Here is a 144,179-nt window from a genome sequence, read left to right on the forward strand (position 1 = left end):
ATAAGTGCACAGTCTCCCAAAACTGCCAGACAGCCTTTATGTAATTTCCCCTGATGATCTTCAGGCCAGTCTTTTATTGGCTGGTTTATTAAAATTCCATTGAAAACATGAAAGATGATGTTTTTATTTGTATAGTGCTTTTTACCGAAAACTGTAACAAAGATACTTGACAGAGTTGCAAAAAAATAAAAATAAAAGAACTGCAAAAACCAGGCCGAAACCCTCAAATAGCATGCACATGTGGTAAAAGAAACTACCAGTTGGGAAAAATAACCTCAAACGGTGGCGAGAAAAAAATTCCCCAATGGAAATATGCAGGACACTTGGCTATAGAGGGGGAGCCCATCCTCCACTGGCCAGCTCGGTGTAAAGTAGCGGTAGAATGGATGTAACAGAAAAGTAATAAAGGGATCTAGCACAGCAAATGTAATGGATTGAGTGGGTTACATGTGAGACAATAAACTAACAGGAATAGTAGAAGTCCAGATTGTATAGTTCAGAATAGTGCAGTTTAGAGGGGCAGGGTGATAGAACTGGAGCTCCAGGCTGCCTCAAGGTATGGGAATGAAGCAGGGGAGGAATAGGGCTGCAAGAATACAACCAAGGTAGTTCACAGCAAACATATCACCAACTGAAACTACTGTAGAAAACTGGTGGATTTTAGTCTCATTTTAGAGCCAAACAAGATTCACTCTGTCATTGACTCTGTCTTCCCAAGATGAAGCGGAAGTTTATTGTCAGTTGCCATCTACTGACTAAACATTTCAGGGCTGAAGGTGTGTTCTATGACACTTTTGACTTTGTGTGACATAAGCGATACAAAATCATCACTAATTGAACATCTGCTCAGGTCCAACCAAATGACTGGATTTGGTTTTGATGCGTCAAAACTCATTGGATGTCGCTTCATCTTACAGTAGGACAATAACTCCAAATATACTGCTTAAGCAACCAAGGAGTTTTTTCTGGCCAAAAAGTGGAATGTTCTTGACTGGCCAAGTCAGTCACATGTCCTGAATCCAACTGAACATGCATTTCACTTGCTGAAAACAAGACTGTAGGCAAACTGCCTTGGAAACAAACAGGAACTGAAAATGGCAGCAGTACAGGCCTGGCAGAGCATCACCACGGATGATACCCAGTGTCTGGTGATGTCTGTGGTTTGCAGACCTAAGGCAGTCATCAAATGCAAAGGATTTGCAACCTACATTTGACAACTTTATTTCAGAGTGTGTAAATTTGTGCAATTATTTTTGATCCCCTAAAATGGAGGGACTATATATAAAAAGAGTTGTCATCCCTACATGGATCCCCTGATATGGATATAAATATCCTCAAATTTAAACTGACAGTCTGCATTTTAACCTCATAGCCATTGTTTAATTTCAAATTCAATCCAAAATTGTATCCGAATACTGTCTGAATACCTACGCACAGCAGTGTATGTAAGCACACAATTGCACACAGGGTTCTAACTACCCATGGGGTTATTTGTACATGTCTTTTGTTTGCTTTTTGTCTGCAAATGATACAAATGACAAGGAGTGAATTATGTATTCATTAAAGCACTTTTTTCATCACCTCTATTTAACTGTGCTCGCCAAATAAAAAGGTGTTCACCTGACTATCACAACGTTACACACAGAGATGGACAATTGTTCCAGTTAGAGATTGAAATTATTTCTAAAGAATTCTGAGGTGCCTTGGATTTTTTTAAAGACCTTCAGCTGCAGCACAAAGCATCCACCTTTTCTGTGGAGGACATTCCGAGCCCGAGAGACGTCACATCATGCTACAGTTGCCGTGGTTACTCTGCAAAGTCCATGTAAGGCGCTGGCTGCTGGCTTGTAGCTGGCCGTGACACGTAGTATGACATCACAATAATGCCAGCACTGCTTAAGTTCCATTCGGTCAAGAAAGATTGTGCAGTTAACAGACAAATTTATTCGATGTGGTGTGTTCACACTGGGTCAGTTACTATTTTTACAGCATCACAGACAATGCATGCATTCTCATTTCCATGTTTTTCCAGAGAGGTTTTGTTTACGCATAAATGTAAATAATATTTTGCGAAAATATCTATGAAACCCTGTCTGTCTTAAGAGATGTTTCAATACTTACATGAGAATCATAGGATGATAAATATTTTGAATGCGATAGCCTGTACAGCAACACTTGGACATAAAAGTAAATTGAAACGGCAAAGAGAAATGGCAAAACGATGCCCTCTTGTGAACACAGTCCTTTCTAATCCACTCAAAGTGAGTAGAGCTGTCAGGGATGTGTTTTGCCTGACCTAATCCATGGGTTAATCCATTTCCAGTTCCTTGGCCCTCTACTGCTGCCATGTGCTGTTCTGACATATCCGTGCTACGCCACTTAGCTATGCCAGAATGCAAAGGGACTTCTTCGCACACAGTGGTGAATGGCTCAGGAATTGCCAACCATACAATAGCCTGGGTGACTGTAACAAAGAAGGTGTGTTTGTCCAACAAAAGGTTGATAACCAGCATGGAGGCATTAGGATATAATGCACAAACAATACCAGTACGCTGGTTTATTGATGCAGCACACAAGCAACACGCAGTGCTTCAGAAAAGTAGATGTGTACTTGCATAAAAGGGCCACATGTTGTAGATTTCCTTGTCTGTTCCCTGTGCTGACCACCTCACCCCATTCCAACTCACACTGTAGTATCCATAAAAACCTGTTTATTCTGGCTTATTTCCCCATCTAAATCCCCCATGCTACTTATAATTCTTGTCATAATCATTAAGACCATGCCCATAAAGACTACAAGTCATGATTTGCCCTTTGACCTGTCTACCACTGCTGTCCACAGGTACATTATAAGGTAACAGTACCCCTCCCCAATTAGCAGTTCCCCACCCAGGCCAGAAGAGAGAAATTCCTGAACCGCACAGACATTTTTGTGGTGTGCGTCAATACCGATCAACCACACACCTTGAAACCACACACCGTGAAAACACACCCTCAAATATAATAACAACTCCAGACTGTGCTCATGTTGTTGTGTTGTGTATGTCATTAAAATATAAACTGGATGTTCGGTCTCTGTGCATTCTTACCGATACCCTACTGCGACAGCAAGTGCATTTCAACCTAAATGGGCACAGCAGGTAACCCTACAGTCTTTTATAGAACTGATGGAGAGGAGTGCAAGAGTGTGGATTCTCCTTTGGATGATCAGCTGGCGAAACAATACACAATGAATGAGAGCGTGTATCATCTATGACAAAGACACATTGGGTCAACTGCAGCCTGCTTACGTGGAGTTTTGAAACCTCTGCTTTAAACCTCTAGACCACAAGAACTGCATTACAGCTGGAATGCCCATCAAAATCAGTGAAATAAGGATTAGCTGCGTTATCGTACCATTTACCCATGTTAACTATGCTAAAGGTCTTATACAGTGATGTGAATTATGTGTGAATAGGTATTGCCATAGCACTGCATTTCCATGGGGTTATATGATATTTTCATTCCCTTTTAAATTGTTCTCAGTGCAGATAGCACACATGGTTTTGCAATCAGCTGATTCCCTATATCAATCCTATCATGTACAAAATGAATTCTGGAAGTGAAAGGGGTTCTTTATTATCAGATATGCACAAGCTCTTTGAATTACTTGACAAAAATGTTCCTTTCTGAAATGGGTGCGTGCTACACCATTGCGTTCCTGTTTCTGCACTTGTTTTCTTGTTTGCTGGATATCTCTGTTTGCCCGCAGGTGAAGCTGCAGAGGGAGCATAATATGCTAATAAAGAACACCTGGGTAGCTGCATTCCAAGATACACAAACCGCCTGTGGCCACCCACAGGGGATCACTCATGTTGCTTTTACAGCACAGGTTGGGCAGATTGCCAGCATACGTAGTTAAAATAGCCAGTGATTCTGTTGAAGATCTCATGTTATTTTTTGTTTTCTTTATTTAGCTTCTGTGTGTTGATGCAGAGGTCAGGCAGTGCTAATTTTATTTTCAGTTTTTGCACTTTGTCAGCATAGGAATCCCACAGAAGACTCCCCTTTTTTGGGGGGGTGGTTTCTGGTTTGAGATCAGTGTAGTAGGCCCTTCTCTGGTCTGCCACTGTCCTGTCTAGATCTACACAAGATCTTGGGATGTCATTTTGGAATTATATTAGATGACAGCTTAAGCATGTATACCCAAATGTGTTCCCTTGAGCCCAACTTGCAGCATTCCTCCATGCATTGGGCTTGTTGTTTTTGAAGTGTCATCACAATTGAATCAGCAACAAAATCTTGTGCCATTGTTTGAATGTGCCATCTGCATCAAAGCAGAACTGCCTATAGGATTTAGGATAAATGTTGACTCTTGTAAAACTATTGGCAACCCCAAGGCTCTGGTATAATGAGGCTGCTCTCCCTGAGATGGGGAGGCCATATTCCAGGGTGCATCATGGGGGGTCCATATTCCAGGGTGCATCATGGGGGGTCCATATTCCAGGGTGCATCATGGGGGGTCCATATTCCAGGGTGCATCATGGGGGGTCCATATTTCAGGGTGCTGAATGAATATTCGTTTTACATTGATACCTACTAAAATATTACATTTCAGTGCACTTGTTAAAAAGAAAATGCTTATACAACAGAATTCAAAACTAATGTTTAAAACTAATTGACAAGAAATTAACGCAATTATCAATAAAATGAATGTACGATCATAATTTTGTACTATGTAATACCTAGATCAAATTATAATCTTAAAGTGAAGTACAGTTGAAGTACAATTTGTAGAAGACTAATGTAAAATTGTGAAGAGAAATGATTCAGCTAGATGAGTCAAATTCGGGCTGAACACTGAAAACATGCTCACCAGCTGAACAACAGCCAATCTATCTAAAAATGAAGATTCTATGAACCATCAGTATAATCAGTATTTTATAATATATATTGTATACTGTCATTTTAAAATGCATTGTTACAGTGCTAATTGATTAACTGGTCATATGACATGTTGCATTAACTCACGATTATTTTTGAGTTGTTATTTTGATAGTTTTTCAAGCAGAAAATGTGTGGTGCATTCTGAATATTCTTTAATGTTCAGTTCAGTTTCAAGTTGAGAGGCATCTGCATTGCTTCGCAAAGCCAGCATAGCACTAATATTCAGCAGGGAAAATACAACATTTACACAACATAGGCTATTGTCTTTATAAAAGACAAGCTGATATAATTTTACATAAAAAACAAAACAAGCACATGGATCAGATGAAAGCTGGAGAGCCAGGTGGAACGATTATTATTATTACTGTAATTATAATAATTTTGTCGACTAGACATATCCATATTGTCATAAAATAAACAAAGACAATTTAAATATTCATAGACACACCACAAGTGGCCTTAAACCAATAAAACCACACAGACAGTGCATTACCACACAAATAGTGGCTTATTTCATTTAAAAATACTTCATACTAATGAATCACCTTGCAAGTTTTTTTTATTCATTTTATTTTTTTCAGTAAAGTGAAGTAGGCACCTATTACACTATCAATCAAATGTCTATGGCCTAATTGATATCTGTGCCTACATGTACTTTCTGAATATACTGTTTCTCTTGAGTATTGAAGTTCATATATGGTATCTCCACAGTTCCCAAATGCAGTTTGTTTTTTGGCTGTTACCCCAAAGTCTTAATTCCCTGACTCCTGTTGAATCAAGTTACCAAATGGTCTTGAACCATCTTTAATGATGCCAATTAATTTGTGTATTTAAGGTCTCTTTTCACACTGTCATATTATGATCAGTGATAACCTTAGACTACATCCACACCTGTAGCTTCACAATGTATTGACCATAGCCACAAGATAGTATTTTTTCTGCATTTAGTGAGGTCCAGCAAGAAGCCAGACCATACATACTCTCTGAACCCTTCACCATCATCTGTTCCACTAGTTCCATCAGTGGTTCAGTAGTTGGCATGTGTCTGAACCCTGATGTTGAATAATGAGTATTCCGTGCATCACATAGACATTTGTCATGTTTTTGGCTAGTAATTATGGAGATGTAACTATTTTAAAAACTGAAAGCAAAAATTAATTAACAAAAAAAAAAAAAAATTCATAATTCTCCCTTGATGCTCTTTGATCCATTTTATTATCTAGATGCTGGCTTATAGTGTTCAGTGGTAGCTGAGAAACACCAAGTGCACCGGTGTTTCACCGTAACAACCCTCTTAGTTATTTTACTCCAAAAATAAATTAATAAATAATATTGGAATACATTTCCACCCCCTTCAATCTGTATAGCAATGGTGCACCCAGATTCCTTGTTAAAATGGACAACAGATGCGTACATTCATGTTCACTCAGAAAAAATCAATAATTAAACATTTTTAAAAGACATAACATTCTATGCTGGGGTTATTAATGATAATTTCAACAGCAAATGTGCCCTCAAATGTACTGTCGAGTCAAATGTATTTAGTTGATGAACAAAGTGACTATGTGCGATGAGTAAGCTGTGTCACGAGCTGTTTTGCGTCACCGTGGAAACCTGCTGGTCTATGGATCTCTAGGTCTGTGTGTTCGTCTGGGCCAGGAGTAGGCTTTTGATTATGAACAGCAGGAGAGCATTTCCTGTTCACAGCCAGGTGTTTGGCTGCCTGTCTTCTGCATGGGCTGGGGCAGCTGCCGCCCCACCCGATGTTCACGCTTAGCGGCTGCCGGCTTGCGAAGGGGGGAGGACGTGACGTCCATTTTACCTCTGTGGACGCACCTCTGCATTTTCGTTCGCTCTGACGCTTGTCAATCTCACGGGGGTGGAGTTAGTCCTCGTATTTCATCTGTGAGTCGTACCCACTGGAAGGATGTGCAGGCAGTGTTGCCAGGTGTCTACGCCCCCACCCCAAAGGCAGGGGAAACGGGGTCACCACAGCGCTGGGGATGCGGGGGGCGGAGCTGTAAGACAGAGAGCCTGCTTCTGCCAGTGCTTCCTCCATGGCAATGGCAGGCATCTGGCCTCCCTAGGGTGTCTTAATTCAACCTTAGCTTCCTGCAGTCTCTGAGCACCATGCAGGCTCATATCACAATGCATTCAGGCTTCAAATTGAGTGACTTCACCAGTTAACTGCTTTCTGATCTTTCTTTTTTTTTCCCCCTTAAAGAAATGTGGGTATTTGGTACTAACCCACCAAATTCTTTGTGCTCTATTTGTGCTTTGAAAGATGAATATGTACACACACACACACACACATTATATATATGTGTGTGTGTGTGTGTGTGTGTACAGTGCAGTGCTTCCATGTTATCTGTATTGACAATAGATTTATGAATGAGACAGATTATCGATATTCAGTATCATTAGTACCAGAAACCATATTTCTTCAGATTGCACCAGTCATTTTTACTAAAAAACGCATCATATTTTTTTTTCTGCAACAGATGTGTGATGGTTAACTTTGACTATGATGATCTGATTTCATTACTGCAGGGTTAAATGAGACTCATAAGAATATATTTATACCCTGATGATGTATCAGTTCTATAAACATATTTAGAAGTGCAATCTTCAGCTTTGGTAAGGTTTGGTTATGGTAGGGTCATCCAGGAAAAGTTATCAAATTTCATGGTGAAAAAAGTTTTTTTCTCCAGGGTTTTCACTGCTGTTAAACTGAGGATAGGGTCATTTTTGACCCTGTGGGTGACAGGAGGGTTCAATTTTTTCAACTTAACCAATTACTGGTGTAGTGTCTGGTGAAACATAATATATATAGACTCATTAGTCACTTTATTAGGTATACCTTGTTAGTACCGGGTTGGTCTTCTGCTGCTGTAGCCCATCTGCTTCAAGGTTCAACATGTTGTGCATTCAGAGATGCTTTTCTGCATACCTCGGTTGTAACGAGTTATTTGAGTTACTGTTGCCTTTCTATCAGCTCAAACCATTCTGGCCATTCTCCTCTGACCTCTGCCATCAACAAGGCATTTTCGCCCAGAGAACTGCCGCACACTGGATATTTTCTCTTTTTCGGACCATTCTCTGTAAACCCTGGAGGTGGTTTTGCGTGAAAATCCCAGTAGATCAGCAGTTTCTGAAATACTCAGATCAGCCCGTCTGGCATCAACAACCAAGCCACGCTCAAAGTCACTTAAATCACCTTTCTTCCCCATTCTGATGCTTGGTTTGAACTTCAGCAGATCGTCTTGACCATGCCTACATGCCTAAATGCATTGAGTTGCTGCCACGTGATTGGCTGATTAGATATTAGATCTACCATGACTTATAGTATACAGTAGATAGATACTCAGTTCTGATTGGTTGACAGCCATGCACATGATAGTGTTAGATCTCCCTCATCACACATCTTCTGAGGTCACTCCACTGGAATCACCCCACAAGTCCTGACCCTCGCCTACACTGCAGCCAACAGGACGACCCCCGCCTACTTACTGGACATGATTCAATCCTGCATGCCGGCTCGACCACTCCGCTCTGTGGGAGCAGTGCGACTTGCAACCACCGCCATCCAGGGAAATGGTTCATCCCTACCACAGAGCTTCTCCACTCTAGCTCCCCAGTGGTAGAACGAAGGGTGCCATACATTCTTGTATATGCCCAGCGTGTCATGGTTTATATCGTATATATGAGTCTCAGTGCTTGGGAAACCAAACCAACAAATCTTTGAGAGAGAAGATTCGTTTGAAAAGATTCATTTGTTTGTGAACTACCCTTCACTAATCGCTTGACAAACACAGCCCAGTCACGTCTTTTCATTGTCTTATTTTTTTTCTCACATTAACTGCTAATAGCATAGTTTTTGTTTTTTATAAATGGCCATACCCATATCTTTACAAATTGAGGCAATGACAGGAACACTGCAGAGTATTATTTATCATTGGATGTCATATTACATAACAGAGTGCACATGTATGCGCACATGCTAATACATAACTAATGTGAGTGTGGTCTCCCCGCCATTATGACTTACAAGTCTGTTAAATGGATCCCGTATTACAAATAAAGAATAAATAAAAAAACGTGCCAAGCACTACAAAATAATGTACGATTTCAGCAGCATCCCATCTTAGCTGCACACAAATACGGCACAAAAACAAAACTGATTCAATTTGTGTGTTAATGTACATTAAGTGGCTGTTAATAGGCAAATAAAAATGTCGTTAATATGCTGTTTAAAAGCCTGTTAAAGTAGCATTAAGTAAGGCAAATAACGGACAATATCCTTGTGTTGTTTATCTACAAATAATTAAAGTAAGCATGTATTAAGTGTGGGAACTATAAGCGGATTGAAATATAAGTAGCTTGCATATTCTGTGCGACCAGGGCATTTGAAAAATCCTGCCCAGCAAGAAGATGCATCTCTTAATAGCACAGCCCCACTCCCCTGAATCCATAACAGGAAAACAAATCTGGCATTTTATGAAATCGCACACCTCCTTCCAAAAAAGGCGAAATATCTCTTTAAAAATGTGACTCGGCCAAAAATCTACTTGACAAGTGCCTTGCAGACAAAAAAAAAAAAAAGATGCAATCTGAATGCTGAGACCTCTTCCTCTCCTGAGCAGGCATTGCCTGCTGTGACAGTTAATCAGCCCAGTGAAAGCAAGGCTGGGAGAAGGCCCCATGTGTACATATTTGTCACAGGCTGAATTTGCATATCCATGTTGTATCCTTGATAATTAAAGGTATGTACGTGGGACTACGTGTGCAGGTTTTTAATTGCCAATGAGACACATTTAACCGAATTAAGAAAAGAGGCGTCGCCGCCAAGTTGGTGAGAGGCCATTTTGTCACGCTCAGTATGCGACTGCTGAAATTACTGACAGACCGTGGTGCACGATCGTTCCCAATCCGCCATCCTACTCTGCTGCATTTGACTCTCACAGCTCAACTGTACATTTCTCATTAGCATCGCTAGATCGGTTGTTTTGTAGCTACACTCTCAGACAAAAAGGTACCATTCAGTACCTAGAAAGGTACAATCGCTTGTCACTAGTACCTTTAGAGGTATAGTTTTGTACTTGTACAGAATTTCTACCCTTGTGTACCTTTATTTCTGAGAGTGTAACTGCTATGTCTATCGCATAAAAACAAGCCTGCGCGTTTTGCTTGCTATTGTGACTCAATGATTGACACCCGTTGAGTCCGGCGTCCATTTCGTAAACGCTGATGTGAGGAAGATCATTTTTTCACCCTTTTTCTCAGGAAAGGACTTAAGAGTATACAGATAAGAAGACAGTGTGCAGACAATCACTTATGGAAGAAGGAAGGAAGAAGTGAACCCCTTAAAAGTCCAGAGGACGCACAGACAGCTCACATCTTCTGTTTAGCCGAACACCATCGATTTTCTCCTACTTCTAAAGAAATGTGAGTTTTTTTTCACAGGGGTCACTGACCCTTCCAACATATTTGTTTCCAGCCTGCAGCCTATTTTCCCTTGTCATCATTATCCCAGAATGCACAGCACTTATTTTCAGGTGCTTTGTGAGCTGGGAGAGGGGTGTCTATTTCGTTTTTATATTATAATGTGTGTAATTACATTTAAATTAATAGAATATGTTACCGTGCATCTAGTGCTGACAACCAGGTAATTGAATGCGGTTTGAAATGTGGGACTTCAGAAGTAATTCTGAAGGCCTGGGCTTATTGGTCACAATGCATTTCAAGCCATGACAAGAAAAACATTAATGGGTTTAAAAGAACATCTAATGCTATTATTTACTTTGTACAGATTTTTAGATGTGTGGAGAAGGAGCTAGACGGACTGCATTGCAGTACACTTTGATAAACGTATTTGCTACCAAATCACATGCCACTTCCTTCAATGCTAATGCTGTTAGGCTTTCTTTATTGTTGTGGAAAACACGGGACTTTTCCCCTCTGTTCAAATTAATAAGCAAAAGCAATCTCGGCTGCGATTTGTTAAGGTGGGAAGCAGTGCGATTACTCGGGATATCCTTGCTTTGTTTTACAGATCTCCACCTTAAAGCACAAGCAGAGATGGACAAACAAAGCGGTTTGCAGGGTGAATAATTGATGGCTAACATCCCCGCTCTTCCCACAGGATGAGGATGGAAACTTTGGCTTGTGATCAGGCGTTTTTGATGTGGGGTGGGTGAGCGGGGGGGGGGATTAAATTCCCTGATAAGGAACCACCAAGTGGCCTCTCCCCCCCCCCACCCCTATTTCTTTCTTGTTCAGGCATTCAGCAGCCAACAGGCCCAGACACTGGCTGAATAATGCAGTGGCTTCAACAGGACCGTTTGCCTTCATCAAGTCTCCCTTTTCTCCTCTTAGAAGACCTTGGGTAAACGCCTGCATCTCCTTCAGAGAGGCTGGCCAGCGTGTGAACAGTTTAAGGAGTCATGACTCTGGCCACAGCCAAGACCGAGTACGCTGCCCTTAGAGCTGGCTTAACAAGATCAAGTCTCTCGCACTGAGTCTTGGGCCACCCAGACAAATAATGTGCACCGCAGTGACCTTCCTCTGAGGACTTGCATCTGTTCGTCATGAAGCCCAAGTCCGGTCACCGGTGTATTTTTAAGCACCACGTTTGTTCATCTGCAAATGGTGATGCTTCAGCTAATGATGATGTGTCACTGATGTCAGACCCTTTCCTGTTTCATGCGACGTGAACACAGGATGGATTGCGCCGTGCTAAATGGCTCTTCTCCCCTAAAATGAAAACAGCATGTGTGTAGGTAGGGAGTATGGTGCAGTTCACTTTTACAGGTGTCTTCTGCCTTTGATTTATGCAGTGCTACTGTCGTATATGGCCTAGATGGGCTCTTTAGTTCTTTTTAAAAATTTTTTATATATTTATTTATCTGCAGTGTATGTATAATAGAGTGTAATTTACAGTCAAAGAACAATCTGTTTTCTCTAGAAAAAAAAAAATATATATTCAAAATTCACTTTCCAACAATGCTTCACACTAGAGCTACCTCCTCTAGATGCTGACACCAAAAATCCCTCTCCTAGGCCTGAGGCTCCCTTTTAAAACAGAAACCCCACCCTCTTGGTCCCTACCATGACCAGGGGTGGCTTATCAACAATTAATTTCCCAATTCCCTTTTATGATTACACAAAGTCATTGGGCAAACTTAGAGCCACTGTGGTTTCATAATTATTTTGTCTACTTTTTAATTAAGCTGGTAAAATAATCATTCAGAACTTCTATGCTAAATGTGTGGTGGTCTATTCCTATGCCCACAAAATTCCTAATGCGTGGCATAACAAACGATATAAAATAACCCAGAGCTCGATGCTCTGTTTGGTCCTGCTCGCCACTCGTAATATGGAAGTTATTCCCAGACCTACAGTACACAGAAGACGAACAACAAACTCAGCGCACTACCGGACATTACACAGATACAACAGATAAGTAAATAAAAACTTTTTTTACGGAAAAAAAACTTGATTGTATGTGTGACATACTCTGGGGTGTACAGCAGGGTAAAGTTGTAGTATGACGTGACTGTGTTTGCGTGTATGATGGGGTGAAGAGTTGGGTGCTAATTCTGTGCGTGCACTCAGAGAACACGACATGCTGAAACTTCTTACCAGAGGGGGAAAAAGTGTGTGCGGACTGAGAGTGTGTTAAATAAGAGTGCACCCGCGGCCGGTGACAGAGCTCTCTGGCACAGCTACGCATTTGTATTTAGGTCACTCGCAGACAGAGCTATTATATGTGCAGAAGGCATAATAAGCCATGGTCCCAGAACGCCCAGACATGTATCTGTTTACCCCAAAGTGCATAATGGGATTCATTATTTGGCTTAATTAGCAAAGGTGACCATGTGCTGGAGCCGCTCAGCATTTCGCCATTGTGGCTGCATTATTAAAAGTTGAAATATTCAAACCGTGTAATCAAGTTCAGATGGAGCAAATGCCACAGCCTCCTCAGGCACTCAACAACCAGACTTTGGCTGTCCTAGGTGTGGAGTATGTACTGTAACTGGGAACACCAGTCATTAGAAATGCCCTTGTGTACATTGTACCAGCAGCCATACCACACTGTGCACTTTCCATGGCGAATTTTTAAAGCTAAGTCAAGCAACCTGCAAATTATCCCATTCAATTTTTTTATGCACCAAAGTGAGCGACCATTTCGACCACACAAGCCCTTAATCTTGTCGAAAGTGAAAAATCTCTTGAACGAGCATGCACTCGCACATTTTCATTGACACCCATGAGAAGACAAACGGCTCAGAAATACATAGAAAGTTAGTAATATTTAGAGGACTTGATGAACAAATTCTTCATTAATACCCATAGGTGCCACTTTCCCCTAGGTATATATATCCAATAGGGCTCATGTTTTAGGAGTGGATTGATATCATCCCCTCCGTGAGGCACTTTCACAAGTTCAATGCCACAGTATTTGAGAAGAGAGGCCACATTGTATTTCATTTGGTTGAAATGGTTGCCATTTTACCAATGGTGAAGGAAGACCACAACATCTAAAGCTAACATGGGTGGGTGTGGCCAGAATTGGATGGGAGACCTCCTGAGGAAGCTCCAAGTTCCAGCTGAAATAGGCTGCTAGTAGAAAACCCAGTGTTCCCGTAGGAAGGCCTGTCTTTTGGATGAGGTTTTATACCGAAAGTCCAGGCTGTACTCATTAATGAGGCCCTTTTCAATGGCTGGCTCTCTGCATCTAGCTGCCTCAGTATCCCCTACAGCTGATTGGCCGCACAATCTCTTGAATCCCCCACCTACTGGGACTCCTCAGGCCTTCGCTGTCCTAATCGACCTGCCTTTCTGATATTCTAGGTGATCCAGACACACGAGAGATTGCTGCTGTACAGTATTGACAGGAAGAGAAGTTTCTCTGGCATAACTAGAATTCCGGTAGCACACTAAGTGCCACTCTAAATTCCTAAGCCTTGCAGCAGGGCCCCCTCCGTCTCCAGGCCCCAAACCTCCCAAGGACAACAACAAGTTTGAAATATAGCCTATAAATGTGTCTATGTGTGTGTGATTTCTTTCTCTGTCTTTTATGCCATCCTGACAGGGAGGAACCGGTTATGACACTGCTCAGGACCCTGAAAGCAACTGATAGATCAAAGACTGAACAATTAATTCTCATTTAAAGCCTGTTCAGAATAAGTGGTCACCAGATGCTTATTTAGTATTCATGCTTTATGACTAGACACAGCCAATCATTTACTTTGTTAAATCTTACTATATGCCTATGTATTAACCATGTACCAGTCAGATATAGAATTATGCATGTTATTGTCAAAACACTTTTTGCTTATAAAAGCAGGGACCGCCCCTGCTTTCTTCAGTTCGGCCTTATCCACCTTGTTGTGTGTAGGTACCGAACTCTTTCTGCAGAAATAAATCCTATTTCTTATATGATACACCTCATTGTGCCCAGTTATTCAAAGGACAGTATCACTGTGCAAAACTCAATTGCCAAAGACAAGATTAGCCCCAGCAACATTACATTCCATAGCAGTTTGAGCCTTTGTAATGAACTACCTGGAGTTTTGGGCAGGGGCCCTGGCAGTGTGTGTACCAAGATGGGAAAGAGTCCCCATAGAAATGGGTGGAGCTGTAGAGATGTCAGACCGTTCGATTCAGACCCCATTGGTTATGCTCTGTTGAAAGGGACAAGAGGGTTCTTTTAGGGTCTCTTTTTCCCTTTGTACCATGTACTCCTCTGGATAATTCATGTACATCCCCCTGCCTGTTTGAAATGGGACTGATAGTCTGTCAACTTGTCAATATTTTTTTACATCCCATTTAATCTATTCAAATTCTTCTGCACTAGTGTACTGTTGTAAACAAGGATAGGGTCTAAAAAAGGGCCCGTGATTTAAATGTTTCTTTGAAGGCCCAGTTTGATTTAAAGTAATAGCAGCACGTGATTTAATTTTTAAAAATGCTTTTCCACCCATTTCCCCTCCAGTTTAGAATACCCAGCGGCATACAGCCACGTTCATGCAGCTCATCTCCAGGGCCAGCGCGGGAGAGTGTAGACGAGCACGCGCTCTTCTCTTACGTTACAGGCATTTAGCAGACGTCTTATCCAGAGCGACTTGCACTTTTACTTTACATATCATTTACATGCCATCCATTTATACATCCATTTATATTTATACGTCATTCATATCTACTGAAGCAAAGTACCTTGCTCAAGGACACAACGGCAGTGTCCTACACCAGGAATCGAACCTGTGACCTTCAGGTTACAAGAGCAGTTCCTTACCCATTATACTACTCTGCCGCCCACATCATGTGCTTCTCTGAAACTGCTTCCGTTCACACTGTAGCCCACAAGCCAACAGATATGAGATACGGTTGGGATTTCACACCGGACCATGGGGCCCATCAATTTGATTTTATTTATACTTCATTAATTCAGGGAGCCACACAGAGATCATATATCTCCTTTGCAGGTGAGTCCATTGCTCAGAACATAATGCAATAAAGAAAAACAAAAGAAGAAGATACTTTAGCAGAATGAAACAGCTTAGAAACCTATTTTTCAGCATTCAGTTGGGACTGTGTCTGTGGATATGTGTGTAGATCTGTTTGGCTAACATTCAGCAGTTGGTCTCACATTGGTTCTCTGAGATACAGTGAGCTCCATAATGTTTGGGACATTTTGATTTGCCACTGTACTCCACAATTTTAGATTTGCATTCAAACAATCCACATGTATTTATATATGTAATGTTTGGGAGATACATATATAATTATTATAAATATTAGTTCAGGTCAATTCTTTTTAAGGTTACAAAAGGTTATATACAGCTTGGCTAAAGATATTCAAGCGTTTTTAGGGAAATTGATCCTCTCCCAGTGAGTATTATGGGGACATTGCATATTAAGGATTTTCAGATCTTTATGGGAGGGTCAGCTTTGGTTATTACATGAATGTTTGTGAGCTACTTTGAGGAGACACTAGATGAAGCAACAATTAAACCAAGTTACAATGTCAGCAGTGATACTCTGACTTCAGTTCTATTTTGGTATGGCCTTTGGTATAGATCATTTTAACCAATTTAAGATACAAAATCATATGAATATGAAGAATGCCAGGCCACCCCTGTTCACACACACACACACAAACACACGCAGACCCACACTCAAGCACAGACACAGACATTCACATCTCAAATGGCACCCCCAGTCCCTGTGTCTTATCTCCTGTCTTTGAGGTTTCCAAGTTCACAATGACAAATGGTGAATTTGAGGTCCCCGACTATATATATATATATATATATATATATATATATAATTTTTTGTATTTTTTGGTGTGTGATTGTCTGAGTGTCCAACCTCAAAAATGTATTTCTACAAGACAGTGGTATGAAAGCCTAATTGAATTCTGTGGACTGTGGCAATCCAATCTTCTTGCCTGTCTTAGAATTTAGAAAATGAGTGAGCTCTCACTTTTTAGAAAACTGTACTGTTTGAAAGCAAGCTTACATTTTCATTCCATATGTCCAATGTAAACCTCATTTTGTGTTTCATACTACAACTAAACAAATCCCAGAATGTGTTCAAATCGCAAAGATAGCTGCATACTAGCAACATTCTGTTTGCACATGTCCACTCTCATTATTGCATAGTCTGGCTGTCCATTTTTGGCCACTATGGACAGCAAATAACTTTTTACTTGAAGCCAGTTGTGCCCTGTCCATGTATAATACAAACCAGGGATTCGAACACAGAATATAAGGGTATTAACACAGTATATTGTGCTGGATTTTTCTCACACAGTACTCTCTATGACTGCTAGAAGCTTGACCGCTCCTATATATCTTTCTAAAAAAGTTACCAACTGCAGCTTTAAGTTCTGACTGCGGTGGAGATTGCTGATTTGCGGGAGATTTGAGATTTCTGACCTCTTGCGTGTATCAGGGACCTGATGACAAAATCTGGGAGACTCCTGGAACTGCCGGAAGAGGCAGTTCATTATTTTAGTTTTTGGCTGGACTGCAACAGCGGGGCCAGCCCTACAAACGCGAATGTCTGTGACTGAGTGATGAAGTTACACCATTGGTCGGCCAAGTTATGAAGTTACATCATTGGTCGGCCAAGTTATGAAGTTACACTATTGGTCGGCCGGATGAAATGTGTTAGGTCCAGCCATATACTATGTTTTGACCTGGTCTTGTTCGTGAACTCATGAGTTATTCATTAAATATCTTTGACAGCATACATAGTTTTTTTGTTGTACTTGCTTTGTTCATTCATTTCCAAGATAGACTAATTTATTCTAAATCATACAGACTCATACAACAAAAAAAAAACAAAAACAATTTGCCTGAGGGACAAGCACACATTAAAAGCGAGAACTCCAAAAATTCCCAGTTTTCAGAGAGCAATTTCAGATCATCATACTCACTCGTGATGTTTTCTAGTATCGGGCCACACATCAGTGAAACACACTTATCAGCTAGCTGAAGCCTTGAGAACAAAATAGGATTTTTCAAGTGATCGTCACGGCACAAATGTAGAGGGAGAGATAATAGAAAATTGATTTTTTTTTTTTTTTTTTTTTTGCTCCAATCAGTTTTTTTAATTCTTTTTTTCCAGCATATATAGACAATTCTGTGGCAGTATCTTCTTTTGTTTGGATTCCGTAGAAGACCAGAACACAACCTACTCCAGATATTGCTCCCTTACTGGGAAAGGGACATGAAAATGGATTCTCCTCAGGATAGCAGACTGTATCTAGTTCATTTTATTTTTGGCTCTTAAGAGAATGGCTATATTAAACAAATGTATGTTCTTCCCATTATAGGAATGCAAGTTAATTCTGGAAACCAAGGTAACTACATGGTGGATACGTGGTGGTCTCTATCATTTGGGACATTTCTATTAAAAGTAGAACAAGATATATTACCTGTTGTCTCAACAAATATCCAGCAATATGCCAATAAAAGGATTCATTGAAAAATGTTAAGAATGTGCATCCCCTTCTGAAAGTAACCCCTGAAAACCCACTTAAAGCCCAGGCCTTTTTTATAAGAATCCCCCTGTCCTAAATAAACCCCGTTATCTCCAAAATTATATACAATACAGACATAGTTCAAAGCTTGGCATAAAGAGTGCATTTGTACCAAAATGTTCAAATCCCCTGTTCTTATGGGAGTCTCACTCAGTAAACATACGGGACTTAACTATTCTGAAAAACCAAAAATACAAAACTTGTTTTGTATTTTCTTTATTCTGTACTGATTACATGTACTCCTGATGCTGGACAAAACTAGATTTCTTTTTACCCCTTGGATGTATACAATAACAGAATAAGTTTGGATACATTTTGAGTGGACTGAACAAAGCAATCAAATTTCAAATGTGTTTTCCCAAAAGAAAATATTTTTTAATGGTAAAATGACAGAGACAAAGTCTTAAGTGCTACCCCTGTGGTGTCCTGTCACACAGGAACTAAGGGGGTACTGTATGTGAGCCTGAGGTTAAGCAGAGACTCAGGCCTGACATGCTGCAGTAGAGCTGCACAGGTCACAGAGGCATGCGGAGAAAAAGCTCTGGAGAATGATACCACGATCTAAACAATGTTCAGATAATAAAAGTTTAATGACACTTTCTCTCACAGCTGCATAATTGCTCAAAACAGAAGGCCCGGGCTCTGACAAGCCATCGGAATGCGGTTATTCGAGCACGCTGAGGCACCTTGTCCTGTTCGCGTGCTTCTACAGTACCCCCCGCTCTGCGGCCAGGGGCACATCCCTACATAGACTTCGGCTCCAGAACTTTTCGTGTGAGCTCATAGAGAACACACCGCACAAACACTACTCCTCTCCTCTCCTGCTCCCCCTCTCCTGTTTTGTGCATCTGCTAATAGTTCACTCGGCCCCTCCTTTACCTGTGTCTTCCCTCTCCGCGCTGCTCTCTCTCCACAGTGGACTTCACTTTCATGGTACCCCACAAAGCAGGTGCGTGGGAAGACCAGGTATGGCCGTCCACCTCGTAGGCAGGGCCGAAAGCACCCGTTTGGTGGTTTTGTGCTGCCTGTACAGAAGGGGTTACCAGAGTGCTTATTTTCTGCCGTTTTCTCTTAATGGGATTATTTGAGTTTCTTCCTCAGAGCAAACACTCTCTGTCATCCAGCACATAATTAGAACCCAAATCCACTCATTCTACCGGTGAAAGCCGGTTCCGCTGATTTACGTGATTAAGACCCTGTTCTTAATCACAGCCGTAATTGCAGGCTGACTGTGGAACTGAAATCACAATGTGGAAATGCAAGGCTTTATAAATAGAAAACAATCAGTTCATCAGTTCAGCCACAAATCTTCATACATCTTTATACTCCGTGATCCTCCCACTAAAAATCTTTGAAAATTAATCCCCCCTCCCCCACCCCACCCCACACACATGCACACACACTTCCTCCACTGAAGACAGATGCTCTCTATTTAAGGTTTGCATACTTTTATGCTTGTCTAGTTTACAGTTTAAATGTACGTATATAGCTTGTATAGAGACAGTAATGTGAGAAAGTACACCCTATTTCAGTTCCATGGTTTTATATATTAGGACATAATAACCCTCACTGAGTCTTCACCACATCTCAACAGTATATCAATCTAAAGTGTCACAAATAACACAACAGATTATACTTTATTTATCCAACCAAAAATAAGCCAACATGCAGAAGCCTTCTATGAAAACTAAGTGTGTCCTATGATTCAGTAACTTGTAGAACACTAATATGAAGCATTAAACCAAAGCAGTTTCTTTCAGTATGAGATCATCCGCCTCTCACATTGCAGCAGAGGATGTCTGGGCCCACAACTCCTTAAACTGCTTCAGCTCATTGATGATTTAAGGCATTGGTTTATGCACAGCTCTCTCCACATCCAGTCAAAATATCTCAATGGGGTTGGAGTCTGACTTAGCCATTCCATAACCATGATTTTTTAAGCCTTTCAGTTATACATGTACTGGTGTGCTTAGTATCATTTTCCTGTTTCAGCCAACCTTTAGCAGTTGGGCACAATGAGTGTGAAGTCTCCAGGTCCTGTGGGTACAAAATTGCCCCAAATCAGCGACTGTCCGCCACCATGCTTGATCGTTGGCTTGAGGTTTGTGTTATGCTGTGTCTCGTTATCAGAAAACATGGGATTGCACATTATGGCTAAACAGCCCCACTTTTGTCTCCTCTCCCCAGAGAACAGTATTCCAGAAGTTCATTCATGGTTCATTCAGGGGCTATTTTTCAAACCTAAGCTGTGCTGCACTGTTCTTTCTAGAGAGAGAAGGGGTTTTCCTCCGGCTACTCTTCCATGAAACCTTACTTGTTTATTCTTCTCCTAACAGTTGAGTCATGAATTGTAACATTTACCCTGTTATCAGAGGCCCAGTAGATCCCCGGATGTAGGTTTAAGGTTCTTCTGACCTTTTGAGCATCATATGGTCTGATCCTGGGGTGAGTTTACCAGAATACGCTCTCCTGGGTAGACGTATTCACAGATAACAGACGGGAACTACCTTGAATGTTCTCATTTTGCAAATGATCTTTCTCATAGTGGAATTATGGGCTTCATTTAAAAAAAAATGTTATTACATCCTTTCTCAACTGCCTAATTGCTTCTGTGACATCCCCACAGACATCTTTGGTCCTTGGCATGCAGTGCTAACATAAGTCTCAGTGCACCCAACCAAACTGTCAAAGTTTCTGCTTTGCTATACAGGTGGCAGCACTTCCTGATGATCAACTAATCGTGCATGTGATTAGCAGCACCTGCTTGTAATTACCTTCCCAACTGATGTGGAAGCAGTTATGGTGCACTTTTCACACAAGGTTTCTGCATGTTGGCTTATTTTTGATTGAATAAATAATGAAAAAGTTAAACTTGTGTGTGTAATGAGTCACTGACTCAGTATCTACTGTTCTTGTTGTATTGTACTTGGTGAGGACTAGATGAAGGTTAGTTATGTCCTAATATGTAAAATCACATAATTGAAAGAGGGTGTACAGTACTGATGTTCTTGACATCACTGTAACTGAACTATTGCCTATGTTGAAGCCGTATATTAGAGGTATACTATGTAGGTATATTAGAGGTATACTATGATTTTACGGGCCCTGTAGACTCTCTGTTTGTAAACAAATAAGTTTGATCTCCCGTCCTCAACGCCCCCAACACCTCCATTGAGGACACACCCTCGAGGTATTGACTCTAGTTTTTGAACAAACCCTGTCGGGTTGTCTTTTTGCTTCGCTATATCTAGGCTTCAAATCATCTGCCATTGCAACAGTTAACTAGCAACAAACACTTTGCCGGAATCTGATCCGAAACCACAGGCTCTGTAGCCACGCCCACCCCTCCCCACACAGAACAGAGTGCCACGCCCAGAAACGTGGTTGGAGGTTTTAGAATAACAAAGGCTCATATTTCATCTACTGCTTAGCTTTTAGGGATACTTCTCTATTACAGAATTAACAAAATATTTTGTGAATTATCAACCGGTTACTGTCTTACTAATGTCTATAGGCTTTAATTTCAGCTAGACCTGTAACCCTCTTGTTTCAGACCCTGTGCACATTACAATGTAGGCCACTTGACTGTTGGTATGATGCTCTTATTATGAAATTATGTATTTGCTTTGCACCAGACAAAATGGGACCTGCATCATCCAAAAAGTTCCACATTCGACTCATTGGTGTTTCTCTTGGTTAAAAGTGGTTTCCACCTTGCTACTTTCTCATGAATCCCATTTTTATTATTGTGGAGTCATGAACACCGACCTTAGCTGAGGCTAGAGAGACCTGCCAATTCTATGGATGGTCTTCCGGGATCTTGTTTGACTTCCTGTGTTGCTGCTGCACCCTTAGAGAGATTTTGCCAAGCTGACCACTACTGAGAAGATTCACCACTATTACAAGTGTTCTCCATTTGGAGATAATGGTTGTCACTGTGGTTCAGAACTGGCTTTGTAATACTTTCCAGACTGATATATTTCAGAACCTTTTTTCTCATCTCTTGTGAAATTTCCTTGGATTGTGGCACTGTGTGCTTGTAGAAATTTTGTGGTGTCACTCCTGATGGCAAGGTACAATATGAGTGAGGTTTAGATTCAACAGGGCTGGCTGCAATCAAGCCTGGCTGTGTTCAATCAGATGTATCTAATTATCAGTTACATTTTGGTTAATTGCTTGATTGAATAATTAAGAAAATTATCTCTCTGAATTAGTTATGACTTATTTTTCACATGGTTGGTATGGGTATTTTATAACTTTTTTTCATTAAATAATTTCATGATAATTTAGAAAATGTATTTGCGTTTACTCTAGTTCCCTTTTGTTCTGTCTAATATTACATTCTGTTTAAAGATCTGAAACTGTTCAGTCTGAAATATGTGAAACAATTGAGGAAATCAAGATGGGAGCAAATTCTTTTTCATAGCTCTGTACTGCTTCTCTCCACTATCTGGACATCATTGTGTTTGTATACATATTCTGCCATTTACTTCCACCTGGAAAACAGTGACAGAGGGCATCAGGGTTTCCTGATTGGCCTTAATCAATGTGCTAGCCTGTGACAGCTCACATCAGAGTGAAGCCAATTAAATACTGTAGCCGCACTCAACATCAGTACATTTTTGATCACCCCAGTTAATATTGGTTTAAGGGTATACTTCTTTTGACTCTCACTACATTAGACTGTATGCATAAAATAGCATGCAAAATTTACTGGGGGAGGTAAGAAAAGGCAAGCAAGCAAAAAAACCATTCTCTCAATGTACAAGTATTAGTATATTGAGAGAATGATTGTTTAAATTAGTTTTCATGAACCCCCGATCATATCGTCGTTGTATTATCATTTCCAACAATTAATTTTCCATAAGCAATTTTGAACGGAGTACCAGAGGCAAAGGGATGGTCACAAAAATTCAGTCTTCATAAAATTTGTAAATCTGTAAGATGAGCAATGATGACTCAAACCTCACTTCAATTGCTTGCCTTTGAAATTAGAACAATGGTCCCATGAATACATTAATTAAATTCTAGATAATCTCTTAAATTCAGTTGTAAATCCTCACTTGCTCATCGCCATTATGGACTGACATAAAGTAACTCAAGTCTGTTGATACTTCTACCTGACACACCTCAACAGTTTCTCTCTCCTGCTGGTGTGTGCAGCAGTAGGGGAGCTATTAACAGTGTGATTCCTTCATATGGATCACAGCCTTGCAGGCACCGCGAGCATCTACACCAAAACCGATTTCATTCATGGACGGCTTTTGGCACCTGCTGCTGTGTCTGAAATAAAAGTTTGCCGGTGTGTGTCGTGAGCGTTTTATGGAGAACGGCTCAAACCACTGCTCCAGAGGTTCTTTCAATGATATGCCATGGCAACCAAAAATAAATAAATAATACATTTTGTGTTCCTCAGACCTGTACTGTATGTACAGAGCTCCCTTAATTGTTTGTGTACAAAACATTCCTGGGGGGTATTTCGGGAAGCAGGATTACTGAGTTAGCTGGATAATTGCGAGTAAAACCTGGAACAGTCCCCTGTCCATCTCTTGAAGCAGCCAGGAGCTCCAGATCTGTCACCTGGCTCCTCTAAACTGCACTATACTGAACTTTACCATTTGGTCTTCTATTGTTCCTATTAGCTTTCACCTCAGTTGTAACCTGTTATGGATACATGAGGCTTGATGTGTGTTAAATTCACTGGTGAATTACAGCCTGAAGAGCACTGGGTGATGCCCTTTGGAGGACAGCATTGGCTTGTTTGTGCCCTCCAATGTTGACTGAGAAGGGACAAACACAGTTTGGGCATTCTGAACTGGGAGAAAATGAGTAAATTTTAAGTTCAAAAAAGATAAATATTTGCAGCCAACAAATCAAGTAAAGGATCACATCTATCTCACTTTTCGCAGAGTCGCAGATGTCTTTGTGATCACAGATGTCTCTTCATGCGGACATTGTATCTGTTAAAGGTAGGCTCAAGACAAAATACGGACGGTGAGACTTTCAGAAATAGACTGAAAGTGATTGTGCATCTTTTTGAGATCACTTCAAGCTGAATTGTTGTTCCTAAAACCCCCTTAAGAGAAAAGATGAGATAATGAGAGAATGAATTTGAGACTTCAGTAAGACGAATGGATATTGACTTGAGATGCGGTTGTTTCTCATGAGGTCACTATGAGAAAACTGAGACATATTTGAGAAGAATCATGAGATCCTAGGAGTCATAGCTGAGTTTTCATTGAGCTCTTTCTCTGATCTCATGGTCCCATGTTCAGGAGACCTAAATTAGACTTATTTAAGATCATTTAGAGATCTCTTGTTTTGATCATAAATGAGATTATATGTGGTTGTTTCTCCTGAGTTGAATTTGAGAAGTAGGAGAAAAAGCCTTTGGTCTCACCTTAATATTAAAAATGGCTCATTTGTGTCCAGGAGAAATGAAAGAAACAACTATGAGATCTCTTGGATTTTGCTTTTCTATGGGAACCAGCCATATAAACAAATAAAGCTATTTAGCTTTGGTTTGGCACCACTGATGCATAAGAGCCTGTCTTAACCATATTTTAATGATCCTGATTATGGAGCAGTATGTAACTAGATAAACGTGTGGTTGGGCTCATTGTTATGCATAATTAGTCACATACTGGAAAGCTAACCACCTATTTATATCAATGATGGCCTACATAGATGCTTTGTTAAAAATGAGCACAATGATAGAAGAACTACAGACCTGGAAATGATTGATAATTTGTACATTTCTAATACAGAGATCATGTTAGCCTCAAAGTTTTAACAGATAATACGTCAATTATCATCTTTATGAGGTTTGATAAATTGCAAAGTTAGTAAATGTTCTTAGATGGTTGCAATATAAGAATTCACATGAACAAAGCCAGATTAATCAGTAAGCTTTTCTATGTGCTCGTCTCAGTCATATCCTCACAACAATTTCATACACACATGCAACAACAGGCTAAATAAATACATAAAAATGACTAAAGTGAGAATTTTCTTTTCAAACCAATCTAAGGAAAATGCTCATCAATGTAGACAAGGCAAAAAGGACAAGATGGTGAGGTAAATGCATCCTTTTTAAAATCATTTTTCAAAAAATAAAAACACCACAGGGATATTTTCCAATGCCATTCAGATAAACAACCATCCTTTTTGCCGAGACATTGCCCTGCTAAAGGGGGACAAGTACATTAGAGTCTCTAGTTTTAGAAACAGACGCCTCACAGGTCTTCAGCTGGCAGTTTCATTGAACAGTACTCGCCAAACATCAGTTTCATCTGCAACAGTGAAAAGACAATTCCGGGCTGCTGGCGATATAGGCAAAGTTTTCAAGAAAAAGCCACTTCTGAAACTGACAAAGAATAAGAAAAGGGTAAAACGAGCAAATCAACGCAAAGACTAGATGGTAGATGATTGGAAAAGAGTATTATGGATGGCATCCCGGAGTCATCTCTTCCCTGTCTTCACAAGCTGCTAGCTGCTATGTGAGGCGTCTGTTTCTCAAACATTTTCTAGACAAAGCTGTTTCTTTTTGCCAATTTTTTTAAACCACAATTGAACTTTAGAAATGCCAGTGTACCTGATACTGTAGCAACTGAAATAAATATATTTTTAGCTTAATTGCACTTAATGTAATGGGAGTGCTTTCTCTAGTGCTTAATTAGCACATTAGTATGAATACTTAAGGATGAGGTACCACGGTGCTCTGTGGAATATTGGCTGCTGAAAATGAAGCTTTGCAATCATATGTAAAGACTGAATTAAAAACAGTTATTTCAAACTAATAGTAATTTGTAACATTATCAATGACTTGGCTGTATTTTTAAAAATCAATTTAATGCTAACTTGGCGAATGAAAGTATTAATTTCATTCAAAAACAGAAACATTTCTCAGCGATACTAAACTTTTTAATGGTACAGACGGGTGACAAATTAAAGGAAAAACCTGAATTAATGAGGGGAGAAACATGACAAATGCAGATACTGTACATCCTTACAGGTGTACTGCATGATACAATTAAGCAATTAACATTCCATCATGCTCTGTGGCATGTATAAAAATGCTGAGCAGGCCCAGCTGGCATCGATTTTGGATCAAGATGGCAAGAGTAAAAGATCTAAGCTACTTTGAAAGAGGATTCATTGTTTGGGTATGGGTGGCAGGAGCTTCAGTCACAAGGACTTCTCAACTGGCTAGTGTTACAATAAGAACATTGACTAAAGCGACGACTGCATTTAGATCTATGAGAGACATCAGTAAATCGGGTCAAATTGTGGTTGAAAGCTTACCTTTGATGACCATGATGCTTGTGCATTAGTGCAATATGTTATGAAAAACAGAATAGCAACTCTTCCTCAGGTGACTGAGAATACAGGACGTGATCAAACTGTCAGCAAGAAAAGTCTGTTGACATCTACATAGAACAGGATAATGTATTAGGGTTGCAGTGCATAAACCCCTCATTACGGAGATGAATGCACATTTGAGAGTTCAATGGTGCAAAACCACAGGCAAGGGTCTACAGAGATGTGGAAAAAAAGTGATATGGTCAGATGAGTCATCCTTCACCATATTCTTGACAAGTAGGCGAATGCATGTGTAGCATACACCAAGATAAAGGTACAGGCCAGAATGCTAGACCTTTACAGTGAGGGGGTCTGGTGGCTCTGTTTCCTGGCATGGTTTGTGTCCACTTCGCCCCTTAGAGGGATTGGTCACTGCGATTAAATATAAAGTTATTATGAGTGATCACCTGTATGCTATGACAAAAAAATTTTTATCATGATGGGAGTGGTCTCTTCTTGGATGACAATGCCCGCATACACAGGGCACGAGGGGTCACTGGATGGTTTGATGTATGAAACATGAATGACTAAATATGCTGTTGACCAATGCCAATAACAGATTCCAAAGGCAATCAAAAGCCTAGAATAAAGACTACATACTGAAAGCTCTGTTATACCCTAAGGAAGCAATTGAACACACCTGATTCATCAGAAACACCTGCGAAGCCATTTGTCCCAAACATTATGTTGTCATGGAAAATGTGCACGCCAGCCAAATTAGTTTGATTACAAATCTAAAATTGTGGAGTACAGAGTCAAATCAATAAAAAAATCTGCTTTGTCCCAAACATTGTGGAGCTCACTGTATAAGAATGTATCTTGTTGATACATGTATTCTTGAGGATATGCGTGCGCAGTCTATCTTCCTGTGCTTAAAATGTTCAATTTCAAAGAGGGTACCTTATGTCATCCTCCCATTTCTCATCTAATAAGTTGGCGCCGCAGATGGCTGCCTCGGTGTGTTGACCAAAACAAATTCCTCGTATGTGTAAATGTACTTGGCAATAAAATACGATTCTGATTCTGATTCTGATTCTGATTCTGATCCTGTTTGGAAAGTTGGTCCAAATCTCCTTCATGCTTTGACAACGGGTCACAAATCGATTTAAGATAACCTCTTGCAAGAACAATTCCAACATCTGAAATGTACCCACTAACTGGATCAAATTTTATATGCTGTAATGGATTGTATTGCAGGAAGTTGGAACCATTGAAGGACGATTCAAAATCTCCCCTAAAACGAACTCACTTTTTTTTTTTAAATGCACGAGGGAATATTTTATTTATTTATTATCCTTTATTTAACCAGGAAGGTCCCATTGAGATACAATATCTCTTCTGCCAGGGAGTCCTGGTCAAGATGGCAGCAGAAAAATAAAAGTTTCATATTAAAAACATACCAAAAGTGTAGTTAAATATGTAGGTTCAATATTTTAGGTAGAATTACATAACTCATTTAGTAATCTACTCAATGAAAGACTTAAGGGAGCACTTAAATTTAAGTGTGCTACACAAAAGCACCTTCAGGCCATGTTAATACTGAAGGTGTTTAATGCAGCTGGGCACAGTGCCATTACCATTAACCAGGGCTGTGGTTCAAAGCCTGCGGCAGCCATTTATGTGAGGCTTTTGTTACTGTGGTGCTACTTTTTTTGCCCCAAATAGGCAATACCTATATGTGGGTAGTCCATACATGTTTTGGCCTTGGGTAAACAGTTTTTTTTTTCCCACCAATTAACCCTCACTCGGTTAGCTAAATAGCTGTGCGCATCAATGCTGGGTCACTGATAGATCGCAGTAAAATATTTTATGAGGACGCATGAACACTCGTGAGGTGTCATGAACTCATAGATGTTGGAAAAATGTCAGATCACGAGAAAAACTGGCGAGCGTAAAAAAGGTTTAATCCACACGTGGTTACGACCCGCCTTCGCCAGTCCCACGCTGACGTTTCTCGCTAATAATGTGTGAGAGAACGCAGTAGGGCTGAGAAACACATTTCAAACAAACTAAAATGCACTTCATTTCACGGAAACTCGCTAAAACAAATCAATAGCATTCATTAACACCAGAACGGTTCACTGTGTACAGCACGTGTATATGCAATAGTTGCTTGTCATTTACAAAAATAAGGTCTGATAGTAAATTTAACTGACAGATAGTGGGGTGTGTGGGGTGGGTGGGGGTAATGAGTTGTGCACTTTTTGAAGATATGGAATTCTGACAGCAAAAAAAGGAGAAAGAAATCTATTTTCATTTGAGAGGTGGTGAGAGGACATGATCTCTTAAAGTAAAACCGACCCCTTGGGGGGGGCGGCTTGGTCTATCATCCGAGAGACAGCCGTGTCTGAGAAAGGGCTTAATTCGGGCTCTACATGGCAGGGAGGATTTCTGACTGAGGTCTGAGAGCCCGTGGGCAGAGCGGTCTCAGAATGCGTGTCCCTTATCAGTCAGAATACACACATGCCTACAAGAGACATTTTGCCCTTTCCTCCTGTTTTACAAAAAAATGCAAGAAAACAAAACATGAATCAAAGAATGTTCTGCATAAACTAGTGTTATCATTATAAACCATTACTGAAGTTATTTCATCCTATAAATTAGAAAACTGAAATAGAATTTATTTCAGGTGCTTGTGTTTGTGAGTGGTCATACTATCAACGCCAGATTTTTTTTTTTCATTACGCGTATTCAGTGATGCTTTAAAATTTTAAATTGTTTTATAAACTCAAGGTATTGCATTAGCACATGTTCCCAGAGTAATGACCCAGTCAGCAAAAGCCAGAACCTAGACGTCTAGAGAGATGGAAATATAGGTTGAAAGACATTTTGACATAAATGGACTTGGTTACCCACAGTATAATTCAGGTTTTACCCAGATGTAGCCTGCCTACATCCTAGTCGGCTAAAAAACCTTCAACTGAGAATAAGCTGATTTGTAAAATAGAACTCAATGGAACACAAAAATAGCATAATATACTCTGATTAGAACCAGATAAATGACCTGCAATCTGTGATGAAATACCACACACAACCCCTCACTCCCAACATTTTTATTTGTTTTTTTCTTTCCATTTAATTTTTGTGACAACTGGAAAGTGGTACTGATGAGGTAAGCAGGAAATACCTTTTTTGCAATATGTATTGTGTTTAAAAACAATTAACAAGGGGTAGATGCAACGGAAGGTTGGAGGGGGATAACTAATGCTGGTGACTGAACACAGGAGGGTAGGGCTGGTGTTGCTGGCTGAACACAGGAGGGTAGGGCTGGTGTTGGTGCAGGGACAGGGGCAGGGGCAGGGTGTCCACCTCTGAGTCCATCTCTGAATGAAAGTCAGTTTTGTAATAAGGTGGAGCGAGCTCCCCATGGGTCGGGCGAAGGCCTTTTTATGCGTTGATTGACGTGCTCGTGACTGCCTGCAGCTGGTGTTGATTATAGAGGACAGCCCAGCACCCAGTGATTAAATTATCCTAGCAATCACTCTGACAGGAGAGAGAAAGAGAGACACAATCATGGCGATGCGGAGGCATCATCACGCATGGTTTTTTAGCTAAGAGCGCCATTTCCAGCAGGCATGTTTTACGCGTTGTTAAAACCAACCGAGTGTCTGCTCTGCCAGTTAGAGAATACAGCGATGCGCATCCGAGTTCCTCTGTAAATACGGTGACAGCGAGCTCAAAATAACAGAACCTTCCTGAATACAATTAAATGCACATTTAAGTGTGTTTCTGGACACAAGATTCATTAATTCATTCATTAACAGTGCTCAAAGCAGTTGAGCTGGGGTAGTCAAAAACTGCCAGTATATCTGCAGGAGGTTGCTCTTTCATCTCCTTTCAGTGTTATTTTGTGGCACAACAAACATCATCCTTTGCCTGCTTTGAAATCCTGCTTCTTCTTCTTCTCTGTATTCGATGCACAGAGACTAAATTATTTATGAAAATAACTAAGTTTATATTGTTTCTGTATTTGAGAAAGCAAGATGGGTAGCATGGTCCACGGGCATCCCCCTGTCACGGATAAGACATTGTTTTAGACAGTGCATTTCTTTTTCTATAATATTCTTGGCCCATCAAATTCACAGACCCCACCACCCCATCCTGAGCAATTACAGCGCAGTGTTTTTAGGGCTCCTGTCAGTCAGGGCCCTTGGATCCATCCTAACAGAAACTGTGTTCTTTCTTCTACTGGAGTTCATCTTTCTTTCTTTGGTGGTTGATGCCTCTGTTCATTGACCAGTGTGATATGACATAGTACTGTACTAGATAAACACACTGGCCCTCATTTATCAATCTAACGCAGAAACCAGCGCAAATCCGAGTGCAGAAATCATCTTACGACAGGGTTCACGTGTGATTCATGAAACGTTCGTATCTCGCCAATCACAGCGTAAGAATGATTGGGCGTTGATAAATGTGGCGGCTTGAAACAATCGTCATTTAAATATCACGCCCCTATATATTCTCGGTTTAGAGGCCTCGCCCCTAGAGTTTACGACATGGAGAAGCGTAATACGGCCAAGAAGAGAATTTTCTCTGACCTAGAAATAGAATCTGAACAAATTAGTTCTATTTGGCAGCCTGAAAAGTGGCATAGAAGGAAGTCATAAAAATGCAGTGTGGAAGGAAATCACTGCTGCGGTCAACTGCGTTGCCATGGACAATCAAACTCCAGCTGAGGTTGGAATATTTAATTTATACATCCGTGATATGTATATCCTCTATATGTATAATAGTGATTAGCTTATATCGTAATTCTTCACATTTAGGTGAAGAAAAAATGGTCAGACCTCAAACCCGCCACCAAAAAGCGTGTTGCAGCCTGTAGGCGCAGCACCCAGCTGACTGGAGGAGGCCAGCTGGATTCCAGGCTTGCATTGACGCAGACTGAGGAGCGAGTGTCCGCGCTTATCGGGTCTGCTTCCATTTCGGGCATAACAGGTGGCGGTGGAGACACAGACGCACCACCTGTGTCCGAGCCAGATAATGGTAAAAATTTAATAGCCTAGGCTACTAGTATTTAAATAATTACACGGTTGCAGGGTTAATTTATTTCTTCATTTTGATGATGTTATAAACATGCTTTTGTTTTGTTTGTTTTGTTTTAGTCTTACGGGCGCGTAGAGGTCTTCTAACAGATCTGCCATTGCCAAGATTTGATGACTGTCAAAGTTCTTGTTTAAATAGGTGACTGAATAAGCATCTAAACTAATTGCTTGTAATTATGTCACCAGTAGCGTAGCCTAACAAGTAGGCTATCTCAAAATGAAAGAGAAATTAATCTCATAGCCTACACCAAAAAACTGTTAACCCCGTTAATTGCAAACAATTTGAAAATAACTATTTATGTTAGGGATATGAGTCGATATAATATAATATTATAAATATAATATTTTGCCATAGGCTACATATTTTTAAGTGATGAATGTGTGGCTGCATATGCTTAGATGCCAGTCAGAGTATGGTCTAATAACAATTCTCAGACTCAGCCAAATGTACTATGCTGCACCGCAAGTCCACGCTGACATGAAAACTTTCGTACACGAGTTGAGACTTGATGTGAGATTTGATCGTAGCCTCCGCTCACGTCCAAATTGCTAAATGCCAAGCTTTGCGTGGAAATGACCATACACCCAGTTTTCTGTCGTTCGTTCGTTTCGTAAATGAGGGCCAATGGGACTAGTCTGATGCTAGCGAGTGGCGAAATAACGTAATTCTATTGTTTATGTGGACGGTGTTTGTCGGTGCTGTCCGATGTAATTTTTGTCCTTTTCCTTCCTGTGCCTTTTCTTCAGTTATTACGGCCATTGGTTTTTTCATGTGCCTTTTCTTCAGTTATTACGGCCATTGAGTTCTCCATTTTGTTGATTGAATTATACACATGCAAATTTCTTTTTACAATTTGCACCTGTTGGCGTTCTATTTAAACCTCGAGCAAGCCGATAAGCTTTGCTTCAGTGTCACTTACGTTGCACGAGAGCCGGTAATCTATCAAGCGAGGTAAAGGTAAAGGTAAAGGTAAAGGTAAAGGTAAAGGTAAAGGTAAAGGTAAAGGTAAAGGTAAAGGTAAAGGTAAAGGATTGAGAGTTGCGATATTGGATTGTTGTGGCTATAAAATTAGCACAACAGTCTTTAGCTAATAGGTTGTTGGTAACAAGTTAGTGCCACAACCTAAACTCAGAATTCTTTCTTTAGGGTGTTACTTTTCAGCCTCGGTTCGAGGTCTGTTTTCTTTAAGTTGCTCCGTTTTCTGCTCAGGCAGTTTTGTTTTATTTTCAGAAAGTTCATACTCCTTAAGCTTTAGTTTTTTACCCAGTACGTGGGTTGTTTTGAGCTGTTCTTTGGGATACTCTCCCTTAGGACTATTGTTTTCCTTTCCTTTCCTTTTTATTTTTCCGCTGTCCTTTTGTCTCTTGAGACTTTGTGGTTATTCTACCTTTGGTGAATAGCTTAAAGAACCCCCTTGTTCAGTCGCGGTTGGTCTCCCAAAACCCCCACTCCCTCACAATTTTTCCCTTGCTCCAAAACCTGACACATGTCCATAGTACTTGTTTGAGGGTCTTGTCCCTGTTTCCATTCTTCATTTTTACCTGGCTTAATAAAGCTAATGGCTAAAAATAAAGTCAGAACATCTGCACAGCTGACGTTTATCGTTGCCAAGTCAACCAGACAGCCGACTGCATGCATGATCTGAATGTAGGCTAAATAATGGAACGGATTGGGAAAGATTTGTTATTCCTGTTTGATTCTAATGATTTATGGTTGCACAGTATAGCTATTTTATCAATCTCTTAAATATAGGCAGTGCTAGTTTCCATTTTATATTGCAAATAATGATACGTATTTTCTCACACAGCATGGGTATAATCACCTGGAATCAACCCCTCCAGCTTTTGAAACAGTATGGCCTCGGGTCTTACACCCCACCTGACAAATGTGAGCAGAACAGCAAGCATTATCTGCAACATGAAGATATGCAGCAGGTCCATTAGTCTTCCAAGATTCGCATGCAAATTATTTTGAGGCCGGCAACAATTATTATAAATCACAATCAACTTTAGATTTTACAGAAGTGCAAAAGCCTAGTGTCCCACCCCATTAATTCAATTCAATAAACTTTATTTATCCCCGAGGGGCAATTAGTTGCTAGGCACATCATCAGTCAATATCAAACACGGGCGGGACACAGTATACACAATAACCTGCCGTCACATACAACTACAGCAGCAACAGAAACACAAATACGTAAATATGCAGAAAGGAAACGCGATGGGGAAAAGAAATTCAGTAAATGGTATTTAAAATGGAGCCTGTATGTACACATGGACAGTCACTTGTGCCACTCAGGCTCAGAGAGTGATCACTCTGACAGCCTCAGGCACAAACGTTACTCTCCACCTGACAGTCAACGGTACCGTCGACCCAGGGGCCACAGATCAAAGGCTGGGTGGGGGGGGGGGGGGGGGGGGGGGGGGTGAGGTGAGAGAGGAGTCGCTAAGCACGGTGTGGGCTTGCTGGGGGAGAATAGAGAAGTCAGATCGCAAAGCAAAAAAGTATTTGAATGGATTCTAGGATAAAAGAGCGCCTCAATCTTATGCATCTGTACTGTGGGACTCTATACCACTTCCTTGGCAAAAAGCTGAATCTCTGAATGTAACACATGAAGGTGTCACTAGTGATATTATCACTTTTTGGACAGTGTGCATGCTTAAATATGGAGTTTCAGACTAACACCAAAAAGACAGAAACAACTAAGGCCTCTGTGTTCCTCTGTTAAGGGATATGATTATCAGAAGGCTGTGCACTTATACACTACACACTATATAACCAAAAGTATCTGGACACCCCTTGGTCTGGGTCTGCATTTCATGGTTTGGGCTAGGCCTCTTAGTTCCAATGAAGGAAAATTTTAATGCTACAGCATGCTTAATGCTCTCTTTCTCTCTGTGCTTTCCTGCTTCAGCATGACAATACCCCCGGGCACACATCTAGGTCCATATCGAATTGGTTTTGTCGAGAACAGTGTGGAAGAACTTGACTGGCCTGCACAGAGCCCTGACCTCAACCCCATCCGACACCTTTTGGGTCCAGTGGAAAGCTAACTGTGAGCCAGCCCTAATTGCCCAATCAATGCCCAACCTCACTAATGCTCTTCTGAGTGAACGGAAGCAAATCCCTTATGCAGTGCTTTATCATCTGGTATAAAGCCTTCCCAGAAGAGTGGAAGTTCTTATAGCAGCAATGGGTGGACAAACTCCATATTAATGACCATAATTTTGAATGAGATGTTAGATGTCAGGTGTCCACACACTTTTGGCCATATAGTGTGTATATATGACGAGAAAGGAATAGGACACTTATCGGAAGTTCACTACTTTGCCATCAGAGTTGCCAATTTCCACCGTCTGTGAAATGTCTCTACCTATGGGTCATAGTTTGTGTAAATGTGCTTGTTTTTGCATTAAATTTGTTTTTATAAATCCCAAATCCACTTGAGAAAGTGGTGTATGCATCCTTTTTTATTCGTATGCACTGTTTATAAGTGAGGCCCCCGGCTCATATTTAACATAGCACTGAAATAAATACAAACTGGCAAGACATCGCTGCACTCTATTTATCCAGTAATTAAAAATTAAAACCTAGATGGAACTTCCTCACAACTAATTGCAATTTAGAATGCGTGCGTCCTGGGTATATTTTCACAAATGGACAGTCTGCATATAACAACAATTCTGAGAGTGACTGGGGTATTATTGGCTCAAAGACAGCTATTTAATTATTTATCTTATTCAAAATTAACTGTTTAACCTCTTCAAAGGCCCTGCTTGACTTAGCATAATTTCCCTAACCAGATTTTTTTGTTGTTTGTTTTTGCTCTCTTATTCTCCATTTGGAGGGAACAGTGGTGATAATTATAGTGGGGCATGCATTGTTGTGTGTGTGTGTGTGTGTGAGTGTGTGAGTGTTTTTACATTTTAGGCATGTGCCGATGCTCTTTTCCAGAGCAACTTACAGTAACTACATGCACGCGCACACACACACACACACAGAATCAGTGATGAACGCTGACAAGGCAGCACAAAAGACACAGCCTAAATAATTTAACTATACACCATTTAAACATACAGGGTAGATTGCACCTTGCTTTCGGTTTTTAGTATGCAGCTGGCTTATTAATAAAGTTTTCCAAAGTATATTGCCAACACAGGATTGGCTACATATTAAGTATACAGCAGCGTGAAATAAGCTGATAATGAACTCACTACCATTGTATGCATACTCCTGAGTGAAATTCAGAGTTAATGGTGTAGGTACAGCAGAGAATAGAAAATACTTTATATTTGACTTGGGCAATTCCTGAAACATCTGGGATTGAAATGGATACAACACAGAGCCTATATAAACAAGACGATGCATAAAACTACATAAATATGCTTGCTAAATATGATAATTATGGTTTCTTATTGATAAACAAACTTTCATAAAAGCTCAAAATCTGTACTTGAACCATGTGAATTCTTTGATTACAAATCTGAAGTTGTGGAGAACAGTGACAAATCAAGAAAAAATATATTTGTCCCAAATATTTTAGAGCTTGCTGTGCATCAGTTACCCAGTTAATATCATGCGCACACACACACAAACACGGGTCTGTTTATGGCAAGCTGATTCTAGTCAGGCAATTTTCCCTCCTGCTATGTCACTCCAGACCTTTCATATATTCTCTAGAGTCATTCGTTTTTGGCAGTCAGGACACGAGACCAGCACACCATTAATTAAGAAACTTGCTGCCATCAGCGACGTTTGGGACAAGTGGGTTGATCGCCTCGTCCCTGTCAGAGGTTGCTGTCTCTTCAAACAACGTATGCCAAGAAAACCATGGAAACATGGTGTGAGAATATTGGCAGCATGCAATGTCAGGACGGGCAACGCCTGGTACACGCAGATATACACTGGCAAACCCGTTGGTCTTGGCCTGCGTGTGGTACTTCAGATGACAGCTTGTCTCCAGTGGTAAAACATAACGTGATGGCTTCACCTGCACTCGGCCAAGAGCTGTTATGTGGAAAGCTGAGCAGAATGTTCTGGAACATTCTGAAGAAACTGGAACAGGGATCGACAACCCTGATAATGCATTACACTCTTTATCTTTGGTGCATTGTTCATTTTCATTCATGGAAAGGGCAATGCATCACATTTTTGAGTGAAATGACATTTGAAATATCACTTCTATATTTTCAATGTTTTATTGACTGATTGTTTCTTTTACTGCAGGTTACTGGCATAGGCACATGTAAGTGAATAAGCCCTTGGTGTTCTTCTGTGTCTTGGATGTCTCTGTCTGCAAGACCTTTGTGGTGTGGATGGAGATGAACCCAGATCTGGTTGATTTATCTTAAGACGCCAACACCTTTCCTGCACACCAGCCTGTCTCAGGGTGGTTAGAGAGGTACAAGCCCAGGAAGCATGCTCTACCTCCCCCAACAGCTCATCTTGTCCAAAAAAAGGACAAAAGGAAGTGGTGCCAACTCTGCACCCAGAGATATGTCAAAACAAGCATCATGTGCCTCAAATGCAATACATACTGTACATTTGCAAGGTGCATGTCAACACCTCCACAAACTGTCGCTTGTGCTTATGAACAAACACACGCGTGTGACACACACTTTGTAACACATGGCAAACATTTTGTTGCATGAAATGCATTTCTTGGCCAAGAAATGCACTTTTGTGACACCTGGCGAGCATTTTGTTCACGTGAGCATTTCACGCACGTCGTGTTACATGGAAGCTAAGGTTTGTTGTCAAGTTGTTGCACTGCCATTACAGATTTCAATTCAGAAATTCCTGTCATCTTTATTTCTTGTGAACAGCTGTAAGACTTACTCCTGGCACGATAAATGTTGGGAAATGAATTCAGGTTCTACAAGGTCCTTGGCCAACTGCTTTCATTAAGCCCCCTGTGTCAAATTGTTAATCTTGTTGCACCAAAGGGAAATCCTGTTTTCAGTGGCGTGGGATGATCAATGATTATTTTTTCTGTTTATTGGGAGATGTACGCCAGCACTTAATTTTCTTCACTTTCAATTAACATTATCCCTACTTAGTTTTCCTGAGTTTGCTTAAAACAAATCGATGGCTAATATTGCAAACAAACTAAGATTACAGGCTACAAAAGTGCATTTGCATGGCCACAACATGCATTTTGTGGTGTATAATTAATATGGTAGTTTTATTACAATTCTATTACAGTTATTCAAAACATTTTTGTTTCCATGCACAAAATTTTAAATGTGCTTTGCATTTTGTGGATGGAATTTGCATTTTGTACACTATTTAATGTTACACTTGATGCCTCATAGTTTTTGTAATGATTCCACTTTACTGTCTGCTATATTGCAAATTCCCTAATTTCCGTTTCCACCCTCTTCCCCACGCTACCGGCGGGGCTCTTGCCCCAACCCTCGAGAGTGCTTTGAGAGTCATCTGGTCTCCCCCACCTCTGCGGTCCAGCCCCTCCTTCGTCATTGCCTCCATCCTGCCCACATCTGCCGCCATCTGCTGTTCCCCATCACCGCCGCCCGGCCCCACCCATCATCTGAGCCACATCACATATCACATCTTGGGCATTAACTGGCTGACACGCTGGTCACCAGTCGGCACCCTGAGCCGACCAGAGGAGGATGGGTTTCCCCCTTGAGCCTGGTTCCTTTCAAGGTTTCTCCCCATCTGCCACAGGGAGTTTTTCCTTGCCACTGTTGCCTTAGGCTTGCTCCTGTGGGGGTTTAGGCTAGGGTTGTCTGTAAAGCGTATTGTGACAACTGTTGTAAAATACGCTATACAAATAAAATTTGATTGATTGATTGATTGATTCAAAGGCAATATGTTCTGTGAGAAATTTTACTTATAGTAACCACATTGGATAGAAGATCCATTTAAAACATAGACATATCCTTCTTGAATAGCTGGTTTAGAATTAAGACTCAAACTGAGCTAACAGTATTATAATACATAGGCCTCTTAAAAGCAATATTTTAGTTTAAGTACCTCAACCAAGCCCTTTCAATAGGACCTGTCTGGTCTACATTATAAAATAAATTGCATTTAAGATGAGGCACACCCTGGGTTTTTTATTTTGAATTCCATGTTTCGAGAAAACCACTTCCAAGAACCTTTCAACCTCACAATAAGAGAATAAAAAATGACTACTTAATAAAATGGAGATTAATTTCATACAGAACAATAAATCCAATGAATATATTATCTTTAACAGTGGCTTTTGCATATTGCACAAAACCGATTGTGTGGTGGCTTCAAAGGCATGAATTAGGGAAAATAGAAATGCAAATAGCACACACAAAAAGTCAAATGCATGCTTTTCTATGCGGGAGTATGTCTTTTGAATATATTAATATTTCCAGTGTGGCATCCTCAGTAAATAACACTGAAATTAACACTTTAGACCATGGCTACAAACAAATACTTTATTTTGAACAGTCGTCTTCGTGCTATCACTCCCCATTGCTGTCGAACTCCCTTTATATTTGAGTGCTACTGCAGGGTTGCTCCTGACTCTGCACTTTCTAGAAAAATGACATTAATAAGCCTGCTAAAGCAGATACCCCAGGAGATTCAAACGGAAAGTGCTTAAGAGTTATATGACCCCAGAGACGGTTAATAAAGCTAATTACCCATTAGAATCAGCGGTAGACTTGGCATTTACCCCGTTGCTATTTTTCTTGGTGCTACACACAGCTGCAGAAAACTTAGTTTATATAAGCATTACAGGTAGTTTGCTAAGGGGGGGTATGAGGGGGGGGTCACACAAAATTAATTGATTGTTATGCAAAATCAATTGATACATAATTTATTAATTTTATTCCCAGTACATTTCTTTACCTGTAAAACTAATCCTTTCTTATGCATGGCATGCTTTCTCCTGCAATAATCACACCCTCCCCCCCTGTCCTAAAAAATCAAATAAATAAGACAAAATAAAAATAAAAAACACCTTTTGTAAACCTTTAGATAAGTCAGCTTGAAGTATTATTTATAACTTGGCTTTGTCACCAGTTATATATTCCCCTAATGTTTAATTATATCATTTGCCATCAACCCACACTTTTGTAAAGAAAAAATTTAAAGATAAAATTCCAAAACCTTTTCATGATGCAATCAACTAAGGTCTGTTTTGCTTAGCTACAACAATGAACTTCTGCAGTGGAATATTATTCAAATCTCATAATGTCTGTAATTACTTTAACTTAACAAGGAAGTGTAGAATATAACCTTAAGTGTCATGCAAACAACACCTTCAGCAATGTTCAACGTGTTATTACCCGCATGTGTATATATGTATATCAGCTAATGCTGAGTAAGAGTTCTACTCCCCCATTCTTTTAAGTTTCTTATCAGTGCCCTTGTTTATGTCTAACACGCGTGCCCTTTTGTTTTTAGCCATGTGTCTGGGGCTGTCTGACTTTACAATAAAGGAATGATTTCTAGTTGCTTCTGCTTTTCCAACATATTCATCTGCAGACTGCTCCAGGTGTTTACATCCGACTCTAGTCTTGCTCTTTGTTTGTTTCAGCTCTTCAAGGTCCTCTGTGAAGCTCTTCCTTTTGTCAGCTTTCGCTGTCTTTTCCTTCTGTTTTTTTATTTATTTTGTCTTCAAGGAATACAACATGCCTCTGCCTGTCATCAGAGGATGACATTATAAGCTCCGTTGTAATGGGAGCTTTACCGAGCCCCCCACCCCCCCCCCCCCCCCCAGCTGCCCTGGTGCATTCGAGTGACCCGCTATGCTACCAATGAGTCCTCTTTGATGTTTTCCACCACAGCCTGCTTATTCACAGAAACCCCACATATGGAGGAACGGCCTGCTAAAACAGCGCTTCTAAAGAGCCAGATTTGAGGTCAAAATCAGCAAAACCAGTAGTAACAGCTAATTCTCTGAATTCTCATGCACTGACTCACTAACATAACTGCAACGAGTGTAGGAAGGGGAAGGCGCGGTTAGGGGTGTGTCAGCATGGCGGAAAGTTCAGCGGCTTGTCTTGGCTTACGTGGTCAGAGGCGAGGGTTGGTGTGGTCTGTAATGATGCTGTTGGCTCTCCCGAGGGCAGTCGGTGTAAGTGGCTACTGTATAAACAGTAAAATGATGTCTTTCACTTTCTCAGCAATTATGTGCTTGTTACCTCTCCTTTGCGTCTCCTTCAGTAAGCCAGGAACCTCCTCCAGCCCTGTCCTGAACTCAGCTGTTTTTCTCTCTTGGCTTAAAAAAAAAAAAAAAAAAAAATGGTCATTTTTCTCTGGCCTTTTGAGACCCAGCTTTCTTTCATTTTTATTATTATTATCGTGTGCTTTCTTTTTGTTCATTAAATATAGTAAACATTTTGTGCATCCCAATCTCACTACAACATCACGCGCAGTGTCATGACCAAAAAATTCAGAGCCAACATACCTTGTCCCTCTCCAAAACGGGAACATGTAGTTCCATGTGTTTCATTTGTATTTTTTTTTTTTTTTTTTTCCTTCGTTCAGAGACTCATCAAATAACATTGAGTTGAATAAAGTTTGGATGTGTATGGAGGAGTGAGGACCTTTGGATGTGTGAGGAATGTGTAGTCCTCTGTTTATTTCCATTTGCAGTGACTAGCAATGGCTGCCTTGCACATACTTTTTTGACCTAGCTTGCATCTAGCACGCCCAGGGTCTTTATAATTAGCTCATGTAAATGCTGTACAAACACCTCTACATTTGTTCTACATTTTTAGAAAATAGTCATTCATTCATACCCCTTCTGAATGAATTGCAACTGATGTTCTCACTAAAGAATTAAATTAAAATATAGGCTTTGGACATTTTAAATAAAACTGAGGACATGACCTTGGTGTCCTCAACATCCCTGACTCCACGATGTCTTGTACATTTGTGTTTGAGTTACAGTTACACGGCTCCGGTTCCTGACCAATAAGAGGCCCTGTTTTTGTTCTCACCTGTGTTCCTGTGCATTCCCTGTTTTTCGTGCCTCGTGCTTGCTAATTGTGGTTGTAATTGGATTATGGAATTTTCACATTCTGCACATACCTGCTCATTTTCAACGATTGTCTGCATTTTACTTCCTGTGTATTTGAGTTCTTAGTTTTGTTCAGTTTGGTTGTTTGGCCTTCGTGTTCTCTTAAATGATTTCCTCGCTACTAGTCCCCAGCATCTCCTTTTTTGCTTCGTGTGTTCCTTGTTTCTCCTTCTTTTTTGTGTTACTGGTTTAAATCTTCAGTAAAGACATTTTATTTTACTTACCTCTGCCCCTCTGTGTGATCTCTGCACCTGGCTCCTAATCCTTTCTGTGAGCCTGTGACTTACAGATATTGTGTCAAGGTGCTGACACCTTCAGTAGGCAGGTCATTCTGCCTTCTCGTGGTAGTCAGTCTACTGCTGTCTCACCAGCCCTGGGTCTCTTTTATTTAAATGTTGTCTCAGTTACTTTGACTCCTCTGTGCAGTTATACATAGGAGAATGCCAATCAGGGGCTAAAGCCTCTATCCGCCGGTAGCGTGGCTCTGTACGGATCACTGTCTATCTTGGTAGAAGCAGACGTGCCTCTGGCTTGTGTAGCCTAGAAAGATGCATTTGTATCATCCAAAAGCACGAGTGTACAGGCGAGTGACTACGGGGTGCAGATATCCTGTATTCTATGTGTATGTTAGGACCTTAAAACTAAGGTAGTGGTTTACAGTCAAAGAGCAATGCCAGGTTAAAGTGAGTACAATTAATTATACAATGATTTCAATTATATCAATATACAATGGTGCACTGCAAAATTAGAGTGGTGAAATATCTATATGCGAATGGTGCACAGGAGGTGGTATTGAGTCTCCTTGAACGATCCCAATTTTCCCTTCACCCAAGGATGAAAGAAAAACCCCAAATCAAAGAAAGACAGAATTACAACAAAACAGCAGTAACATCAATGTCTGCAGTCGACAGTAACCCTGTGTGCATTATCTCTGTAAGACCATCAAACCAGGATAACCTTTGTAGCACCGCTGGCTGCTGACTCATAGGTAACTTGCATTATCTACCATTATTATTACTGTCCTCCTTTGAATGGTGATCCAAGATCTTTATTCAGCGCCCACTGTACTCCACCATCGATGACACCAACGTGTTCCCCATGACATCGGCTTTTCAACAACACCAAGCTATTACACTGTATGGAAAACCTAAGGTTCACGTAATGCTATTTCCAACTAACATTTCAGAAACGGCAGAATTGGTGCAACTGTGAAGTTTTTTTTTTTTTTTTTTCTTTTTTTTTTGGGGGTGGGGGTGGGTATCAAACCTTGCTGACTTCCTGTCAGCACCGTGGATGGTCAGTTCTCCTTTGCGGGTCACACTGTGTTCTGTGTTATGCCAGTTACTTATGTCACACATGCTGCACAACAGCTGGCATAACACCAATAAACAGTGAAGTAATAAACGACATAGCACTAATAAGAGCCACGGAGCAGAAGCTGGGTAGGTGGGAACAGGGCGGTCTTTGCTCCTGAAACCAACGCACGCAGTTGTCAAGCTGAGTCAGAAAGGTATAGCGGGATTGACAAGCAGGTTTAATTTCCTACATCTTGTCCACAGTTGTCACCAGGGTGAAGAGCACCTTCGCTTCGCAGCAGGTGTTCTCGGAAAGCTGTCTGCCATTAGTGGTTTGGGAACTGACAGCCACATTGTTCTGGCACCTGTAATGAGCCTGAAATATACGTTGAGTCTATTCTAATATGTACAGAGCCACGTTGTTCATGGGGTGGGAGAGACCAGTGTGGAATGCATGAAAATGGGATAGAATACATGTGTATGTGTGAGAGAGAGAAAGAGAGAGAGAGAGTGTGAGAGAAAGAAAGAGAGAGGATCTGACCTTACCTTAAACAGCACAAGCTGGATCTTGTTTGTCTTCGTAACAGCCAGCCTCCAAGTAACGCCAGATAACAAAAAAAGTTGTGCTTGATTTAAAGAGTACATACTTTCTTTTTAAAAGGTGAAAGTCCAGTACTTGATTTTTTTTTTAAGTTTTAAAAAAGTATCTGATTTAAAATGTATGTATCAAAAGTAGAAGTATCACATGAAAAAATGCCATTGCGTGTCCCCGATGTGACTATTATTTTTTTTTTTTTGCCAAATTGCAACTTAGCATCTTGCATCTAGAAACTTGGATTTACAGTGTCAAACTAGCTAACTAAAGTAAAATAGTTTGAACAAACTTTCAATGACCACATTCTCTCCATTTGGTAAGATGAAAAAACACAGGACCAAGTTACATGAAATAAAGGGTCAAGTTACATTAAATTATTTAGGAAACATTGGGTAGCATTTTTTTTTTTTTTTTTTTTGTACCTTTTTATTTAAGTTTATTTTATATCAATACTTTGAATGGCAGGCTTAGATGTAGCAAGTTTCAATGAATTACTTATGAACAGTGGGTAGCATTCCTGTACACTGAAAACATTTTTTTTAACACAAGCCTGACATTCAATACACACCAATATGCTGTTAGCTGTTGAGGGTTTGAAATTGGGTGGGATTTTGGATCTATCATTATTTTGATTGATGTCTGATTGAAGTCCCCTCCCATTATGAGGGTAGCATCAGGATGAGAAATAATTTAGGTGACTATAGGTATGAAAAAGTTGGGGTTGTCTTCATTAGGTGGCATAGACATTCAGAATTGTGAAACACTGTATAAAATTAATTAATGTATTATCACAAATCTCCCCTCTGGATCCACTGTGGATTTCAGAAGTGAGAAGGTTAGGTCATGTCTCTATTAATTAATATAGCAGACCGCTGTGCTTTGAATTGTAGAATGCAGAGAAGACTTTCAAAAGACAACTATGCTGAACGAGTTTCTTATGCTCTGTTTCAGATAGATGGGTCTCCTGCAAAAATATGCAAGACAAATATCAGCCATCATCTTACACAGCACGTTCATGACCTTTGTTCTTTTAAAAGGGGAATTGAGGTCATTAAAATTTAGTGAAATGTGATTAAAGTTGTTCAACTAAGCCATAGTACAAAGTTAGTGGAGTATTGGGCTGACCAAAAACAATGATTTCAGCTGAGGTGAGTGTGTGTGTATGTGTACTGTATATGTGTATGTATGCACACATATGTGAGTGAGAGTTATTATAGAGAGAACAAGAGAGAGAAAGCTGAGGGGTAGCAATATTAAAGGATAGGAAACATGAGTCACGAAGGATATGCAACAGAACTACGCTATAGTGAAAAAAGAAATACTTAAACTCAAGACAGCAGAGAGAGATAATACAGTAGTGTTATTCTTAACTTATTTTCAGTGCAGGATGGGTAATAGATGAACTTGAACTTGTACTTGAGCACATCTACAGAATCAAATAGAATATCTACTAAATGTTATCTTCAGGCCTTGGCTGATCAAAACAAAGCATACATGACATGTCACTGTGCATTAAGTTGAATCAATTTCGTCTTATGCTTAGCTGAACTTAAAAGAACCATGGTGTCACTTTTGGGTATTTGTACAGTTCCGGGCCTTTCTGCATGGAGTCTGCATGTCCATCTGTCAGCAGGCAGTGCGGGAGAATTGCGTCTCCTCCGGAGCAGAGGTGGTTGATTTATATGCCGCATGACACCATCAAGCAGATCCGGGGCGCTGGAGGCTCACTATGCAGTGCACGAAGGGGGAGGCGCCCATGAGAACGAGAGCTCCAGCCTTGTCCTCAGGGTTGTGTGGCTAAAAGGTGGCGATAACAGGAGTGTGTGTGTGTGTGTGTGTGTGTGTGTGTGTGTGTGTGTGTGTGTGTGTGTGACCCGACACTATTGCGTCTAAAATTAAGCAGCAGGAAAGGGCCATAGCCCATACAGTGTTAAAGAGGCCATAAAATGGGACTAAGAATTTATAAATGATTGTGGAATAAACGTATGTGCAACAATATGCTGCAATTCAGGCCACCTGAAGTCACCTGACATCATGTTCCATTATCACATTTGAGAAGAGTATTCCACATCACACTTACTCTTAATTTAGTCATGCTGGCTAAGGGAAGCTTTGTGAAGCTTTTACAAAAAAAGCCTTAATGCAGAGAAACCATTCTTTTTTTCCCTCTCTCCCAAGTCTCTGAGCTTCCAGTTAGCGATAAGAGGTTCTGTCTTTGGCCACAAGCAGTCATGAATATTCATAATGATACAGAAATTTAAAGAAGTTTTGCCTCACAAGAGGTAGAGAAAGGGGTTTTTAGCATCCAAAAGCACAATAAGACTGGCAATTTCCTACCCAGTCCATAGGAACATTTTTATTACCTTTTCACTGATTACAGAAGGTGAGCCAGTAGTTTCTTCCTTAACCCCTTTGTGCAGATGTCAAATATGGCCAATCCCTCGCCCAATTGGGGGGTTTTCTATTTAAGGCATTATAACTCCAGATGTGAGCATCAGATTTGGCTGGTGAAAATGCTGAGTGGCTTATGACTTTGGAAAACCACTAGTGAATGTGAAGCCCTGATCTTGTATGATTCTGTTTCAGAGTTGGTGGTTTACAAATATATGTAAATGTACAAACCAGCACAGTTGAAACACATTCTGTCATGGATTTTTATTTTTATGGTTATTTTTTTGAGTTATTTCATAAAAACCCTCAAGGTTGTAAACATAACGTAACTTCCTGGGGTGCACTTCGAAGAGCCCTAACAACGGCGCGTAGTTACTGTGCACATTACATCAAGCTCTCTTTGAAAAATAGAAAGCCTATACTGTCCTCTCCTTTCCAGCAGCAAATGGGTCCATACCCTTTTTATTCTCACTTTATTTGTTTTCTCCAGACAAAACACCACCAACATTATAGCCACAGCTTGTTGTTCCTTTGACTTTATGCTTGATGTACTCATCAGCTGACTCTTTGCAAGCCAATCACAGAATGAAATAAGAGAACTGATGCAAACCATACAATTTGTCCAAACTGATATCAAGATTTTAATTTGGTCACATCGCATGTAATATGCAATAACTGTAAAAGACCAAATCCACCATACAGTGTGGCAAGCCCTTTAAGCACCAGGAGAAAAATGTTAACAGTAAAACAATAAAGACAAAGGCTAATTGCTATGAGCTTAATTACGAATAACAAGCAGTCATTATTTCACGGCTGTAATAGAGATTATGGTCTTGATTCTTCTGCAGCCTGGGAACTCAGGATCTGTGACAAAAGAAACTTCATTAATTTTGTTATTCAGTGCTCACTGTAATTACACTTTAACTAGACTTTATCATTCTAATTTGATTGAAATATAAAGACATTTGGAGGGAGATTTTCTTTAAGCTGCAAGTTCCATATTTTTCCACCATTATGTTTTGAGAGAGGTAATTGAAGGTTTAGACTATGAAGACAGTAAAAATCTTAAATTTGTCAGACAGCAATTTAAAACATCTTACATATGGAGTCTTCCTTCAATGGAATTTGCACATCTGGAAACAATGTGGCTGATTCTCTGAAGAGACAGATTAAAGTTATCATTGTTTCATGTGAAGTTATTGAAATACACGCACACACACGCACACACACACACACAGCCAATTGACTTAATTTAACATAATAATCAACAGAAAGATATGGATAATTCTGATTAGGAGAGCTATTCTTGCTGTGGTGTTAACATTTCCATATACTCTATATTTCAACTTAACAACTGGAGTTTTCAGTCATCTGAAAAATGTTTTAGTAAACTTTTATCAGTAATAACCTGGATTACATGTAACATGTAACTATGCAAATAATTATCTGTTAAGACACATACTGTCAGAAATGTTTGTTCTAACACAATCATACAAATAAGTGTTTCTTTTAATAACTTAAAGTACCTGAACAATAGATGCATGTATCCACCTTTCCTAATTAACAGTAATTATCAGAATTATCTGTTTAATTGAGACCAGAGAAACAGTTAAAGTGAACTGAAACAGAAGCAGTGTATTTGAGTCAGATGTTAACAAAAAATATGCATAACATTTCAGTCTGTGCTATGTTCAAATAAATACGCATCTAACAGCACATTTAGTTCACAGTATATTAAATGGAGAGTTGTAAAATAATTACCAAGACCTATTCAATTTAATAGGCAAATAAAGTTTGAGACACTAGTCACAAGGAATTCAAACAAGTATAAACAGGAGGTCCCCAAAAACAGTGTCAATCGTTTAAAATACCATGCCTAACTAGAAGAAATAAAACAATAATGTGTGCTTAGATAGGACCTATGACACCTTGAGACTGACTGACTGCAATTTTTCATGGTTCAATATTGCTTCTCATTTTTATTTTCGGCAGACAGTTGTTATACCTCTAAACGGAATATGAGCAAGCTGTCTTCAGACACAAAGTGTCCCACTCGTATGTTAATTTTATCGGCTGACTGCTGTTTAAGGTATTTCACTCTGTAAGTTTTTTTTTTTTTTTTTCCACCTTTGTGTATTCCGTGCTACTCTTTCCATCACCTCTCTGTAACTTCTCAGGATAAACAACCCGAGGGAACACGCAAGAGATATACTGCTTATGAAAGACAGCAGCTGGCACCTAGTTCATGTGTAACACCACTACAACATTAAAAGACTTTATCATGCGGAACAACCTGTGGTGTGACCCAGATTTGAATACACGGAGCTCATTGAAAATTAGTATGTTGGTTAGTTATATTTTGTTTGTTAGTTTGTTCATTTTTGTTTAATAATGCTAATGGATGCTAATGCATTATTTCCCCTGAAGTCAACTGGGGACTGTGAGGTGTTTTGAGAAAACTGCCTGTAAAAACCACTGCTTGTCAATTACCTTAAACAAACAAATACAAATAAATGAGCCTATTCATTTCTGTTCTGACAGGTTTAACTGATGATTTTTTAACAGCAGGTACAACAGTGACTTAAACATGATTAAATGTATGAAATGAAATGCAAAGCTCATATTTAAGGGAGAAGGAAGTGATTGTTGGGGACAATTGCAATGATGGACAGATACCGAAGTGATTTTAGACATTTGCACAGTTTATGTAACCAAGAACAAAAGTCCTGAATTCACTGAAAAGATAATACACTGGCTCATTTTCCTTTGAAACAACGAGTGGACACCGAATTAGAAGAAATAGGGGATGGCTTTTAAGAGAATAATTGGACCACATTTGACAAAAGCAGAAAAAATTTAGAGATGAGAGAAGTATACAGTGGGAAACAGTGTAATTGCAGGACTATGACCCCAAGAAGAAGTAATCTTAAAAGTTTCTTAAGTCCTCCTTTCTTTTTATGTGAACTGGACACCGTGGAAGAAACTGAAGTCAGGGTGGACGGAGCTGGTCTGAATTTAGCAGCTCTAGAATAGTCTTGGAATGCTAAGCCTTTTCTGGAGAATGAGGATCTGTACGTATGGTGGTCTTGGTCCTCAAGTGGCAGTTGTTCAGATGTGAACCAAAGTGTCACATGACTGAAGCCTTTCTGGGGATATGACTTGTGTTGAATTAGCTGTGATCCACAAGGCTCAGTGAAAGCCATCTCAAACAACTGAAGATTTCCTGCCCTGAGGGTGGAAGTCCTTTCTGTGAGTTTCTCAGCCTGGCTCTGAGGACCTTGCCTTTGGGCTGTGCTTTTCTTGTTAAGAAGGCTGACGTGCCTTTGTCAATGCCTGCAGCTAATATACGACTCAATTGGGTCTCACTGAACTGTGTTTTTACACTGTGAAAAAGTGTTGAAAGAAAAAAAAAGTAGCAATAAACCTTGTAAAATCAGTTATCAAATGCCTTTTGTATGGGACCTATTTGATCTCTGTAGACATACACTGTCTCAGTTACTGTGTATGTGATTACAAGGAGGAAAAAATGGCAAGCTGTGTTTGCTCATTCATGTATTTATTTATTTTAGCAATTCCAATTCATTTTAATCTTTGTAACTTTCTTGAGCCTCCTCAGCAATCGTGCTAAAAAATAAATCTACCAATCATCATATAAATAATTTGCCAAGCACACATTAATGGAAATGGTCATCATTGTGTGGGCTTCTGACGGAAGTAAACTGTCAGTAACTATAGGTATAAATGTTAACCGTTAGATGCAGTTTTTAGGCGTTCGTGTGTAAGGGAGACGGATACACTGTGGGTTTTGAGCCAGCAGCTCTCACCGGTGGCTGTGCACAGCCCATATGACTGTTGACATAAAGATCAATGTTCCGAGCCGTGCGAGCTAAGTGTGCTCTTATTGCATTTAAACAGGGTTGTCTGTAAAGCGTATTGTGAAAACTGCTGTGAAATACGCTATTAAAAATAAAATTTGAATTAAAAATGGCATTAGAGGTATTTCTCATTGATCATGTGTGTTCAATTGCTATCTATAAAAAGTGCCATAATTTCTACATGGTGAACCCACCGTGTATAAGAATACCTGTAGATAAAAGAAAATGTGTGCTTTAAACATATGTGAATTGTTTGATTACAAATATAAAATTGTATGGAGCCAAATCAAGAAAAAAAAAGTCTTTGTCCCAAACATTATGGAACTCTCTGTATATTTGTATATAAGTAAAATTATATTTATTAATAAAACAACGCACACCAAGGTAAATCATCTGTACATACTTCAAAGTAAAATGTGTCCTCAAATCCCCAAAAAATAAAAAGTGAAGGAATAGTTTTACATATTTTATGACTTTTTTGTTTTATGCTAATGTGAGTATTTCCAGCGGAAAGCTCAATTATAGTTTTAACCGGGCCACTTAATTACAGGGATAAATGGAGCAGAGCACAGCACTGATCTTAGGCTGCGGCGGCTCTGTTTCTGTAACAGTGGGGGTTTTTCCATGCGAGATTAGTGCAATACTTTTCAATGAAGCAAAATGCATTTGTTTTATCAAAATCCTTTTACGCAGACAAAAAAAAAAAAAATTCGGCATGAACTGCATAAGTAATTCAGTGCAGTAGGAACTTGCCACTCCAGTGTATTTTTAAAACATGAATTAACTTGACGTATTCCTAACTGATCCCCGTTTTTTAAAATGACCTTCATAAATGAGTATAAAAGAAGACCACTCTAAAATACTTGGTTACAGTATAATAACAGTATAATATATATATACTGACATACACACCAGACAAGGCATGTGGGATGACATTACATTATTTATTGACCCACGTTGGTTTCTCCTGAAAGGGCGCTGTTTTATATAAGACAGTGGCCTTTCAGAAGAGGCCAACATGTCAATCAAAAATATGCATCATTGACTGAAAACTACTAAGACCAGTCTGCTGATTGATTTGGCAGTTCTCATCACATTTTTAGTGGAAGATATAAAATATAAAATAAATATTCCATGTGTAAAGTATTAGACGGCAGCTAATACTACACATTACTGCCATAAATTCAATGTTAATGCACAACATATATAACAACCAACGACCACAGGAAAGTTGGTTTCACTTAAATTGATATACTGTATTATCAAGTTGTCTTCACGAGCAGTGTACTAATACATACAGTACAATGTACGCAATACAGTGCTGAATACAATTTCTTTCATACTTTTTACTTCAGGCCAAATCTTGTGTATTGACTCTAAATAATTAACAATGCCTCATTTGGGAACTCATAAATCATTCACAACACAGGCTCTGATTAAATATGTCTAAGTGTAAATTGGAATATAATTTGCTGTGTGAGGAAACAAACAGCATGAAAGCAGAGACAAAAAGAAGGGTAAGCAAATACACTTCCTGTAAAATAAATACACTTCTTGTGTATATGACAGAAGGCTTTGCTGGAATCTGAAAGAGCTTTCTTTTTTCCTTGCAGCTCTTCTGTTTAACACCTCTACTGACACATGTCAACAAAGCCTGAGATTCAATCAACATCTGTCCTTAAAGTTGTCATGCAAATAAATGTTTTTTTTTATTTCTTTTTTTTTATGCATAAACAGTTTGGTGAGTTAATTTTTTTTTCGCCTGCAAAATTAGTCAAATCGTTTGTGTAAAGAACAAAAAGTGAATCAAAGAGCTTGAATTCATTTGTAATCAAAGCTAAAAAAAAATGAATGCAAATAAACAGCTTGAGAAATCTGGTGCTTCTGTAATTGGTAGACAGGAGGATATCTATTCGAGGCTAAATCTGTGCAATTACAGAGACATTGTGAGAGCAGCATTAATAATATGCATTTGTAGAATTATCTGTTTGATTTTGTTAATATAAATACAAGGGAGAAAGCTGGGTTTTGTATTTGCTTGTTGCTTAACCTATAAGCCCAATCACAATTTAAAGTGTCGGAAAGCCATAATTTTTCTGAGAATTAAAATTGAAATTTACCATCATGAATGTTCCCCCGTAAAGATATTCATGTGTGAGGACACATTTATATTTGATTCACGCAAATCAAATGGGATTGAGCCCTGTCTTGAATCGTCCATGTAAATTCATGCCCTAAATGTCACATTTTAACAGTCGGAAAATGAAGACTGATCGATCTCCGTGCGTACAAATGGAATTGGTTCCATACACCAATCCGGGAACAGCATTGACTTCTCACCTGAAGGATATAACTTGCCAAGGCCCAAATCATAATTAGTGAACCTAGAGAAGAAAACTGCTGGCCTCCTATAACCACTGGGTTCAAGAGAATTAATAGAACCTTATGTTAAAAAGCGGCATTCATTTTCTTCCAGCTGCTCATCAAGGAAGATTTGAATGCATGTTTCTGTCACTACGTATGCAGGAACTGCAAATTAAACATGCATGCCTGGTTACGTTGTCAAACTTGATCGACCAAGAGACCATTCTTTTCGCCTGCCTTGTTTTCCTTGGAGGCGAGCTGGCGTTTCAGCTGAATGTGCTCAAAGCATGCACTTGAATAGGTTATATTTTATTACTAACTTGCATGCGGTTTCCTAAGAAAATAAAGCAAGAGTAGACAGACACTCTCGTATGCACTGGATGAATGGACTTGTTATCTGTATGAATAATGAAACAGGGTTGGAGCATGTGTGAAGAAATCGTGCAGAGATTTTGCGGTGTTCCACCATAAATAACTCCGATCCTAGGGCAGGGCATCTTTTATTCATTCGCAGTTCATGCTTGAGGTCTGAAGATTATCTTAGTGTATTGCTTTACGTGAGTTCACCATGGTCCGGCTTTTAGTAATCAGACACTGATAAGCTTCAATTCAGAGACAGTACCTGACTGCTGTTCGTGTTCCATTGACAGGAAGAGGATAGCTACAACGAAGGCCCCTTTCCTTTTAAAACTCATTAAATGTTGATGATATATCTTGCATATTTGATGAAAATTTTAGATGTTATTTTAGTTGTAATATGGTTTGGTTAAACCTTCCGTTGGTTACACTTAAATAAGCAAAGCCTAATATTTGCATTTACGTTTGAGTTCTTTTCTCTTTAGTAAGGATAAGCATGGCACAATATGTGGCCTATTTATAGCTTTTTTACGAGGTGAAAAAAAATATATTGTTGTGTGGTTTTTCCGCACAAAAAAAAAAAATCCTGAAAAGGATGTAGAATTACAGTTTAATTTTTCAGGGATAATGGAAGGCCTTTAAGTGCCAATTGTATAACTTCAAATTACTTACCAGCGCAAATGCGAAAGCGATTTTTCAATCTCATTTTTAAATCAGAAAGGTTGATGTAGGGGCTCAGATAAATGAGTATTGGTGAGCTACCTGTTGTGAATGGAGAAAGAACTAGCTCACGAGAGGAACACGAGTCAAGCTCCACCGGTAGCCTGTTGATTGTACCAACAGCAGGTTGCACAGCTCCGTTTAGCACACACGAGTGCAATTTAGCAATTACACAAAGTGCAATTTAGATGCAGGTACGTCGTGCAGAGCAGGCAGGCAAGAACACACTTTCGTACATTCCTGTGCATCTCAACAGCATGCCAGTAATGCAATCAAAGTGCCTGACCCTTAGGGATGGGCAAAACCCGCTAAATGGTTAGACGGTGCAAAAAAAATGCATTAATGCATTTAAAGGGCGAGGTTCTGAATCTGCCAGATTTCAGTTTAAACCGACATGTTTAAACTGACGCATTATTTGAAATATAGCCAAGGTGTGCTTTGCAATGCATAGTTGCAAAAAGCCGCCACAGAGCGGACTTCAAAAGCACATACTGCGGCCTGAGTAAGAGTGAAAATCACAGAAACGCACCATGCGATGGGTAGTACAGAGCAGACAACTTCAAACGTGTTAAGGACACCACAGCAACGCGGTGTTGGGTTTACTGTTCATCTTCAAAAAAGATGGGTATTCTATAAAATAAAAAACTGACAAAATATGAAATTAATGCTTTATAAGTTGCAACAAAGAAAAATGCAAGACACCTTTCCTTTAATAAGATAAGACTTGTCACGTTTCCTTGCCACGTTTTGGTGCACCTTTTCAAATTGAAAACCCTCATTGTCGCTTGTGGAGAATTCGATACGTTGGGCTTGAGCTGACAGAGCGGCTGCCAGAGTTCATCACTCACCGTCACCATCAAGTGTTTACATCCTACACGATTTGGCATTTAGCTCAGTGTCGAAAAATTTATATTTGACATTATTTTTAAAAATCTGCTCAAAGTGAGACCAAATTGCACCTTTTCTCTTTCATTCTTTGTGATGCATTTCAAAGAATGTAACAAATCAAGACCAGATCAATACTGAAAAGTGGTTTGATATTTTCTTTATTCTGGTGATTATTCTGGTGATTCCATACTTCGTACTTCTGATACGTAATTCTGATACTGGATGAAACCAGATTTCATTTTCCAATCACCCCAGTTTTTCCAATCAATCTAATACCCCAGGATGTATACAGCACCAGGATAATAGTTTGGAGTGGATTGAAAAAAAAAAGCAGTAACATTTGACATGCTAATTTTCGCTAAAGGTGGGCCTAAGTGTCCCCAAAATCTCTCCAAATGGCACCAAACTACTCCAAATTGGAATATTGTGTATATATTTTTTCCAGTCGTATTCCACTCCCAGATGCTAATTGCATTGAGGGCGGTACCCTCTGGAACCCCGCAAATCAAGTATTCTTTATTTACTATTTCTCTCTTTTTGGCTAAGCCCTCTGTTTCAGCAAAAAGTTGTCCTTTTGTCGAGCTTCTATATAAAATAAACATGTTCAGAATGGTTGCTTATCACACACAAGTCCACTTAGTGCATGCACTTGGTTTTACCTTGCTGTGTGCTCTGACCTGTGCTCTACATTAACCGTTGATTAACACTAAGTGTGGTTAACACTACTCCAGTTACCTTTATGCAAGCATTTGCCAAAACAGGAAGTGAAAGTAACTTGGTATGCACCATAATAACTAAGCCACAATTTCAGCTTAAGCTGTGTGAATGAGATTGAAGACTATGGGACTGTAAGGTTACTGTACCATATATGGAGTTTCCAAGCAGGGGCAAAAGTCACAATCGGCAGATCATCGAGAGAGGTTTTTTTTTTCAAGTAGTAGCTTGCTTTCAGGTAATTTACTCAGCACTGGAATGTCTAAAAGTTTCACTTTTATTTTATTTTTTACTGTTTGCAATGTAATAAGTTGCTACCTATCTGTCTGTCAGAGAAAATGGAAAACGGCAAATAGGGCAGGGGGTCTCTTTCTTTACCAGGCAGCCAGGGGGCAGTATGGACCCTGAGTGCACAATGAAGGACAGCCCAATCATTGATAGGTTTGATTTCATTTCAAAAATTTAATTGATATTTTTGTTTCACAATATTGTATATATCTGCATGTAACTCTAAAACAATGCTAATTTCCTGCATCACTGTTCTTTGCAATATAAAAATCCTGATTGATCTCTCTCCTATCAGGCCGAACTCCAAGCCATAAGCAGAATTGCACTGTTCCTCTTGAGCCCACCAACACTTTGTTCCACCTCTTTTCTGATTCTGTTGTGTAATACCAGTTATTAAAACCATGAAGCCTAAACATTCAATTATATCCCAAAGTTTTATATACCAGCAGTTACTTTCATATGACACACAATAATTAATAGTGGATGGATTATCATGCTAAACATGATACATGATGCAATAACTATGCTATAAAATGTGTGCTACTGTGGTTTAAAATCTGTGATTACAAACTGATATTCTGTAATTTCAAATGCTATCTCAAGGAAAATAAAAACTGCACTGATATTCTACCTGGAGGACATGTGGGTGGTATTTGTCTAATGGATTTATAATGACTCCTCAACCTTCACTGAAGTACTTGAGTGGAGGTACTAGGTTTGAGTAAGAACAGACTCACAGGGACTAATGTACAATAATTAATAACTAATTTCTACACTTGATGTAACAAATGGGGGCTACTTTCATAAAAACAAAAAACTGTTTTCTCTTTTTCTAATTTGGGAAGTATAATTGTCCCATCTCTGTAATGGCCTCGATTCTCAGTTTCAGTGAGTACACAGTAAAACATGTCAGTCTACAATTTGCATCAAAACATGTTGGTCGACAACAGCTAATGTGGCTGAAGTAGCTAGTGTGCAGGTGAACACTTGACCACTGGGGGCACTGTTGCGCAAATATGTGGGAAGGCTTATCTGCTGAATGAACCCATCCCTTCCAGATCAATGAAGAGACAACTTAGGCACAGCACCATGGGACGCTGTTCCACAGTGGGGCTAGCATTTGTCATAGGGTGCAGGACTCAAAAAATGTTCAGTGTTAAATCAACTCTAATAGAGTATGCTTAGGGATGTCATGAAAATTTAGCAGTCAATACTAAAACCAGTGAAAGTCCATGATTCTTGATACCTAATTCAATACCACAGTAAAAAAAAAAAAGGAAATCCCATGTACTTTAGCTGACACTCCTTCATTAACCCTAAGGTGCAAGGTCACAAATGTTATTTGAATTTTCCTAACTGAACATGGAAATTGTTATGTAAAAATCACTACTGGTAATTGAGAGCAATGGAGTTATAGAACAATTGGCTTAAAATTTAGATAAAACATTTTTAAAAACCCACTCTTCAAAGGGTTTTAAAAAGCTATGACCTTGAAGAAAAAAAAAAAAAAAAAAAAAACACTTGAACAGTGGCACGTAGCCTTTTTTTTTTTTTTTACAGTAAATACTAAACAGCAGCTAGTATCTCCTCCAAGTACTTGAACATTATTCAGGTAAACAATATTGTGCTTGCACTCATATGAACAGTAGTGTGTGCACGTGAGCTCAACAATACATTTCTCTCAGAAAATATAAACCTTTTTGATTCACTTCAGTGGTGATAGGATTACTTCTTGTAAATTTTAAGTGCTTCTGTGTTGTTAGCCTTTATTGATGTAGCCAACACAAGCCAGCAGTCCTAAGCTATTGAAAATATGTTTAATGTTACTTGTTCAATCTAATGTTGAATGTGAAAGCATTGGATTATGGTCAATGGCACGGAAAATTTGTGGCACAGCCTGAATAAATAGCAAAATCCCCAGTAGAAGATTAATATGAATTAAAAATATTATAAGTCATGCATTTTCTGAATAGTCATTGATCTTGCTGGGCTGTCAATGAGGCCTTACGCTATCACTGCAAGAGCAGTAGTCTACTGTTCACTATTTCACTTACTGTTATTCACTTGTGTTGTTCACAGCCTTCCCAAGTGTCCCAGCTGTCCTCAACAGTCTTCCTCTGTTTGTTGTCCGTCAGACAGGAGTGCGTTACCAATGCATGCTGGGATAGGCTCCAGCCACCCCCCCACCCCCCCGCCCGACCTTGCCCAGGATAAGCAAGTATAGGTAAGGGATGGACCACTGATACTGTAAAAAAAAAAAAAAAAAATAGTACCGTACTGGTTTCTGAATTTTGACATCAACCTGATACGGAAATATTAGTTCTTTTGACATCCTTAGTTTAGAGTATGTTTAACAACATGTAATACCAACTGGGGCTCAAAGTCTGCAGTAGCTAGCTAGCTAGCTTAGCCATTACCCAGGTGGCACCTGCGATAATGTGATTTGATTCAAATTGGATGTTAGGATTAGGGATACCGATTTATCAGTTTCTCACCTGCAATTCAGTCCTCCCTCAGCAAGAGGCCAATAGAGCTGTCTTGTCAGTCGATTTTCACATTTCCCCTTCCCAATAAACAACATCAGTACTAATTAAATGTACTAATGTACTAATTAAACAGCAATGTTCCCACACTGTGCTGTGCTGCTTACAGCACAGACTGCAGACATTTGTGCACTGTTCAGCAGTAATGTTTGTTTTTCATTTTTTCTTGCTAAGCAATCAAAATAAGATCTACACATAAACTGAATAAATACACTAAAATCATTAAACAAGCTTAATCATAACAATGAAGCAGGTTACAGCAGTGCAGGCAAAAAAAATTAAAAGCTAAAACAGGAAAATTTTAGGAAAATAAAAGGATCTTTTTTTTTTCTTCAAATACACAATTTAAACTTTGAAATTAAAATTGATTGTAGTCAGTTGTATAACCTTTGTCATTCTTTAGCAGTTATTCATGTAAACATTTCCATAGAAAGACACCACAGAGTTGGTTGGAACAGACAAGCATCGTTTTGCCTTCAGCGTAATATATCGCACCCGCCCTAGAACTTGCCAAGTATCACTGCAATGCTTGAATGGCAATAATTTTCGTTGAAAGAACCAGGTTTTTATTTTTTAGTTCATATTATCAATTTCTTAGCAACTTTGAATGTTTTTTACACAATGGATATTTATTAATTTCACTACCCTGAGCCAGCGCTTGGTATTCATTGCTCGGTTGGTCAGCCATCTTGCGCGTTTCGTGCGGAGAGCTTGAACGAGGCCACTCAGCCCCTGCACAGTCCGCAGCTGTGCCAGCACAGCAGTATTCAGAGAGATGTTCATTTCGAGGTCCATAAATCTGGAAATACATCCATTAGAACTTAATGGCAGCTGTCTGCTGCTCAACACTACACATTCCCCTCCACCCCCCCCCCCCCCCCCCAAACACACACACACAGACCACACACACTCACACACAGTTTCTGAGGATTCCCCCTTGTTTTTTTCTCTTATTTCAAACCATAATTGAGGTTTTTTTTTTTTTTTTTTTTCTTCAAATGCTTGTCCCTTCCTGCTATTGTGCCTGTATGGATTTTTCGCAAACCGTACAAAATAAATTGACTTCATCGGTGTGCAATGTACCAGGACGTACTGATGATATCCATCTCACCCTGTGGGCATGACAATGCCGGCTCAATTTGATCACAAATCCAGTGTCAGATACTGTTAACAGAACATTCAGCTTGAAATCGAGACACGATCATAGATTTAAGGTAGGATTCCTTTTTAGGCAAAAGGCCCTATGATTGCACATGTCTAACAATTTCTAACAACCCAAAAGAACCAGCATTTTCTATTATTATCTAGCTAGCCAGATAATTTCGGTAATTATGCAGGACATTTTAAAACTAGCCCAAAAAACTCACAACTCGTGGGAAAACCACTGACCTGGCAACACTAATTAGTGCTACTTATTATATTGACAGGCTTTGGCCAATCCTTAAACAGGGTTTACCAGAGATTTGATTCCTGAGATGCAGTGAGTGAGCAGTAAAGGGTGTGTCAGCACTGGTTTGATGGGCATTATAAATATAAAGAAAGACTATTAAACTATTAAAACAGTTAAAAAAACCACAGTGGACGCAAATGGACGCAAAAGGGCGCCGGTTCGATTCCCGGGTAAGGACACTGCCGTTGTACCCTTGAGCAAGGTACTTAACCTGCATTGCTTCAGTATATATATCCAGCTGTATAAATGGATACAATGTAAAATGCTATGTAAAAAGTTGTGTAAGTCGCTCTGGATAAGAGCGTCTGCTAAATGCCTGTAATGTAATGTAATGAATCACACAGGAACAATCTGTTGTCCATTATGGACGGAGTGTGGCGCAGTGGGTAAGGAACTGGGCTTGTAACCGAAAGGTCGCAGGTTCGATTCCCGGGTAAGGACACTGCCGTTGTACCCTTGAGCAAGGTACTTAACCTGCATTGCTTCAGTATATATCCAGCTGTATAAATGGATACAATGTAAAAAAGTTGTGTAAGTCGCTCTGGATAAGAGCGTCTGCTAAATGCCTGTAATGTAATGTAATGGTATGATCTCTCCTTGAACCTGAACGTTCCTGAAGGAAATAAATAATTACACTCAGAATTGCCACTGATACTGCCCCCACCCCTACCTATTCCTTTTCTATTCTAATCACAATGCAACGTGATAAAGCCTGTTAGGAAATGTTTGTCGTACAGTCAGAAGCACTAGCAATGTCAGACTTTCCCAGAACGACTTTGGGCTATGCAAGGACTCCTGATCGACCTCTTTTGGGCACACTGAGGTTCTCTCATTCATTATTCATGTTGTGCATAAGTAATGCTGGAGTGGTTGGGCTGCCTGTGCCTAGCCCGGTGCTCAGAGGGGGGTGGCGGTGTCGGGGACCGCCACTCTGATCTGGGTCATCTCGGGTGCAGCGGGAGGCCTTTAAAATACAGGGATCAACGTCACAAGAACAAGTCTATGAACAAGTGCAGCCGTGTGTGTGAGAGTGTGCGGAGGAACGGGGAAAAGCAGGAGAGACAGAGGGAGGGAGAGAGGGAGAGAGAGAGAGAGAGTTAATGTGTATATACAATGTGTTTGTGTTTTATTGTCTGAATTGTCTATATTTTGTTGGACAAAATGAGGGAAACACCCAACAAAAATATGAATGACAAGTAATTAAGAAGCAGGGAGTAGGGATACCCTCGGCGTTTCAAACAGCTTCAGTTCTTATACGAACGCTGTGGAACACTGGGGGAATCCAGGAGAGAACTCACAGGGTGAAGTAGGAACTGGGGTAATCACTGACAATCCTTACAATCTGCCTTCTTATCCAAAATAATTTTCCATAACTTACAAGTAAAAAGCTACAGCTGGTGATCTAACAAGCACATTGTAGAAAAAAAAAATTATCAAGCAAGGTGTTGACTGTCGTCAGGATCATCAGACAGCAGACAGCTTACAGCGGACAGATGCACATTATCAATATTTAGTCCTGCATCTTTTCAAATAACGCTGCTCAATGATCCTTGGTGTCCACAGCAACAGGTGTCCCTCAGTCAGGTTGCCAGGCTATGTCCAGCGGCATCCGTCTCCTAAAGAGGGTTGTCAGGCAATGGCATACGTCTCCAGTCCGGCGCATTTTCCGACTGGGATCTCCGCGACTGGACCGTGATGTCATTTCCTCCACCCGTAGGGTGGACAAAAACAAACGGGGACAGCACACAAAGCAAAACGAAACACAAAGCAGAGGGAGACAAAAGCAGAGGAATGTGACAATCAGGATGCTAATCATCTCAAAGACTGCATAGTTTATAGCAGAGTTTTACAAAGTCTGTAAACAGATGATATTTAAATTGCATTACTGTAGTTGGTCTGGATGGCATCGTCGATACTACAAAGATCGATTACGTCTCAGGTTGCAATTATGACAACTACATTTTTTACATTTTCATATTTAAAACATCTCTTTTTCGTGCATTTACATTTACGTTTATGTAATTAAGTATCGTTCCAAGTAAAATTCCTTGTATGTTGTCAGACTTGGCCAGTAAAAATGGTCCTCTTAGCTTCATCCTTTATTCTTTAAATGAGAAAATAAATCATTGTCTTCTTCACTGGTCAGCTGCATCTGTTATCTCTTGTACTCCCTTCTTCTTCCCGCTCAAGGCCTGAAGGGGTTGAAGATAGGAAACAGAAACAACCTGGGAACGAAGACCCCTTTAGTGAGCAATGGACCATAATGACATCTGGGGGGCAGGAGAAGGAAGGACTTTGCCACAGAACTGGAAAAAAACAATCCAATTACTACAGGTAGCAATCAGCTGCAGTATATTAATAAAGAGAGCGATCAATGGTAAACAAACTGAATATGTAATAGAATGTGTGTATGTGTGTGTGTGTGTGTGTGTGCCTGTGTGTGGGGAAGATGCTTGGTCCACTGACACCATCTCACATCACAGACCAACACTGCCAGGCGTCAAAGCAGAATGTAGAATTAGATATCACCACATATGTACACGTGTATTAAAGCATACAATATTGCTTCCACCATTCCAAATTAACTGTGTGAGAAATAGCGAACGGTTAATGTGTGCCATTCATACATGCAGATCGTGAGATGCTTAGTACAACCAGCTGAAATGGTGGACAGATATAAGAAAACACAATGCATAATCAGAGTGAGTACACGGGGAGGTAGCAGTAGGCATTTTAGTCAAAGGGGAAAGCACACCCCTATGCTGTCATACTGGGTCTAAACTGTGTGAACCGAGATATTGGATCATTCTTCAAGACAGAAAGCTACCCATCCTTTGAGAGATGAATGAGGTGGTAATCTACTTTTTGCTTTGTGCTCCAGAACTTCCCTTAAAGGTTCAATGATGTGTATATCCTTTGATTGTGGAGGCCAGTGACGTTATCTTGGTGTTTGTGAAACCACTTTTGAATTTGTTTAGCAATGTGTAATTATCATTTCGGAAAATGGGGACAGTTTTTGTAGGGTGCGCACATGGCTGCAAAAAAAGTCTGTCTTACAAGTGTTTTATTCTTGAAATGAGACTTAGTATTTTCTACTTGAGAGAGAAAAGAATAATATATTAATGTTAAGTTTTAAGTTACTGTTTGCTTGACAAGTGAAATTTTCTTATGCCACTGATAAGTCTTGAAATGAGTCAAGCTGCCTCATGTCATTAATATGTAAATACAAAAATGCTTGCTTGGGTGGCACGGTGGTGCAGTGGGTAGCACTGTCGCCTCACAGCAAGAAGGTTGCATGTTCTCCCCGTGTCCGCATGGGTTTCCTCCAGGTACTCCAGTTTCCTCCCACAGTCCAAAGACATGCAGGTAGGCTAATTAGATACTCTAAATTGCCCATAGGTATGAGTGAGTGAGTGAATGGTGTGTGTGCCCTGCAACAGATTGGAGGCCTGTCCAGGGTTTATTCCTGCCTCTCACCCAATGAATGCTGGGATAGGCTCCAGCACCCCCCACGACCCTGTTCAGGGTAAGCGGGTGTAGATAATGGATGGAAAATGCTTGCTGAGATTTTTTTCGTTCTTGCAGTGTGTGTATTCCTTGACCATTACACAACCTTGCAGAGCACCCAATGACCCCCATGGGATGACATTACAGATCCACCACAATGTGCCACCAGACATTTTGGTTCAAAGCTTCCTTTGGATTTTGCCAATCATAAACCTGTCCAGATGTAGGAAAGGGTAAAAGACAACTCATCTGACCAAATTACATTTTTTCATTGCTCAGGAGTCCGGTTTTCTGCTGGTTTGTGCATCAGTCTTAGACACAAGTGGTTTCCTGATGGCTGCCCTACCATAGATATCAGCTTTGTGAACCTCATGATATACAGTTTTTCTTGACACTGGTTCACAGAAGTGTTGATTCAATTCTATGGTTATTTTTGAGACCGTGGCTAAACCCCAAAGTTACAGCCACAAAGAATACCATATAATTGGTCTGTATTATTCATCTGAGTAAATGTTTCAATTTATTTTTGTGCCTTTAGGCAATATTTGCACATGCACTTCCTGGAGTGGGAGACAGAATATATATGCACACACACACACACACACGCGCATATATCCTTGAGATATTCTGACTGCACAGCATCTGAATTCTACTGACTTCTCTCCTCTTTGAGCCACCTTATTAAATATCAGACAAGATAAACAAATGACCTTGATTATACAGGCAGATGCTTCACTGCATGACTCTACAGCAGAGAGGCAGAGTGGGTGTTGGCGGGGTTGGGAGGGGGGTTGTCAGGTTGCTAGGTGTCTGGTTGCCATGCCTGTTATCGTCACACGCAGGTGATAACATAAAAAATGTTATATAGGCTGACAACACAAACCAATAAAAGTAAATATTTAATAAATACATTGGTATAAAATTCTATAGACTGTTATATGGCATGCTACTGGCTGACTAAATTAAAGAAACAATGATGATACCACCACAGGCTGCATTTCTGTGGGCCTCAGTGCGTGAACTGCAACACCAGAGTAATTAGTATATGATTGAGCACATCTGGGCTGGTGCTGTGAAGTTAGCTTGGGGAGGAGGGGCGGCTATAAACAAATTTTTTAAAGGGTACAACTGGGGAAGCAGGTGGGGGGAGTTTGGGGAGGGGAGGGGAGGGGAGGGGAGGGGGGGGGGGCAGCTGGAGGCCGGAGTAGCTGCGTCTCCAGAAGATAATGGGTGCTTGTTATCTGTGGCAGGGTTTGTTTATTACTTTGGTACGTGTGGAGTAGACTTAGCCAACGTACCTGTAGAGGGCGCTCTTTGTTAGGACAGAAGGCGTGTCTGAATGCTGAAGTATGGTAAGGTCAGCAGGAGAGGGAGTGCATTTGGCTAAAGGGACATTGGGGATCATTTCATGAATTGTTAAATAAAGAAGAATTTTTACTTTCCGTGTTTTGGCTCTGCTTTGCAGTCTGCTAGCATTCTGCTAGAATATTAAAACATACGTAAAGACATCTGCAACTTTTATAGTCCACCCACTGATCGGGCAACTGCAGTAGCTCAAAAACAAAATTAGTTATAATATTCCATTTGTGAAAACAGGGGTCTTGCGGAGTTCACAAGAGGGCATGCACCATGCAAGCTTACCAATATGTCCAAGGTGTAATAGCCTATGGAAAATCGTATTTTTTTTCCTGTTCAGTTTAGAAACACCAACTGAGCCAAATTCTCTACACTCCTCATATACACCGGCACATGAGCCAGACCCGACGCTCTGCTCCACAGGCCACACGGTACTACAGGAGAGTTGGCACTGAGGGTCCATTTCTCTTACCTGTGGGTGCTTGGTGTGTCATCAGGAACATCACCTTACCATTTCAGGGATACCATCAATCATCTTCTGATTTCTAGTCATAATTAGCTAATGACACAGCCACAGGTCACACAAGTAGAGGACCTACTCAGCTAATATGAACCAGACAATTTTTACATGTTTATTGACCAAAACAAGTTTTGGCCAAGTCAGAGAAAACCTTCCAGGCATGTTGCATATTGGCTTACAGGCAATACTCCATTTTGATTATCATCTGGCCAGTAGTGTAGTATAACGGGTAGGGAACTGGGCTCATAATTTAAAGTTTGCAGGTTCAGTTCCCAGGTAGGACACTACCATTGTACCCTTGAGAAAGGCACTTTACCTGAATTACTTCAGTGTATGTAATCCAGCTGTTTAAATGGATACTATGTAAAAATGCTGAAGTTGTCTAAGTCGGTCCTTGATAAGAGTGTCTGCTAAGCAATCCAGTTATGAAACATCATGGACAACACACAGAATGCCCTCCATGTTTGCGACAAAGACATGTTTTTCTTGATTTGGCTCTCTTCTCCACAAATTCAGATTTGTAATCAAACAATTTGCATGTGGATAAAGTGCACCTTTCATTAAAGGGTCTTAAGATCTTGACTGACACACCCAACAGTGGCTCTCCTACCACACCACTACACGGTGAGTTGAAGAATTGCCAAACGTCTCAGGCACATCAAAATTCACCACAAAAATACTAGTGCAACGGCTCCCAACATGCTATGTGCTGGCTCGAAGACACAGCGGGTGGTCTCACCTGTCCACAAGATCTTTTTCCAGAACTCTGCAGGCTCTTTCGGGTTATTCTTCGAAAAGTACAGTCCAGCCATCCTTCTTTGTGGCCAACTAGTGGTTTCCCTCTTGCCTTACAGTTAAGTCTTCTGAGAACAGTAGTCACTGACACATCCACACTAGTCTCCTTTTGATCTGTCTGACAGGTTTTCTGGGTGTTTCTTCACTCTTCGGTCATGAACTGTAGAGCTCCTTCTTGGCCTACCAGGCCCTTTGCGATCACTGAGCACACAAGTGCTCTTTCTGTGTAATGATGTTCCAAACAGTTGATTATGGTAAGTCTAAATGTGGCCTATGTCTCTGTTTTTTTTCTCTCTTCTTATTCCTCAGCCTCCTAATGGCTTCCTTGACTTTCATTGGCATAACTGACAAATTTGACAAGCACCAATAACAGACTCCAAAGGCAATAAGGCTATAATCAAGATTAGAAACTGAAAGCTTTCTTATACTCTCTTAAACATTTTGATGCCCTGAAATATGGGGGCTATGTATAAAAGTTCTATAATTTATGTTATAATCATGGTCACTTTTGCTGAACTATTATCCATTTCAGCAAAGGATGATAATATACCTGCAAACTGTTGTGGATGACAAATCTGTGCTTAGAGGATGGAAACTGTTAGTGGAAAATTACTGTGTGCCTATTGTAAAATAACACGTTCCTGTTATTGCGAAAATGTTCAGGGAGTACCAACAAATGTAGCTGAATTTACATAAATAACTGTTCTCAGCCACCATGACCTATCTATAATACTTTCATCAGCTGCACTCTGGGTGCGGGTAAAACTGTTTATCACACTATAAGACACAGATGAAAATTTTTAAAGACCACTGCAAACTGCATTTATTCAGAGGATTAGTGATGCTCTTCTCAACTGTCTCAAAAGTCTTCATGTCGAACTGAATTATTCTTTGACAACTGTAAAAACTGTAAAACTGAATTTACGTATTTGATGATTATTCTTCTTCACTTGGAACATATATCATACCCCTGAAACGAAAACTAAACTATATAGGCACAGATCTCAGAAATTTAAATGAACAACATGGAAAAAAAAAAAAATACCACAGCAGACTGTCAGTTTTTTATTTATATATTTAAAGTCAAACTGAAAATAAACGGAATTTGAAATTAAATTCAAAAATAGTATATCAATAAAAAACTAATGAAAAAGATAAATCTACAATAACCTCCGTGTCATGGTTGATCAAAACCTAATTTTGTCTCACAGAGGCTTTCCCCCCAGAAGCATTAAAAATGCAACATTTTCAATGTCAGATTCTCAGACTTCGCCGCATTCATTACCACCCGCGATACCGTGTCATCACAGCACTTTTTATATTACCCTCCAAATAGCAGCCCAAGCTGTTCCAATCCCTTCAGTTCTGCTGTTATAAAAACCCTCCAAAATAAATGACTTTCTTTTTTTGGGAAAAAGGGTGGAAGCAGGGTGTTGCTAAATCACAAGTATAAGTGGAGTGAAAGAAGCACACAACCTTTTGCAGTGATGCAGGCTAGCAGAGTTAAACTCCCCTGAACTGCCCGGTTTTATTTTACCTGATGAATCTTTCAAATTAGTCACGCGACAAATATTTTATGTGCACAGTTTGCAGGTAATAATGTTGAAAAATAGTGGTGATGAGAAACAAATATAAAGGAACTAGTTGGGTCTTGATGCCATTCTGCAAGTGACTCCATAGGCCGCTCCAATGGCAACACTTCTTGGATGCGACACTTAACCCAGCAGCATTGGAAATGCTTTTTAAGGTTTTTGCCTATTTCAGGAAAACAAATCAAAACGGGTGATAATTACAGTGGATTTAAATTTACAGATTACAATGATTTTTTTATAAGACATGCTCACTAAAAATTTCACAAGAATGCTTATTGCTTCCATCTGTGCTCCAGATGCCATACATAAAAATGTAGAGCCTTATATCTGCGAAACACCGCTGGAATGTAATGACTGTAACTTAATTATAGCTGCAGGTTATGATGTTGCGTTTAATCCTGTGTGGGATTGATCCTCGGAAGAGCGATCCATGCACACTGCACCCTCCATTGACTCTTCACTCACTTTCATCTCAGGCCTTTTATCTCAGATTTAATCTGCGATGTGTGTGCTTAATCTGTGACATATTAGGTTAGAGATTATCTATACTGTCAGCTCATCTCCAGAACCTATTATATTTCTGCACTCCCCACCCCCCCATCACCCCCCCCCCCCCCTCCAGTTCATTCTGTACCTCAGATATAAATATAAATAAATATTACCCGTTTTGATTTCAAATCATGCCCCAATTTTATGTAACACCATCCCAGCAGACAGGTACCACTGCTGCACCTGTAGATGGTGTCTAAATGACTCCCTATCGTCAGATCCGACGTCTGAAAGGCTCTAATAGAATTTCTAGGAAGTAGCAGTGAGCACAGTAGGAACCCACACCTGTGGGGAGTGACCAGGTGCTTTTGCACAGATAAGAAGTTACCCACCAATTACACGTTCAATCATTCACAAAATCCGTTTATCAAACCTGAACAGAAGATTGCTACATTGGAATAGAGACAGAAGGATGAATGCACACACACTTATTAATAATTAATGAGTAATAATTAGTCAATTAATAATAATAATAATACTTAATGATACTCCTCTTACTCCAATCAATGAAATCTCTGTGTAAAACACTTTATTACACACTGTAGCAGATAGAAGTATTACTTTCAGGGACATAGGCCTAGTAGATTATTAGATCCCTGGCTGCAGAAAAGCGAGACTAAACCATCAATTAATGTGATTTGGAACAGAGGAGGATCAGTGTTATCTGACCCACAATTGACTGTGAGAATGTTTCATGATAAGTTACACGCATCAAGAACTGTGTGGACGAGTATAGCTGCAAACCTTTTCTAAAGTCTTTTCGTGATGAGCCCTGTGAATAGTAATTTATTGGAAAATCCTATTATTCTGCAATTAAATGCAGTAAATATGCTTCAAAAAGGGAGGCAGTCTGGCCTGTATGGCATCTTTCCAGAACTGGATTTGCTTCTCTGAGACCTTGCAGGGCTTCTGCTTTTAGAATACATAACATATGGCATCCATCTTAGGTCCGTTCACAGAGATCCGAATGTGACACTTATCCCTCTCTTGCTAAATAAAGGAAAATGCATGCAATACTCCTGCTAAAGACAGATGCAGCTTATCATATATGTATAAAATATATTAACATATTTTGGAATGATATGTTAAATGTTTGGAGTAGTTTTTTTCAGCCAGGAGTTCACCATTTCTCATTGCTCACTTTCCTCATTGTAACGGAGAAGCCTCACACTGTAAACGAATGAAATTATTAGTAAAATAACTTATTGTCATTAACTTCATAATACCCGTCCCCAATACATAACACCATAACACATTTACGAAGCGCTAACTACATATGTATTTGGATTCAGTCGGAGAAGGGGAAAGATGTCTTTTAAGGATGTAGGTTTATGGTTTAATTTATCACAAAAGAGTTCAATATTTAATTTCTCCACTCCAGAATGGAACTGGGAATTTATGGTTTAAAAAAAGAACAATAAAACAAGCCAGACATATAATATAAAAAGGAAATTGATCAAAAAACATAAGCAAAGGAAAAAAAGACCTTATCCAGTCTGTCTTTTAGGCTGGTGTAATGAAAGTACCCAATGCCTGCAGCAGGGATTTTTTTTTTCTTTAATTCTGATTTTAATAAGTGAAAATTGCTTGAGGTCAGTACTTTCACCTGACAATTTGCTCTCGGGGCCACGCCTACTGAGCCAGCAGGCTCGCTGATGCAGTGTGTGACACGCCAGGAGACGTAGTCTGAGGGGCCGCAAATACAATCTGTGGGAAAAGGGCCCTGCGATGCAGCACAGAGGAACTATAAGCACAGATTAAATGGCACTGGGGAGTTTAAAAAGGAGCGACCAGCACACTCTTGAAAAAGAGATATCAATCTCAATGGGTCTCTACTGGTTAAACAAAGGCTAAATGAAATAGAAAAGGCCAGTGGTATCTTTCCTAGATGAGAATGGCTACTGCATTTTCAAATGGGCTATTAGGTGACATAGCTCAGGAGGTAAGAACAGTTGTCTGGCAGTCGGAGGGTTGCCGGTTCGATCCCCTGCCCTGGGCGTGCCGAAGTGTCCCAAGATACCGAACCCCTAATTGCTCCCAACGAGCTGATTGGTACCTTGCATGGCAGCCTTTCACAGTTGGTGTGTGAGTGTGTGTGTGAATGGGTGAATGAGAGGCATCAATTGTAAAGTGCTTTGGATAAAAGCGCTATATAAATGCAGTCCATTTACCATTTACCATTTAGGACCGTGCCTGACTGATATGTGAAAATGATGACAAAAAAAACTTTTAATCATATCCTAGTGGGAACACTTTCCAGGTCCCCATTTGGTTACCCAATCCCATCTTTGTCGGTCACCATGGTCCTTATACACAGTTAGATACCCACCTATCAAACACACACACACACTCACACATATTTACATGTTGCAGTGGGGGGAAATGCATCTGTTCTATTCTTCCTCTGCATATTGTACAATAATGTTCTAATATACAAAACAGAACTACCAAATGTCTATATATAGATTGTTTTCTGTGGCCTGTGGTGTAGCAACAATCAGAGCCTACCAATCTGCCATGATCTCTCTTTAGAACCATAAATCAGAAACATTTCAAATTAAGTTTTCAATGTGAGAAATATATGACTGCATTAAAGTGGTCCTTGCATGGATTTGCTGGGTGTCAATATGATCCTGGGCTGTTTTAAAGCACTATTGTTAAGATATAAAGTGTATAATAGTCTTGCCCTTGGATACCCTCCAGATCTCGTACCTAGCCCTGCCATAAAGACAGAAAAAAAAACAGTGAATGTGACAGGGCCTTTTGCAACTGACTCTTAAATCTGAGAAGTGATGTATCCTAACTTGTGTGGCATTTGGCCATAGTATCTGTAATTAAATCTACATTGAGACAAATAACTCCTCTGCCACTCTTGGTCAGCAATAAGGGCATTGTGAGCAAGTTTTGTGATTTATTTGGCAGACCACAGTAAAATATTTATAAACAATTATCCTTAAAGGCTGCTTGTCCAGTTCATTATAAAGTGAACTTGGAATCTTAAGAGTGATCTCACAAAGCACTGCCTCCTTACACTGGGATCCAGTTTTTTTTTTTAGAATTAATTTTCAACTGTACCTACTACCTTTAAAGGTTGGTCCAGCCCTGGAAATAATTGCTGATCTCTTCAAAGAATACACCCCACCACACTCCCTTAGAGCCTCAACAAAAGCTTTTCCTGTCCCAGCCACACATTTTAAGAAAAGGGGACAAAGCATGTGTGCTTAAGACTTCATTTTAAGGAATTGTTTGTCTGATTTTGGTCAGGATCTCTATATCTGTGTATTCATTTATGCCTTGTTCAAAACCCAACTTTAAACTTGCTTTCGAGTTTTATATAAGGTTTATTATCTATTCTCCATCCATCCATCCATTATCTATACCCGCTTATCCTTGGCAGGGTCACGGGGGGTGCTGGAGCCTACCCTGGATACACCCTGGACCGGCCGCCAATCTATCGCAGGGTTTTCTGTTCTGTTCTATTCAAATATGCAAGCAGATAAAGCTATTGAATAGTTTCAAAGGTGCACTGACACTTCAGCGAAGTTACTGTTTTACTTTAGAAGTCAGAAATTATTATGCTAATTTTACTCTGTTTATGAGCATTTGTGCCTGCACTTAACGCTTCACCAATATCACTGGGGTCATTTAAAAAAAAAATCTAACCACATTGAAGGCATTATTACACATTTTATCATAAGAAAAACTCACTGTGAAATGTTAATTCTTTGTTATTTATTCATACATTTGTATATTAAGGTTTCCTAAAAACGTTACAGTTGCCAGCATCCTGAGGGACTTCTACAGCCATTTCAGAAGCAAAGTGTTCGCCCAGATCTTGTCTACAGTGGTATAAATATATTTTTTTTAAGAATAAGTGTTATTTTATTTTATTTATTTATTAATTTTTATTACAGTAGACATTCGCTGCCTTCTGGATTCAGAATACCCAGCTGCATCAATAGTATTCCACAGTCAGCTAACCTGCTGCTAGTGAGCATGTATTCTGGTTACTAAGTCACTGGAAAAACTAGTTTGAACAACAGAATTTTTACATTTATATCTTCACCAAGATCTTGTCTACAGTGCGGCATAAAGCATTTTTGTTTTATGAGTGGGTGTTAATTATGGCTAACTCAAATCGACATGAGCCTGGTGATTCGAGTTCCCAACTGCAATGTAATTTTAATGCCACAGGGCCGCTAGGTTTGAAACTGAGAAGTTTTTGGCACGTACAGCGTTTTAAGTATTTAATTACGTCACAAATATGTTTATGAAAAATCGCAAAAACAGGTTTGACCACCATACCTTATGCTATATTAAATTATATATTTTAGCTCAGCACTAAATAAATGTTACATTTATTGTATTTATTTATTTGTCATTTGTCACAAATCTCCTTAAATATGAGTGCTTCAATGCAAAAATTCACTTCATTATGAAGTGACCAGTTGACATATAGTATTTGAGAAGGACTGTTTCAGGAAGCAGCCTGGCCTGGCTCATATGTTCTTTTCTACATTAGTAAACTTCATTGTCCCTTTGCAAACACATCATTCCAGAAATCTCCATCTTGATATTCTATACACACCCAGAAGCCATAGGCTTGTGTCAATATCACCTTGACCAATCAGTCGCAGACCACAGAGGCAACAGGAACCAGGTGTTTGGACTCCTCAATGGGGATTCTTCCCAAAAAGGAATTCCTTGAATTGAATTCCTCAGTGGCATCACTTCAGGTTTCCTTCAGGAGTGGTTCTCCCAATATGGATGTGTCTGTAGGCTCTTAATCAGCCTTCTAAATGTCGCAGGGTAGAACAGAAGCTGTCTTTTTAGATTTCCTTATTCTGCCATCTTACGCTTTGTCTCTCTGCTCATTAGCATGTGTGTATCATATGCTTTTCAGCATCATATTTTTTGCTTTTCTTCTACCTTTTTGGGTTATTGGAGCTGAAACGGTTTAATGCTCTCCTTTTATGTTAATGCCTTATTCATTTCCCACATCCTGGATCATTCATCATTCCTTTCTGCTCTGCGATGCAGTTGCGTTACAATTATCCTGGTTTAATTTGTTACAACATTGCTTCCCCGCCTCATTACCCCAATTCTTCCTCGCCTATGTAATTCTAGTCGTCCCATCTGTGAAAATGTCTCGTTATTACAATCGTGGTTCATATCTTGCCATCACCTTTGTGCACTGCGCTTTGGAAGTACGTTCTACATCACAAACTGTTCTGCGCTAAAAACAATTTGATTGGTTCTCGTGTCGTTCATACCCGCCGGCTTCTTGCATTTAAATCTCTGAATTGCCGCTCATTAATTCGCATAATGGTACATTTTGTACACGTTGAGTACATGCGAGGCGGCATTTTGATGCAACAAGACAGAAATGTGCAGGTTGTTACAGCATTCGAGCATGACTGGAAGAGATGCAAGCTTCCACATTAAAGCCTGACGCATCCCTGCTTATATCTGTAAATGAAGGGGTTTTGGCTTATTTCTATGAATGATTCATACAGTCGCTTTGGCACATTTTTATATGGAATGTATGATCGCATTTACATTATACATCACACTTAATGTAGGTCTGAATCCCACATCTGACACAAAATATCAGGATGCCAGCAGTTGGAGAAAATAAAATAAAAAATATTTATTTGGAGAAATTTTGCAGACCCAGCTCAGCATGAACAAAGTAGTGGCCATGTAATATTTGCTGTGCAACACCAACAAAAGGTACAAACAAATGAACATGCAAAAACCAAAACATTTTTGGTCTTGTACAACACCAGGTAAATACAGGAAAAACCACCCCTGTCACCCCCTCAAGCCTACTCATTTTTATTCAAGACTTTTTAATATTATTTTTTAACATATCTAACTATACTTTTCAATTGAATCCAGCTCAGGAACAGAGCTTCAACCTTGGAGACAACCCTTGAATTACATACCTACATACCTTGAATAACCAACCCTTGAATCACCGACCTGTCTCGAACCTCTCTGTACTCTCTAAAATACTTGCAAAACCACTGCTAGGCAACTCAGTTCAAACTATAGCCTTGAAAGTCAGAGTTGAACTTGGACATCATTTACAGGATCATTTTTAGAGTGTGCTCACAAGGAGTCATGAGATGCACAACCCTAGATGTGACTCATTAGAGCCCATTGAATTACACTGCACTGCCATTGTCATCATGGCCTGAAATGATCTGAGACTATTCTCTCCACATGTATGGTGAAAGGGGAATATTCAACTGAATCAGAAGCATTTAGAACAAATGTTCTTTTGAATGTAAGAACTCATTTAGTGTTTTTCAAAAGTACTGGTTTCCCAGAACAAGTGGTTGCCTCTTTGCTATGTTATAATTCACTTCATTATGAAGTGACTGTTTGAAGAGCAACATGGCTTGGCCCATATGTTCTTTCCTGCATGTGGAAATCTGGTATTGCTCTTTGCCATCAGAATTATCGGCAGCCCTCAAAGGTATGAGCAAAAAAGGCTATAAAAATGTTTTTTTTTGCCATTTATCAGCATGAACTTACACTCAAAATATGAGGAAATCTTTAACCATCTTTAATTTAGGTTAAATTGTTCAAAGAAAAAAATTCTTCATAAAAAATAAATATTTTTCACAATTATTGGCAATGCTAGAAATAGTTACAAACAAAACTAATAGAAGTGTATTCTCATTCATATTTTACTTTTTTAAGCACACTTGAGCCTTCAGGAACTCCATATGGTATTTTCAACTTCCTCTTTCACTTGGGTATAAATATGACAGGACACACAGGTCAAAATCCCTTAGTCATCCATCAATACGGGGAATATCAGAGTACACACAAATGAAATGAGACGAAGGGTGGCTGACCTTCATAAATCAGGCAACGCCTATAAAACAAGGACACACTGTGTCATTGATGCAGACCACCATTCAGATACCTGGGTGCCCCCTTGTGGACAATCTTCAGCCAGCTAAACATGAGTGTGGGAGCGAGTGAGTGCCAGGCCCATGAGATGTTTCACATCTAAAAATAGCTTAATGTCTGACACTACCTATTTCCACCAGTAGGGCAATAATTAAAAGGTGTAAAGTAAAAGGATCTGCATGGAAGAGGACACAACTGTAGTCTGCCCCCAAACAGGGTGAAGAGGATGATTGGAGAGGCAAAAACTTATCCACAGGTTACAGCTGCAGAATTGCAGAAGGTAGTTCCATCCTGGGGCCACCAAATCTCCAAATGTACAATTAGATGTCACCTCTATGCCAACAAGCCATTTAGAAGACTTGCCTCTGCTGTCATAATACCACAGACGTAAGTGCCTAGAGTTTGTAAAATGTTACTGGAATTTAGATTGTAACTGGGCGCCATGGTTTGGATGAAATGAAAATTGAGCTTTTTGGCGATAAATACCAAGGGTGGGTTTGCTGTAATAAGAGGCAATGTTACGCAGGAAAGACTTAATCAAAAACCAGGAGATTTTAGACCAAAATCTGCCAGAAGGCTAAAGGTGGGTTATGGTTGGATCTTCTAGAAGGACAATCATCCAAAGCATACCTCAAGATCTACACAAAAATGGTTCACTGAACACAGATTCAAGGCTTGGCAGTGGCCATTCCAGTCCGCTGACCTGAGTCCCATTGAAAAGCAGCAGGATGAGAGTCTACAAGAGAGGACCAAGGGCTCTGTAGAGACTCTGTCTGGAGGACTGGCCTCAAATCCCTTGCTATGTGTTCTCCAAACTCATCGAACATTACAGGACAAGACTCAAAGGGCGAGTGTACAAACTACTAAATAAAGAGATGGCAATAATTGTGACATACATCTTCTTCAAAATAAAGATAAAAATTGGTCTGATCAATGGCATTACAAAATACATGATTTTCTCATTTTTATGAGCATACAAGACATTTGATAAACAATAAACAATTTAATCCTGGCAGCAATTTTTGCTCATATTAATTGAGGTTGTCAATAATCCAGGTTGGCACTGCATTTGCAGTCTTTGCAGGCCCTATATTCCTCTTCAAGAAATGCTGTACTGATATAACAACCAAGTTAAAAAAAGTCTTCAATAATGCATTGTGTTTCGAATGCTAAATTATATAATTATACGTGTGTAAATAATACATTTTCATTATGGCTTGTTTTGCCAGACTAATAACCCATTATGCAGAAGAACTGCGGCAGCAATGAATAGGATCCAATTGAGTTTGCTTAATTTCAGAATGAGATGCCAGGCTGATCATGTTGCTCAGGTTTAAATGATGTGTCTGACTGAACAATATAAATCCACTGTCTTGATTTCAACATATTTTACTGACACACCTAATTTTTGGTTTCAGTGGATCAAGGGGAAATATACTGAACTTCATATCAGAAATATCCAAGAACCTGTGATAAATGAGACTCTTAACTCAGTGGCCATTATTTGAATATACTGAGGAAACTAAGCTCACCCTCTTGAAACTGATATGGGAAACATATGATATGGATTTCCAGAACCAGGAATGGAGAACACTGATTTACACAGATACTTGGCTAGATTATAGGGAGAGGAGGTAACAACCAGGTTTGTAGAAAAAAGACAATCACAGTTTCAGGGCTCAAATTAAGTGGGGGCTGGTGTGGTGGGGTTGGGACCCCCCATAACAAACAAGGGGTCTCCCATAAGAAAGGGAAATTAAGCTTGGTGGGTCCCACATAGTATCATGGTTACAATAAAAATAATTGGCAATAAATTATCAATTCCTTTTGAGGCACATCAGATGCTGACCAATCAGAATCCTCCTAGGCAGCATAGTCATGAGTGGGTATAAATCCAGCCCTCTCACTCATCTCCCGCTCCTCAATTAGCAGAGTATGCGCAAGAAGCTGAAGTATTTCAATGGAAACAGAATAGCATTTAATAATACAGCATGTGAGTGAGCTACGTAAGTATTTGTTAACAGCAGATTAACAAATACGGTTCACAAAAGTCACCAGAAATTAGCATTTTAGTGTGTTTTTCAAAAATTTTCTTCCCTGGGGGGCTTGCTCCCAGACACTAGGACTGAAGTGTCCCTCCAGTTTCCAAAGCACTCCAATGCCCTTAAACACTCCAGTAAAGAGTTAGTATTCATATCACATATTGTAAAAATGATTATTTCTCCTCAATATTGCTGTCGTGTTTTTTTCTCTCTCTGTCTCTCTTTCTAAACTAGTTACCGTTAGGTCGGCAGCTAGGTTTGACTATGAATTTTGGTGTTTTAGCAAAAGTCTGTACAAAATAAGTACCCCCACTCCCCCCCACCCAAACGCAAATAAGGGACCCCCTATAAAGGTCACTCAATTTGAGCACTGCACTACTCCCCTGACAATCAAGACAGATTGAATGATGATAAATAAAAACAAGACAGTAATAGCTGATCGGACCCTTTGAGGTTTTAGGCATTGTGCTATAGCAATAGAAAAGACCAATGGGATGGTGGGCTATATCATCAAAAGTATTGAGTATAAATTCAAGGAAGTTTGTTTAAACAATATCTTTGCAAGAGCACACTTAGAGAATTGTGTGCTGTTCTGGGGACTGTACTACAAGGAAGATAGAGGCTCTGGAAAATGTTCAAAGAAGGCCAACTAAGATAGTTCCTGGTATGAATGATAAAAAATTATGAGGAAGACATACAATGCTTAATTTCTTCAAGTTTAGAAGAAGATTTAGGGGTGATTACATAAATGTGAACTACAGGAGATTCTTCAGGTTGAGTTCTGTCAGTAGAATGAAATTAGAAAAAGAAATTAGAAAAAGGTAAATACTGTACTGAGAGGCACAGTGGTGCAGTGGGTAGTGCAGTAAGCAGCACTGTCGCCTCACAGCAAGAAGGTCCTGGGTTTGAATCCTGCCCTGGGTCTGTGTGGAGTTGGTATGTTCTTCTCATGTCCGTTTGGGTTTCCTCCAGGTACTCTAGTTTCCCACAGTCCAAAGATGTGCAGGTAGGCTAATGGAGACTCTAAATTGCTCGTACTGTAGGTTATGAGCGTGTGATTGAATAGTGAGTGAATGGTTGTTGGCAAGCTATTCCACCCTGTTGAAGGTGTATTCCTGCCTCTCACCCAATGCATGCTGGGATAGGTTCATTGGGCAAGCTAGATACTATATAGTTTGTAGGTAAATGGTAAATGGTGAGTACTAGGTACATTTTAATGGTAGGAAAATGCCAAGGTATTGTTGGGCTGACTGACCTATTGTTGTGTTGTGTGTTGTTGCATTTCCCATTGTCGCATTGTGTTGTGTGGTGTGTTGGGATGTGTATTGTTGTGTTGCCAAAGCCACAGTCCCAAGATGGTCAGGGACCACTGTCTGGTTGCCAAAAAAAGGTATCATTCTAAATATTTGGAATTCATTATGAGCCAGGAGACAGTGCCCCATGGTAACTGTTTATGTAATCTTGGTACTGCAGAGCTAACAAACAGGCTGTTTGCTTGCACTGACAAGCCAGCACGAAGGGTACAGCATTCCAACAATGTGGCGCAGTTGGAATGCACAGTGGAGCACTCTCCAAATAGCCCAGCCAAGTACATCTGCAGAACTCAATTTGGTGCCAGTTCCTGAAACCTCTGAAAACTCTCCAGAGGACAACATATACCACTGTGGTAAAACTGAAACGTGTCTTGTGTCAGTAATCAGTAAATGGGCAGACACCATACAAGTGCCTCCACTCTTCAGGGAAGGCTTTCCACTAGATTTTGCAAAGTGGCTGCAGGGATTCACTTACATTCAGCCACAGAGCATTAGTGAGATCGGGGCGCTGATGTTGGGCGATAAGGCCTAGCTCACAGTAGGCATTCCAGTTCATCCCAAAGGTGTTCGATAGGATTCAGGTCAGGGCTCTGTGCAGGTCTGCTAATTTCTTTCACACTAAACTATTTTTGGACCTTGCTTTGTGCAAGGATGCATCGTCATGCTGAAACAGGAAAGGGCCTTGCCCAAACTATTGCCACAAAGTTGGAAGCACACAATTCTCTAGATTGATTTCCCTTCATTATTCCTCCTCCACAAAACTTCACAGTTGGCACTATGCATTCGGGCAGGTAGCATTTTCCTGGCATTCACCAAACCCAGATTCATCCATCAGACTGCCAGATAGTAAAGTGTGACTCATCACTCCAGAGAATGCGTTTCCACTGCTCCAGAGACCAACGATGGTGTGCTATACACTACGGCAGTGAACACTTGACATTGTGCATAGTGACCTTGGGCTTGTGTGCGGCAGCTCAGTCATGGAAACCCATTTCATGAAGCTCCCGACGAACATCTTTTGTGCTGACGTTGCTTCCAGAGGCAGTTTGGAACTTGGTAATGAATGTCGCAACCGTGGACAGATGATTTCTACACGCTACACGCTTCTGCACTCAGCGGTCCTGTTCCGTCAGCTTGTGTGGCCTACCGGTTTGCAGCTAGACATTTCCACTTCACAATAACAGCACTTTCAGCTGACCAGGGCGGCTGTACCAGGGCAGAAATTTGTCAAACGATTAAATCTGATAGGGCCGGGCCAGCACTGGGGGTCAGCCATTAATCTTTACTGGAGGCATGTTGATGAGCCCACAATCCAGCCTGTCCCTACCCCACACGGCTGCGGGGCTGGAGAGCAGGGGGCTGCAGCTCAGGGTGCCAAATCGTCACTATGGTGAGCATACACAAGCAGAACAGAAGTTAAATGTTCTCAGAGGGAATCTAAAGAGAGGGTGAATCTCCCAGATTTAACTGACAGCTTAACTCATTCAGCATGTCCATACCTATGATTGTGCCCTCAGTCTGTTCAGGACTATAATACAGTCTTCCTATTTTTAAGCCCTACCCACCACTCGTCTATAGCCTGAGCTTCAACCCCCCCCCCCCCTCCTTATCTACTCCAGGGAACGGGGGAGTTGCCTTAGCTGCCTGCCGATACCTAGGCATCACAGACTTTAAAGCCTCATCTCTCATGTATTTGCACTGCATATTCCCATTCCTTGGCTCAGTATGTCTGCCATGTTCAAAGGTTCAGTTTATAAACAGCGAATGGGTTTACAGAATTAAGTGCACTTTACTTTCACACTCAGCCAAGTTTGCTTGCCTTCCTTCCTTATGTGACCACCCTTATTGTCAGTGAATATGGGGATGGTTGTGTTTGTGCACAGGCCTTCCTATATGTTTTACTCCAAAAAGGTGGTTCATTTTGCTCCTGTTATTATCGGATGTTGCCGAATTATGCGGGCTCTGTGCCTTATCTATGACACAAGAGGACTAGGAAGAATGCAGCAAACTCCACGCTCTCAGAACCATGCAGCCATACATACACACATACACAGATCTGCGCAACCATCACACACCAATGGCCTTATTCCTGACGTCACATCAGCTAATCTCAAATCAGCCTTCTGGAGAAAAGCAACAGTGCTCCTCAATGTACCTCAATGTACTTGACAGTAAAACCAATTCTCCTAAAAGTGCCTTAATACACTCGACAGCACAAACCTGGGAATGACACCTCTGTGTCACGCTAGCTTTCACAGCACACTGACATTCACAACATGTCCCGTCCACACTGTTCTTTTACAAAATGATTTAGGAATCACCTCAAATTGGTTTAAGGATAATGGGTTATGGGTTATGGCCCAAACATTATGGTGCCATGAAATTGGGGGGGTAGCGGGGGTGGTATGTATATAAAGTACTGTAATTTCTACATGGTGAAAGCAAAGTAAGAAATACCCTTAAATAAAAGCTGAGACTAATGTGAATTACCACATATTTGATTACAAATCTAAAATTGTGGAGTACAGAGCCAAATCAAGAAGAAATATTGCTTTGTCCCAAATAGTATGGTGCTCACTGTGCATGCCCTCCAAACGAAAGAGTACAGTAGTTTTATTGTGTTTTTTTTTTTTTTTGTATTGCAACAATGTATAACTATACACAGGAATATTTGTGGCCTCTGACTTTGCTGATTATGGGACTGACCCTCTGCTGAGTCACGTTCTCCATTAACATTTTCTGGTCAACCAAGGCATGATTAAGTGCCTGTCCCCTTCCAATAAACACTCTGCTTGATCAAATAGACATCAGCTTGTGGCAAGGAACGCCCCATTTTTGTGTTTGTTTTGCTATGAGTGCGTTGGTCTGGAATAGCAAATTCCATCACTGGGTTGTTTTACATTGTTAAAACTGCATTTTATGGGATTGATTAAACAAACTGACCACATAATAGAGTAGAGTGTCATTAACCTATAACACAAATTAACCTTTGATATATGATATTACTGTTAACTTCTATGTTTAGCCATTGTGGAATTATCATTCCCTCTGATTAGAATTGTATATTATTCCTCATATTATGCAAATGATTGTTTTCAATGAGCCTGTTCACATATCCATTATCATAGCCAATAAATATATATCCTTTATGTCCAGACCATTGTCGTGCCTATGTTATTTCACTAAGGTGGGCTCTACAGACGTACAGAATTCTGGTTGGTTGTTGAACTCTGTTCTGAATGAACCTGACCAAACCTCACTACAGTATATACCATTTGGATTTAAGATCAAATGATGAATGTGAGACAAAAGTAAAATCAGCTTTTATTTCATGGTATTTGCATGCGTGTATTACATTAAGAGCTGTTTTTATGCCCAATTTCAGCTGTGCAAAAGTAAGTTCATGGATGAGCGACCGATGTTAACTGTTCCTCACTTGTTTCCTTTTGCATGGATTGGGTTTCATATTTTTGTATGTATATTGTCCGTGCATTGGCAACACACCGTAAGTGACCTCGGATGACATTGAGACTAATGAGTGTAAAGCTGGCCACTATAAACAACTTTTTATGAAAGTGCAATAACATCTCAGCTCCCTCCCAGTATAACTGGAAAATGTGAATTACCCATTACACATGCTGAACACTATTAATTCACCATGTAATGACACACAGGGGACTGGAATATCGTCCTAGCTTTACAGTGAAGAGAAAGGATAGCTATTTGAAGCAGGCTTAATTGATTGTAATTTTCTGTTGGGTGCTGTCACAGTCCAAGAGTAATAGTCAAAATTAAAGACATAATTATTTTGTTTGTGAGAAGGGCTGCCTTTGTCATCATGCAAATTCTGCGTGCCAGATCGGCAAAAATGAAAACGATAACAAGCAAGGTTAAACATCTTAGGGGTGCACGCTTGTTATGTAGCTGATAAGCTGGGCAACAGGACAGAGTCAAAGATATGACCTCTGTGATCACAGACAGAAATTCATCAGACTTGTTCATGACTAGACAGGAAACCTGGGATTTGATCAGATCCTCCTCTGAAGATACTGTTTTTCTTAAGAATTTTCCACTTCTGAAAAAGAATTCATCAGCTGAATACATTCCTAACCGCTATCACCTCTGCCTTTCTCACTAGGGATTAATGGATATTTTTTTCCCCCCCCTGCGGACTTTTGCAATAGCTCTCCTTCAGTATTAGCTTCAAATTGGATCTGACTGGGGGAATTAAATCGATACAGGAAAAATAAATTTACACGTACTATACCTCTGGCCAAATCGAATTGCACTAATTAAACCAGTGGTCCTCTCATCCCTGATTCCATCAATTTAAGGCAATGAAATGCTATTGAGTCTTCTATTGTTATTTTTGGTATTATCAGGTTTTTTTTTTTTTTACAACTTCTTTGGTTATTGTTTCATAAAGCTATGCGTATTTTTTTAATTATTATTACAAATGGAAATATATAGAATATATGTACCATTTATTTAAAAAAATACAGAAATCTAATTTATAGTAGATTAAACACCTAGATTGAAATGTTTAGATTTTTATTTTCAAGCTAAATGAGCAGTCTGATGTTTCAGCACTCCTCACCGTGTGGCACCTGCAGTTTTAAAGCACAAAAGCAAAGACTTAAATTCACAAATATCAGAGACCTGTGGCTCATTAAGGCCCAAATTAAATTTCATAGTTGCAATACAGTAAAATGATCACTTTTATCCACTATGCAAAGTAAATTATAGTGCTGATTGTAAAGTAAACTTGTTTAGATTCATTTTTCATCATTTAATTTAAGACTGAGTTTGTAATGTCTGAGTTTATTAAGGACATAATGTCAGTTAGAAGATCTGTATGACTTGACACTAGAAAGTCCAGAGGCCACGGCATTAGGCATTGACATTAAAAATTACTTCAACACTGTAAATGCAGTACCCTTCTCCTTCCATGACTTTCGATGTGTGTGTGTGTGTGTGTGTGTACACATACCCTCGCTGGTGGAACAGTAGGGCTTGGTGGCTCCTACACAGTTTGCCAATTCTGGGTTACATTTTATGTCATGTCATTGTCCCCTTGCAATCGTGCTCTGTGCTTTGTTTTCACTATTTTCAGTGTTGAAAAACCTGACTCTCAAAGTGTGTGGAGGCAAAGGGAAGAAGGGATCTGACAACCTTCTCAGCCAGGGCAGATAGTACTGCCTGTATGTGAGAGAGGACTAAGAGAGTGACAGAGCATAAAATTTCACTTTCAATTCCCATTCATTTTACATATCTTGGAACTTCACATCCAGATCAGCACCTACTTCAGGTGCAAAGAGGTCTCTGGTCCGGTTTTGGAGGGAACTGGCAAGGTCAGGTAAATGTTCTTTGAAATATCCCTGCAGGTACTCCAGGTGGGATTCAATGAGTGGTGAGATGGTGCCGGAATCACCACCGGAGGAACGCAGCTCATGATGAAGGTATGGGAGCACCTCTGTCACCCCCTCCTGGAATTTAGTCGACCATGGGGTGAATTTCTTTGAAAAAGCCTGCTTTTTGTCCTCAACATGTAAGATTTGTGCATAATGCCCCTGTATGCTCTGATATTATGTACATTTAGATGCTGGAAAATATCCGATATTCATTTCTGAACTCATGACTTATCTGAAACGTGGCCTGCCAGCTAATGATTTTCAGACAAGAAGAATTCTTGGATCTCCCTGCACAGAATTCTTTGATCTGTCCTTGCTTGCCAGAGAGCTCAAGGAGAAGAGGTTTTTTTTCCCCACAAGCAGTGCAGATATCCTGGAGGGATCCTTTAGTGGAGTGTCAAAGTGTTAGAGACAGCAGGAAGTCGGCTAAGATCTCTGATGAACAGAAGTATTTTTCTATGACACATTCAGCAAAGGCTTACCAATATGTGAAGGACAGTTTCAGTCTTGCTTTTGCACACCCAGAGACAGTCAGGTCATGATACAGCAGCAAGTCAGCAGATCCTGGATATACGGAGGCAGCATTTTCAGCTCTGAAGTCCCATGCGAAACAAAAGAAACGTGAAGGCAAGTGCACATGCTGTAAAGATGGACGAGATGGCCGTCAGAGAACACATGGAATATGCAGAAGGTAAGTTCCATGGGTATGTTGACATTGGCTGCAGCAAGGTGGCAAAGGATGCCCTTGTGCTTGTGATGGTAGCCATCAATGATTCCTGGAAACTTCCTGTGACATACTTCCTGATTTATGGATTGAGAGGGCAAGAGCAAGCCAATATCATCAGTGACTGCCTCCACAAGCTCTCTGACATTGGCATTCATATCATTTCATTGACATGCAATGGGCCATCATGTGGCTACAGCATGATGCAAACTCTTGAAGCAAAAGTGAGTGTACAAGACATGCGACCTACCCTTTTCCATCCAGCTGTTCCATCTTAGCAAGTGCATGTGGTTTCGGATGAGGAAAACATTTGCAGAGGGTGGGATCTTTCAGACAGGGAAAAATTAAGATGGCAGTACATTGAAGAGCTGAACAAACTGTAAGAGATGGAAGGATTGTGGCTTGGGGCATATTTAGTGGAGGACACCAAGGATGAAAGGGAAGCTTGCAACCCAGGTGTTCAGCAGCAGTTTAGCAGATGCTTTGGAATACTACAACACAGAACAACATCTGTTACACTTTGAAGGATGTGAGGAGACAGTGCAGTTCCTGAGAACAGTTGGTGCAGCACTTGATGTTCTCAATTCCCTTGGGAAGGGAAGCAAAGCTGTAATGAGGACGTCAAATAAAGACACAAGCACAAGAAGCAAAAGAAAATGGCCTTCTTGAGCTCATGGAAGGAGGGAGCAAACCAATGCATTCTGGGCCAAGAAGAACAGGCTTCATTGCCAGTTCACGAAGCATGCTGAATGTTTTTTATGACCCAGTGGAAACATCAAAAGCACCTTGTCGATAGCTCCTCACCTAAAAGTCAGAATCATCTTGAGATTTTCTTCTTAGCCATTCACACATGGTGGATTCAACAACAATCCCACAGCCAGGCCATTCAAGCGTCTACTGATGAGGCAGCTGGTGAAAACTGGCACTGGAAACCGGCCCCTAAGGGACACACTACCATCTTGGAGCCAAAACCTGCATCAGTAAACATGGCCCACAGGTTCAGCCTGATGCCAGATGGTGATTTAATACAAAATTGCTTTTTTCAACGTATACCACTGCTGTTTTTTTTTTTTTCAGTCCTGTTGATGCCAGTTTTCAAGCTTTGGATTGTCTTCATTTATCTCTAAATAAGGGTAAATTAAAACAATCCCTATACGAATTTGTTCTTAAAGTGATTCTGACAGATCAGCATGTTACAGAGTGTCTTGCTTTCCAGTTTTCTGCATATTAGCGTCACTAACCACGGTATGCAGCTCTATCATGAGATTCCATCTGTCAATCCGTAATGAAGTGCATGGGGCATCTGTAACTGCCACAAAGCACATCACATGTTCTTTTATCAAAGAACATATCCAATTGACTAGCCAGTCCGTGCTTAGGCAAAACACTTGATTTGCCGGCATGACACTTCATACAGTATGCATTACATGGCTGAAGATGGCTATGTCATACCAGAGCTTAATTATCAGCTTGTTACACATTGAGGGTTTCTGTTTATAGGAAAACCATCACTCAGAAAACCCAAAACTCCATATTACCAAGTCAGGTCATTCCTGACATACAGGGATCAGACTGTAATCTCGGCCTTGTCGCAGATGACTTTGAAGATGACCTCTCTCTTCAGAAGTTTCCCCTTGCTCTGTAGCGGCATCAGTTTGTCGTCTCTTTGATGTTGGGGAAAGCTGTAACAGGGAATTACCACATTTCAGAAACTCTCCAAAACAAGAGACTTGCTGTGAACTTCTGCATTTACTGTTCTTAAAAGCATGGAGGTTTAAATTAATGTTTTTGCTATGCATGCAGAGCGCATCTGTATTGTTTTCATATGAAAGTTCAATTATACTTGTGAGCATTATTTGAAATCGCCTGCTTTTATGAACTGTCTTTGTTCTGTCAACGTTTCCATTATTTCCCCATTTGTAATGCGCTTCTGAGGTTCTCACTAACATTGGGCTATAAATCTGTGCTTGCCTTGAAGCCTTGCTTTAACTGTTGAACAAATACGGATATGGATTAAGCAGTTAAACACGTTCAGATAATTAAGTGGTCCACTGTTTCATCTCATTTATTTAAATGTGGACACACACACACACACACACACACACCAAGGAGGAGCAGGAGATGAAGATGTATGCTTCTTTTTTTGTATGCAGTTTACAAACAAGATTCTATCCGTGTATGACTGGCCTAATTATTTTCAAACTCATATCTGTGAGCAGTGCCAGTGCCACAACAGCACAATATCAGCCAGTGTACTTGTGCATTTCAGTCAGCAGGTAAAAAGAAAATGCGATGTAAACAGTGGTTGCTTTTTATTCCCGCTAACAATTGCCCCCCGCCCCCCCCCTCTCTCCCATGGGTGGGAAATAAGGTCAATGCCCCCGTCACAACCTTTCACAGCTTCGGAGAGTACAACACCTGCAGGCAAAAAAAAACGAAACATTTTCAAAAGCTGCTATTTAAAGGTTGTTTAAAATGCTGGAAGCTGTGCTACTCACCAGTAAAACCAGAAATATGAGGTTAATGGTCTGTTCATTGGGTATGTGCAAACATCTCACAGGGTAATCGTAAAATAAATACATTTTTAAAAATTGTTTTTATGCGCTCTTCTCAACACTAAAAATGAAGAATCTTGTCATAAACTCTATGTGGTTTTCTAGCATTCAGTATGAATTCGTACTCACTCATGTCAAATAGCCTCCGGTCCAAATACTGACTGGAGCCTTGGGAGCTAGCTTTACTCTGCAAATGTGCAAGTTATTGCAGATAACCATCAAAAACACACCCTCAGGTCATATGTACAACAGTGGCAATAGTGTGTCTTACCATGCTTGATATTCCATTTCCGCACTAATGACACATGTAAGACAAAAGGACAGAAAGGTAAAGGAGTGTGACACTAACAGGCGAAAGAGAGCAGAGAACGTGTTTGACAGATGTAAGAGGCTCAACAGCCTTGTTGTTGCTCTTTCACACGACGTGTGGAAAATCCTCAGATTGTTTCCCTTGTACTTTTATTGTAAATGTTAAGCTTTGGATCATGGGCTGTTCCTTCCTTTCTCCAAACTTACTTAGATTACAGGCATTTACTAGACGCTCTTATCCAGAGCGACTTACACAGCTTTTTTCCACAGCATTTACACTGCATCAATTTACACATCTGGATATATACTGAAGCAATGCAGGTTTTTGCCACACATAGAATCAACTCTAGACCTTTAGTTAACTTCCTTGTGCACGCTACTGAAGCAGTGGTACAAAGCTGACCAAGAAACGGCTTTGCAGCATTTGAGATAAGAGACAATCAAATTTAATGTCATGGTATGTACATGCATATAATTTTTTTTTTTTTTAACCATTTTACTGAAATAGCTTTTTTTGTTTTGAGTCAATTTTCAGATGTGCAAAGTAAGTTGACTGACAGGTGTTAACTGCTGCCACAGGTGTTTCATTTGTGTGGTTATTTCACACATAAAAACATTTATTTATTTATTTATTTTTTACAATATTGGTTTTAACCTAAAACTATAAAACAATGGTCAGTGACACCACCAGAGGGCAGAGGTGAAAATATCACTAGCCATAATACGCAGAAGATTCACGAGCAGAACTATGGAGGCTACAGTGCTAAATGCAAACCTCTCATCAGCAGCAAGAATCAAAAGGGCAGAGTAGAATTTCCCAATTTGCTAAATTACAGACACAAGCCAGAAGCGCTCTGGAACAAAGTGTTATGGACAGATGAAACCAAAATAAACCTTTCCCAAACCAATGGAAAGCCAAAAGTGCAGAGAAAGGAAGAAACAGCAAATGATCCAGACCGTACCACCCCAGCTGAAAATGTGGGGACTAGGAATGTTAATAATAATTAAGTTGAAAGTCGATCAATTCATTTATTGAAATTTCAATAACTTCAATGAATAATCTAAAATTGGCGATTAGATTACATTGGAGAGACATTTGCCTGCTGTTAATACACAAATCCCCTCAACTGGTGGAAAGTTGATGAGTAAAAGTTGACGAATCGTGGGTTCGCTTGACTGGCAGCATTAGTGAAACGTTACGTGCCCATTCAGAACACCAGTGGCATTTGAGTCTTCTCAGCGACGAGTCTCACCTTCAGCAGGACATGCACCCGACTGACCCCGCAGCTCACAGATGTGCTCATATTCCTTAACAAAAATGCTTAGGTATGAAGTCAGGTAGTGGCATGCAGGTTTTGTTGTTCATGTCATGGCTATATGTTACAGCCTTCAGGAATATAGCTCATCAGCGCTCTTTTGTTGGGGGGTTTCAAGGCACTTCGTTCTATTTCACGTCTTTACTCACATTTTTTGTTTGCTCGCACATCAAGAGGCCTACTTTATCTAAGCTATCTTGCTATTATTTTGTGAAATAAATAGCATACCTGCACAACAGAATACGATTCACACTATGAAATAGATTGACGTGTTCTTTTTATTATAACACTGCATTAGTTGTCCGAAAGACAAAAAACAATTTAGGCGGTTCATCCGTTTATTACAAAGTTAAGGATTAATAAGCAATAACCTTTGTCACCATCGCAGTGGAAAGTCAACCAACCTGTAATAAAAATATCAGCGATCCCACCTCTCCTGTGCAGATTTCTCAGTCCGTGTATCCGTGTTTGTGTAATTTTGTTTCTTGCCATTACGGCTTTAGTACACAATGTAAATCTTGTTTTAATGATTGCTTGGGCACGTCTTATTAAAACCTCTCTGGCCTTCCCGGTTTCAGAGGACCAGATGCCTGGTGGCGAAATCAAAATGTTTCCACTGCCAAGCAAATTAAACTGTCCCCCACAAAAGTGGAACCCTACACTTCTCATGTTTTATGCTGAGGACTCGCTCATGCAATTTGGCTGTGGAAAGAAGCCACAAGGGACACTCACCAATCTGTTTGGTATCTGAAGCAAGTCAGGTGATGTTGCTGACAACTGTGTGTGTGTGTGTGTGTGTGTGTGTGTGGGGTGGGTGTACACTTTTATCATGAGCAGTGATGTGCTTTCATGGCTTGTAATGAAAGGTAATGACAGACTTATGCCAGTGTTATGCAGGCTTTATGGCATATGGTTTCAGTAAAATGTACAGGATTATTACAAAAGGAAGAGAGATTCCCATTATTACTCAGCTGCATTCTGTATTTGCACTAGAATTATTTTAACATGCAAAATATGTCAGTTTATCAGAAGTGTGTGCTGCTGGCTAGAAGGATTAGCATCACTAGTAAATGATGTTTGAATGATTTTATTTATTAATTCCCTCAATACTCAGTGAGAGGGCAGAGCATAGCGTTCCCTTCCTTGAAGACCACTCCTGTGTAAACCAAAATGATGCCTTTCAAGCAGGTTACGCATACAGAGCTATGAGGCTTGGCTCTCTGCAGCTGCACAGCTAAACTCTTTTTTCATGTTATACAGGAACAGACGCTGCCCCAGATATTGCATGGACCTTGGAGGCTGGCTCCGAGAATGAATCTTAAACAGCTGAAGTCTGGGCTTATTTAATTGTGTATGATTCAACCTGGGAGCCTTGGAGTCTGTTCTCACTGAGCAAACTTAAAATATTTTTTAAGACTGAAAAATCCAAGAAACAGGAAAAGTTGTGGCCTGAAGATTGGACTGGAGGTGGAAGTTTTTTTTTTTTTTTGTTTTTTTTTGTTAAAAAAACCTTAACCTTAACCTTTTCAAAGAATCACTTTGCCTGTTTCCAAATTCACAGTCCTCACTGCTTTAATTCAATTCATAAAATATAGGTTATATAAATAAAAAAGGTTTAAAAAGAATTTTCCTCAACTGAATCAAGGAAAATTATGTTGAATTCACGCAACATTTGAGGAATAGCCGCTATTAAATAATGTAATGTTTTCCTATTATGTCTATAAAACGTGTAAGACTTTTTAAATTTAATTATGAAGAGGACAGAGACAAGCATTGCTAAGTCATGGAAGTTGTCCTGAGTGTTGTGGAAAATCATCACTCTGTTTAGGGCTGAAAGGTTCTTTATTGCATGCATGCATGGAGAGATCCCTACACAAAAATGACTGGAGGAAAAAGGGTGAATACAAGCTTGTTATAGTACTTCTGCATATATGAAAAATCACACTGAGCTGAGATGGTAGAAAACAAGAGTGTCACAGACAGTTCAAAAAGGCACTTACATTTACCTCCATACTCAGACCTTCTCTCTCGTTCCAACACAGAAACCCTCATCCACGCACTCGTCCCGACTGGACTATTGCCAATCACTTGACGCAGGTATCCCACACAGAGCTGCCAATAAACTGCAACTAATCCGAAACTCTGCTGCCATATTCTTGGCCCATATAAAACCGCACTACCACATCACTGGAGTTTTTTCCACTGCCTCCCTGTTCAATTCCGAATTCAATTACAGATCCTCCTCCTTGCATACAAAGCCCTTCAGAGCTTAGCTTCCACCTACAATACCTCCCTGACCTTCTACTGGACTACTCACCCTCCCACTCGCTTTGCTTCTCCTCTTCTGGCCTACTCACTACCCCCTCCTACTCACGCCTCGCCTCACTAGGTGAGCGGGAATTTAGCTGTGCCGCACCAAAACTTTAGAACTGACTTCCTCCCCACATTCGCTCCTCTGACTCACTCTCTTCATTCAAAACACAGCTCAAGACCCACTTATTTAGACAAGCGTAGTTGCAAGACATTTAACCATACACACACACACACACACATTTTTTTACACAATCTCCCTTAATCTTCCCTTAATGATTCTCTGTTTAGCTTAATCATCTTCTTGGTAATTACTTATTTGTTGATATTATTTATTATTAGTTATTATTTTTGTATTTTATTTTATTTTGTATGTTTTAATCCTCTGTACTCTGTGTCTTATCCTGATTTCGCTTTAAAGTGACCTTGGGTGTCCTGAAAGGCACTTTATGAATAAAACACATTATTATTACTTGCAGTTAGCTCAGGTAGATAGACCACAGAGGTTTTTGTATTGGTAAAAACAAACTATACCCCCAGTCACGCACACCATAGTTCATCTAAAGGACAGTATTCTTGCTCTCTTTTCACTGAGTTATACGATCAGCTAAAGCATGCACTCATATTAAATATTAAAATGTACTGTAGCTGTTAACATACACTGTAGCTTGCACCTGGCTAAAATGGTTAGCCATAACATTAACCGTTTTTTTTTCTTCTTCTTATTTGTCAGCCTCATAATGGCTTCCATGGCATTCATTGGCACGACTCTGGTCCTCCTGTTGACAAAACCCACAGACTCCAAAGGCAATCAAAAGGATAGAATCAAAACTAGATACTGAAAACGCTATTATATCTACACTAAGGAAGTAATTGAACACACCTGACTCGTCAGAAACACGTTTGAAGTCCTATTTTGACCGAATTGTCACCATTGAATTACATTGAAACAGACAGCTGGAAGACCTATGCTGGAGCCATCCACACTGGCGCTAGTGAGCAACGTCTCTCAACAAGACCAGGAAGTGAGCTTCAGAAATGCAGCCCAGTTTTGGCCGCTTGCAGTAAACCAATGTTCAGCTTAATAACCAGCCCGTCATTTTCACATGCTTTATTTCTGTCCTCACAATTGCAAGATCTTTTTTTCGTAATTAAAATTCTGAATGAATACAATACCTTTCCATACATTTAGATTCACATTTTTTGAATTTGATTTCAGGGGAGAAACGTTCAAGATAAATACTTATTAACTTATGTTGTTCATTTTAATAAATTTTAATAGCAAACCAGACCACAATTCTGGCTCTAATTCATCAATGATTTCATGAATCCAAAGCCATAAGTATTCAGACCCTTTGCTATGACACTCAAAACTGAGCTCAGGTGCATCCAATTGATCATACTTGAGATGTTTCTACAACTTGATTGGAGTCCACCTGTGGTAAATTCAAATTGATTGGACATGATTTGGAAAGGCACACACCTGTCTATATAAGGTCCCACAGTTCACAGTGTCTGTCAGAGCAAAAACCAAGCCATCAAGTCGAAGGAATTGTCCGGAGACCTCCGAGACAGGATTGTGTCGAGGTGCAGATCTGGCCGGAAAAGGAATTGGTTCATAGCATCTAAGTGTTAGAAGTACACTTCAGCGTGACATTTTGTAATCTCGGCACCATTGTAAAGGAGGGCTCGTTCCCTCAATGAGTTTTCCGAGAATTAAGTAAAGGTTGATTGATTGATTTATTGCCTTTCTTTTCGATTTTGAAATACGTATATGTCACTCCAGGATCCATAGCAGCTGTCAAACTGGAGAGGTCTAACCTGTCAGTCATCATTTGTTGCGGATGTTCGACAGCTGTCACCAAAGTATCAAATTTACTCACCGGAAGCATTCCTCTCACTTAGCACCAAAACACACAGGATGCTCTTACTTGGGAACATATTAATATGACCAGTAGGCAGGTATTATGACCATACAAAACTGTCACTGTAAATGTCATCATATCAAAGCCAAAAAAATCTTAGAACAGCTTATAATTTTTATTTATTTATTTATTTTTACTTCCCAGTAAGCAACTTCTAGCAGCCCTGCATTACAGTGAAAATGGAAGTACAGAGGTGGCCATCACCAAGGATGGAGGTTCTCAATATGGTGTGCGGTACCCTAGATTTTGCAAAGGGGAATGGACTGTCCACCCCATAAAAGAAAGGTCCTTTTACAGGAAGCAGTATAGGGTTTGAATCAACTCCCTGTACATCCAAAGGGTAGCATTGGCTAAATATTTTTTTCTTATGCAGATTTGATGCATAATTTTAGGCTTGGATTAAAGTCTTCCAGTTGAAGTTAATAACCAGATCTATGTCTTTTGGGAATTGTTTGATCCTAAAGCTTACTTTGGTTAAAAATGTATTGGGTTGATGTAGTTTAAATAATTGTAATTTGTCTTTCCTATCAAGCAGCAGCTCCGTTCCAAGGTCTTTAAGACAGTTACTTCACACGTCTAGCTGAGTTGCGTGACAGTTTAAATACTTTACATTGAGCAACTCCAGACTCACAATACATTTCATGACAGACACAGTTTGCCACAGGATCCTAAGCATGATAATTATTTAATCTCAGAAATGAATAAGTAAACATAACAAAAAATCATTCAATTATTTTATTTACTGATTTACTGATTCTTCCAGCAGGATAATACGCCTTGTCACTAAGGAAGCATCATATCAAGCTGGTTCTGTATACATGACAGTGACTACAGTTTGCTCCAATGGCCTGCACAATGCCAAGTTCTCAGCCCGATAGATGAGAATGGGATGAGGTGGAACAGGAGGTTTGCAGCATGCATGTGTGGCTGAAAAATCTTCAGGAATTGCGCGATGCTATGCAGTCACCATGGACTAAAATGTTTTCAGCACCTTGCTGAATTCATACCACTAAGAATTCAGGATGTTGCGGAGGCAAAAGGTGGCCATATCTGGTACAAGATAGGTGTACCTAGTGGCCGATGAGTATGTAAACTTTCACTATATCAGACTATGGTTCCGTCACTCTAAAACTCAAATGAAGACAATGTAAACAATTTAAGTATTGGAGACTAAATGTATTTCTACTAAATGATTCCGGGACCCAAAAAGAACTGCAGAAAGGCTTTTTTTTTACCATAAATGATAATGGAAGCATTTCTCCATCCACATTTTGAGAAGGAAACAGTGATTAGGGGAAATTATTGCTGTATCATCCAAGATAAACATCCTGGACTAGAGGCTCAAATAAAGAGTCTAGGAAGTCAGCGCAATACAGTCAGGAAATAAAGAAGCACTAGAATTATCGCAGGGGAGTGAACGGAAGCTAGATGATTCACTTACCCACGAGGGAGAGGGTGGCCCCTCAGATTTACAGGCAGGAAATATTACGAGACGGGAAATAGAGCAAGCTGACTGCTGGCCTTTCTGCTACGTAGAGCACAGTTAAGCAGGATGGTCCCTGAGATTAGACCAATGCCAGTGGGATGCTATCACAGCCATAAGTTATAGCAGAGGCATTCGCATTTCTAAGAGCAAGTTGATGAATGAGGGAAAATCACTGCCTCCTTAGCCTCGGTTAACCTAACCAGATTAGCAGAAGAACAGACAGATGACATTATCTCACCCATTACAAAGGCAGAAGAAAGGAAAACCATCCTTATGCTTAAAAGCAACAGGTCAGCAGGAGTAGATGGGTTTCTGGGTAAATTTTACATGCTACTGTTTTTGTAAATGAGCTTATCCCCACTCTTTGTAAGGTCTATAACTATGGTCTGTAAAATGGAGACCCTCCCAAGTCATAGTTTGAAGCTATTGTCACTGTCACATACAATAAGAGGGCAAAGACGCTACACCAGGGATAATCAAACAGCTCAGCCTGGGGGATACTTTAGGAAATCGGGATGAAGCCAGGGGCCAGCAAAAATCACCTGGTAGCACTAACAACACTGAATTTCTTTTGATTTGAAAATGTATTGTTGCCAACAACCAACAACTGACATCTTACAACATTGAAGGAGTTTTGCCTTGCCTCTTTTTATCAGAATTATCATGAATGGCAATAGTATTTATTCTGTTTCTAGTGCCTTGTAGTATTTGTATATTTAAATCTCTGCGTCTCTGGCATATTCTGCAAATGCACATTCCTGAAAGCTGTCACTAAAGTCAATTTTACTTCATATGCAACTGTCTTGTATACTTAATATTCAGAGACAAAGTCAGTTCACTAGAAAAGGGAAGGTGCTCTTTAACAGTCATTAAATCTCCTTATGTAAACCAGCTCTTAACCTTAATTGAAACCACAATAGTTACCATCTTATATATTGTTTATCATTCACAATAAACTTGTTTTAAGTTCCATACTGATTAGAATCAAACTACTACGCATTTAACCATTTCAATTTAGGCTACATCCTGTTTAATACACAGAAGAATAAAGACAATGAAAAAAAATAAAGAAACACTAGCTGTGTTGATGAGTTGATTTGCATGAGATATGAAATACTGCACTACCTTGTTAGTGGAAGTGGGGGTTTCTCTGTTCTATAGTGAATTTGCTGAGCACCGGCTTGTGAGATGTAAGGACAATGTGCACACATTGGAATATTATTTCCTTATATCAGTGTGTAATTTATATTCTCAATTACCTGCTGAATCTTTTGTCCCTCAAGCATTGTCAGTGAGTTGGTCTCCGGGTTGTGGTTAGGGTTAGTGTTGAAGTCGCCACAGTGATGGCACAGGAGGAGGTGGCCGGATAATCTAACTGATGATCTGAAGTAAATTAATATTTAAACCCCACCCATCCCCATTGGCCTCATAGTAGCAGTAATAGTTCCAAAATGTATGTAGGATTTTTCATGTTTTACCTTTCTTTCCAACCGACCAATTTGCCCCCAACTCACCTCCGCTAGTGAGTACATAACTTTCCTCAAAATTATGGAAAAGGAGTTCTTCCTTGAACGATTTCCGAGTCAGGCAAGGACCATGGAGACTAGGGCAAATAAAATATGTGACTTGAATAAGGCCCAGGCATAATTTTCATGTATTATTTGGCCTTTCATGCTAGGGAAGGACTCAAGGAAAGGAAGCAAGGACAGATAAAATAAGCAATTAGAATGAGCACTTAGCAGCCATCTTTTACCTTATCAAGCAGGCTAACTGACCTCCTGTAAGCATTACAACTTCCTCTAAGACTGAATTAAACAAAAAAAAAAATTGAGGTAGTAAGAGAACATCAAAACAATGCCAATAAAGGTAGGTGTAGTATAGAATCAATGGATCCACTTTTTGTACCGTATGTGTATGTATAATAATCAAACAAACAACATGCTTAAAGTACCTTCATTTGGGGAATATGTTATGGTATCATTTGCTTTCTGTTTGCATTTGAATTCAGCAGCAAACATTCTATAGCAGCACAGTTGGCCAGGAGTGATCCCAGCCATGCAAATTGCGGAGTGTCTGTGGACTCTAATGCTCTGGGGAGCCACCGTCGCTTTGCTTTATGCACAGCTCTTGATCTTTCTCTTCAGATTGCTGAGACCATCCATGACTGATTGCCCGACAGGCAGGATCTTCAAACCGTTAGACGTGCTGCACGGAACGACCCCGAACGACATTTTGTCTCCGAGTAGGAGCACTGCAGGTTCACAGAAATCAAAACTCCTGCTTTTGTATTAAGAAAAATGTTTTTTTTTTTTTTCCCTTGTAAATGCGGAAATCAAATTATTGGATCAGATAATAAAAATCCCAAAGCCCATGTGAATATTATCACTGATAAAAGTGGCTGGCTACGGTGTTTTGTGTTCTGGCTCCATATCATATTAATACTCAAAGCATGAAATGTGTGTCTGGAGTCTATGAGCACTGCAGTGCAGAGAAAATAAAATCTAATGAAATACACTCATATCTAACGGACTGGCTTCACAGAACACTGGCCTGCATCATTTAATTGCATCAGGAGCTCATGAAGTGGGTTCACACTGAGGTCTGTAATTAAGATAAATTAATCTTCCCTCACTGCTCCTCCCTCAGCAAAGACCTCCATCTCTAGTATCACCTGTGCTTCTGGCTACTTAAATCTCCTGGCTGATGGGCCAGGGAGAAGATAAGCATTTTAATGAATCTCGATGCAATTTGCTTGCAAATGACTACCTGACTTCCTGCAAAGACAAATGTATAGGCAGACGGATTGGCATCCAAGTTACTGCTGCTGAACACAGACCTCTAATTTGCCCAGCCAGCTCTCTCTCGCTGTGTTAATATTTGCTTTCTACCTGAACGTATTCAGTGATTCTGTGGCCGTCGGGCTTTCTCTACTGAAGTTCTGTAGTTGCCAGAGGGGTCAATCCCCTGCTGGTGTGGCTGTGAAATCCATCACTGCTGGGATCGTTAACAAAATGTCCTCGTCGGAGCGTTTTTCTTTCCCTAGGGAAAGCAGAGGTATCCCACCGGCTTTAATAACAAGGATATGACTGTGAATGTGTATAAATGGCAGTTTCTCAAACGGAACCCGTGACATTGCCGGATTCAGTTCTCCAGGTTAGGTGGTGGTTTGACCCATGGGTCTCCTATATGGAACAAGTCTGTTCACACGTTACAGAAACGTTCTGGTTAGGCAAGGTAGGATGTCTACCTGAAGCAATGCAGGACAATTAATGTCACGTTAGCTTGTCTTTAAAATAAGCAGATATTTCACTGAATGATTTGTAAATCTTGAGATGTAAATCTTACCAACACAACACAGTTGAAGATTTATAGTTTTAAGATAACTTAAAACATATTGAAGCATATTGTACCAGTTAAAAGTCAATACTTATATGTGGAGTTGTTTTCGGTAAAATGCAATAAAAATAATTTGGTTACCCAAGTTAAATAGTTATCTATATCTGCCATTAATAGTAAAATGATTAACAGTAAAGGAAATATAAATGTGGCTGTTTTCAGAAATGGAGATACAATGTCAAAATATTAATGGATGTATGGCTCCTCAAATATTTTAATTGATTCAGGTTCATTGTTCCACACGCTAACCCACAATCAAATGCAATTCACACACATTTCAAGGCTGGCATGTGTCTTGGATAAGGCCTGCATATTCTTTACATCAGTTACCCAGGTACATACCATTTGTTCCATCCAGTTAATAAAAGCTGATTGTGTCATTAATGAGGTGGATGCCTTAATGTCCTGCAGAGCCATTCTGCACAGAATGAAATGCTTACTGCTCAGAACTTCCTGTTTGGCCAGATCACAGTTTGTTCCCATGGGCCTCGTATACAGTTCCACATTTTAAAATGGGCTCCAGGGCACATTAATGTCATACCTAATCTGCATGTGTCATCTGCATCTCCTAAAGTTAAAAATGAGGCTGGGAAAAAAAGAGTTTGTGTTGATCATCAAAATTCACTATTGTCCATATTCACCAAGATTGTGGTAATCATCCATATTCACTGCCATGATTATGGTTGTCATCCATATTCACTGTGATCATTCATATTCACTGTAATTGGGGTGATGGTCCTTATTCACTACAATTGTGGAAATCATCCAGATTCACAGTCATCATGGTGTTTGTCACATTTCACTACAGCATTTACTGTAATTTTATCCACAGGAAAGACAGCAATTTCCTATGAGAGAAAGGTGAATCAGTAAATGAGTAAAGAAACAGTGCAGTAAATAAAACCTGAAGCCTTTTACAACACGGAGAATAAATGGTTTGTGACAAATAGCACTTGGACAGGATGGAATCTGAGTTCACAGCTCATCAAGTATTTATTTGCAGCAATCTTTCTCACCCACTTGACAATGCAGTGCTCTTCAAAGTTATCTTCTGTGATCTGGACTGCGGTCTAATCTCCGGTAAAGCAGCCAATGTGGTTCTGTCTGGCACATTTTAGATTGCACCCCACATCTAGAGAGGTCCTTCCAGCAGAATAGCAACTTCTCTTTAGATGTTTGGGATGACTTATTCGGGAAAGGATTCATTTAAAAGTATTATTGACAAGGATTTGTCTAAACCAGTACTGTGCAACCAGAGAATCCGTTATTAAATTAAACTAGTAGTAAACTAGCAGCAAAGTAGTCCTCTGATGAAGATATTTGATTTGTGGCTTTGAAATGCAGTTCATGGGCACCAAATAAACCACTAGGGGTCGCTGGAGAGTAATGAAATTGTTTATGGACCTGACACATGGGCACATTTGTTTGTTAACCATTTCAAATCCACAACAGTGCTTTCATTTTGTATCTGCACTGTAAACCCTAATCCACCCATAAACTTTTTGTTAGCTTTTTTGTGCATGAGCTAATGATGCAGCTACACACAGCTGGCCAAGAAACAGCTTGGTCAATTGTCAAATTACTTTTGGTCCCCTAAAATTGGGGAATTGCATATAAAAAGGGCTGTAATTCCTATACGGATCTGCCTATTCATTGTTTAATTTCAAATACAATGTGCTGGAGTAGAGTGCCCAAACAACAAAAACTGCGGCACTGTCCAAATACCTACACTGCTGTAGACTGCTATAGATACAGTATACATGTATATGTATACTGGACAGGACAGGAACTAAAAATCTGTGTTTTAAAATATATCATCATCTTATGGGTAATTTATTCTGCACGTAGTATCAGCTGTTTGTTTGGCCAGCAGCCATATCATCATGCACTCTCCATCCTGTCTAATGGCTGAAGCTAAGCAAGTGTGGGCTTGGTTAGTGCTTGCACAGGAGACCACCCGGGAAAACTAAGTTGCTGCTGGGAAGTGCCACTAATAAGTGGTGTTGCTAGGCCAGGAATGTTCCCACTGGTCGAAAAATCCCCAGTGCAATGATGGGGACACTGTGCTGTAGGAGATGCCGTCATTTGGATGAGACATTAAACCGAGTTCCTAACTCGCTGTGGTCATTAAAGATCCCATGACGCTCTTCACAAAGAGTGTGCAACCTGCACACTCTTTGTGCAATATACCACCTAACAATCCCCTGATTTAATTGGCTTAATAAAAAATGTTATCTCCCTCGCCACCTCAGCTGATGTGTGGTGAGCGTTCTGGTGCAAAATGGCTGCCATGCATCACCCAGGTGGGTGCTACACATACTGTAGGTGGTGGCTGAGATGAGTTTGCCCTTGATCACTGTAAAGCACTTGGAGCATCTGGAAAAGTGCTAAATAAATCATTTAATTCATACACTGTCCTGGGAAATCAACAAAACACTTGACAGTTACCACAGGAATGCATTTTCACCAAAATAAATAAATAAATAAAATATTATTGGAGAATAATGTTTGTTTTCACAAAAGTTCTTGGCAATTAGGCCTATTTATGCATGTACATTACATGGGATGTAGAAGCATAGTAAAGTATGTGCCTATACTGTGCCTACCCAATATGTTTTCTTTCACGAGAAGCACTTCTTCATGTTCCTGTCAATGTGGTTTAAATCAGCAATGGGCAACCATGAAGCTCATTGTATGGTTAACAGTGTATAATTTAGAGGATCTTGAAGAAGGATAATAATAGGATTGTTACAGGGTTTTAATTTAACTGTTTTTTTTTTGTTTTTATTTCAAAACAACTGGAGTCATCATGAGTAGTTAATATCTTGGTTTGACTAGCCTTTGACTAGTTTCTGCTCTCCCCGAATAATTAAGATATCCATATAATGGTCCAGGCTGGACATAGAATTAGAAATCTGGGAATGCATCTATATCTCCTTTTGTCTGTCACATTGATGTGTCATTAAAGTGTAAAATAGAATATCAATACACTGATATTTTGATACAACTCAGTATTTAAGGTTTAGTACCAGTATTTTTTAACACTGATAACAATAATAAAATTGTAAGAATGATTTAATTCTGAAAATAAAAATGGTCATACTGTATAAAATACAAATCAGCATGAAACACATGTAGTTGTTTTCATAACAATTGTTATAAAAAAATTTTTTTTGCATGTTTTATAATATTTTAAAATATTTTTTAAAAGATGACATCTCCAAATATGAGAAATTGCATATGTCATTTAACATGAGCCAGACACTGATCACAATTTCAGCATGCATGTTAATGCATAATTTATGTTGTACTTGGTATATTGTTATTAATTAATGTAATTAATGAAAGCAGTTTATTAACTATAAGAACTCTATTGATGTCTATTTCTATATCATGTAGAATTTACTTATTTTTTCATTATTCCCTTTTTATTTTTCTTGTCCTAAGAGACAAATGGATGGGCACAATAAATGCAGTAGATTTGAATAATGCCTTAAAAATGTCAAAATTAATTAGTGTGATTTTTTTTTGCAAGGCTAAATGAATAAACAAATAAATTCATTCATAAATAAATAAAACAGCATCTGCATGAACATCACAAGGCTCAGATTAAACACAGTCAATGATTTCAGTACTCGAGCATAATACACTTGTGCACAGTAATGACGTGTCAGTCATGCAGAAAAGCTGGTGCATGTCCAACACATTTCCCAGGATTCAGAGGGAAGGAGAAGTCTGTTGAAAAAAATAAGGGAGGGAAAGGTCTCAAATGTATCCAGTGTCCAGCTGCATCTTTCATCTGCATGAAGAGATTTATAGCTGCATCTCTGACAGCTGTAAAACACTTCACATATGGAAGATTATTGATTAATTGATTGATTGATTGATGATGTGGAGCTGGAGGTTAAACATGAGTTCTGCATCCTTTACGTTGCACAGGCTGTTAAGAGCTGAAAAGTCAAATGATAAACCTAGGAACATGAAACAGCTGGTGCTGTATCACAGAAACTGGGGAAGATAAGCACGATGTGACAGGTGAAATTTGTGCTTCCCTTAAAACGTCATGAAAAATAAAACAAAAGTCTGTAAACTTTTTATGGTGAGAATGAACTGCGAATTACATTAAGTATTAATTGTCCCTGTAATAAGGAACAAGTGGTAACATGTTTGCATGCATTTTGCTGCATGTGTCATGACGAAGCAGTTGCTTGGTTTAGTCACGGCATTTATACCTTGGCATGCAAACATTTACACAACAGAACACAAAAAAAGGGGGAAAAACATCACAAATAACAGCAATGCAACTGTGAGCCCTTTAAAAGCAGTTTGAGCACTTCGAAAGCACTGCGGGGAAAATCCTGGAGGCTAAATATTGTATAACATTTATAAAATATATAAATTGTTTTGTCAAACTTTACAGAGAACTCCCTGAAGATCATCTCTGTACGATGTTGCCTGGGAGTGATTCTGAATGTCAGAACTGCTGAATTCATCTGGCAGAAAAATTACCTTCAAACTGACAATGACAATTCTTGCACAGTTCCCCCATGGTAGCACTCTGAGGGGAAGACAGTTGCTAGCTGGTTAACTGTCAGCAATAAAATCCATAAAGGTTCCCAAAGTTCTATTAAAACCTTTTTTTCCCCCAGAAATGAAACCATTTATTTGAGTAATATTAATTATATGCAATTTTATTAAACATCCCCAGATGGTCCATTGCTTGTGACATCTCTTTACTCAAGAGAGATTTTAATGTTTTTTGTAATAAAATATACAATCCACATATAAAGTATTGTCATCAATGGGCCTATTTCACTTCAGTCCTGAAGTGTCAGATGGATTTTGCCAAGGTATTAGTTAGTATTTCCTTTTAAGAAGGCGCATATTAATGTTGATGGCACCATTTTAGCAATTGAAGTTATGTGAATCCGGAACAGCGATGCACTGCAGTTCACTTCTGTCCACATCAGAATTGTGAGAAATAAAGATATAAAGTCTAAATTTTGAGAAATAAACTTTCAACTGCGAGAAAAAAGTTGCACAATTGCGAGAAGTCGGAACTCCGAGAAATGAAGTCGCAATTAAGCAAAATATTTTTTTTTTCTGACGGAAATGCGCTTCCGTGAAAACATGATAATTCAATAATAATAATTCAAAATAAGTATTTACAATTTTTTTTTTCATGACTATCCATCCGTCTATCAAATCTCTAGCCGTTTAGTCCAAGTCAGGGTCGCGGTGGCAATGGGGAAAGCAGAGCAGCCCAGACATCCCTCCCCAGCAACTTCTACTAACTCATCCCGGTGGATCCCCAGGCGATCCCAGGCCAGCCTTTGGATATAATCCCTCCAGCCTGTTCTTGGTCTACCCCTGGGTCTCCTCCCCGGTGGCCGAGCCCGGAACACCTCCAAAGGGAGGCGCCCAGAGGACATCCTTTTAAGAGGCCCGAACCACCTCAACTAACCCCTTTCAATGCGGAGGAGCAGCGGCTCTACTTTGAGGTCCTCCCGGACAGCTCAGCTCCTCATCCTATCAAGGAGAGTAAGCCCTGCTGCCCTACGGAGAAACCCCATGTTGGCCGCTTGTATTGTATTATCTTGACTACGTGTTCCTTGAACATTGTCCTTTGTGCTTATGTACTTTTGCAAAGATCACATCATTTGTTTGTGCTCTGTGAAGAGACCATTTTAAGCTCTGAATCTTATTCTCTGTGTGTCTGCCACCACACAGAAGACAGAGGATGCATTAATGGGAACATTAATCTTCAAAGGGTCTTACTGTTAATTAAAAAAAGGCAATTTGGACTCATTCTTTCATACAAAGCAGCTGGTACTGATGCAATTGCAATTGCTGGCATGACGTCCATGCTGTTGGATCTTACTCAGGCATCCAAGGTGAAAATGTTCAAAAGCGTTACTCATTTATTATGTGGATTATAATAAACAAAGCTTGTAATGACCATGTTATTTATTAATCATATTTTGCCATTTAGTTAATAAAAGGGTAAAAGGGTATTATGTCTTTCAGAATTCTGGAATTTCTATTTTCTGTTATGCAGCATACGCCTTGACTAGGGGGCAGTCAAACACAGACAGTAGCACAGTGTGTTCTAAATGGAATTAAATGCAGAATTCAGGATTGTGGCATATTAGGTGTTGATTTATTTATTTGGGCTTACCTGTCAATCAAAAAAATGTGTCACATGTAGACTGGCCTGGATTCAATGTATTTGTTAATTCAAATATCAAATATCAGTAGAATCCAGGATTTTATCTTTGCGTGCCACCTTTAGCTGTGCTGCGTGTTTGGCGGAAACCGTCAGCACAGGGATGGACTATATGACATCACTATTGCAAGACGTGACTTGGGGGAAGTCATGGGTCATTATGATCAAGATAAATTAGTAGCAACTTTAGGTTCCTGGTCCCAATCCACCAAGTATCATATTTAGTGGTGTTTTGTCATATTTTTATGGTATCTTGTGTGATGTCATACCATAAGTCATGACATAACAAGACACAACTGAGAAACTTATTGGCCCATAAGTATGTGCATACAGGGCAGGAACCAATGGGAGTTGGGGAAAAGCTCAGAGCTGAGGCTGATGAAGAGGTATACTGAATGCGCATAAGATTTTGGGGGTCTGCCTGAGATTAGTCTGTGCTTTCCCAAGGCAAATACGTAAAAATATATGATTTGACCGATAAAAAAGTTGAGCTGCATCAAGACACTGGAATTGGGTGAGATTTGCCAATGACCCATATAAGAAACACCCAACGTAATTTACTGCTCCAGTTTATTTGCTAACTTGTTTTATTTTTATTGTTATCATTGTATTGCGTTTATTCTCTATCTCTCCTATCGTCTTTTTTTAAAGATCCTTTTTTAAGACATTTATGTATTGCTTTGAGATTGTACTCACACAATGAAAAGCGTGTAATAAATGTCATCATCATCATTATATTATTGTTGTTGTTATTATTGTTAATAATAACAACAACAATAATAATAATAAGCTTAGAGCTGGGCCTGTAGAACTTGGCAGAATTCAGAATATTGATATAAAAAGCAAGCAAGGGGGGGTGGGGCAGCGGGATTAGAAGGAAGGAGCACAGTGACTAAAAAGCATGACATCAGCTGTCAAACCAATCGCTTTGAAGCAAACCATATCTGACTGCTAATGTAGTCAGCGCTGGAGCGCTCTGTCCAGTTCGACTGAAGCTAGAGGATGAGAATAAGAGCGCCCTAATGAAACACTGCAAACTGTAATGAGCAGATGAAAGCAGAAGAAAGCAGATGCTTTATGCACAAAAAGGGAATTACAGATCAAATGAATTATGACCAAGCATTAGAACATTTCCCCACAACTCGAAAAAGATTTCTAAGAAAGGTTGAATTCAAAAGACAGTATGTAGCATAACTAATATTTTCAATGAAGTTGAACTATTACTTGGACTCAATGGTTGGCAAAGGGCAATAGGTCCTGTAGTCACCCACTCACTGGAGAGCAGACCTCCTTACTGACGGACTACAAATACTGTATGAGTCCCAGGTGGGGGTACATTGTGGTGGCCTTGAGCAGCGAGATCACCTGGATTACTGCATAAATGCTAACCTGTACAATTTAAAGGTTGCTCTGCTGTTATTTATTATTATTTCTTAACGATTAAAATGCATTCTGTTCCCCATCTTGGACATCTTTGCTTTCTTTATGAAGACTTAAAAGAGGAGGGGGCAACTGTTTCTGTTATTTTGACTTGCTGATTATCTGCTGCAACTCAATATGGGAGCTGAAGGATTCCTGGCAGCAAATCAGGAGCTAGTAGCTTAGCGCGTAGAAACAGGGCTCCCCAAATGAGGTCGATGAAATGAGAGCAGGGCTCCAGAGATGTCACTGACGTGTTTGTTACGCTGAGGCAGACAAGCTTAGTGCTAATGGGGCGATAATGTGCGGCACAGACTCCTTCAGACATCACTAGTAAAGTAATATCGCTCGTGCTGATATGCAGCTCCGTTCTGTCTTTTTTCAGATTTACCAATTTATCAACCATGTGCATTCAAATCTGTTACCTGACAAAGGAGAGTAGATTTATGTAAAAAAAAAAAAAAAAAAAGAACTATTGAGCTAATCGTAATTGGAAAAAACAAAGTTTTTTTTTTTTTTTTTTTACAATAACACTGCTAGATTTTCTGAAAGGGGACACTGCTAAATGCAAGGGACAAAGAAAATTGCATTTTGGGTAAATATGTTGGGTATATGTATAACTGAATGTTGTTTATTTGCTTTAAACAAATGTATTACCAGTGAAAATAACCACGTGAAAAAATCTAAACATAGCATAAAAACACCCATAAAAACTGAAAACATCAACAATGAAAAACATCAACAGTGGAGAAAAAAATCAAATGTGTGGGTTGTTACAAAAGTAGAGACTGTAACACTAAAGCTTGTTGATCACGCCGCTTAACCACAGGCAAGGTATAATCATACGCTCTCAGAAGTGTATGTCTCCATAGAGAAACTCTGTCTAGTTCAAGGGTTCTTTGGTAGACAAAATGGTTCAATCTGGGAGCTTTCACAACTCTTATACTTACCATACAGGGTTCTATAAAGAACTAAAAAGGGTTCTACTATGGAGACAAGTCAAAGAACGCTTTTTTTTCCTGGGAGTGTATGCAGTTGTAGTAGGTGTGGTTAAAATCTTTGTCTGGAAAAGTCACATCATGACAAGGGTGTCGCCTAGAATCCCATTCAGTAGGCAGTCTCAGAGAAGTTCACAGTCATTTCAGTTTATTGATTTATATTTAATTTGGAAACCTCCAGTCTCAAACTGTGAAGATGGCCTAAAATGCAAAACAGTGCAGTGCTAAAATCCCTGCACTCTTTGCATGAATTAATGAAGCTCTAGCAGTTTCTGTGACTTTGGTTTCAGCTCCAGAACTAAACTTAGAATCAAGTGCTCCTCTTAAACCAGACAGGCTACTTGACACAATGAGAACACCACAAAATGGTGGGTTTCTGGACCGCTAATGAATCCTGTAGTTAATAAATAGCAGCTAGGCTTTCTGTTGTTGTGCGATCTGTGTGAGTTGCTCTGCTAAATGTCAAAGTATGTGTAGGCATGTATGTAAGGTGAAAAAAAGTCCCGTTTTTTTTACGGAATCCATATGTTGCAACAAAGTAGATAAACAGCATGAACAGGAAGAAATGGCCTCCAGCAAAAAAGTTATGTGAACATTTATGTGGGCTGCTTGAAAAACAGTTAACTTGGAATAAGATGATTTTGTTTAAACGTGTGTGTGAGATGTGCCCTCAACACTTCCCAGTGTTTCGCGGAACCAATTTCATCTGAATGCAGCGTTGATTACGACCACTGGCAAATGTTGCTTCACGATGCTAAATCTCATTAAACGATTCTGCAAGCAGTCATAATGCGGCAATGCTAGAAGAGAACACTGCACTACATGCCTTTATGCAGTTACGGTTATTAGGTGTTGTCTGGACTTTATGATGCTAATTAAACATTAATTATGGACCGCAATAATGTGACTGCAATTGGCTAAACAATTAACTGCCAGAACAGTTTTAGTCTGTTCCTTTGTGAGAGGGAAACATTGAATTGAGTAAATGATAAGATACTCATAGCCCCTAAAACAAAACCATTAACAGTAAATATATACTTTCGATATCTTGAAAGTCCTCCATTTTCTGCTCTCAATGCTCTGAACTCACCTGTCAATTACATTTCACTCAGAGGTGATCTGATCTATGTGCGAGGGTAAGCAAGTTTCCCTATCAGTGACGGCCGTGCCAAACCGGTGCAGTAGTCATGCATATATGAGAGCACATTATTTTAATCAAAGTGTGGGGAAATGTGGGACGTGAGAACATTGTCTCCATAGTCAATGAGTCATTAATCAGCTTTCACCGTGATCTCCGTCTGTATTGTGTTTCAGGCCATCGCAACACGCTTGCAAGTCCAAACAGCTCCACTTATGCAAATTACTCAAAATGGCGCCTCCTTGGCCCACAGTAACAGAATACACGTCAAACCAGGAAGACTGGAGTCTGTCTTCTGATAGTCAATTATCCATTATCTTCCATCTAATTATATTGTACAGAAAGCTCCACGCTGAGGGGCCCAGGCTGGGACTTGAACCCAGGACCTTCTTGCTGTGAGGCAACAGTGCTACCCACTGCACGACTGTGCCACCCCCTCGGACTACTACTGATGACTCTTCTAAAGTAAACTACTAAACTTTCTAAGTTTCTAAATTACTACTACTTTCTAAAATGTCCCAGCCACGGACATACAAAGGCCTCCAAAAGAGTGTTTAGGATGCAGGGCTGTGTGGAGGATTGACACCCCTTGGTAAGGCTCAGTTATCTGGCTCATGAGCGGTAAGGTGCGGTTGCGGTTACGGTTATCAGTCTCACGCTGATTCCACATCAGTGCATCACAGATGCAGTCCTGATACCGTCACCAGATGGACGTCAGCCGCTTTGGTAACCACGGCCATTGATATTCCTCCCCTGAACATCTTGGTGGCTGCCATCTTGTGACAGTCATGTCACCGGCATGAAATATTCACTGCCTCATGTTTTTTTACCCAGGGTCAGGGGTGCGTAAAGGTGGATAATTCCACAGTCACACGCACATTTCTATGCCCGCGGTCCGTTCTATGCCGTGATGCAAATGTGCATGTGCCCGAGGGGAGGGTTTCATGTTTGACCGAAGTATTTGGAAATTATATAATTTTTTCTAAATGCGGCTTTGAAAATAAGTTTCCGGGGAAGTATGGGAGCCGCAAAAAATACAGTTTAGCAATATTTATTTTCCATTAAATCTATTGACATTAAATAAATATTTATATATAATTTCCAGGATAAACAAGCTAAAGAAATGGGACACACATACACAAGCAAACTAAATACTGTGCAAAGTTGTACTGACACCTAGGACGGAATAAAATGGGCAGGGTTTAAATCTTACTGTCACCTGAAGCATCAGTAAATAATTTATCATTCTAGCAAATACATGTCACATCCCCACAGTAATAAACATTACAATTATTGAATGAGAAAATAAATAAAGAAATAAACAAATACTGAACATCTTGTCCAAGGTGCGCAACGTTTTCCGTTTTGAATGACACACAAATGGGCCAATTATCAGAGCCCGACTCTTAATGTGACATGACACACTGGTATGTACATGGACAGCTGAAATTACCGTGCGAATGAAATGATCAACATATAAAAGAGAGGTGTCAGTCTCCAGAGCGAATTAGCTGCAGACTGAGAGGAACGCATAAAGACTAGCAGGCACTGCGGCCCTCCAGGACAGGAGATTGAGACTCTTGCTGCAAAAAGAGCTGAAGAGAGTGTTTCTGATGTTGCCCGAGGCAGAATATACATACTATGGTCTATTTATCAGAGGAGTATAGAAGCCCCTTCTTCTGATAAACCAAAAACATACCACTGTCTATATGATTAAGGTTTTTTAGCAAAACCATTCCCAAGGTAGCCAAACAAAACATGCCAGTGTTTAAGTATAAGGGCACGGTCACACATGCGCGAAATTAACATTGGCGAATATTCGCCCCCTTCCATTCTATGCGAGCGAAGGGACGAATAAAACATTCGCTTCTGGTGGCAAAGCAAATTCGCATCTTCGCTTCGCGTGGAGTTCAACTTTGGTGAACTTTGACCGGCGAATTCACAGCCAACCAATAGCAAAGAAGTGTGTGTGGTTGACCCCACTTGGCTGTAGTTTGTTTAGTGAGCCAGGATGGACTTTGACTGTTGCTGTGTCTAACCAGCCGGTGTTGTATGATATTGCCCATGAAAACTACAAACTGCCCCACAAGAGAAATGCTGCCTGGCTGGCAGTGAGTCGGGAGACAGGCATTGTAGGTAAATAAATGGAAAATGTATCAATAACATCAATTCATATTTTGCGGTGTTTGTTAGCTAGCTTAACTTGGCTAAGCTAGCTAAAAAATACAACTATAACAACTGTATACATTTTCCCATCGCAAAACCAACAACCGCTCATGTGATATCACAACCGCTCATGTGTGACCAACAACCACAACCACTCAAACGAACTACAAACCAGCAAACTGATTTCCGTGTGCGTCATATCCTGCACTGCCCACATTCAGCATGACAATATACAAATTTCGGCAGGCGATGGTTATTCATTAAAATAACATGGTTATTGATTCATTATGCATTTCATTATTTTAGCTCAAGAAATGTATCCACTGGTATACAACTTGCATAGTTGTTTGCACTACTCGCTCCCAGACAAGGCTCCCAAGTTCAAGGCTCCCAGGTTCAATCATTGGTTGAATACCCAGGGAATTGACAGACTGAAATGATAAAATATGTGGCAGTCTGCTCAGTCAGTCAGGGATAACATCGCCTTTGCTACTGTAATCATTTTGACAAACTGAATCTCTGAAGCGGGGTCACAGCTACCTAGAATAAACCCACACCCCCCCAAAAAAAGTTGAGATCAAATGGTAATCAAATCCCATTCCCTGCTTCTTACTTTTAAGGAACAGGGCTTCTTCCACAGATGGGAATGTTCAATCCAGGCAAGGCAGTGTTTGAAATATGGAAGTGAGCGACAGTGTATTAAACATGGAAAATAACACCCACCACTAGTTGGTACTGAAAATAACAACTGATTTTTTTTTTTTCTTCCCGCAACTGATTTTCTTGGTAATATCACAAGGTGATACACTCAGGGAACGGATCTAAAAGCAGAGGCGGAGTCAGGAGACGGAGGTAGGAGAGATAGCGAAAGTGTTTAATGAACGATAATGAACAGAGAACACAGCTGCGAACGCCGAGAAACCGTTAGCGGTAACCCAGCCGCGAGGCTGGAAACTGTCGGCTGGCGAAACGTGCAAACGAGCGCTAACACGGAGTCGTGACTCGCAGAGAACGCGGAACCGGAATACGCCGGAACGGCGGCGAGCTAAACGAGCTAATGAAACTGAGGCGCAAACAGTCATTAGACCGATGATGCAGTAATGAGACAAAAAGGCACGAGGGGTGACCAACCAAACAGACGAAACACTAGGGCCCGGGGAGCTGGCGGCTTCAGGCAGTCAGAAACGGGAGCTGTGACAGGGAAGGTAGGAGGCTTTTCGTGTGGGAGAGGCCTTTCAAACTTTCCTATGTGCAACCCAACAGATTCAATAAGCAACGGTCCTTAACTTTGACATGAAAGTGAGCGTATAAGGTGTAAAGTGTCTCTCCCGCTCTTCACGAACAGCAGTCTCAGAAAAACTGAGACGAGCGTGGTTTACTCACTGCGATCCTACGCATGGCACCACTTCGCAGAGATTAAGAGCCTAATTAAAGTGCTGATTCTCATCATCGGGTCGGAAAGATCGCTTTGTGCTCTGCAAGGATTGGAAAATTGGTCCTTGAATGCTTTCATAACTTTGGCATCATTTTGTGCTAAAACTTGGGCTAACTTTTCTCTAGAACTGAGATAACTGCACTTAAATGCGACTCATTCACATTTCAAAGCCAATCAGAGGTTTCACCGCTGGCTAACTGACAGGAGGTTGAGCACATTACATGTAAGCTGTCTGGGAAATTGCAGCCTTCTGACAAACTAGGATAGAAGTGAACTGCTGTGCCTTTCACCTATCACAGTGTATTGTGATGCTATATTGGTCTGCAGAGGTGGGGCAGCAGGAAACTCACAGGTTTCACTTTGTTGGCTGTGCTGAAAAAAAAAAAAATATATGGCTTTTGTGTGTGTATGAGTGTGTGTGAGAGAGAGAGGGAGAGAGAGAAATAAGCTGATCAGAGTCAAAAAAAGTAATAGTAAGGACATCAACACATTTCTAATAGATCATATGTAATAGATCATTGATTTATATGCAGTGAGCTCCACAATGTTTGGAACAAAGGCCTATTTTTTTTATTTTCTTTTGGCTCTGGACTTCACAGTATTAGATTTATAATCAAACAATTCACATGTGGTTAAAGTGCAGATTCTCAGATTTTATTCAATGGTACTTTTGTATACTGTAGCATTTGGCCTGCAGCACCGGAGAAGCAGATTGGTCTCAGCTGCGCCGGCTGGTGGAGAGGGCACATGCACCTGGGCTGCGTTAGCTAATCAGCCCAGGTGCTTAAAGCTGTGCTGCTCTCCACAGTTTGGGGTAGAGACTGGGCACTCACACCGCCAGTGTGTTTCTTTATTTTAGTTGCGTTTATTTTCAGTTTTGTTTCTTTTAACATGAGAGGGAAAAGTGAACCACCACTGAAAAGTTGGAGGAGCTGGTCTGCTGTAAAGCAGGCCAGCTACCGAGCGGGGTACTGAAATCGTTGTCGCTCTGTTTTACTTTCTTTCGTATTTGTTATTTTAGCTTGTTGCTTTTTTTTGTTTCTTTTTTGTTGTTGTTGCCTGGAACCCGTGATGGGGAAGGGTATAGATGCCGTTTATTTTATTTTGTGTTGATGTGGGTGCGCTCTCCATCTCCATGTGTTCCCCGACACTGCTGCATCTCCCTCCCTGGGCATTCATGCTGGTGTATGACATATACGTTTTGGTTTCACCATGTAGAAATGACAGCACTTTTAATACATACTCCCCCTATTTCAAGTGTAAGGGAAAACACCTCTACAGATTGTAGAATAGTGTGGATAAATGATTAAAACGTGTCCGTTTTAACAATCCTCACAAGTAAGCATGGCGAATTGCAGGAGATGGTGCTAGCTAAATATGGCCTGGACGCCAGGGGAACGTGTGGGCAAAAGGCTACTGAAGTTAGCTACATCTAGCTAATTTCAGTGTACCTTTGCATTCTAAATGTACAAGACCATATATCAACTGAGTATATACTATATATTAGTGCAGGAGAGGACGCATGCTCAGTTATCTTGGTTAAAACGAAGGCAGATTATAAACTAATGTTAGTAATGGAATATATACGTTAGCGATGCGGCTAGGTGCGGCAAGGTGACAATAACTAACTACTATGAACCATGGTGTAATCTAAACACAACATTACTAAAAATCGGTAACACAATTCTTTGAAAACAAAGAACCAACAGAAGTTTCCTAAGCTAGTTTGTCAGTCTGGATGTTTGTCAGTCTTACTGCAGGAGCACAGATGGTTAGGTGTATTGCTGGCTCATCCAAGGGAACTCTGACTTGGTCACCGGCTCTGGATTTCCGTTGCACTGTCCGTAGAAAAAGCCGATCTACGTCCTGGTTTACATCTTGCTGCAGCTGGAAAGCTGTACTTTGCTCGCCGTCACAGGAAAGAACATAGACTACGCGCACTTAACCTTTTGCTATGCTGCAGAATGACAGCAAGTGTAAAGTTGGTAAACAAACTGATCCCGTGATAGATCAGTTTCTTTAGCTTACTTGCAATATAACATGTTTTCTTTGATCTATAAACTGCCTTATGCACGTCTCTCCAGCTGTGCAGCATAGAGACGAAGAGAAGAAGAGAGACGGGAACACAAATTCTAAAGACATCTACAAGAAGTACCCAGTCCATGTGGTCAGTCTGTCCTTGATCATGTGATTGTGTAATTATTGATCGAAAATGGCGCCCAGCCCTTACGCAGGGTACCATTAGTTTCACAGGTGTTTCTGATTATTCAGATGTGTTCAATTGCTTTCTTAGTTATAAGAGTTATAAGACAGCTTTCAGTATCTAGTCTTTATTCTAGGCTTTTGCTTGCCTTTCGATTGGAGTCTGTTATTGGTGTTTGTCAACATGAGGAACAGTGTTGTGCCAATGAAGGCAAGGAATCTAGTATGAGATTGAGAAATAACCAAAAAAAAAATCACAGAAATAACAGAAAAGAATTTCAGAGGCTACACTGCAAGATGAAAACCAGGACAACCAAGTTGTAACCAAGTTACAGTTTGCTAAGAAGTACCTAAAAGAGCCTACAGAGTTCTGGGAAAAGATTTTTTGGATAGATGAGACTGAGATACAGTTGTATTGTATTGTATAGACCCCTGCAACTCATTCAGAATGCTGCGGCTCGTCTGGTCTTCAACCTCCCCAGCCACTCCCACGTCACTCCCCTGCTCACTACCCTCCACTGGCTGCCTGTTATAGCTCGCATCAAATTTAAAACATTGGTCCTAGCATACCAGGCAGTCAAGGGATCAGCCCCAGCATACCTCCACAAGATATTCAAACCCTACATGCCAGCCAGATCCCTCCGTTCTGCTACCTCAGGACGCCTAGCACCTCCCCCTTTTCGCACCTGCACTTCCAGAACACGTCTCCTGTCTGTTCTGGCCCCACAATGGTGGAATGACCTCCCTGTGGAGGTCAGAACAGCTGAGACACTGACCCATTTCAAACGACGACTGAAGACTCACCTCTTCAGGCTGCACCTCTCCCCATCCCTCCCTACCCCCCTGTAAATGACTGTAAGCTTAGGGTTGTAACTAGGCAGCTGTTTCGTAGGTGACATAGGTGCATTAACCGTCTTAACTACTGCTTGTATTTTTTCCATAGACTGCGTTGTTGCCGTTCTCGTTGTTAGTGTTAATCAGTTTAACCTTCAGGGTCCAAGTTGAACTATGCGGTTGTTCCCTGCACTTGGACCGGTACTTCTCTCTAGAGGTTTCGTCATACTTGTTCCTGGTTATGGTTATACACTTTGTTGTACGTCGCTCTGGATAAGAGCATCTGCCAAATGCCTGTAATGTATTGGCGTGACGGCAAGAGCGGAGGCCAAATTATCAAGTGTGGAGGCCAAAAGGATCCTCACTGCATCGATTTTGCTTGTTCTCCCCATGTTCACGTGGGTTTTTCTCTGGCTGCTCTGGTATCCTCCCACAGCCAAAAAATGTGGTCCATGGACAATGAAAATGATCTATGGCACATTTACGGAAATGTAATGTTATTAATGTGCATTGCCTGTGTCAAACTATTACATTCAATTATTAATTAATTGGTGCCCTATTATAATAACCAATTCCCACCCCTAATTTGGAATGTATAATTATCTGCAAGCACAGCTGCCTTCATGCAGGAACCCTACTGCCGATTTGGCAGAGGGTAGACATTGGTGGTTCTCCTCCAAACACATGGTGTCCACCTAAATTTTGGGGAAAACACAAGGAGGAAACTTCTTTCTTGCCCCTGAGAGGGTACATGAAAAACAAAGGCTTCCTGAGAAATCACAACTCTTCTTGGATACTAATGTAGACTCACCTCTTCTGGACCATGGGTGTACTTCAGTCAACAAAGAGACAAATGGTTCTCCCTAAATATTGAATGGGTGCTACCCTTTGTGCATTCCTGACCCCCTGTAGAATAGCCTGTCTCTATTTGTACCTCAGTACATTTAAGGTCGGTGTTCGGGTGATCGCTTTGCCTTTGAAATGGGGGCTAAGAATTTGGTATGCTCATTCAGTTTCGATGGGCTCATTCCCAAGGGAGGGGAGATCCTCCTGGGTAGAAGTTTTAGTGAGAAATCAATAGCATGGTCTCCCTCGCGGCAGATAGCTAGCCCTATAATTCTTTTGTCGCGGCACTTCTAGCACTCCTCTACCTCAGCCATTTTCTGTTGCAGTTTGTGAACTGCTCCTCTGAAGCAATGTCTGTTTTCAATCATCTGCTTTGACCGAACCAAATCAACTTTGTCAATTAAAGATCTTAGAGTTGACACATGAGTCTCAATGTCCCTATGGTGAGTCTAAGTCTTTAATGCAGAGTCTTTGATTTCTAGGCTAATGGCTGGATAACAACTGCGGTGAATCGCTGTCATTGACCGAGAGTCTGAGAGATGCCGTCCACTGCCTCACATCTCGGGGAAGATTTTAAATACTCCCCTGCGGGTGAGAGAGTCGATGAGGCGGCAGATGTCTTTCTGGTTTACATGACTGATATTAATGGTCACAAGCAAGTAAAATAAATTAACCTGAAATAAATTCAAAATGAGGGAAAGTGGATAAGGGGCTTCAGAGTCCTTCAACCATTTCATTTGCAGGTCATGTGACCTAAACCTAGCTGATTAGTTAATGCAGTGCGTGTGCCCACTTAACCAGTAGGTCATAACGTTGCCCCAGATTGCATTGATTTCCTCTCCCAGACAGAGAAGGAGGAAAAAATCCAGCAGAAAAGCTTTACTTGTGTTTTAGTTCATTTTTACTTTGTTGTTTTAGTTTATTGTTTTTACCAGGATCCCATCAGAGTGAATATTGAAGTTTTTTTTTTTTAAATGTATTATTTCATTCATTTCCTCTTTCATGAAATAAAACTGAAAACCAACACTTAGCAAATGTTTCTATCTCCAGCTATTTTGTCCCTCCCAGGGGTGTCACTTGACTTGTGACAAATATATTCTAGCTATAAATAACTGATCTGTTACTAGTCTATTTTATTGCATATTTTGAATGAAACATCATTTTTGGCCTCTGAAAAACAATCTGTGAGGTAGTCGGAGAGAATCAACTCTAATAGTGGACTCTTAAATAACAAATGTAATTTAAAAAAAAAAAAGGCAGCCAAGAGCCCTTTATCGTTGCACAACAGGTTTGAATACATTTTTTGCAGTCCAGTATATCAATGGATTCTTATAGCAGGGGTTTCATGCTAACACTATCAGTGCCCTTAACTGGCACTTAAGAACAAACAAATAAATAAAAATCAGGAGATTGGTTGCAGTTTGAACTCAAGAAGAAATGCCCCATTGTGTTGGAGTAGAATTTAAAGAGCAGAACACACTATGGACTTGGTTTTTGCATTAAAAAAACACATAAGACATGGTTTACTAAGACCTTTGGCATGTGCAAAACCAATTAAGATATGATTGGTCATGATGTTTGTGTCTGCACCAATCATTGGTTGTGTTATCAGTATGTACATGCTAAAAGGTTTTGTTCACGCTGAATGGCTCAGTAAATCAGGTCTTACATGTCTTTTAATACACATTTCACATGCATATATATTTAGTCTCTGAGCAAGTAGAATGCATGGGGGTCCCAGCAGGAAGTTGCAGTGTTGTAAAGTGAAGCCATGGTTACGTTTCTCTGGAAAGTTGGGTCAAAAAGACGCCAGGACCAGCCGACCTTCTGCAGACAAGCAGCGGAGAGAGAGATTTATTTATTCAGCCCAACTGACATCGCTGTCAGTGCAAATGAGAAAATCTTGTTTTACTTTTCATTTTTGTTCCAAGGACCTTTGTACTGTTTACGTAACCTTTTCCTGTCAATTTAGATCTCTTCTTGCAGTCAATGGATGTAGTGACCTCCATCTCATGATCTCAAAGTGCATTACAGCAAATGGGGGAAACTCATGGCAACCAGCACAAGTTTACCTGGGTGCAGCACAACAGGCATTTTTGCGTAAATGTATTCTATTTGCTAATACAGTATATCAGAAGGAGAGAGAGGTGGAATTATTGAATCAGTTAAACTTGAGGATGATTTGGTAGCCAGGTTGAGAGAGCCAGTTTGAGAAGTTTGGCAGGACACCAGGGAACCCTATACTCTTTGCAAAAGTTTGCCATGGGATCTTTAATGACCACAGTTAGTCAGGACCTTTCTTCGGCATCTCATCCATCTCATTTCCTTTAGCTGAGCACCACTGCTTTATTATGTCCAGATGGAAGATGACCCTCTACTAGCACAACAACCAAACTTCCGGGTGCAACTTTATTCACTCAGGAAATCTCTCCTTCAAGTGCTAAGCAAGCCCAGCCCAGAAAAGAAGAACTTCACTGCTCCCTTACAACCTCCGGATTACCAGCTGCACAGTCCATATTTGGCAAATGTCACCAGGGAAAAAAATATTCAATAAATGATAAGCTCTCACACACACACACACACCCACACACACACACTGTGTGAGTACCAAGAGAAGCCTATTAGTTCAGTCTGCCTTGCTAATTATGGTACTGCATGTTGGTGTCAGGTAAGACAGAATCCTACAAATGGGAATGCTTGTGGGTTGCTAAGTATTTCAAACCTTCCATCAAACTCCCCAATTTATATTCTTACAGAAGTGTGTGCCCACAGTTATAATAAATGACCAAGAATTACAACTGGGCTGTTCACGTCTGTAAGCTGGACTGTGATCCAAATGCAGGGGACTATTCCTACAAAAGAAAACTAGCCAAGATCCAGCCACTAAGAAACCGCTCTGTAAAAGCAGCACTTTAATTGTCCTTGTGCCCCAAGCATCTTCAATTATTTAAATTAATTGAAATTAATATTTCTTGGTCCACTTTCTCAAATTTTGTGAAACACCTGATGGTAGACTGACTCTCGTACAGATTTGCACACCAAGGCACACAGTGAGATTACTGCACATAACTGATTTTGTAAGTAAAACATTTGAAATTATCCTGTAATTCAAAGCCCACATGCAAGATGAATGCTGACTAATTAACAATTGCTTAATTTATATTTTTCCCCAATAAATCTGAGTGACCTCAAACGTATACCTTATGCAAACAAAATTTTAAAAATAAATGTATACTATTTATAAAGCTATACACACAGAGCTTAAAAAAAAAAAAACCACAAGACAAAAAGAAGCAAATTATAAAATGGGGGGGGGGGGGGGGGGGGGGGGAGAAAAAGAGAATATTAAAATATATATCATTAGCTAAGAAGGAACATTAGTAGAAATAAAAAAAGAAAACTTTTGACATGAAGATTTGGAAATAAAAATCAGCCAAACGGATTAAAAAATACACAGTACACTACTCTGTGTTTTCCTTTTAAACAATGAACAAGCCCAGTAAATTTTCAGCCTTGTTGTTCCTTTTTCCACCCAAATTGCTATTTTCTCAGATGAATTACTGGAGGCTTTCTACTGTCCGGGGCTCATTTTGCGAGACATTAACCATTAGGTAATAAACCAGACGGTGTAAAAAAGCACTTGTAAGAAGAAGTTAACGGCGTGGAGCAATTTCCTGTAAGGCTGCCGCGTGTGCTGCTGAAAGAGATTAATTTCCCCCCTGGCATAGTGCATTACCTTGCCGACAAAACGGGATGACATTAATGGAGAAAATTATTGAAATGTTTTATGTGACAGAGTAAAGATTACTTAGGAGTTCACCTTTTTGTGCCACTGCAGAAAGTCATTGTGGTGCGTGTATTACAGTGTGTTTGCAACATTCATTACAGAGGTTTTACAATGATTAATGAGCATTGTGCTATTATACACGGAAAGCAGTTGATTTGAATGAGAACATAAGCCGTTTTTGTTCCGCAACACTGAATTTCAGCTGTGGCCCAAGCTAAAAGATAATTTTGAAAAATAATAAGGCAAGGAAAAATGTAACAAATATTTCATTTGTTGTTCACCTTGAAGATCAAAGCACATTGTAGTTCTATTCAATCTGAACCAGTGATTCAAAACTACAAATGTTGCTATTCCTGAACCATTTTATTGGCTGAAGCATGGGTTAGGGTACGCAAGAAACAATAATGGGTACTAATCATGATATTCAAAGAAAATGAAAGCAAGAACAAACAAATGCATTTAGTTTCAACGGTGAAGCTTTTACAGCACCAATGTAGATCAGATAGAAGAGAGAATAAAGCCGGAACACATGGAACACACTGGATTTACTCTTTCACTGCTCCAGAACTTACAGATCCAAATATCTGGGCAGAATAGGTCATGACAGACCTACTAAAACATCAAAAAGTAAAAAGGGTGATAATGTTTTTTTAAATTATCAATATGTTTTGCGTGTGAAATCCTTCTGAAATAAATGTGAAATACTCACAGATGCTGTGATATCCATAGTGCAAACAGATTGCAAATGGCTGGCCAATCAGAGGCCATGTGTGTGTCTGATGTGGTTAGGGATCATCCCACAGAGAGAAACCATCACTTCCAGGATGACGCTAAAGCAATTTGCGCAGTGTTCAGAACTGACACGGTCGTGGCTTGATACTATGAGCACGTGTCCGCACGCTGGAACTGGGTCAGCGTTTTACAGGATGAGACATCCGGCAGTGTTGACATTTGCGACGTGTGTTTATGTTTTTGTCTGTTTTCATTAAGCTCTTTTTCACTCAAAGTATGTGGCTTCCGTGCCCAAGGTTTGTCAGCCATGTCTGAAATGAAGTTCCCACTGTAAACGAACCTGGACTACAGTATGCTGGCCAACCCTAGATAGGACTAGTTTGTAAGTAGAATGTAGATCTGTCATTCCTCTGCAAAATATTGAATCTTTTTTTTTTTAAACTTATAAATTCCAGTAGTTTGACATTATCTGTACATCACGCTTTCAAAAAACAAAATTAATAAATAATCAGCTGCATTTCATGGAGTATGCATAATTGTATCTAATATCCCAAGCATCACGATTTCTTACACAAATGAAATGAACAATTGTAAACAAGTAAACACATAAATCTGATGACATAAATTATATTTTTACATGCAAAATAGGGGTAGGTAGCACCAGAAAGGTATGTTTTATTTAAGTCAGTTAACATTAAAACTGTGACATTGTCTGGCATTAGTCCACCACATATGCAGCTATAAAAAGTATATACTTCATTGTAGGAGTGCACCAAATTGATTTTTTGAAAGTGTCAGTTTTTAATATCCATTTATTTTCAATACTGGTGGCCCCGTCAAAAAACTTTTTAAAAACTGTCTTTTACACAAGCTATTGTGTAACTTGTCTATCTGTCAGTGACATGGTGGTGGGAGAGCATAGAGCATTTCAGGACCCTGGACAGCACCCTATATCTGAAGATCTTCCAGGCTTGAAAGCAGCAGGGGAGCTGTCCTTTGCTGAACCAGATAGTTATATCATTTGAAGACATTATGTACTTATTCAGACTTCACATTGTCTTCTTCTGCTATAAAATCATGAATATGTACATTTTTATGCTTTTCGGTTTCCTCTATAAAATCATCAATAGGCAACATGAACTGTTTTGCTAAAGAATATTGAATATAGTATTTCTAATTGCCAGTTGTATGTAGTACATTGTGTATTGAAGTTGAAAAGGGGAAGAAGGGTCTGTGATACACTGTGCCCCTCATAGATCTTTAGCAGCAGTTCTGGCCGCCCTGTCCCATCCAAAGAAAAGAAAAGCCGTCTTTGTGAGAGCAACCGCTTTATTCACCTGGCAGCAGAAATAAATAAAGAATCGGCATAACACAAGGAGGAGAAAGTCGCTTCACAAAAGCTCCGTCACGAAGCAATAACTCATGTGTCTGACTTCCCGTTTCATCAGCGCAGACCTTGAACTCTTCGTCGTCTCATTGCTCTCCCGCGGGGAGGCTTAGCGGAAGAGCCTGCTGTGTACTGCCTTAAAACCTCCAGGAGGAACTCCTTCAGCCGGAGCTCAAAATCATCCAGTATCAAGTGGAGTGTGATACTGCTATTCACTCCAGGAATATTTATGGTCCTTTTTTATTTATTTATTTTTTTACACACATTTGGTGCTCGACGTGGGGCTGAACACATCCAGCTGACCCTTCCAAGTCCCGCTCTCCTTAGTTACTGTTGCTAATTCCGTTAAGCTTTCTCTTCGGAAAGCAAGTTTCCACAGAAAACCTGCTGAGAGGACCCATCAGTTATATTCACTTGTATTGCTATGTATCAAGTTGAACACTGACTAACCCCTTGTTAATCAAGAGACTTCGGGTATGTTACAGTGCACTGCATTTTGTTGAATTCACAGTAATATTAAAAAATAGCTTTATTTTCCTGTGTAAATAACCTAACGGAGGGTACAGTTACCGTATTCAACTAAAGTTTACTGTACTTACTGTGTTCGACCAGTTGACACTGTGTATGCACATAGCTAATAGATACTTCCAGGAAATAAAATTACAATTACAAAGTTTTTGTGTCATCGTTATTTTTGTCTTTACGCTCCCACCTCTTCAGAGGTCATCTAGGCTCCTGATACTAGTCACTTTAAGAAGGCTAGCCTAATGTTATGTAATGGTGTTCTGTCAAATGTTGCTAGGTGTCTCGTTCATTCTCTTATGATTGAGTCAAAATTTTCTGTTCAAAGACATGAATCTGGCAACAGTCTGTAGTTGACGTTACGATGAATATGTTACAGGTAAAATGTTTTATTAATGTTAATGTTAGCTAGCTAACAATGGCATCCCTCCCACTGAGTTAACACCAGCTATTACTAACCACTTTTGGGGCCACGAATATTTTTCCTCATCCAGATATCAACGGCAGGGTCGCTAGTATGAGGCGCAGGGTTATATTCATGATATAACAAATAATGAGGAAAATATTAGCGCATAATATTATCACTCTCAGCGTAAATGAGAGAAGCCTCATCTGCTTTCAGTGGAAGAGAAAGGAACTGTCATAAGGGACAGAACTGTTTGTGCATTGCTGGGAAGTAACCAGCTAAACATTTCATTGAACATAATATTTGTATTAATTCTTCATCTAATCTATGTGACATGGAAACTTGATTTTTGAATCTTTGCTCTCTGTGTGCTCTATTGACCATGTTTAAAATTTTGGTTTTGATCAACAGATACAGGCTACAACTCCTCATTTTAGTTACAATCCTCAAATATATGATTTTAAAATGAAAGCGTGACAGACTCTGTAGTGGTTAGCAAACCATTGCTGTAAACAAGAGAGCTCTGATTGGTGGTTCAGCTGGCCAATCAAGAGGCCAACAATGGTTCAATTCCCACCCTAATCTGGAATATCCAGTAGACCATTTGTAGCCGTGGTCCATGTGCAATGGCCACAGCCAAATCGGGAGAGTGAAGGCATCTGCAGTTCTCCACTGAAACATGTGGTGTCAGCAGCCTGCTTCTTTTCATGCTGCGGCTCATAGCCAAGCTGGCACAGGGCTGGCACAGTCTGAGGAGAACCGTTTCATATGTGGCTCTGACATGCAGTCCTGGGCAACACAATCAGAGCTACCAGCCACAGACAGCGCTGGCAGCGAGGGGCTTATCCATGCATCACAGCGTGGTGCCTTAGTCCAAATGAGCCACCCAGCAGCCCATATCTATAATTCTTTTGCATTGCACAGTGCCTTGATTTTTATTCTCTCTAAAAAGCCAACATTACCAATTCAGATGGGGGATTTATCACACGCACACACACACACACACATACACAAACTCTCGTGTCTGTAACTCATGTTATTTGCAGACCTGGGTCAAATACTTATTTGTTTTGGATTCAGATACTTTTCTGTTCTACTGATCTTGCCTGGTGTAATTGAGCCTGCCAATAAGACTATAAGGCGGGGTTTGTACTTTGAGAGTATTTCATTGGTTCCACTACTCCAGACACAATCAATAAAGCATACAAAAGTATTTGAATCCCAAACAAATACATATTTGACCCAGGTCTGGTTATTTGTCTTGAGAAAAATTATGTTTGTCATTATTTATACCAAAAATAAGCCAACATGCAGAACCATTCTGTATAAAACTAGTGCACGCCATGTTTCAACAGTTTGTATAACTCCCTTGAGCAACAATAGCCTTAAGTAATCATTTTCTGTATGAGTTTAAGAGTCTCTTACATTGCATCAGATGAATTTTGTCTGGGCTTCGACTTTCCAAAACCATGATTTTTGTTTCTTTTTCAACCATTGAGTCATAGAGTTACTGGTGTGCTTAGGATCATTTTCCTCTTGCATGAACCTCTTTTGTCCAAGTTATGACAGTCGGACATTATTACATTTTCCTCTAAAATACGCTGTTATAAAAGGGAATCCATGCTGGACTCGAATGACTGAACTGAATGATTTTGGGGTGTCCAGGCCCTGTGGCTTCAAAACAGCCCAAATCATGATGATTGGCATGAGAGTCTTGTGGTCTCCTGAGTAACATGTGTCTGTTGCCGAATGTGGCAGAAATTGCCACAAAAAATGTAATAGATTTAACTTTTGTATATTATTGACATTTAGCCTGTGATCTGAAATCAGAAATTACACACACACACACACAAACAGACACACGCACACTCATAAACACATTAACAAAAAAAAAAAAACATACATTAAATTTGTGTAGGTATGCCTGTATGTGTGTGTAACCAAGCCTTTAATAAACACAACCTAAGTCATAAGCTAAAGTTTATTTTGCTCATGAATAAATTCAAAAAAATACATCACAATATCAATCAGAATATTTAATGTTGCATATGTTGCTAATGCACTTTAAAGCATTTTCACTCAAAATGACACTCACTGTATAAAAAAAAATAAATAAAAAATAGAGGCATAATGGCCGCCTGTGCCTTCAGTAGGAGATACCGTCACGTAAGCACTGGTGGGCAGCCCCCCCTGCTTCCAAGGTCACTCGACTATATGCAGACAATGGAAAGCACCTCTGAAAGACATGAAGCCTTGAGGGCCCATAAGAAATGCGGAGGGAGGGTTGGGAGGGATGGAGGGAGGGAAGGAGCGTCGCCCGCCGCGACTGCGTGACTGTCCTTGGGAGCCGCGGAGGAGGCGGGGAGCTGTGGCGCGGGGGAGACAGAGGAGGCACTCGAAAGGGAGTTACTGCGGAGGCGAACGGAAAGGAAAAAAGAGAAAAGTTTATGCAGAAGAGGTGTACTTTTCACACAGAAAGGCACGTCTCCATCACCTGTGCCAAACCAGCCCCTCCTGTATCCACCTTAAATCGATAAATCTAAAATAAATCAAATAGATAAATCTAACCCATTCTGCTCCAGTGCCTGTCAGTCTCCCAGTGCGCTGTAGCCTATCCCAGCATGCATTGGACGAGAGGCAGGAATACACCCTGCACAGCTTGCCAATGCATTGCAGATGCAGGGACCTAACATTCTTTATTTGATAATACTTTAACATTTTAATACATTATGTTGTAGCTATATCTGTATAGTTAAATGCTTGTGGCATTCACAAGCACAGCCCCCGTTCCACATTTGCCCTAGAGCCACAAAATCTGGTGCACAGGTCCCTCTCCTCATGAAACAAATTTGGCTTGAGGAACTATAAAGTCCACCATATTGGATTTTCCACCATTTTTAATTTTTTTGTAAAACATTTAATATGCTTTTCCTTCTACAAAAGCGAATTTAGACAAAATGTCTGTATTTTGCCTCACATACTATTACTATGACACAGCTGCCTAGTAGTAAATCTCTGAACTCTGAAGCCTGCTGTAACACCAAAGGGACATGCAGACGTTGTTGGAAACTGTCCTATGATTTTTTTGTTATGATCTCAACTTTTCTTATGGCTCTACAAGGTGAAATAACAAAATAAATGCCTTCATAGACTAGAAAAGACAGGAACACTGTCTTGGTAAAACTATCATCAATGGATATCCTGGGATGACAAAAGAATTCATTTAGCGTAAAAATTATTACTAATTGGCACACCAATAGTATATTCAGTGAACAGTGACCAAGCTGGGGAACTGTGTGTGTGGTAGTCTGGTGCAATGCGCGGCATTGGCAAGGCAAACCAGCCGTAAAGGAAAAAACAGTTCGGGAGAGAGAAGAGCGAGCAGCGGAAGGCAGCTGGGGGAGCAGGTGCTGAGGATATTTCAGATGCGGGGAAAGAAAGAGCCAGTGGGTTTCAATCATCTGCAGTGGCATTCTGGGAGACACCGATGGCGCCAGACCTCGCACGTTCGGTACGCGGAGCGGTGCACTCTGCAGAAATTGCAAAGCTACCGGGTGCCGGCCTTTTGTGAATGTGATCACTGAAGTTGTCAAAAGGCTGCCAGTGCTCGCCTTCCCTTTGCCCGATATGAAATCTCACCTTATTTTCAAGAACGTCAGAATGCCATTCTGACTCGATAGCGTCACGCAGTTCCTGCAGATTTTTCAGCCGCGCGTTCGTGCTGCGAACCTCCCGCTCCACCTCGTCCTGAAGGTGCTCTATTGGATTGAGATCTGGGGACTGTGAGGGCCACAGGAGTAAACTGAAGTCACTGTCACATTCGTGGAACCAGCTTGAGACGATGTGTGCTTTGTGACCTGGCGCATTATCCTGCTGGAAGTGTCCATTTGAAAAAGGCCAGACTGTGGTCATGAAAGGATGGACATGGTCAGCAATGATGCTTAGGTATGCTGTGGCATTCAAATAATGCTCAATTGGTATTACAGGCCCTTATGTGCTACAAGAAATCATTCCCCACACCATTGCACCACCACCTCCAGCCTGCATCTTTGACTCAAGGTAGGATTGATACATGGATTCATGCCAAATTCTGACCCCACCATCAGAATATCACAGCAGAAACTGAGATTTGTCCGACTAGGCAAAGTTTTTCAATTCTTAAATCCTCCCGTTTTCGTGACCACCTGCCCACTGTAGCCCCATCTTCCAGTGTGGTCTTCTGCGGCTGTAGCCCATCCGCTGCAAGGTTCCGTGGGTTGTCCTCTCAGAGATGCCCGTCAGGACCCCACTGTTGTAAACAGCTGTTATTTCATCATTTGTGACCTTCTCGTAGCTTAAACAAGTCTGCCCAATATCCTGTGACCTCTCTCATTAACCAGCTGTTTACGCCCACAGAATTTCATTTCACGGGGTGCGTTTTCTTTATCGCACCATTCTCTGTAAACTCTAGAGACTGCAGTGTATGAAAATCCTAGCAGGGAAGCTGTTTCTGAAATGCTGGGACCACCACGTCTGGCACCAACAATCACACCACATCAAAGTCCCTTAGATCAGACATCTTGCCCCTTGTAATTTTTGGTCAAACAAGAAATTAAACCTCTTCACCATGTCTGCACGCTTTATATATAGCCACATGTTTTGCTGTTTGGAGGAGCAAGCTATTTTCATTAACGAGCAGGTGTACCTAATAAAGTGGCTGGTGTGTCTCTGTGTGTGTGTATGGACACCCCCTTCTAATTAATGGTTTTGACCATTTTAGCCACACCTATCACTTGTGCATAAAATCAAGCACACAGCCATGCAATCTCCATAGACAAACATTGACAGTAGAATGGGTCATACTGAAGGGCTCAGTGGCTATTAATGTGCCAGTGTCATGTCAGTGTCCCACCTTTCCAAAAAGTCAGTTCATCAGATTTCTGTTATTGTGAAGTGGGAAACGTATTGGAGCAACGACAGCTCAGCCGCAAAGCGGTAGGCCACACAAGCTCACAGAACAGGACCGCCAAGTGCTGAAGCGTGTAGCACGTTCAAATGTCTGTCCTCAGGGCTCTTTGTCAAGTGCTTCCTGAACCATGGGTTTCCATGGCCGAGCAGCCATACGCAAGCCCAAGTTCACCATGCACAATGGCAAGTGTCTGCTGGAGTGGTGTAAAGCACACTGCCATTAGATTCTGGAGCAGTGAAAAGGAAAATCACTACACTGGAGTGATGAATCATGCTTCACTATCTGGCTGTCTGATGAATCTGGGCTTGGCGGAATGCATAGTGCCAACTGTACTGGCCCGTATAGTGCCAAATGTAAAGTTTGGTGGAGGAGGAATTAACGGTCTGGGGCTGTTTTTCATGGTTTGAGCTAGGCCACTCGTTTTCAGTGAAGGGAAATCTTAATGCTACAGCATGCAATGACATTCCAGAGAACTACGCTTTCAACTTTGTGGCAACAGTTTGGGGAAGGCCCTTTCCTGTTTAAGCATGAAAATGCCCCTGTGCACAAAGCAAGGTCCGTAAACAAATGGTTTGCTGAGTTTGGTGGGGAAGCCCTGACCTCTACTCCATCAAATACCTTTGGGATCAATTGTAATGCTGACTGTGAGCCAGGACTTATGCTCAACATCTGTGCCCATACTCACTAATGCTCTGGTGGCTGAACAGAAACAAATCCCCACAGCCATGTTCGGAAATCTACTGGAAAGCCTTCCCAGTAGGCTTTTACAGCAGCAAATGGTGGTTCAACTCCAAATTAATGTCCATGGTTTTGAAATGAGATGTTCAACAAGGACATATGGGTGTCATGTTCAGGTGTCTACATACTTTTGGAAATGTAGTGTGTGTATATACTGTATATAATAAAATAATACATGGAGATAGAAAAGTGGGTTTGAACACTTTCAAACAGTATATAGCATGACCGGATTGATTGAACTTCACTGTAAAAAATGTAATGAATGGAAATAAACACACTAGCCTGAACACAGTCCTTTGTGACTTTAGGGGTTAAATATAGCATGACTTCTTGCAAACAAAATATAGGAAACACTAATGCTTCTATGCTAGAATTATATAAGTAAGGCATGAATGTCACCCCCACAAGAACTGTACTGTATTTTTCTTATGGGTTAGATTTATAGGGCATAAATGATCATCTTGGCACAGATTCTTAGCAGGTATGGGACTTACGGATCTGCCGATGAAATTCATAAATGGATCCCATGTGTCCTTAAAGCATTTCTGTTTAAAACAATCAAAGTTACAGTCCCATTGAGGAAAAGTCCTAACCCTAAAATAAGCAACCACGCAATGTGCCCATAAAAAGCCAAATTATCATGTCTTGTCAGATTTGCCAAATTATAATGATTTCTTTATTTCCACTCCTGTCGCTTGAATTCTAAAACAATCCCATAATCCAAAAAAAAAATATATATATATCCACAGATATACATCCCCCTAAAATTCACTGATATCAGACACAAAAGATTACAAAGATAACAGAGGATCATTGAGATGGTTGTATTTCTCAATGATACACCAACAGTACATTTGTTAGGGTTTTATTCTGCCAATTAAACACTGCCTAGTGTTCCATACAGCCTCCCTTTTCAAATTTATATCTTGGCTCGTCCTCAAGGAAAGGGATAGAATCTCTGTTGAACACAGCATGCACTTTTCTGTAATCAATACAGGGCTAATAACAGCCAGGAAGATCTCCGCTCACTATAACCAGTCACAATTACACTATGCACTGACATGAATGACACTACTTTACTGAGATAAGACATCCACTCACAAGATAAGGGCATTGTTCCGCATGCAGCATAACAGACTGCAAAGTGCAAGGAGAAATAATGGATGCCGCGACCTACTGTAAGCACAGCAGCCAAGCTTTGCCTGTACCGCTTCGCTCAACAATTATTTTGCCTTTCGGAGTCACTGAGAAGATTATTCAGCCAGCCCTGGTAGCAGCACCAAGTCTCAGCAGGTGCAACTGTATAACTGACAGATCCTAACTGGCTACTTTGAGATTCAGCCCATGAGTTTCTTGTATGAAAATTCATGCTCAGAAAGTACTGTGCTCATTAACAAGGCAAAGAGTAAATACATCAGACCCCAGGAGTGACGATGACTGTGGTAAGGTGATTAGTGTTTTCTTACTCCTCACTTTCATGACTTCCACAGACCCCGTTATTATTTTAATGTCCTATTCCCCACTCATTTACCTTTGATCTGAAGTGCCAATGAGGTAGCCTGCCTGGCTGCATTTGTCACACATCACAAAGGCAAGCACGAACACACACACACACACACACCGTATGTACTCCTGCACGAACACACACACACACACACACACACACACCGTATGTACTCCTGCACGAACACACACACACACACACACACACACACACCCCGTATGTACTCCTGCACTCTCACACACATACACACACACACACACACACATGCACACACACGGACACACACACAATGTATATACTCCTGCACTCTCACTACCTCTCACTCTCTCACACACACACACACGTGCACACACGCACACACATATGTACTCCTGCAGACACACAAAACACACACATATACTGTATGTACTTCTGCTCTCTCTCTCTCTCTTTCTGTCTCTGTCTCTCACTCACACACACACACACACACAGTATATAAACCTGCAGACACTCTACAAGCGCATCTCGGCCTGCTTGAACGGCTCCGTGAGCTGAATCACCACCCAAAGCTCGACCTGGAGGAGTGAGATGCATGTCTCCCCCCATGTGACCTGCCTCTTATCCTGGGCACGACCCCCTCAGCCACACCCCCCCCCCCCCCCCCCAACACACACTTCTCTAGCACATTCACATAGTCTAAACACCAATTAGGTTCTTTCTTTCTTTCTTTCTAGAGGCTTTGTTTCTTTGTTGTTTTTGTTTAATGTAATTTTGTTTGTAATTGCATAGGTTTTTGGACCTACGGAGCATGTAATTGATATCTCTCCTGGGACTATAATTTCCACCCCAAGGAATTGGTACACATTGATCTTTGCGCTTCTCTTTGTATTACGAGTTGTTCTGGATAGGACAGGCTGCTACATGCCAGAAAACTAAAGGTGCAGACATACATGCACTTTTTTATATATAAACCTTAGCACAGTCTGTAAGCTTGCGCGCGCACACACACACACACACACACACACACGTGCCACTCATAGAGTAAATACACCTGCAGGCATGCACTCACACATACGCAATAACACTCACTCCCACACGCACGCGCACACACACACACACACAAAGCTTCATAACATATCATACCATCTGCAGCTAAGAAATTTCCTGAAGCAGCAATAACTGCAGAATGACTTGATTGATGGAGGCACTAAATTGACATTTCATTGCTTAGGTGGCAACCCAATTTGAGCCGTGGCACATAGAGCTTTTTCCCTCACATATGGATGATACTGAAACTCCCCTTTTTATGATTGCATTTCCTCAGCATCTGGCAACCTTGTTTCCTGAAAGAAGGATCCTCCTTTATTGGTTTTGCTGCAGCTGAAGATGAGCGTGAAATCGGAGCTGAACGTAAATAATTTTGACCTTGTAAAAACATTTCAGAACCAAAGGTAAATGTCAGCCAGAGTGGCTATGGAGGTTTTAGACTTGGACCAATCGAATGGTCATAATATGCAGGGATTAGTAATTAATTCAGTGTCAGTAATCAATTAAGTGAATGAGATTGTGCTGTCCACACTGTAATTTGCTGTAATTACACATCAACTCAGTTTAACAGAAAAGAAGGCCTAGCCTGAGCATTAGAATTTTAAGTTGGTCTTGCAAATAGATGCTTCTAAGAACGTGGGCTTGCAGTGTGGGGTGCTCTATATTACGCTTTTTCCCTCCCCTCTTGCTTTTGAAAATTGGTTTATTTGTTCCCAAATCTACTTCGAATTACAGCTATAAATGAAACCTGTTTGGTGAAAAGGCAGAGAAATGACATGCAAGATGCAGATCACTGCTGAAAGCGCGTTCATCGCTTTTACATCGCAGGCGGAAATCCTCGCGGGCCCACACAACAGCTGGGGCCTAAGAGTGTATTCCATATTTATTAACAGAAACGACTTCTGGATTTATGTCCATTTTTGTCGGTAATTGTATGAAATGTCCGTGCCCGCCTTCAATTTTTTAAAATTTTGTTTGCTGATACCAGGCTGAACAGCACCATTTTCACGATGTCAACTTTGAAACAAAGCAGGCTGCCTAACTGCCTCGTTCCAGATGCTGTCTGTTGAACATTGCGTGGGCTAAGTAGCGTTATTTGAAGAGAACAGCTAACATGTGCCTGTAGGTAACTGGCTGCAGTAAAATTATTTAGAAATGTGAGAGAGCAGCGTACTCTAAGCGGCAAAATGTTAGATGTAAACTCTGATAGAGTACTTTTAACTTAATAGAGTACATCTTGTCCCTGTCCCTCCTCTCATTGGTCCTGCTATCCAGCCCCCCCCCCCCCCCCCCCCCCCCCCCCCCAACACACACATACATTGGTCCTGCTATACAGCTCCCCTCCTCTCATTGGTCCTGCCATACAGTTCCCCGTCTCAGCAGTTCTGCAGGAGATAGCGAGTGTGAGCCTGTTTGGTGCTCTGCAGGACAGATAGAGCCCTAGGTGACAACCTATGTCTCCTGTGCCTATAACTTGCCTTTATTAGAGTGCTTAGTATGTAAAACATCAGCATACATGTATTAGTAAGTAAAATTCCACTAAATAAATGAACACTAAATACACTAAATTAAATGAACAGTCAATTATTCACAAACTGTGCTGCCAAAAAATACCAGTTTTTTTAATTTAAAGTCATTTTACACTGGATAGACTATCCCCCCAAAGCAGTTGAAAATATTATCTTTTGCATCAAGTAAACAGATTGTCCTGAACACTCCAGTACAACTGGTAAGCAACGCCAACAGATTATTCGCATTCCTGTGCCTGGCAAATGCACAAGATAGCCAGATGTTCCTCAGTTGTCCAGATATTCTACTGTTTCAAACATGTCCCTTATGAGCCTGTTTCAAAAAGAGTTATCACTTAAACCTTAAAACTTTATCACTTAAAATTTGCACACAATTATGCCTCGATCCCCTGTGAAATTAGAAATGGTGTTCTTTGATTAAAAAGCCAAAAAACAAAAACAAAAAAAGCTATTCCACAGCTTTTCAGGTCCTAGGTTTCAAATAGCTTTTAATGTGTAGCATCCTGCAATTGAGAACTACACTCAGTGGCCACTTTATTTGGTACAAGTGCTCGCTAACGCAAATAGCCCGTGTTCTTATCGCAGTATCATGTGGCTGAAACTCAACATGTAAAGCATGCACACATGGTGAATGGGTTTAGTTGTTATTCAACTAAACCTTAGAATAGGAAAGACACCTGATCTACGCAACTTTGACTGTGGCATGTATGATTGTTGGTGCCAGACATGGTGGTTCCAGCATCTCAGAAACGGCTGCCCTCCTGGGATTTTCAGCGATTAGTCTCTAGAGTTGACACAGAATGGTGCGATAAACAAAGCACACCCCGTGAAATGCTGAAATGAATAAATGAATGAATGATTGCGTTTCTATAGCACTTTTTCGAACAATCAAAGTGCTTTACAGTGATGAGTGGGTACTCACCTCACCCACCAGCAATGTGTATCACCAACCTGGGTGATGCATGGCAGGCATTTTGCGCCAGAACGCTCTCCACGCATTACCTAAGGTGGAGAGGGAGAGAACATTTTTTTTTTTTAGCAAATTAAATTAGCTGTTTACAACAGTGGGGTGCTGAAGGGCGTCTCTGAATGCACAACCCATGGAACCTTGCAGTGAATGAGCTACAGCAGCAGAGGACCACGCCGGAAGATGAGGCTACCGTGGCCATGTGATCACCAAAACTGGACGACTGAAGATTGGAAAAGCGTTGCCGGGTCTGACAAATCTCAATTTGTGCTGTGACACGCAGATGATGGGGTCAGAATTCTCCGTCCTACCCTGTTGTCAACCGTGTAGGTTGGCATTGGTGGTGTAATGGTGTGTGGAATGTTTAATTGGCACACTTTAGGCGCTTTAATTCCAATTGAGCATCACTGAATTCCACAGCATACCAAAGCCTTGTTGCTGACCACGCGCATCCCTTTATGCCCAAAGTCTACCCATTTTTTTAAAGAATAGATATTTCCAGCAGGATAATGTGCCATCTCACAAAGCAACATCTCAAGCTGGTCCCACGAACACAATCGACTTCACAGTCCCCAGATCCCAGCCCAATAGAGCACCTTTGTGATGCAGTGGAATAGGAAGTTTGCAGCATGAATGTGTGGCCAAAAGATCTGCAGGAGCTGTTGAGCACAGACCATAATATTTCTAGCACCTTTTTCAATCTATCCTGTGAAGCTGTTTAAGAGTCAAAAGGGGCTCCCACCTGGTGCTAGATAGGTGCACCTAATAAAATGGCCACCGAGTGTGCAGTCTAATAGTTTAAATGAATAGTTTTGAATCCATATTATAATCCAGTTAAAACCACTGACTGAACATTTTCAGTTCAGTTCAGTTAATCCAGTTTCATTTTACTGTCTCCTGGGGGAAACTCATTACTGTGTGTCATAAAAAAGGAACAGAATAAAAGAGAAATTCATTGGATACAGACAAGGACTTATTCTGACACATTCATGGTTAGTTTGCTTCCTGTAGACAAACATTTACAACTCAAATAATTTTCTTTTACTTACAAATGGACAATGAAGTTGCATTTCCCATTCTCTCAACTGGAAAATAAAATCGTGTTTGCTGAAGTCACACCTGGACACCCAAACATGTTTCCGGAACACACAACTGAAAATTAAAGTCATATTTACTATACTTGCAATCAGACAGAGTGCATGACTCACAGTGCAGGGTCAATTTCAAGTCAAAATGAAACTGCAAGTGAAAAATCTGCTGAGCTTTATCTAAATGATTATTACTTCTTGTGCTGTCATGTACAGCGGTTGGATAAAATGATGTTAACACCAAACAATCTATGAATACCAAGAAAAAACTAACAAGCAGTACATCATTCTTGGAATCCTCTCATACAAACTCTTAACTATATGCAGTGGGATATTACATTACATTTCAGGCATTTAGCAGACTCTATTATCTTTTTTTACATAGCATTTATATTGCATCCGTTTATACGGATGGATATATACTGAGGAAATGCAGGTTAGGTACTTTGCTCAAGGGTACAATGACAGTGCTCTACCTGGAAATCAAACCTGTGACCTTTACAAGACCAGTTCCTTACCCATTATACTACACTGCCGCCCCATATCTTCAAGAAAGAAAGCCTCCAGGTCTCCTTGAGGGATGAGGGAGCTAGTAATCTGATTCACATTCTAAGGTCCAGAAATGATCATGAAGGTTAAATGATGTTTAGATCGGGTGTTGGTGCAGGCCATGGAAGGTGTTTGACAGTATTCATGAACCCACAATGTTTATGGGGACAGTATCTTCTTGGAATATGGGGACATTGTGGGAGAAAAGTGTTTGCACTATAGGGTGAACCTGGTCTCAGCAAAACGACTTCATAATCTTTGGCCATTATATGTCCATACAGAACAATCATCTGACCCAATGACTCTCATGAGATGGCTGCACACGCCATTATAGATATAATAGTTTAATAGTTGGAAACAGACTTTGTGGGTTCCTTAGCCTTCTTGAAATGTAAACCTGTCCAGCCAGGGGTTGGAAAAAGAATAAAAGATGTTGCTTCAATTTTGAGGCAATTTTCAAAGCCATAGTTTTTGAGTTTTTAGCAACTGTCATGTTGTGTCCGCTTGTCCCTGTCGGTGAGCTTTGACTTGTGGACATCTTTGCCAATAAAGTTTGTTTGTGTATGGCATATGTTCTCTTACTTTTGACACTGTTCCCCTTAACACATTTTTGCAGGTTTTGTGTCTGATGCAGCTGCAATTTGGCCTCTTTTGGAACTTTGGACCTGACAGTTGCCTCATCCTGCTTTGAAAACTCATGCTTCAAAGTGCTGGTTGTCAGTTATAGTGGACACATACTGCTAATTGGCATTCAGATAAATATGCCTCACTGTTGCAGCTTCCTTTGTAATTGTGATTTGGTTACTTCAAAGTTAAATGACTTTTTCATGTGGTCTTTGTATCGTTTTGTCCAACCCCTATATGTTCCATTGAACATGCATGTAGGCACTCCGTTCATGCTCACTCACTCATTATCGCATAAATTATTGCATACATCCCATGTTTACTTAAAATAAACAGGGTATAATGGGAGTGAAATATGGGTATCACACAAACATGCTATAACTGATGACCTAAGAAGCACAATGGGGCATACTTAGACCCAAGATATGCATATGGAAAGAGATGTTTAATCAAAAATTGTGACCTTTGCCTTTTAAGTGCATGTAGAATTGGGTCCATGACCAGCACATGATGGAAGGGGACAGATACACACGTGGAGTGCAGTTTGTGGGACTCGCATGAGGGCATTCAGACTCTGAAAAGCCTTTTTGTACATTTTACACACAAAAAATAATTTGGAGTCCAGTGTGACCCACCAGGGAATATTGCTTTAGTACAAGGGGATACAATAAAATTGTTATTTTTTATTTTTTGCATTTCACAAAGAACACTTAATTGGTATTTTAATTATAAATGAGAATTTAAGTTGTGTTGTCACTGATCAATTCCAAAATTGTGTCAATGAGCGACTAATTGGTTTGGAATTAAAATATAATCTTCAGTAAATCCAACCTCATTATCTGTATGACTAAGGACTACACAAGTGTCCTTTATATTGATGATTCATTAATTACAATTAATACCGTGATCACCCAACGCCTTCCTAAAATCAGTTGTGCATTTTTCAGCCTCTGTCATTATATTCGCTTGTACATTTTAACCGACATTGGCTGTTGGTCCTGGAACTCAAGCAAATAATTATAATGATATAATAATGACCTGTCAAATAATTTGACGGAAGTGTTATTGATTTATTTGTAATTCAGCCAACTAAAAATAATTCAATATGAATACAGAATGTGTCATTTTAAGATATACAGTATTTATCCCAAATAAAAATTGTTCCACAATGTTACATCAAGTTTGCCTGGAATAATGCTTTTTATTCATGGTGTGCCTGAATTTACTATGTCGTGTTATGTCTTTATTACTTTTTTATGTCTTTGAGTGGTGACTTTATCACTGCACGCTCCATTGTCTCTGTCTAGTTGTTCTTAATTTCTAATCTCACAGTAGGTGATAAAATTTGAGCAGGAACACACTGAAAAGCAGCAGGCACTGCAGCCCTCCGCAGCCACCGCCCATGCTTGGCAGACAGGGGGCACTGTCATCTATAAAGGCAACCGTCTGTGACCAGAACCCATTACTGTCAAATTCTCTCTTTCCTTTTTTCTTCACTACCTGCAGCAGTCACTCATTTAGAAACCTTGATTCTGTAATAGGCTGAGCATCAATCAGACTTAAAAATCGCACACATACACATACACACAAACACGTGCACACATGCACGAACACCCACACAAAACACACACACACATCCACGTACACGCACACAAACACACGCACGTACGCACACATATACACACACACACACACGGTATATAGCATCTTGGCTCAAAGCATATATATTTATAACTGAGCTGTTGTAAAGGTATTCAATTTGCTGTACGCAATATGCACACAAAATGCATTTACCAAAAACATGTGGCCCGCTTTGGTCATACGATCCCTGATGACGCTCCTTCCACCAACGTTGTCCTTGTACCCTGTGTAAATACACATTCTAAAAGCCTTTTGGGATTGCAATGTTATGGGTACAGCTGTCAATACACATGCAAGGGTGTAACGCAATTTGCTTTTGTTTACAATGCTAATTGTCCATTTATTAAAGTAACTTTCTGTCACTGTTATTTCTGGCGAGTTGATAATAAATGTGTCTTCTGCACCTTTTTGGTGAGCTTTGGTATTCCTTGAGAGTAACACTGATGGTCTCCACATTTTAACGTAACTCTAGATAACATCGCCTGTAAGTAATGCACTGCCTTGTCACTGAAGGACTGGCAGGAACCAGGGCAGTGGGAGTTCAGTAGGCCACGCGAAGGAAACGGTAAAGTCAGAGACGCTGTTCTCAGTTCATTATAACGTGAGATCAGAAGACAGCCACCGCAGTTTCTGAGTCCCGCTCAGAACACTAATCGCCTGGAAGATGACGCGTGTTACTGGGAGTTTCCATTCAAAGCCTGCAAACTGATAATATTCAAATTCTATTACTGCGATTGGGCAGGACGGCACTGGTCGATGTTGCAGCAGCTGTTTACACGTCAGGTTGCTAAGCAAAATGCCTGGAGGGGTGGAAGATAAGACACAGAAACAGCCCGGGCACAAAGGCCCCTTTATTGAGCAATAAAACGGAATGAGAGGGAGCAATATGGCAGAAGGAAGGGCTTTGCCATAGAGCTGCAAAAACAGTTTAATTAGTGCAATAAGATGAGGTAGCATTCAGGTGAAGTATGTTAGTAAAGCGAGTGTTAAATATTAAGTGAATATGTAATAGAACGCATATTTATTTATATAAGTATGTATATGATTTTGCCAGGTTTAGTCCTTCATAGAATACATATATATATATGCTGTATTCAATTACAGATCAACCCTGTGTGTGTGTGTGTATGTGTGCGTGTGTGTGATGAGGACGGTTTTTTAACTTCAGCCTCTCCTTTGCCCGTACCCGTACGTGTGGAGTAATGTGTGGAATATGTTGTCTGACACAATCTCACTCAGTTAGACAGCTCTCCTTCCAGGCGCCAGGCTGACAGGGAGAGTTAAGCATCATAAATTCACAGGCGATGATTCAAACAAACACTGTGCTGTACGCGGCGCAGACAGATAAGAGCAAAATGATTTGTCTGAAGGAGCATACAGGGGAGATTGAAGTTGGCATTGCAGTCAAAGGAAAAAAATAACCTCCCTGCATAAGCATCTAGTCTCTAGACACTTCATCTGTTGTTTATCCACTGTTGACAATAGGCATGAGCAGCCAAATGCATTATTTTGGAATTTGCAGACCGAAATCAAAATGGCCCCCACTGCTGAATGAAACCTTGGTGTGTGCAGCTCTCCTGCTTCAACATAAACGAATACACTCTGAGCAAACCAGGTTGAACCTGAGACATTTGTCACCTGCATATGCAGAGATATGATTGATTCACACAAGAAGAAAAATTGCTTGACAAAAATAAATAAAAAATAAACACCTGCCATACTTTCATAATATTGACAGTTTTTAGTATATTATTTGAAAGAGTCTGTATTATATTATTTGATATATTTGTAACACGATTTATCTACAGATTTATTTACTTCTTACTTTTACTCACTTACTTACTTTTACTTACTTCATAGACACACGTTCTGAGAAGCCAGAATCTCAAACTGCCTTACCGCAGATAATATTTTCTTTTATGTGCTGCCTTTTTTTTTTTTTAAAGGACAGTGTGAACAGGCTATGGCTTTCCTTGCAGGAAAACCTTGAAGAGCAAGATCTATTAGCTTCTGAGGTGTATTATATAATGCCCACAAACCAATGAACAATCAGGCTTCACACTGACGGAACAAATATTTAGTCTAGACGTATTCAGACAGTGATACAATTTTTGTAGTTTTTTCCCCTTTCCATAGTGAATATGAGGTTAAAGGGCAGACTGTCAGGTTATTTTGCAGATATTTACATCCATATCAGGTGAACCATGTAGGAACTGCAGCCCTGCATGGTCCCCCTATTTTGGGGTACAAAAAAGTAACTGGACAAAGGGTACACACACAAACACACACATAATCAGACAGCAAGGGGGGAATACATTTCAGTCCCTCCCCTTGGAGATTATCACAAGGGTCCCAAAACATGCCAAGAGTGCAGGAATCATTGTCACCTTCCACGTGGTGTGCTCCTGATGTTCAGCCAAGGAAACGCAAGGACACAAAGCACCTGCTTTTGCTATTCCACAAAACAAAACCCGAATAAAATCTTTCCCAAAGACCTGTCAGGCGTCAAGACTACTCAGAGAATGTTCAGTGGAAATTAGAGGCCGTAACAATTACAGAAAAAAGAGACAAGCAACAGACTGAGGGGAAAAAACAATGTTATGTTCACACTGCATAGGAATGAGAGGAAATGCCACTGCTGAAGCCTGATACTACCTCAACAGAAGCTGCTTCAGACAACTTGCAGGTAAATGCCATCTGGCACAAATATCAAAGACGTGCAAGCATTCACAAGCAAAGTCAGCGGGTTGCGAAAACTACCTGAATGCATTTTAATTAAAGGGAGACAGCTATTTGCCTATTCATGATAGAACCTACAAAATGAATAGAAATACTTTCTAAACATGACTTTTTTTTTTTTTTTTTGCTTTGTGTGGTTTTCAATATTTGCTTTGCAGCAAGATTGTTTTATTTGGTCCTAATTTATATTCAGATGTATCTTCTGTTTATCACCATACATGAGTGGAACATGTGGAAGAACATTTCTTTAAATAAATGCGAGCCCACATCTCTGGATATCGGCAGCTCTCTGCGCCCCAGGCACTCCTACTTTTATTGGCAGCGAATTGGTTCTGTCAGGACCACTGTCATCAAAGTAGAACTTTATTGACAATAAAGGCAATACAGTTATGTTTGGCGATATGGCTCTGTTCTGGAGCTCTCCCGCCAACCACGCAGCCTGCGTGGATAAGGCCGGGAGGCCAGCAGCCAAACCCCCCTAGAGGGGTACACACAGAACAGATCCAGCAGCAAAGCAAGTTCTTAACACATAGGGATGGAGCAATGCAATTTCTTAACACATAGGGATGGAGCAATACAAATTATTAACACATAGGAATGGAGAAATGCAAATTCTTGACGCATAGGGATGGAGCTGGGGTGGTGGAGGGGATTTAAGAAGCAACCTGTTAGTACATGTTAGTGAATGTACTGTGATAGGCGAACATCACTCAGCTGAGCCATCAGCTAATTCAGTCGGAGCGCTTGACTCTCGTGGCCTGCCAGAACTACGCGATGCTCCATTTCTGTCAGGACCTCTGTCATCGAAGTAGAACTTTATTGACAATAAAGGCAATACAGTTATGTTTGACGGTATGGCTCTGTTCTGGAGCTCTCCCACCAACTAAGTAGCCCGCATGGATAAGGTCGGGAGGCCAGCAGCTAAACCCCAAAACAACCATATGCCAACATGCTATTAATAAGTGTCTCCGGCTGATGTGATGACTATGGGTACGACCACCTGGAGGAAGCCCTTCGTCCAGTCAGCTTGAGGCCGTCTTTTTTTTATGTGGATCAGTGGTTATGTGTACCAACAGCATGTTGTACATTCCCCTGAGGCCAATACTTAGATGTATTATTAATTAATAAACCAGAGGAACATACTATGTGTGATATGATATTGGGCTATGTGCACCGACAGCTTGTCGGTATTTCCCCTCGAGCGCCGAGATTTAAACTAACCAGGGGAAATATACTATCGACTACATCAGTGTAAATGAATCCTCACTCGTTGCATAAGTCTACCGGAAGAACCAGTAGTAGCAGCAGCAGGAGCGCGGTGGCAGTAACGGCAGCAGCGTAGGAGCCGTAGCGCAGCAGCAGTAAGAGCAGTGATACGAAGCACGTGTTCAACGATGACATGATGACTATGTGTACGTTGCCCGGAAGTCCGCACGAGGCTGTCTGGCGTTATGCGGATCAGTAGTTATGTGTACCAACAGCATGTTGGACGTTCCCCTGAGCCGATAGTTAGATTTAATTATTAATTTATAAACTAGGGGAACATACTATGTGAGATGTAATATTAGGCTATGTGTAGCAACAGCTTGTTGGTATTTCCCCTCGAGCGCCGAGATTTAAAACAAATCGGGGGAAATATACTAGGCTACTAACTGCATCAGTGTAAATTAATCCTCACTCGTTGCCAAGAATTGCAGACATTTATTAGACGTATGACGGAGGCGGAACACCATACTCTATGCAGCTGAGCTCAAAGCTTTTGGAACTGAAATTATTTCGTCGATGCCCGGTCGAATATAACGTTCGTAAGCATCAGATGGCCAGCGCCCCATGACTTTCAATGTGGAGACCGGGGCGAGTGTAGCAGCTGTCGTCGATGCCCCGATGCAAACTAGACGAGGGCGGGCAGCAAACCAAGATCTCGTCATAACATTCCCTTTGTCGGTGGCGAAGAGAGACTCGTCCAGGCTCGCGTGGGGACGCCACCACAGGTACCGTGCCATGGAAGAGACGGGACAGAAAACAGTGCCAGTTTGCACAATAATGATGGGAGTTCCTTTAGCATTTTTATCAGTTTCGGAGCGTTTGAGGTGAATAATAAAATACTGTGAACCAAAGGATAAATTTGAGTATGTGAGATCGAGGGACGAGTCGAAATTCTCAGTGCGAGTGGTATATTCCCCACACCTAAGAAAGCCGAAAAAGGCAGTCAGAAATACCGCCTCTAAAAGTGAATCTATGTAAGGATTAAAACACCCTTGTCTTAAGTGCAATATCAGTTTGTGAGTTAAAGAGATAGTGAGGGGGAGACGTGTATCTATGCTTTCAGGACTTCTTTTCATCAAGCCATTGAAGAGCAGACGAAGGGATGGATCCCCGAGCAGGCTACCGCCCGAGGGATCCATACATCTTAAATGGAATTGTATTCCTGCGACGAGTGTCTTGATGGAGGAAGGCTGCATTTTTCTAGATTCAAATCAGTGAACTACGAAGGCGCAGACGATTGATATATTGATGGGCGAGACGGCTACCGAAAATGCGGCACAGAAGGAGGAGAAGTGATACCATGCCGAATCGTACATTTTTAATGTAGATTTGGCCAGTCCTGATCTCATGTAGTGGGAGGCGGAAGCCAGGTATGTTTGCAAGGAGGCATTTAGTCTAGCACCGTTTGGTTGAAGGTTGGGCATGGCAGGCTGGAAGGTGCGGCGTCTGGACACAGGGTTCGGAACTCCTGGAATTTAAATCGGGACAAAGAGTCAGCGATTCGATTATTGAGGCCTGGTATGTGAACGGCGCAGAGCGTGAAATTATTTGTGACGCAGATCCAAGTGAGTCGTCTAACTAGCCTATTGATAAAAGGGACGAATGAACGCCCTTTATTAATTATCTTCACCGTTGCCTCATTATCGCAATCGGCTAGAATTGGTTTCCTTAGCCAGCGGCTTCCCCAAATGATACATGCGACGACTATGGGGTATAATTCGAGCAGTGCTGTAGAGTGGGCATTTAAAGTCATTGACTGCAGCTCTTTAGGCCATGCATCTGCGAACCACTGATTATTGAAGAAACCCCCGAAACCGATTGAAGGTGCTGCGTCGGTAAAAAACTTGAGGGTGGCTGACGTTTCTACCTGATAATTATGGAAGAACGAGATACTGTTCCAATTGTCGCATAGCCTAGACCAAAATCGCAGGTCGGATCTGCAACCTGTGTCCAAGGTGATATTATCGTGCAAGTTATTTGCGGTTTTTGAAAGGTCGAGGAGTCTGGATATAAAGGGACGTCCCTGAGGGATTATTCGTGTTGCGAAATTAAAATGCCCCAGTAATGAGAGCTACTCCTTTTTTGAAAGAGATTCCGCGTCCGCCGTAGATTTAACAGCTTTGCAAATGCGGACCAATTTTTCCAATGGCAGGGATGCCTGCATGAGGTTACTATCCAGGATAATGCCCAGAAACTCGATAGCTTTAGCGGGGCCTTTAGTTTTCTCCTTCGATAGAGGAACGCCCAGTTCCTTAAATATGTTTTTTAAAGCTGTAATGCAGCGATCTGGCTGGGAATGGGGGAAATCTACTACTAGGAAATCGTCTAGTAGGTGTAAAACGAAAGGTAGTTTACAGTTGTTTAAGAGTATCCAGCAAAGTGCTTCCGATAATGTATCGAATATTCGATTCGATTGCTGCGACAACCGAAGGTGAGCCTGACCGCGAAATACATTTTTTGACGCCACATTACGCCGAATAAATGCCACTGAGAAGGATGAAGAGGTATGATTTTAAAAGCATCCGTTATGTCGGCTTTACCAAGCCAGGCGCCTTTATCGGCTTTTTTTAATGAATTCGATAGCATGGTCTACTGTGGCATAGTATAGTGAAAATTGTTGCGAAGGAATGAAACTATTAATAGAAAGGATGTCATTGTTGTGAGGGGCAGATAAGTCCATTATTAAGCGATTTTTCCCGGAGTATTTACGTGTGGCTACGCCTATGGGATTGATACGATAAAGCGGAAATGGCGAGCTATCGAATGGACCGATCATATAGCCTTTCTCAGACTCTCGTGAGAGCAGTTTGTCTACTATTCCTGGTTCGTGTAGAGCAGACCGAAGGTTAGGGCAAACATAGGACGCTTTAAGGAGAAAGGATAAACCAGCAAAAAACCTGTGAATCAACCCGGTTATCAAATAATGGACAGAACAACGGTTGGGATGCTGCTTCAGAGCTTTGCCCAGCTCTGGAATGTTGACAGGCGTAGATGGCTTTAATGCTTTTTCTTGTTTACAAGGCGCATTCGCCTGGGGCACACAGACTTGGGATGCCTGTCTCCGCAGTAGCTGCAAGCATGTATATATTTACAGTTGCGAAATGCGCCGAAATTCTCATTGAAATTATGGCACAGCAGGGTTTGAAGGGCGGTCTTCACCTTGATTTCCCCACTACGCTTGTGTTTTACTTTAGGGACTACAGGTTGGAGCGGTGACGCCGGCTTGGGGCAGAAGCTGGTGGTGTGGGTAAATGAACCGCACACCGTGCAGGAGAGGGGGCGATGCCCCGTGAAATGCCTACTAATTAGAACCAAATCGACCACGGACCAATCAAGTCTCTGGTTAAAACGCTGGATGTACATAGCCGCTTTAGCAGAAAAGGACTTATGGTATTCGTGAAACAGAGTCTCCCCGTACGCCATGGCTAAGTCCAAAATAATAGACAAGTGTCCAGTTCCTTCCTGCGTTCGGGATTGATTTCGCATATAGTGTCTCTGTTTACTCCGAAGGCTGTGTTAAATTCGGCCATAGTCAGACTTTTGGTAAGCCTGGGGTCGCTATCCTTAAGAAGCACTGAAACGTCCCCGCAGTCTATTATGCGGTTGTCACTAGTCTCCGAGCACAGCAATATTTTTGTTAAATTAATGTTATTACCTGCCAGAATGGAAGCTCGCAGCTGGGGAGAAATGGCAGCTGCTGGAGGAATGAAGGGCACCCCAGCCGGGGCCGCGGGAACTGCAGTCGCCAGCGTTCTCCGCGGTGCCATGACGATAGGAGGTGGCGCGTAGCTGACGTCATCGACGGCGGACGGGGAGATGTCGGGTCTGTTGTTCCCTTGGAAGTAGGTAGCAGAGCAGGGATCTGAGGTAGAAGAGGGAGCTTCCAGTGTTTGAATCCGGACGTTCATCTGGGAGAGGGAAGATTGGATGTTGTGCAGGGCGGCCAGCACTGGGTCTTCATTTTGCTTGTTTGGATCGGTCGGCTGTTGTGTCCTTGCCCTTTTGGTGGGGGCGGCGGCTGCGGCAGGGAACACGCGGGCGCAGTTTTTGCGTTTAGCTGTAGCTTTCCTGGGGGCGGATGGTGCGGCTGCGGGACCTTCTGCGGCTGTGGCTGTATCCAGATTGGGAACCTTCTCGGTCAGAAAACTGAAAAGTTCTTTGTGGCTGGTGTTGAGGGGAGGATGCAGTCCACGTCAGAATAGGACTTTCTTTTCCGGCCAGTTAGAAGCGCGTCAGTTGGAGGGGCCATGGGTTGCCAGGTGAGAGCTCCTACGAACGGAAGTGGAGTTTTCGTCCTGGACGTGTCTGGTTGTACCGTCGGGCTGCGGCTGCATTTCTATGGCATCGTCCTCTGTCCAGAGATGTTCATCTTGGTCGGCGATGGACATCGTATATTTAAGCCAGGTAAGAATGATGGGTATTAATATTACTACCAATAGTCGCATCTCAGGTTTGGTGCCGTATTTGTTTAGCGAGCTACTTGCGAAGCAACGTGCAGCAGCTTGCATGCAGGAGGAGCAGCCGAATGAGTA

This window comes from Anguilla anguilla, chromosome 12 (assembly GCF_013347855.1).
Source record: "Anguilla anguilla isolate fAngAng1 chromosome 12, fAngAng1.pri, whole genome shotgun sequence".
Classification (NCBI taxonomy): domain Eukaryota; kingdom Metazoa; phylum Chordata; class Actinopteri; order Anguilliformes; family Anguillidae; genus Anguilla; species Anguilla anguilla.